The sequence below is a fragment of the Plectropomus leopardus genome, chromosome 21 (assembly GCF_026936395.1).
Source record: "Plectropomus leopardus strain MGB_pleo_1.0 chromosome 21, ASM2693639v1, whole genome shotgun sequence".
NCBI classification, from domain to species: domain Eukaryota; kingdom Metazoa; phylum Chordata; class Actinopteri; order Perciformes; family Serranidae; genus Plectropomus; species Plectropomus leopardus.
Genome location: NC_142196.1, coordinates 13383647 through 13527825, shown reverse-complemented (window position 1 = coordinate 13527825; position 144179 = coordinate 13383647). Strand labels below are relative to the sequence as shown.

The 144179-nt window shown below is 39.5% G+C and overlaps 4 protein-coding genes across 8 annotated transcripts; 2 read left to right on the top strand and 2 right to left on the bottom strand.

The window, feature by feature from the left end:
- Window positions 1-14597: 14597 nt before the first annotated feature.
- socs6a (suppressor of cytokine signaling 6a) lies at window positions 14598-22079 on the bottom strand. The gene is made up of 3 exons (XM_042510481.2): window positions 21655-22079; window positions 21137-21206; window positions 14598-19601 (listed from the first exon to the last, which is right to left on the bottom strand). The coding sequence occupies exon 3, from the start codon at window positions 19473-19475 to the stop codon at window positions 17865-17867; it is 1611 nt and encodes a 536-aa protein (XP_042366415.2). The 5' UTR covers window positions 19476-19601; window positions 21137-21206; window positions 21655-22079; the 3' UTR covers window positions 14598-17864.
- Window positions 22080-30144: 8065 nt separating this feature from the next.
- Window positions 30145-71911, top strand: rttn (rotatin). Of its 2 annotated transcripts, XM_042510440.2 has the most exons (49): window positions 30145-30334; window positions 30676-30863; window positions 32716-32905; window positions 33065-33163; window positions 33302-33392; window positions 33649-33763; window positions 36473-36623; window positions 37559-37727; window positions 38326-38516; window positions 38740-38855; window positions 39780-39947; window positions 40054-40266; window positions 40492-40604; window positions 41140-41266; window positions 41599-41724; window positions 42741-42857; window positions 43421-43560; window positions 44222-44393; window positions 44489-44588; window positions 45253-45338; window positions 45964-46081; window positions 47081-47177; window positions 47276-47341; window positions 47472-47663; window positions 49735-49977; window positions 51814-51970; window positions 52927-53093; window positions 53780-53999; window positions 55882-56010; window positions 56191-56301; window positions 56815-56973; window positions 57370-57447; window positions 58936-59134; window positions 59219-59316; window positions 60159-60246; window positions 60579-60780; window positions 61195-61285; window positions 61647-61797; window positions 62414-62551; window positions 63360-63556; window positions 63764-63869; window positions 65106-65203; window positions 65423-65500; window positions 65969-66095; window positions 69411-69604; window positions 69979-70252; window positions 71182-71285; window positions 71556-71625; window positions 71749-71911. In XM_042510440.2, exons 1-49 carry the CDS (start codon window positions 30304-30306, stop codon window positions 71826-71828), a joined length of 6735 nt encoding a protein of 2244 aa, XP_042366374.2. In that variant the 5' UTR covers window positions 30145-30303; the 3' UTR covers window positions 71829-71911. The 2 variants fall into 2 exon arrangements, 1 of the variants encoding a protein (XP_042366374.2); XR_015775434.1 differs by having other exon boundaries at window positions 71182-71625.
- A 143-nt stretch (window positions 71912-72054) lies between these two features.
- cd226 (CD226 molecule) lies at window positions 72055-80296 on the top strand. 3 transcript variants are annotated; one of them, XR_015775435.1, is made up of 7 exons: window positions 72055-74024; window positions 74744-75067; window positions 75248-75628; window positions 76058-76160; window positions 76243-76288; window positions 77771-77825; window positions 80018-80296. XR_015775435.1 is itself a non-coding variant. In XM_042510904.2 (6 exons), exons 1-6 carry the CDS (start codon window positions 73961-73963, stop codon window positions 78538-78540), a joined length of 1053 nt encoding a protein of 350 aa, XP_042366838.2. In that variant the 5' UTR covers window positions 72055-73960; the 3' UTR covers window positions 78541-80296. The 3 variants fall into 3 exon arrangements, 2 of the variants coding, with proteins under 2 accessions (XP_042366838.2, XP_042366840.1); XM_042510904.2 differs by lacking the exon at window positions 76243-76288 and having other exon boundaries at window positions 78415-80296; XM_042510906.2 differs by lacking the exon at window positions 76243-76288 and having other exon boundaries at window positions 73065-74024.
- A 1499-nt stretch (window positions 80297-81795) lies between these two features.
- On the bottom strand, window positions 81796-140297 carry dok6 (docking protein 6). 2 transcript variants are annotated; one of them, XM_042510626.2, is made up of 9 exons: window positions 139927-140297; window positions 111293-111400; window positions 106134-106248; window positions 101595-101714; window positions 98720-98909; window positions 98172-98310; window positions 96942-97047; window positions 89166-89192; window positions 81796-86924 (listed from the first exon to the last, which is right to left on the bottom strand). In XM_042510626.2, exons 1-9 carry the CDS (start codon window positions 139990-139992, stop codon window positions 86776-86778), a joined length of 1020 nt encoding a protein of 339 aa, XP_042366560.1. In that variant the 5' UTR covers window positions 139993-140297; the 3' UTR covers window positions 81796-86775. The 2 variants fall into 2 exon arrangements, with proteins under 2 accessions (XP_042366560.1, XP_042366561.1); XM_042510627.2 differs by lacking the exon at window positions 89166-89192 and having other exon boundaries at window positions 139927-140294.
- Window positions 140298-144179: the final 3882 nt, after the last annotated feature.

Sequence of the window (144179 nt, the reverse complement as noted above, 5' to 3'; positions counted from 1 at the left end):
GACAAACATGAAAACATTAGTCTATTGGTGACAACGCACAGACACAGATGAAAACATAGGCTAATCTGTGACAGTGTAGCTTGACAAATACCCAGAGTTTGAAGGGCTACTTTTGAAATGTAATAGGTGACAGATTACTAGTTACCCTGTTAAAAATGTCATAAGTAATGTTACTGTAACTGTAACTGTTTTAACTGCTTCATCAAAGCAATGTAACTTATGACATTTGATTCCTTTTCTTACATATTTCAAAGTGGGTAATAAAGCTTTCAAAAATGTCCATAAACTATGCCAAAAGATGGCATTCGTGCACAGCATAGAGATGCAAAGCAACAGAATAAATGTTTTATTCTAGGTCTATATAAACTTTTTCACCAAAAATACACGGTCAGGTGTAATCCCTTTGTAATCTTATAAGTAACTCTAATTTAATTAGGTTAAATATTTTTTCTCAGTAACTGTAATTGATTACAACTGCATTTATTTTGTAATTTAATTACATGTAACTAACTAGGCAACATGTAAGTAGTTACTTCCCACAGCTGCAAATAGCCTTTTAAAACATAACTGGTGACGGCGCACCCTGACACACAAGAAACCTTGGCCACTGGTGACGGCGCACTTTCACACCAATGGTAGCACTAGCCTATTGGTGATGCTGCATCTTGACACATATGAAAACATTATTGGTGACGCCACACCTTGACACCATAGACTGTATATAAAGATAGACAACACATCCCCACTTACCCCCGCAATACTTAAGTGAAGCTAAAATAGCCCGGATACCCATCTTGCGCTGGTGACATCATTGGGAACCAGAGTTTGCGCTCTGGGTGTTCCCACCACAACACCCGATCAATTGCAAGCAGCCCCATTGAACACAATTGCACGGATTGGCTGAGACAGCTGTCAATCTTAGTAAAAAAATCCCCTTTTTGTAGAACTGAAACACTCAGAAACCATGTTTGGGAAAATTTTATTTGATGTTTACTTTGAATTTTTAGTTTGGACTATGTCCCATTTGCTAACATGGAGGGGAAGGCTTTATGATCTAAACTGCAGCCAGACACAAGGGGGCGATCGAGAGTGAAATGCTTCACTTTGGGGGCAACTTTCATGTTGTCCATCTTTGTAGAGTCTGTGACACAGACAAAACTTTTTTGGTGATGTCACATCTTGACACCAGTGTAAATATTAGCCTGTTGAAGACTGCCTACCTTTACAAACATTAAAATATTTTTGGTGACGGCGCACCTTGACACAGGTGGAAAACATTTAAGGTGAGGGCGCACCCACAAACATTTGTCATGTCCTGGCATAGGCCTTCAAACACAAGACGTAAGTTTCCGTACATTCATTATTATTGAAATAAATAAATAATAAAAAAGTTCAACTTACTTCATAGGCTACTTTCCGGGTTTGTTCTATGCGAAGCTGTCCATTAATCCATGGGAAAGGGCCCGACGTTTAATTTTAGCGTGTACCTTCGGGGAAAATGTCCATGAGATATCCACGCACGTCCTCTTGCTCCTGGTTCTCACCATCTTCAGTTTTAGATGGCGCTATAGTGTTAGCGTTAGCAGGTGTCTAAACAACTGATGTTTACTATCTCGTCTTTCCTTTCATAGAAACTGACAAAACTTTTTAAGCTTTGCTTCTTCTGTGTCGGCTGCTTCTTTCAAGTTCTGCTTCCGAAACCCGTTTTTCTGCTGGTACTCCATCGCTCCTGTCTCCTTCTTGCTGCTGTCAAACTTTGCTAATCAGCTAACGCTTCTGCGTGGAGAGGATTTTGCTACTGCGCATGTCCCTAATTACCATAACCCAGAATTCCGTGGGCACACGCTGCACACCTTTTTATGTCAACTTGCCCATTAATACTTATTTGAACTTAATTTAGCGAAGTAACACGAAGTAAATAATCTATACCCTTGTGTCTGTTAAACTGTTTTTTGTGCTGTATTTATTTGTTAAATTATGTAATGTGTGAGACACCATGGAGTAAATGACTTTGTATATACCACATACCTCTTTCCCTTACACTTAAATTATAACATTTAATACAGTAATTTCAATGTTGAAGTTCACTGTTAAAAAGAAATCAATTTAAAGCATAAATTATTGACTGGTCAACTCAGCTGTTTGATGACAAAGCTATATGTATATGTTAAAAATAACTAAATATAAAAATAAATATATACAATTAGCATCTAATAATTGTTTTGTAAGCATATCTTTATGTATAGTCTAGCCTTTGGAACAGGTTAAAAATAAGTTTATATTTCCCCACACTCTTTTGAAAATGCAATTAAAAAAAAATAAATAAAAATTTAGAATCTATGCTTTTAGTTAGTGTTTATGTAATCATCCATTTCTGTTATTATCATTTTGTTCAATTTTTATCTTTCTTGTTTTCTTTTGTTGTTTAACTTGTTCAAAATAAATATATATCAAATCATTAACATAAAGTACGCCCGCATGTGAGAGTTTATCAGTGCATGAGCTGTCAAACACAAAGCAGCTGTACCAGTGCACTAACACTTTTTCAGCCAAGAATATCAAGTTATGAAATGTTCCTTATATTGTTGCTGTAATGTGCCACTGTGAAACATGTTCATATGAAACCCTTTCTCTCTGTTCTCTGATGAGAAGGATGTTATCCTTTCACCAGCCACTGTAACAGCCACCTTTCAGGACTGCACGTTCCCTTGAACTGTACACTTGAATACCAGGTTGTATTAGCCACTTCCATGGAAAAAAAGTCTCTTGTAACTGCTGCAAAAAGAACAATGAAAAGACCCCTATTCTTGTAGGAGTGGCAGGCAATGGCAGCCTTGCAAATCCATACTTGTTGGGGTCCTTTTATATTTTTGAGAGCTCAATTTGAATAATAAGCTGAAAAGTGCTCTTTAGTGGCTGGCATTTATGGTATCCATTCTCTAAAGAGATGACGGAAAGGAAATTTAAATCCCTATGAAGGTGATATCACTTAAATCCACTCCGTTACATGAATGGGACACACTGTATGTAAACATGCTCCTATGTGAGTCACAGGTGCAATCGCACTCAGCGCGGTGTTAATTACACCTGGTTAAAAACATGTAAACATAAGTGGAATGAAAATAGGGCTGAGCTGAGGCATATAAAGATTCAAGGCTAAACCAAGAAAATTAAGCAGCTTGTCCTCCATTTGCTCTATTTGGATTCATCTTGCAAGAGATAGCTATCAGCTCAGTGATGTAGGTAGGATTTATTTATTTATTTTCACCTTTTATTTATTTATATGTAGTTTTAAATACCACCCACGTCTGCTCCACATTCCTCTTGTCTCCTCACTCGTTAAGATCTAGGCACTGCAGCACCGCAGCTGACAGTCTTTTTACCTTTGTGATTCATAGATCCAAAAGCCTTGCATACTGCATATTTACTCCTCTAAATGTGGGTTTATAGACATTTTAGGCCTGACGGGGGCTTTATATATATATAAAATGCATATATCTAAGGGTGAAAATGATTTTTCAACTTGGAATAAATAAAAATACCTGTAAAGACAAAAAAAAAATCAGTGCCAAGTCCAAATGTGGACTTTAAAACTGTCATTAGAAACCAGTTTGTTTTATAATGACTTTAGGCAACTGGGGAAAAAAAAATGTCAACGGATTTTACATTTGAGACATTTAAGATTTTGTGACAGCATTCACACAAAAAGTTTGAAACAGTTGAGAAAGTTCTAATACAAAAGGCCTTAATAGCACTCTGCTGAGCTGTAGTCAAAATAATGAATAATGGTGAAAGCTAATCATACCTGCAAGTTAAACCTGTTACAGGCAGTCTGGGTTGATTCATCTAAAACACAGAAACCAGGGATTATGATTAACATTTTCTGTGTGTGTGTGTGTGTGTGTGTGTGTGTGTGTGTGTGTGTGTGTGTGTGTGTCTATAAAGTGTGTGAATCAGAGTGAGACGCTGCCTGTGCATTCTTGGATCGACTTGTGTCTGGGATGCAGAAACCTCTGTAGAGGCTACAGAGGAGATGAGTCTGCACTGCAGCTTCCAAAAGGCTTCCCTCTGCAACACGTCCTTATTTGGAAGTGCAATAAATACACATAACACAGGAGAGAGGCTGTAAAAAATGTAAATTGGACCTAACTATGAATCTGACCAAAGGCTCACAAATCAGATTCATCTATATTTATGAAAAATCTTTTGGAGATGGAAGAGGAGAGACATGAACAGAAAGAAAAAGAGCACCACATGCTGATAACCACCTTGAAGTCTTCATTTCAGATGTGCGTGTGATGTTATGTCAGCATAGTCTCTTTCTAAAGGAAGTTGATGTATTATTTTCATTCTATTCTCTGAAACGGAGGTAACTTATTTTTAGAACAGAGTTGCAGCAGAATGACTTGCTGAACAAGGACATCTATGGGTAATATAGGATAATGCAGAAATCATAACAGGCTGATTATACCTTTTTGTGCTTGATAAATAATAGATGAAGAGGGATGCAATTTTACCAATATAATGTTATATATATATGAATAGTTTATGAATAGTTTTTTATATCATATGCATATATATATATATATATATATATATATATATATATATATATATATATATATATATATATATATATATATATATATATACATTTTGTAGAAGATAAATAAGGGTTAATGGATACAGGTGTGTATAAAGTAGTATATACTATGATCTGAATTTTAAATATTTAGCTATATGATATACATCTTTATGTCTGTACGCATATGACAAGCCTTGGATTTCCATGGGGGAGTTTTGCTAAAAATGTAATTATGTATTAAAGGGTTGGACCAAATGAGTTTTTATTTTTTCCTGCTCCTTTTTATACATGCAAATTGGGGCAATTGTGATGGCATTTATTATCTTTTTTTTCTTTTGTTACTCATATGTGTTTATCTGCTGTTCTTGTTGTATTTTACATGTTTGAAATGAAGACATCAATCATTCATAATAATCTTAGTTTGTATTCAATAATAAACACAGAATTTCTCATTTGCAAAGCCTTTTAATACAATGTATTTGTCACAGTAATGATCTACAAATGCACGTTTATGATATGTCAAACAACTTGTAACCACCAAAATAAAAGCTCCAGGAAAAAAAGAAGCAATTTTCCACCTCCATATAGGTCACATCCTGCTGTCCCTTCCACTCGTGTCCTTACAGCTCTCCACTTGTATGATAGAAGTGATTCACATCCTCCAATATAATCTTACAAAGAGTGGAGGAAGCAGGGATAGTGAACATTAACCTTACTTAAGCTGCTGTTTTTCTCGAGGGGATTTGGAAGGATTTTATTACTTAATGTTGAATGGCACTCTTCAGTAGGAGGAGCGGACATGCATGGGCTAAAGCTACTTAGTCAGGCTGACACACTAAACGGAAAACTGTTGGGTTTTTTTTTTTATGATGTTGAAGTCATAGAAAAAAGCTAAATGGATATGAATGTGCTTTTCTTTTCCCCTGTTATATATATATATATATATATATATATATATATATATATATATATATAAATATATATATATTTTTTTTTTATTTTATTTTTTTTTTCCATTTCTACTCAGAAATTACAGTACATTTCACAAAGACCACTTCATGTCTCTTAAGTTTCCACTCAAATAGGAAACACTGAGGGAGCCTTTTCAGGAACACTAATTTTCCTCATCAAATTCAATCAGTGCAACGTTTAGTGCTTTTGATTTTGAATCAAGAGACTGCTTTGACCTTTGAGACCCGAGCAAAGGAAGATGAGGGGCTTTTAAGATAACAATGTAAAATGTTGTATAAAAGGTTCAACTATGCAGCAACCTGCTACACTGGGATACATGTTCTGACTCTGTCCTAAATTTTTTAACTTCTGGAAATCTATTTGCAAAATGTCACTTAAATTAACGTATACCAACGCTGAAGAGACTCAAAATGATCACAAAAAACAAAAAAGAAGACATAAAATAGCTATGAAAACAGGCAAAACAACCACACAGAGACACAAAATGGCCAAAAAAGACACACAATCACTTAAAAGAGACACAAATGACTACAGAGAAAACTTCCACAATGATGAACAAAATGACCACAGAGACAAAAAAAATAAATAAATAAACACAAAAAGATGCATAACGACCCATAATACACCCTTGTTTGCATTGAACTTATTTGCAAAATTTAAAACCCACAAACACACACAAAAAAGGTTCAGCTGTTTGCGGTTGGGCGAAGGAAATAATCTTGCTTAATCTGTATCGTAATGAAGGAATTTCATAGTATGGTTTGCTCGTGCTGAGTCATAAATGCCAAAAAATAATTAAAAAAACACACTCGGTTTTCTGTTTTTGCATGAGTATGTACATATACTCAAATGAGCATTTCTGTGAGTTTTCAATCAGCAAATGATGTTTCCTGTCAAGCCTCACTCAAAGCATTTTCTCTTCATTTGCACTCTGACGTTAGACAAACTTACAAGTCTTTCGAGCACCTGACAGTTTGTGAGATGAATAAATAAAGGAACACACTCTTTTATCTGAGCACATCCCCGTAGATCTGTCTAATGACAGCTGTGGATATTTAACCGTCCTTCTCAAACAGAATTATCTCAGTTCTGCTCGAGCCTGCTCCCAGTGTTCATTATTATTGCATGGCCCGTGGCCACTTTTACTCATCAAGACTGCATTACATTATTTACAAACTGGAAACAATTGAGGGAGCACTGTATTACTGGACTGGGAGTCACCCATTAAAAAACCTAATTGTGAATTATGAATGAGCATTTCATTTGCTATGCCATGTTACATTAAGCACCTTTATATGGTGACGGTGTATTTAAGGGTCTTGCCTTTCTCTCAGGCAGCTGTTTGTTTTTTGGAAGAAAAGAAGAGGACAGATTCAGGACAAGAGTTCTCTATTTGACTTGTTCTGGGCAGACGTTGAGCAAAGAAATACTTGCAAAGCCTAATGGGATTGAAGGATTTCAGGCAGGGTCTAGATGGCTGCAGGGAGCCCAGGGAAGCAGGGACGGGCTGACAGACAGAAGGACTCAATGAATGGCTGGCTGGAGACAACGTCAGTAAGATTAGCTGATATAACCAGTGAGGAGATCATGTTATTGCAACTTAAATGACCTGAGTTATGGTTCAGATAATAAATGGGTCTTAATCTATGATTTGATTCTGTAGAACAAAGTAAAATAACATCTAATAGCTTTTTATCCCTCTGCATCATGCTGGTATCTGACATTAAAGTGTTGATTAATAAGCAAACATGAGATGGGAATAAAAAGAAATCAGCTGGTGAAAAGATGCACTCATGCTGTATATCTACAAGTGGTAGGCACTGGCCAATATTTCTCACAATTCCTTCAGTTTGGATCTAATTTTAAAAGACTTCCCTCCAGGCCCACTTTCAAGCCAGCTACCCGTGTGTGCTTGTTCAGATTTACATCAATGTTAGAGATAGAGCCCGCTCCTCTGATCTCCTCCATCAGAGAGGAGAAAACTGTGTACACAGAGGATAAACACTATATTTTAAAGGGCAGGCACAACCAAATCTGAAAAAAATCATATTTTTCCCTCTTACCTCTTGTGATATCTGGGGAATACCCACAGATATATAATGCTATTTTCTGACACCACTATGATGCAATGGAGGAGAGTGGGATTTTTGTTTGTGATTATTAAAGCATTCCCAATGACTCTGGATAATCACTGACCTCATTGTGGACAGTTTTTGTTACATCTATCAATCAATCAATAGTTAAAAAACACGCACACACAGTGAGCTCAATGTTTACTTCAGCTTAACATGCTCTTAATGTCAATGCTAGTATAAGCAGGTATGTTAACCATTTTCACCATCTTGTGCCCTTTCCTATCAAAATTAGCATGCATGTGCAAGCTGTTTAAACAATGGTAAAAGAAGATAAAAACAAGCAATTTACTCCTTCCACATTGTCAGTACACCAGAACCATGCATGGCTCTGCAGTAAATGAGTATGCCTTTCTGTTTTTTCTTTTTCCTTGTATGTCACGTATACCTCGGTGTCACAGACACACCGGAAAACAAGGTTAGCAAATGGTAGCAAGCAGCATGGATGCCAGTGAAAATATTTTGGTAGTTGCTTCTCTTTTTGTATCTTTTAGTTATTCCATCTAGACTTATTTTAGCACTGCCTGAATGGAGACAATAGGTATTTTGTGGATGAGTCATTATACAGCACTAGAAATAACCTTTCCCATTCCAAAAACAAAAGCCAGATGTTAGCTGGTGTTAGTGGGTTATTTCTGCAGAGGGAAAAGGGCTTTACTTTAGTGTTAGCTTGCCAATATTTGCTAATTAGCACTGAACACAATGTATAGCTGAGGTGCGTGGAAATGTCATTAGTTTTGCAGATATTTGGTCATATACCAGAGTATAAGAAAACATACATTTTGGCCTGATGAAGGCAATTAGAGTATTATTTCAAGTCAAACTGACTTTATATCTGAGTGTTAAGTTAACTCAAAGTTTAGCTGTATTTGAGCATGTGTAAATGAGACATAAGAATAGAGGGCATCTATGCATAGAGGTGAGAAAATGCATTAACATGCTGTATATACATGTAAACATTTAAACAGAAAATTAACAGTTTAGGACACTAGACAATAGAGTGAGAATGTTGTAATGACCTAAAATCACACTGATGATTATAGTTTTTCACTAGAAGTTGCTGCTCTCTTAATAATTTATTTTGCTTTTGATGATTCGATGAATATCAGCCACTGATGTAAAAAAGCAAAATTAGCATACATCGCAGTGATTAGACTAAATGCAGCTGTCCCGAAGCTGTGACTAAGGAGGTGAAATCCATGAGCCTCGCTGTCACATAGAGTAAAAATGATGGATACCCATTTTACTTTAGAAAATATCACATCCAGGAAGAGAAATTAAAACTCTGGCTTAATTGTGTGGTAAATGTAATCAAATAAAGAATGGATGACAGCATATGCAAAGAGAATTAGGATGAGGCTCAAGTAACAAAGTGCGTCACCACACTGGCTGTGCGGCAGGCAGGTGCCGTGTAGCAGAGGTGTGGTGGACTGAGAGATTGAGCTCATTATTGCACCAGAGGTTCAAAAGGCCCTGAGCTTCTGTAGCCAACACATTAGGTGCTGCAGGAGAAAGGATGTGGGAAGAATAAAAGCAGGATATGGCTGTAGAGGAGGGCGGGTACCCTGCTGAGTAATGTGCGCTCAGATGTGGGGGAGCTGTTAATTGCCATGCAGCATCTCAGTTGAGGGAGCACTTGTGGGACAGTGGCAGTTCAAAGAGAAGGGAGTGTGACTGCGATTCAATCAAAGTACAAAATTATCGTGGTGTAGCCCTTGACCAAAAACAGATTGGAGACAGGTATTTCATTACTTACACATTGTTCATTTTCTTTTGGCAGTGCACTTTTTGTTTTAAGGTAATACAGATGGACTTTTTCCATTTGCAGCTACCATAATAACTTAAATTGACAGTTTACCTCAAAATCAAAAAAATACACATTTTTCCTCATCTAAATTGTTTTGGTGAGTTGCTGATATCAACTGAAGAGATGTCTGCTTTCTCTGGAATGTAACAGAACTAGATGGCACTTAGCTTGTGGTGCTCATAGCACAAGAAAATATATTTAAAAAACTCAACAGCAATGACTCTTTCCAGAAATCATGAGCCGCTTACTCAAGATAATCCACAAACCTTGTTGTTAGCAGTTTCATGTAGGAACTGTTTTCCCTCTACTGAGATACACCTGCTAACCATATCACCGTGCAGGACACATGCATCTACTCATGGATGAGAGCCTTGTGCACATGACAGCGATCTAAACATTAAGCTCATTAGCTAGCTCAGTGGTCCCAGGTGAGAAGCACCCGACTTATAAATATGCCAGTGGAAGCAGATCTGGTTTTTCAGTAGGAATATTTGATGATTCTTTGACGTTTGAATGGGCTTCAGCAGAACATTCAGATGGCACGACGGCAGCATTAACGTAATATATTATAAACAAACTAACTGTGCTACCAATGGATCGGAAATATACAACAGTTTTCGCCAGCACTAGTGGACTTAAAGGGGTCTCTAACTTCAGGAGGCAGCCCTGAAGTTAGCAGTAGATTCATGCTTCTTTCCACATGGTGATGCAGTTGAAGGATGTTGTTCAGTAGAAAGACAGTAGTTCCTACATGAAACTGGTCTCATCAAGGTCTGTGGATTATTTTAACTGTGTCATCATTTATGGAAAGAGACACTGCTGTTAAATTCAATTTCAATTTGTTTTCATTCAGTACCACAAGCCAAGTGCCATCTAGTTCCATTATATTGGAGATAAGGCAGATATCTTTATGGCTTATATCTCCAACACTCAGCTACTCACACCAAAACAGTCTTGACTGATAAACAGCACTATATGTAAGAGTAGAAATATGCATTTTTGATTTTGTGGTAAACTATCCCTTTAACCCTTTAAAAACTAGAGTGACATCAGTTTCCTTGTGCTGCTTTAAGACATTTTTCACAAGTATTTAAACCTTTGAATCATGAGCAAATTGGTCACAGAGGGGTAAAAAGGTAATGAGTAACTTGTACAAATTGCAAGAAATAAGAGGATTTAGAAAATATTTTTTAAAAAGCTAGGGGAAAAAAGCCAGGTGAAAACTGTATAACTAATTATCATGATTACATACATTTATATACATTTTCTTTTCCATTTTTTGAAATTATCCATTTAATAATAATTTTCTTGTACGTTTTATTAATAATACATTTTGGGATCATTTCCTCCTTTGTTGCTGGTTGCCTTCCTCTCATGTTTTGGAAAGAAATAAAACCAATTTGCTCAGGTTTCGAAGAGTTAAACTTGCATTGTACAGTGTCAGCGTCATGTGTAAAGCTCTTTTGTTGTGTATGCTGTTTGAAGCCCATTGAGACCTGCGAGCAGTTGTAGGCCAGTCCATACTGCTCTATTGGCTGCGTTTTCTCGGATCTACAGGGGAACTCCATTCCTCGTTAAACGACAAACCACCACCTGTTCTCATTTCATCTCTCCCGTCCTCGCTGTGCCTCTTGGACCGCTGGTGAAGGGCAGACACCCAGGTACTCCGTGAGGAATGGAGGCAAGTTTCCCATTCAAAACATTCCCCATCCATTTCCTGATGGCCGCCACCTGTTCAACCCCCTCCTCCTTCCCCTCTTCCCACCGCCACGCCACATCCACACACACCTCGCTCCCGTGTGAGGGATGGGCAGATTGCTCGGGGATGAGAGTGGATTGTCACTGTCACAGGGGGCAACGGAGGGAAGGAGGTGGGCACTCTGTGTTACTCGATGGCCCCCAAGTTCCAGATGTCACTCTTTTTAATGACATAATTACGAGCGTCTTACGACTCCCCTTGGCCTTCAGTCTGTACTGGAAGCTATGCACGCTGCACACACGCACATAAACACACCGGATTCCTGCATGTTATTATCATTCAAAGCCTGTGTGCCTATGCCATTCATAATAATAAAGAAGTCTTTCTTCAGATAGTTTATAGGTAGATCAGGTAGCTAATTTGCATTTCCTCCTGCTGTCAAATAGTATCACAAGGACAGCGTTATAGTTGAAAAGAAAATCATATATTCACCATTTAAAAGTTGAGGCATGAACGAGCCTCACAAAAGGAATGATTTTCTTGACAGACTATCAATCAAATATCAAACTGGCCAGCCTCTTTGTTGACGCCCTGCAGCTGAAGCCATCTGGATCGACCATTTTCTGGTCATTAACCGCGCTCCCTTCTTAAGAATCCTGAAGTACCCAAAAAGTGAGTGACTCAGACTGCTAACTATGTGTTCACAGTTTGAACCACTTTGTTTTGCTAAATTCTATCTTTGCTCGGCGCTGGAAAGATGTTGCTTTTGGAAGAGCACCATGATGAAAGGCGTTTTGATCTGGAAGGCATACAGCCCAACAGTGTGAGACACACAAAGTGGTAGCTAGCAAGCTGAACTTCAACAAACATGCACTCCACGAATACATAGGAAACTGTGAAGAATGATCACAATGAATACCGCGATGAGCTGTTGTTTCAGTGGGGACCTGATAATGATGAAGGCAGTCCCCTCTCTAACAGGGCTAATTGGGGTTCAGAGGCGTCTAATGCAAGATAGATGGAGCAAGTGAGGGTCTCGGTGGTGTATGGCACTGCTGGCACGAGATCACAAGCATTAATAGAGCTGAACCTTTCACTCTGGGCTGAAAGACATCTGTTGCCAGCAGGTAACCTCGGCTTTATCATTACCAGCTAGACCCACCGATGTTTTCCTGGCATGACAATTTAAAGCGATATATATGTTTGCTGGCTAATTCAAGCTGTCAACATCATCCCTGTTTGTAGGTGAAAAATGGGTGCACCACGCAGCGCACCAGATGGCAGGAACGGATCATCAATCTGAGACGGCAGACATGTGATGGATGGATTCTCCAGAGTAAACAGTTTCAAACTAAGAACCACACTGAGAAGAAATTTGCTCACAAATGAGCACTTTTGTGTCGATATTATGCACCGAAAGACATGCAAACGCTGTCTTTGATTATTCGTGTTTTTGACTCGCATTTTACAAGAACAAAGCATGATGCAAAATGGAAATAGGAGGAAGTCCAACCGAAGAAAATAAAGAACAGGATTGGAAACTGCTATCTCTCCACACTTTTAGGACTAACACTTGTCAACAAGTAGGTGAGATGTCATCTTACATGGCCTTGAAGCTGCTATAATGGCTATTTTTATACTAACAATGTGTCAAATGACAATGTGAAAACAGGGGTGCTTGTGGTTATGAACCTATAGAGAATTAAGACCTGTATCTGCTCCCTTTGGCTTTATGGAGCTTCATAGTGGGTTTAATCTTTATCTTGTTAGGTTCACTCTCATTGCTTTGATAAAGTCCTTTTCTGAAAAAGCCATCAGATTTCAGCAAAAAAATGGAAATAAAATAGCCAAATGTTAAAAAAATACTAGGCAATAACATAAAAAAGGAAAGACATGCTGGAAATAAAATAAGATAAGCTTTGATAGCAAGTTAGCTAAAGGCTCTTGTTCAAAATCTTTTCTTAGGTTCAGTTTACAGTGTACCTAGCCAAACTGTGCACGTCGCATTTCAAGCAGAATTGCTAATAAGACTTTAACCGAGGGGACAAAATATGCTGAAATTTCTGTTGATTTTGTCAAGAGTTTTTTTCCTCGTATCATTTTAATGTTTGCTGAAACAGCAACAGATTTGACACTTTGTCACCTGAAAGCTTCCCTTCAAAGACAAGCGAAGCACTCTGAGTAAGTAGGCAACATCCTGGGTACGAGGTGGCAAAGTGAGCCGGCTGCTTATCACAATGTTTGCAAATTCAAACCTGCTGAGATGCCGTGTCACGTCATGACAAGTTGCACTTTCCAAGCAAAAGTAAAATCTTTCCCACTAAATTCCAAGTATAAACAGTTTGAAAAGCTGCAAATTAAAAAAAAAATAACAGTGGAAGGCAAGAGATGAGTCCTTTTATGACGGAGGCATCTCCATATGACATGCGACCACCAGTGTGTGCCATGAATAAATCATCCTGAACCGGGCAGAGAGTAAACACTTGTGTATCTTCACCTCAGATGCCTGGAGAGGCCTGTCAGACACAGTAGTTAACAAAGCCTACCTCCTCATCATCATGCAGACCGTGTTTCTGCAGATCCAAGTCCAAACCTGACACCATTACCCCCCCCACCCCCCCATCTTCTCCTCCCCCGTCTACAAAGCGGAAACTCACTCTGTTTCTCCAGAGTCGACTTAAAGTGAAGTTAAAGCGTGGATGGTAGCGGTGCTGCTAATCTTTCCCCTGAGTCTCCGCTTTGCTCGGTTGTATTTAAAGACCGCCTGGATTGTCTTTGTAAATTAGGCAACTGGAGCTCTGGGATTAGCTGCCAATTTGTACCCACTGTGGAGAGAAACTCATCGAGACCTCCATGATTTTATCTATTAACACAACGGCAAGCATGATCAGGCTCTTGTGGAGCGCATCACTGGCTGCAAACTTTGGCATGATTCAAACTCTGTATGTAAGGTGCTTAACCGACTCTAAATGTGAGCGATGATGGTAATTCTCCTTTCACATGAGAGCATACAAAGATTTTTTTTTTTTTAGAATATAGTTTTTTTATTTATAATTTATAATTGGCAGATACAAAAAACTCTTGAACTGTATCCAAAGTGTGCAATAAATCACTGTTGATTTTTTCCAAAAGAAAAATACAAAAAGACCATCTACTTTGGAAAGTTGACAACCAATGTAAACTGGAGTGAACTGGTTTCTCTACAGAGGGTTTACTAATCGCTACTAATGCTCTTTTAACTGACTACAGTTGTTAACAAATTGCAAATCTGCTTTGCTCTCCCAAGATGATAACCAAAGTCATTATGTGTACATACATCTACATTGGTGACATTCTATTTCCCCGTTGTTAAATACAAGAAAGGCAATCATATCCATAAGCAGCACAAATGTGTATAACACATTAAAATGAAATAAATGAGTTTTTAAATTGTACCAAGATGTTCATGTGAGAGAGGGTGAACAAAAAAGGAAGGGAGGGGCATTTTTTTGAAACATAGTGTTGTAAACAATCACCTTCACTCACGGAGATGCACAAAAAAAATACGTTGGAGCTTGTTAAGTGCTAAACAGCTGTTATGAATTCAAAATGCTTCAGCAGTCTGAACAAGCATCAACCTCTGGAATCAAACATTGAAGGCAATAATGCTTAATAATAAACTAAGTAAGTATTTAGAAAAGTCACAGCAGCGAAACCATATGAAACTGGTTCCTGCTTGTCAAAATCTGATGACAAATTGCAAATTAAAATGGAAAATACCATTAAAAGAACATTGTATTAAAAAGACTAACATTTTACTTTCACATTTCAACTGAAACACATACACACACATCCCAAAAAAAAAAAAAAAAAGTCGAATTTACATCCACGTTCTTGCCATGATCCCATTTCTTGAGCATTAGCAGAGGCTTTGATATGATGCTGGTGCCTTACCCTTTATATCCCACACATATGACAAAAACAAAATTTTAATCTAAACAGTTATATGAACACATAAAGACAAATGTGTGACTTTAATGCTTTTTCTAAAAAAAAAAAACGCCATCTGAAGGACAACTCTAGGCAGGAGAGGATCCAAGCATGTCAATGGAGAATATTCAAGTGCAAAAAATGTGACAATGTAGTTCTTTTTTTTTTTATGATTCTCATGCTTTCTGAAACTGGTCTGCAGGCAGATAAAACGGATACCTCAAACAAGCGTACATTCCTTTTGTACAGCCCAATCCCCCAGATGGCAAATGTCACAAAAAAACTCACACAAGGATTCTAAAAAGAAAAATACATTTCTTGTACACAGAATGTCCAGCCAATGTTTGTGACAGAAAAACATCCCTCTACACAGCCAAACACACAGCCTAGATCCTTCATTCCTATACAACTCAAAGCTTTAAAATGCTAAGTCTTTAAACATGCAACACCATTCAAAGTTCCTATCTAATTTCTGCTGTGCTAGATTCATGGTAACTTCCTCAGACACTGACATTTCCCAGCTAACTAAAACTAGAACTATACTCTAACGACCTACTGAAGTTGTCCGAGAGACCATTTTCCAAATACTTTTAAGGACACTGATGTCAAAAAAGATGCTCATTCATAGTGTGAAAACACAATTCCCTGTCAAAGTATCCATATAAAGCACTTGCGTAGCATACTGTGTGCTCTTCCCTTTACTCTGGCACAAACAGCCAAGTAGAGACAATCTGTGGGGTAATGCAGCTCTGTGGGCAATATGTAAATAAGCAATGGCAAAAACTGGATGCTTCTTTTTTTTTTTTATGTCCTTGAAACCCATATGACACTAGTGATGCCATGCAGCTGTGGTGGAACTTTTGTCGTACGCTGAAACCCTGGCATCACTCCAGGATGGCGAGGAGGACTTAACCCTGGCTTTCCCAAATCCTTTAACCTAAGCTTGCACCATTTCTGGGATTCTTTTGATCTGGGTCCAGCTCATCGCTGGCATTACGAAACTAAGAACCAGCCATCATTACTTACAGATTCAGGTCAATTGACTAGAGGTCTGTTTATCAGTTGTAGGCTAACTGAGGGCAGTTTTCTTTACTTATTAACAGCCTAAGGTAAATGCAATTGCATTAAACAGCTTTTTACTCAGAGTTGCGCTTAAACAACACAGCAAAGCTCTTTCACCTTTTTACCGTGACTTCCTCTCACATTTAGTGTAACTCTACAGTGCCCTTAATTAACTGTCATAAAGCCTTTACATGCAGATACAAGCATAGTGACAATGTTGTTAGGGCTGAGCTGCAGTGCAGTTTTGTAACATTCCTAATGCAGAAAGATTTCAATTTAATGCTAACATATTTGAAAAGGTTTATACATCAACTTGATGCCGTTTCTACAAACAGCATGTTAAAATCCAGCATTGTCAGTACCTTCAGGCTTGCAGATTATATATAATGGCTACATGCAGCCATACAATTTAAAGTTACCTCTCTGAGTGACCAAACTGTTTAGAGCTTCTCACAGACTGGCACATTTTGGACATCTTTTGCAACAAAATGTTACTGCTATGGACCTGGTAAACCGTTGTCATTCATACAATGTTGTGAGTTTTGCTATTGATATGATGCTATTGTTAGTGTTTGAACTTTTGTTTGGGTGATAGGTATCCACATCTATAAAAACAAGGTTGAAAATGAACTTTTATGTTCCCTTGCCACCGTGGCTGGTGGATTTCAAATTCTACCACACACTCAACAGAATCCTATTGTTTTTTGGCTTGTGGGTGAAGCAAATGTAGCAGCCACTTGCACATTTTATCAGCATTAAGCTGGTGCTAATTTCCATCCCTGATTAAAATCTGAAAGTAGGAAGCATGAACCACAAAAATAAAGCCTGCACCAGTGTCAGTGCAGTGAAGCACAGATGTATTTGTAGCTGCAACATGCCATGATAATACCTGAGGAAGAAAACTGCATCCACCAGACAAGTTGTTTAATTGTAAATTAGCAAAAATCTGATTAACATGAAAATCACGAGTCGGCCATCATCAGTTGTTATACAATGACGCCTAGCCTTGCCATTTTTTATCTATTTGCATAGTATAGATGCAGCAAGTTCTACTTCTCAGTCTGGTCATGCTGAAAAAGATTGTAACACTGCACAATCTGACAGGTAATAAAATGCAAAAGATGATCAAAATTGGTCAGTCTGCAGGAAGGTTAACATTTGATTTAAAAGCTTCATCGTAGCAACACTTATCCATTTTTGACATGTACAATTTGGAGGATAAAAATTAAACGTTTTATAAAATTCAAAGTGGAATTTTATTTTTCTACAGACCCAACTTTTAAACCTGCTCTACTTGCACAGCTGGATGTTACATTTAACCATACAATACATCCCAAAACATGTCTAATGTCTGCACTTATTGCATGCAACTAAGACAACTTGGTTGAATACCTCTTCTACAATTTTTGCAATAGATTATGTGCTGGACTACGTTTCCGGAAGTAGAGCCTCCTAAAATGAGCAGAAAAACCCAGAACAGTGGAATGGAGGACTAAACGGTGACAGAGTCACCTGGACACAAATCAAGAGCCACCAGAACCGATCATCTCAAAACTGTGGTTGTCTGTAAACCTTGTTTTAAATCTCTTAACTGAACACAAAAGTGCAAATTGCTACCACTGTCCTATCTCTGTGTCCTCAGTAGTGCTTCTCCTGCAGATAATCTTTCATCTTGTTAGGTAAGGGCAGTTTCTGGATCAGGTCTATCCTTGTGTATTGTCTGATGACAAAGCGACAAAGATACTGCAGGGAGCGCACTTGCATAAACCGAGATACTGGGTTGGTTAGTCTGACGGGGTAGGTTGCAGACCCTGGTAAGCGAGACCTGGAATAGCAAAAAGCTCCATTCTCAGAGTCTTTGATAGAGTGTTCAATTAAGTCAACGATGGACGTGTGTCCCTCCACATCAGGCTGCTCATAGAAGCTGAAGCGTCCATTGGAGTGTTCGATGCGAGTGTGGAGAGTTTTGCCCTGTGACCTGAAACTCAGGCTGAGCAGGTACCTGTCGTCCGAGCTGTCTCTCACCAGGAATGAGCCATCGGCTAAATTGACCAGCTTTTCCTCGGCCTCCCAGCGTGTGATGGGGCCCCAGTACCAGCCCTGCCTCGCCAGCTTCTTCAGCTCCTCTGTCAGACTGGTGACAACCATGGGCCCGCTGCTCTGGACTGAGTCGTACACCCGACTGACCCCGGGAGCAGAATTCGGGTCAAAGTTGAGGTGGTGTCTTACCCTCTCAGCTACCTGGCTGTCCGTTGAGCTGAACCCTGAAAAAGTCCTTGGAATATGTCCGTTACTCATCATGGGCGGCAGGAGTGGAGAGAGTGGAGGTGGGACCTCTACTCGAGAGCTTTGGAGCATCACACCAGCGGAACCGATAAGAAGACTATTAACTGAGGTTTCCATGAAGAGATCCGGAGGCATCCCACTAACCAGTTCATGTTCCTCCTGACCCTGGTCTGCGTGGAGGGACCGACTGTCTGCTTCAGTCACCACCTCCATGGGAGAGGAGCTGTCCAGGCAGAAGGAGTGGGACCCTTCTGGGTACATTCCCTCATCTAAAGGCATTGTGTACTGGATGTAGTCCTGGGGAGTCAACCCCAGCACCACAGGCACGTCATTGTCATCAATATTTAGATGCAGCTCCCCGTTTTGTGGCTGCTGGAGATTCTTTAAGGATTCTGCTTGGTCCTGAAAGAGCCCTTCCATTTGGAAATCATGAAATTCTTTCCGGACGCCGTTTAAGTTTGGACTAGGGCTGGGAGAGTGAACCATGGCCTTAACTTTTACCTCCATCTTGATACACGCCTCGTCAGAGTTTACTGACCGCAGAGGCCATGGCGAGGGGCTATAATGGTGACTCCGCAGGGATGCAGATCTGAGGGGTCTCTGGGCTTTCACCTCATTGAAGCTGATGGGCACAGACGAGGATGAGAAGGTGTCATCATCATCCACAGAGCCGATGGCAGAGGAGCTGCCTTTCACTTTCGCCTTCTGCTTGGCAGACAGTCTCCTCTTTAGCGATCCCATCAGGCTCTCGCTCTTTGAGCGGCCCTTATTCTGGCCTCCTTTGTCCTCCTCACCACCAAGGTCACAGCCAGAGAGCTCTTTGGTGTAGCAGCCCCCAAAAAGTGACTCTTCCTTAGAAAACTCTGTAGTCACCGAGGGCTGCTGGAGCATGACAAAGTCACCCTCCTCTTTGCCCTTTATGCTGAGGGACTTGCGGATGGTCTTAAGGCTTATCTTCTTCATTCTGACAGGCCCTCCAATGTGGGGGCATGGGTTGGCTCTCCTGGTATCCTGATGAAAGTACTATCCACAGTGTCCTCCCATCAGGCTGCACGAAACAAGTCATGCATACAGTGGAGCCATCAAACCCTGCAAAAAGAAAAACACAAAACATTATAGATATTATATCTTAACGATGTTTAGTCCAAAAAATGCTTCCGCATTATTGTACATTATGTTCATAGCATGACATACACACGTACAAGAGCATAAAGCAAGATTTAGAGAGAAACACACATATCACAACACAATGAAAACATTTAACAACGGTACAGAAAAATAAATAAAAAAGGGCAAAATATAATTTCCTGCAGACCAATGTAATGTCATCCAATATCTCATCAACAGCAAAAAACCTATAAACAACTTAAACAAATCAGAGCGGGAAAAATCCTCACAGCTGAGAAGAAGAAATCTGAAAAAAAAGATATCTCTATTACAAAAATTGATTGTTTATCTATAGACTTAATAATCATTTCAGCTCTAAAATCTGTACACAATGAAGCACAATGGATTTAAATAAAACAATCACTGTAAGTGCTGACTTTCAGGTTTGATGTGATGGGTTTATGCATCCATACAGGGCGAACTGGGTACAAATTGAAGCCCATATGTACACTGTCTCCCATTTAAACATATAGTATGCAGGACTGCCAGTGACTGTTTATAAATGTGCTTGCCAGCAAAACTGAAATAAAAGCCAATCCCAGATTCACTCTCATTTGGCGTTTCGCCTCACTTTATTCTTGTTTTTTTTGGCGCTGTGTCTCTTGGATTCTTGCTGCTTGCAGTTTGGCACCTGCTTGCTATCATTTTATAAAACCCCGACCTCACCTGAGCGCTGTGGGGATACACACCTAAAAACTTCCCAAGATTAAAAAATAAGAAGAAAATACTAATACGGGCAGAGGGCAGAGTCTGCAGAAATATACACCACCTCACACTGTGAGTGGGTCAAATGTGATGATTGAGAGTAATTACTTCTGTACCAGTCTATATATATATCTTTGTTTTCGGGAAAATCCTACATATTATATATTTAGTTGAATCAGTGAAATTACAGAAAAAGGAACAAATTAAGTTTAATATCTAGTTGTGAGAAACATTGTGTCATTGCCTGCTGGAAGTCTATAATACACATTAAAGGTGCCTGGTGTTTTCCCTTGTCATACTCTGCTAAACTCATGCTGCTGCCATGGTTTAGTCCTTAAAATGTCTTGGTTGTGTTGGCTCTGTGTTTAGGGTCACTGCCCCACCACATTGTTTAACAATGGACCATACAATATGGGCTTAAGCTTTCCTAATAGTTGTTAATAACTTCAATTAGCCTTAAAACTGACAGCCAGCACTTATATTTCACAGTCAATAATTCATTTTAAATCTAATGTGCAAAGATGCAATGCCAAAACATAGGAAATGTATCACTATCCAAATACTCACTGACCAAATTGCATTATGGTCAGGACTTTATGAAAAGCATAGCAATCTTTGCCTTGTCATCTGTCAAAAGAAGCCATGACAGCTCTGGCAAGCCGAGATTAAAGCATTATCTAGAGACATGTGCCACCGAAAGCACCTAAATAAAGCTGCTTGATAATCAAGGCGGCTGCAATCTGATTACTCACCATTATGTGCAGGAAAATGGTGACTCAGTTGGATGGGTCAAGTTCCACTTCCACCACCTTTCATTTGATGCTGCGAAAAACAAAAACAGCTTGTTTGAAAAGTTCTACACGGCTGATTTACACCCGATTTCATCAGAGAATAATAAGACGATACGTACCCACAAAATCACATAACATAAAACGGCGTGTATAAATAAAGTCAACGTTAGCAAGGTTTGTCCTGACCTGGCAGGGCCTACGGACATAACAGCATGCCTTTAGCTTAGCCTCGCTGGTTAGTTTTTTAATGTAACGGGAATAGTCTGAAACTGTCTGCTATAACTGTGATATAATTGATACACTTTAAAAGTTGAGACTGTAAAAAAAAATGGGTAATTCGATCTAGCTTACCAAGTTAGCAGATATCGCCTTGCTTGTATGCTAACATTAAAGAGCTAACAACCACTTACTTTGTTAGCATGTGCACTTTCTAAATAAATAAACATTTAAAAGCATGTTCGCGTTATATTGTCTCTTACCGGTTCACTTTTGCTGGTCTCACTAGGCAAAATAACCCAGAGGTGTTGGCATTTGTCCTGAACAACACGCTCATGAGAGGTTCGCTCCTTCACGATTGTTGGCTAATGTTAGCTTTGCTAATGCTAGCTTCCTACCTAAGTCAATCAGCTAGCTTTGTTAACGTTTGCTGTCGAAAACATCACCGTTACCTTCCCTTTAGTCGGCTTCTGCGCCAAAACGAAACTATAACGCGTTTATGTGGGCGAATTTGTTTCTTCCCTAAACGTGCGGGCTTACATTTCCGACCAGAAAGCCACAATAAGGTGACATCTCTCTGTCTGGGTTGGCTAACACTTTGTAGCTCACGGCCTCTTCCTTTCTTCCTTTGTTGCCTGTTGAATTGTGGGAGCAGATTCAGATGCAGCGAATGAGACGCACACAGCAGCCACTGCAAGTTTTCACATCACAGAGGCAAAGGCAATGTGCATCATTTTACAAAATAAGCAAAGAAAAAATGAAAACAAAGAAAACATTCAATTATAATTCTTTTCTCAACACGACAAGGTAATATCATGTAACACTGTTGTTTTTATATGCATACTGTGTAACATGCCTTGCAATTTTCTACTGTGCAATATTTTAACACTTACTGTGCAATACTTATAAGTTATATTTTTGCAGTAAATACACTACACGCCATGTGTGTATTTGAGTTATCCTGTGCAACTATCAATCATGAACATACAGTATCTATATAAGTAAAAGGTGTGTATAGTATATATAGATTTTATATTATTTTTTTTCAGATTTTTATTTTATCTAATTTGTATTTTGAAATATTTTATCCTTTGTTTGCACTCAAAACACTTTTGGGGGGTATTTTTCTCTTGCTTCTGACTCTTGAGCTGTTGTATTTTGTGAATTTCTCCAGTGTAGGAATAATAAAGTCTTATCTTATCTTAATTTTTACCCAGTGTGCAAAATATGATACAACAAAATAGACAAATAAAAAGAAATTCTTCTGCGCCTGCAAATAAGTAAACTGATATTGTAATAAAACTTTTTATTAATGTTATTATTTGGAGATGTGTGGTTGTAATTTTTTTCATACCTAATAAATTAAGGTCTTAAAGGGCATTTGTAATCAGATCACTGCAGCACAATATTTTGCTTTAATGAAGTGATTCTCGCACTTCCCTGAATAACCCACCACTGAACACAATTTTTCCATAACTACACTAATGTGGTGGCTGAGTTGCCAAAAGCAGAAGGAAGTGGTTCTTCAGGGCAGCTCCCAGGAATGGAGCAAGGTGTTGCAAAAGCCATGAATGCTCTGTAAAACATATATTCTGACTAAAAAGATACTGAGAAAAGAAATAAATGAGATATAAAGACAAATGTTCAGTGGCACTGTTACAGTATTAATTGTCTTTCTTAGGTGTCAGAGGATGTAAAGATGTCCTGCTGAATACCAATGTAAAATAATGACACAGTGGTGTTGAAACACGAGTCTGTTTGCACAATTAAAGGCTGCAAATTAAAAGCGTGCTTCAGTCCTTCCGTTTTCCTTGGATGTCCTCTGTCCTTGAGTTAAGAGGCACCTGATTTAGCTGCATGCTGCTGGAAGATGTGCGGGGAACCCAGTTTCATGGAAATTAATGTGTTGCACCACGAAAAAGAAAAAAAATAAAGACTGAACAAGAGAAAAAGCAAAACTTGGAACAGGGAGTAGTTACTGCAGAAAGTTGCAGCTTACTTATAATAGCAGAGAAATACAGCAAACCAGCTCCCAGTGCCTCCTGAAATTATTTGCTATGCAGCGCCTAAATTAATTTGCATGACTGAAGATTATTTTTATTAAGGTGCTGCTACACTCCCACAGATAGTGATTTTAAAAAAGCATAATGCAAGTATATTGGACCGTAGCATGGGGAGACTTAGTGTGACATGGGTTGAATGCAAAATAAAATGCCCATTTTTTTTAATTGACTGTATCTCACACATATTTATTCTAGTCTCCCATCCAAAATGTAAGGTCTTGAATGCTTTTTGTGACACTGAATGTAACACAGTGTAACACTGAAACCACAGATTTCAATGCTCTGTTTATTTTGTTTGATAAGTTGTGTATAGCTTAGTTGTGTATAGTCTTTTATCTTGCAGTGGCAATGTATGTACAAAGCAGCTGCATAATTAACCCTTTGAACCCTAAGCATATTGGTTTTTTTGCTCAAAAACATAAGGAAAAAACCAAATAAAAACAATTTATTCAGATTTATTACTACTATTATTATTATGTTTTAAAAATGATTTAAATTCCCATAGAACTATATTTATAATTATCATCTTTATATAATTATATTTACAGAATTATTATAATTTTTAACAAGTTTTTTTTAAAGATAATTTCCTATTTGTTGTTTTTTCTTCACTTGCTGCTGTTTTTTTTTTTGTTGATTTTCTTTTTTGTTCGTTTGTTTTTTGCTAATTTTCAGGTAATTTTCTTGTACTTTTTACTAATTTTTTTGTTCATTTACAGTGTAATTTCTTCTTAAATTCCCCATTGCCTCCCTCCTGTGTTTCTTAAAAATCAAACTAATTTGTCTAGGTTTTAAAGGGTCAAAGCTAATGAGTAAAACACTTTTTTATTATAGATTTCTGTTGTGGCAAAGAATTCAAGGTTTTCTATTACACTGTGTTGTGCTTGTTTTCTTGCTATTACACTGCACAGTTTAAACACAGCATACAACTTTCCCCCAGTACAATATTCAGGATTTCATTTTCCACTATCAGATAACTGTAGAAATATCAACCACTACACTTTTCCCCCTGAAGCCGGCTGTGCTTAGCCTTTACGCAGGAAGGTCTTTCTAATTTGTATTCCAGAAACATCAAGTTGGCTCTCCAAGTATTTTCAAGTATTTGATACCGCAACTAAAACTTGAACTCTGAAATGATACATTGGTTGCCTAATTAGTGTCAGTATTGTTCTAAAGTAGATTGTGTTTACCACTGCCAGGCTAATTTGGTCTATATACTGAACATTACATTGTTTTTCCACACTGTCAAGTGTATGGCAGTCCTTCCCCAACCTGCTTAGGCTAGCTGTGTGCAGACAGGCTCTATGCAAAGACTCTAATTACCAGGCCCTATTAGGGTTGATCAGACTGCCTTCACTTGATGTGTTGGCACAGGAGGGGAGGGCTGGCGTAGGGGGAGGAAGGAGGGCTGGCAGCTTTTAGATATAGCACCAAGGACATTGGGAAGCAAGGATGCAATGTTTCTACGAGCTAAATTAGACCTGACAAACAAACTTTAGTCTGGTTGATATTTGTTGCCAGACAGGAAAAAACAAGTATTTAGCTGTGGGTATAACCCAAGACTGTTTTGTTGGGATGGGATAAACAGATCAAATAGTTGCTAATAGCAGGCTGTTTAGATTATACATGCATTAAATCTGAATAGTTTGATAGGAGTTAAGTGTGTGCATGTAAGGGCCTCGCTCTCTCAAGATCAATATTTCCAAAAGAATATAAATTAACAGGACTGTACAAAGCTACATATATATATATATATATATATATATATATATATATATATATATATATATACATGTATGTATATAAATTCTGCAAATACAGCAAAGGTTAGTAAAGATCTTGTATTGTTTGCCCAACAAGAGAGTTCAAGGCATGCTGTGGAAAGGGAAGTCAGAGTAGACCTATATCCTTGCAACTTTAGCCTGTTGAGGTTTTATTCTGTAACATTTCCATTTGTAATACTGTGTACATACTTCCTGTATGCTCTGTCTACTGAGAAATAAATATGTATGATCATTAGAACATTGATAAAATAACAGTTTAAGGTGGCATAAGACTTTTGCACACTACGTATGCATAAGCACAACTCAAAATACTGAACATTGTACACAGTGAGTCGGCCATACTGTTTAATGAGTTACCTCTGCATGTGGGAAAGCTCCTCACATTTCATCTTGATTTCAAATGAACGCTGTATCAGCCATAAATTATTTGCACAATATGTCTGCACCGGCTTCAGTTCGACTCAGTCCTTTGACTTGATTCCTTTGCCGATGGGAGAGTGTCGGGGGGCCCCTCGGTGCCCACGCTCATATCCTCAACACTTGCAGTGGAGCGGAAGACGGGTACAGCAGGCATGTCAAACAGTGACAGGGCCAGTGGGACCACTTGGGTTTTGTATCGGGGATGACTGTGGAATAACATAGAAAGCTTGAAAAATACAGTCTGATCATTTACGGTAGGGATGATGTCCACACTGTTTCATTGTTGTGGTGTCTCACTGCGATTTCCGTGAATTCATTTATTAAATTTTCTTCTATTTGCTGCAGCAATATTCAAAAATCAATGAGTGCCCCCTGGCTGAATCAGTCCATCATCTCACTTTTCGCCTCAGGTAAAAGAGATCTTCAAATATAGTGCATTAATTACTGTTACACCAGCTGCATCCACATGCAATGTAATGACTCAGCTATAGAGACTTGAGCTCGGTTCATATGGCTGCCTGGTTAGAATAGTGAATTAACTGCATGTGCTTTCTTATGTTCTTCAGGTCTGTTATCACATTATTAATTCTCAAGGTAACTCCTTGTATTATGTCGACATATGGGGTGCTGAATTTTGGACATCTACAATAATGATATGATTAATTATCTGATTTGACCTTGTTTTATGCATGAAATGTTTAGAAGGGCAATCCTTGGGCCCAGCAGGCCTTGTGAAACACTTGATGAAAGACTCTCTGTACATGGCTTTCAGCTTCCTTACATTTCAGTTTATTTCAGCTATTTTTTCAGTCCATGAATGTGCGGATTCAGAAAAGAAGGAGGGCTATGTATTTTTTTTTTATAAAGGAGACTCAACTGTTTGAGGGCTTTTCCCTCCACAGTCAACTAACTAATAGGGCAAATATGTCAGTTATGAGAAACACAGAATACTATTTTTTACAAATATGAGTGATCAGATGTTATTGTTGCTCCTTCCTTCACATTAGTCTGCATCATAACAAATTTGAAGAAGTTAAATGTGTTATAAAGTTGGTAAACACTGTAATATTAAAAGTCAACTTAAGCAATTTATTCAGTATCTTGAATATACATAATTGCTGAGTTTGCCATAAAGTTAGAAATTGCAAATTTTTCTACTGATGTAAATATCGAGAATTAATCTTTTTCCACTCTTATATTAAGGTTTAAATGATATTACCCAAACTTAAATGGTTTATAATTACATCTTCTGTAGTTCTTAATGTCCAGTATATAGGATTTAGGGGTATAGCTTGTCAGAAATTGAATATAATATTCATAACTATGTTTTCATCAATCACATTAAACTAAGAACTCTATAGGTTTTGTGACCTCGCATTTTTTAATAAATCATGGATTTATAAAGAGACCTGAATACAGCAGTGGAGGCGGGTCCCCATTCATTCCTATGAAAGCTGCTCAGTGGGCATGAAGCCAGAAAAGATCTATTTCCGCAGTATAACATTATACCTGCATTTTCAGCATTGCTGAGCCTATAGAGCAAGTACACTTGAAACTTATATAGCCAAGCACAGCTGGGTGGCTAACTTCTGATTTAGTACTCCTCTAACTTGAATGGAGATAGTTATTTGATCATGTAACTCTTCTAGACTTTCAACGTGTTATCGGACCAAATGGACCAAATCTTGATAGTGAAACAAATCTTTTTGGGGAGTTGTATTTAAAAAATGTGTCCACTGATTTGCGTCTTTTTCGCAATGTAAGTCAATGGGAAAAAGTCTTTTTGGGCCACTTGGCATCACGTGACAGACCTGGGTGTTGTAATTCCACTTTTGGCCACAATGTAATTGGCTTCAAAGCTTGATGCTGGTCTTGATAAACATATTGAGTGGGTCCTCTCAACCCTGAGCCCCTCATGTCATTTCTGCACTAGCCCAGAATGGACAAACTAAAAACTGGCTCTTGACAGAGACATTCGCATTTTTGTGTCAGCCACCATAGTTCTCTACATGCTTGGCCTAGACCTTTTGATAGTAAAACAGGTTATACTTGTGAAGAAGGTTACAAAGAAAATATTAATAATGCTAACAGTTGCTTTTTCAAAAAGTATCTGTGGAAGAACTATAAATGTATACTATTTTTTCAGTCATAAACATAGTGTAATCTCTACCAGTTATCTCCAAAATGAAACGCACATAAGCAGTACAGCACTACATGACTTCTGCCCAGGTTGGTCAATGTGGTCAGTTACAGCTGATCATGACTCATGATCAGCTTAAACCATGGTGAGGGTCCAGAGACTGAGATGCTGGGAGAGTAAATCTGGCTTCAAAGTATTTAAATTGGCATGATTTCCACTCAGAGATCAGACCTACATTCATTAACAGCCGGAGGTGCTTTCTGGCATATGAGTAATATAGCCTCATGTAAAAAACAGATTTTGCAAATGATTAAAAATGATATGAATCCTTACATATATATAGATTAGAGTCACAAAAATATTTGCATTGTATATGAATAAAGGAATAATTGCAGTTTTTAGGACATGTCAAAAATACAGGCCCCATGTTTTTATTTCATTATTTAAAGTGAAGATTTGCTTCCTGTCTGCAGCCTATGCTAACAAATGATCCAAGACACACAGCGGTTGTCAAACCAACATGATGGGATGTAGTGTTTGAAGCAGACTCCACCGCTATTGAGACCTCCTAGTCTGACCTAGGGCGATGTATTTTTCCACCAGGCAAAGAAGACCTCAGCTGTTTGGATGTCAGAAGTCTCACTCTGTATTCTCATTGTACAACTGTAGAATGTCAAAAAACATTCATAAAAACTGAGGCCTGTATACTGTATCAGAGCTTGGGCGAACTGGAATACATTTTTTAACTGCTTCAGGTCAATGGACCCTTTGGCAGGTCCATCAATATGACTCATGCTGTGCAGACAAGCTCTGTTCCAACCCACAAAACTTTGTTTTAAATTCTGGTCAAGGTGTAAAGATTTCCAAACATAGCAAATACCAGCCAAAATTACAAGGATGTGTGTTTAATATAATTTTCCATTCATACAAGCATCTTGGATTTCAATATTTGGCTCAGTGTGCAATAAATATATGAAGCTTTTGAATGAGAAAAGATATACAGTATGTGATGTGAAGTGAGTTACTTAATAATATGTTCTTTGTAAAATGTACCTATGTGCCAAAGTAAAGCAGTCATGAATTATGAAAACACAAATTATCAGTTTTCCTTCTACCCCCTCAAACTCCTCTAGGTGACAGTAGAATATACTACAGTGTGCAGCCAAATTAATTACAGGCTTAAATCCCTCTGGAATTCTCGAAAGCTGTGCCATTATATTATTATCATAGCAAATTATCATTCGCTAAGTTTGTTAATTATCACCCTGTCGGCTGATCATATCCACATCACATCTCAAGTGTGAGATCTTGTGCAATTGGATCAACTTACACGCAGAGTATGAAAAGAATTTATGCCTGCACTCGTGTTAAGAGGCGATGCACACAAACTTTGATTTTTGAGAACATCAGTGTTTGAGAAGATTAATTTAATGACAGGATAATGTGGCGGCTGTCAAAACTTCTTTCAATATTTAAGCAATGCAGAAAGCTGTCAGTTATTGTGAAACATGCCGTGAAACACTGATGATCCTGGCAAGAAAAATTGCTTCAGCGTGTTTACAGAACATTTCAAAAGATCTGATGAGAGAAATGTGCAGCAGATTGGCACATGAGCTCAGTCAAGTCACAAACACTATTAGAGGAAACGCCCACCTACAGACAGGGTTTCTTCAGACATAATCTGATCAGTTGTGATCTACTGCACATGATAGAGGGTCCTTGCCAATAAGATATTAAATTACTGCACAACAAAAAATGTTTGAAATAACCAAAGTACAGCTGAAACAATCAGTCAATTAATCAATTAGCTGTCTGGCAAAATAAATAAATAAATAAAAGAATAAAAAACGCAACTATATTTGATAAACATTAAAGCTGTTTTTAAATTATTTTTAATATTTTTTAAGTTGTTGGAGTGTTTTTTTTCTCTGGATTGAGTACTTTTTACTACTTTTAATAGGCTACTTTTAATACCTGCATGTAAATAAAGTTTTCTATCTATCTATCTATCTATCTATCTATCTATCTATCTATCTATCTATCTAGAGCACACTTAAGTAACATATTAAATGCAGGACTTTTACTTGAGTATTTTTACAGATTTTAAAAGACTGGAATACTGCTTTCACCCCTGTAAATAGAGTACAGTCCCTTACACAACTCTTACAGTATAACCCAGCCATATGCCCAGTGCCCCCCAAACACATGCATTTATGATAAAAGAAAAAACAATTTAGTATTTAAAACTGAACTGAAGGTGAAACTTATATGTGCTCTTTTCATAGCGGATACCCAGATTGTAGTTTGTCCTACACAGTTGCAGCTCTTGAACGCACCCTGGTCCTCTACAGGAAGTGGACTGACGCTGGCGCGTTTGTTGAAAACAGTCGTTGTTGACATGACACTGGTAGACAACCACACAGTAAACTAAAACTAACAAGCCTCGGTCGCCTTGATGAAGCCTTTTTAATCTGTTTTGACAGAGGGGGACGCAATACATTGAACATGGAGTTATCTCAACTTATAAAGAAAATAGGTAGGCTAACTAACGAGCTAAGCAAATGTTAACGTTAGCTTCGGAGGCTGACTTAATCTAAAGTGGTGTTAAAACCCACTTAATATTAGCCGCTTGTTTGCTAACGTTAGCTAATATACAGTAGAAACTGTGTCTAGGTGTTTTTCTAACTGTAGGTTACTTTAACTGTATGCAGAGTTGTAATTAATGTTAACGCTAAAATGTTAGCTTGGTAACCCAAGTTATTGAAACTTTGAACCTGCACACAAAGTTAGCTAGCTATTTACTAGCTTAAACACAACGTCGCTAACTGTGCTATAATGTCTCTTCTCGCCTTAATACTGTTTTTCTGCACACCTTAGGCCACTCTTTGGCGGAGATAAGAGTCCGAGCATTAAAGAACATCATGTGTAAGCTGGACCATTCCCTGATTTCCGTCTCTGATATCGTCCAAGAAAAGATGCTGTTTGTGTATCTCCTTGAATGGTTCAATTTCCCCGAGGTGCCGATGCAGGAGGAAGTTCTTGAGTTGCTCCTAACTTTATCAAAGGTAAGTACATTTCTGGTTAGATGATCGATACATTACCAGCTGAGTCCTCTGGTGCACAGTGGCTAGAGAGCAGCAGTCTGCAAACTGCCAAAATACAATGATGCACTTTAAATGTTATTGTGGCTTTGGATTTTGGATTTGATTAAGCTTCATGGCACCTCATGCATACATAGTGTACTTAGTGGTCCAAGATGCATGATTTAGGGGATAAATTGGTTTTAATATGATATAATATCATGTATTATCATCATATAATGTAATAAGTGTCATTTAGAACAGGGGTGTCCAAACCTTTTTCAATGGGGGACGGTTTAGATGATATGAAAATACCCTGGGTATGAATGTGTATGAATGTCCTGCCATCATGAAGGGAATGAAAAGAAATACAAAGTATTACTTGCTTGATTAACCAGTTTTGGGTATCATGCAAGAAACTAGATGTACATATTTTCTCATATTTTTGCTTATAACCAGGATTTGTTCTTATTTTATTAGTACCCTTTGATTTTTGGGATTCACCAATGTTTTCTAATTTAGCTTGTAAGAAAAAAAAGTTTGTGGTCCAGAGCACTCGTACCAAGATAGGAGAAAAACATCTTGCTTTCACATTTCACTAATTGTTGTCCAACATAAGGGAAAAAAATATGTTTTATATTTGAGAAACATTTAAAAAAAATGCATTTATATTTACATTAACATTTAATGACATTTAGATGGGGTTTAAGGGGTATTATAATGACTGGAATATTACATTTCAGGGGTAAATGGATACTACTATATTTGGTCTATTGATTCCAATTACTGTAATTTCAGTGACTGTGTGTCCCTCTGCTGACCAGAGCTGAACTGTGATTAAGTACATTTACTCAAATGTAGTACTTAAGTACAAATCTGAGGTTCATTTTACATTACTTGATTATCGTAATCTCATTCCACTTTCCATTTCTACCTCACCACACTTCATAGGGAAATGCTGTACTTATTACTCCACTACTATTATTAGATAACTACTTCATAAATTAATATTTTTTAACGCAAACCAAAAATTAACAACAGCTGTGCAGCTGAAACAATGAGTCAGTTAATTAGAAAATTAATTGGCAACTATTTCTTTCGTCTTAGTCATTTTTCATGCAAAAAAACATTTTGTGGTTACAGATCTCATATATATTGTATGTATAAGGAATTGCTGCTGCTGCTGTTAATTATTTCAATTATTGCCATTTAAAATCAATCTGAGGGTCTTTGTGTCAGACACCATAGTTAACAGCTCTTTCAGGAAAACACTGATTTTTTTTAACGTGAAACTCCTTTTTTCTGTTTAACTGGTTTAAATCAAAGATTCTGTTTGTTTGTAGACCACTGCGCGTAATTTTGTTCCCAATAAAAAAAATCTCTTGAACATCTTAAGTTATCAGGGAAAAAAAGGTAAGCACACATCAGCAGGTGCTGGGCTAGCAACCTGTCTGTGACATGCCGAAAAAACTAGGAGAAATACTGATTTATAATGTGAAACTGCTTTATTCAGTGTTTTAATCAGTTTTAATCAGGTCTGTTTGTCCTGTGGAGTAAGAGAACTCTGCAGATTAATTTAGCTCCCTGTAAAAACCTCCTGAACAATGAACACTAACCAGTCCTAACTAGGAGAAATTTCGGCTAGTTGCAATCTGCAGTCTTCACTGCTAGATACCACTAACCCCCCTTAAACTCACACACTGGACCTTTAAATATGAGCAGGGGTATAAATGCAGCGACCTTTTGAAAGCAACACTCAGTGTGCTGCACCTAACATTAAACTGAACAACAGATTTTTCACTTCATGCCTTTTTATTTTGTTATTTCGTCTTCCAAGCATCCGAGTGCAGCCCAGATGCTGAGAGACGTTGGGGCGGTGGACTTCCTCACTCAACTGTCTCCTAATGTGGAACCCAGACTGCGAGCTGTCATCGATGGAACCCTGGACCAGCTGTTCCAGCTACCTGAGCTACTCCCCAGTCATATAATGGTCTACGCCCATGGACAGCATGCTACAGCTCCAACAGGTGGTGCAAGTTGAAGCCAAATGATTGTTTGTTTTGATTCTGTCTTCTGCAAATGTTTATAATGTTATGTCAGAGAGTGGTGGGAGAGGATGGTGTGGGTTATCAAGTAGTTGCAGTATGTGAAGGAATATTTTAACAGATCTGGTGTCTCTGCTGTAGCACTGACAGTTGTTCCACCTGAGGAGCATGCTCCTAAAATGGGCTTTTTCCACAAGAGCATGCCAAGCCATACAGATGTACCACCTCAGAAGATAGCAGGTACCAGTATTTTAAATCCTTAGATTTCTTAGTGTTGGGTATTATCTTGATTTTTGCTCATACTTTTGTCTAAAGCGCACACTACCTTTTTTCTATAAATGACTCCTCTGACATGTTTTATCCCTCTGTCTTGTGCAGTACACGAGTCTGTGAGGTGTCTCAAGTTTTCTGTGTTTCCATGGCTTATTTTGACAAACACGGACAGGCACATACTTTCATCCAATGAGAGGTGAGAGACAATAAATGATCAAACAAATAATTTATGCCCAGTTGAAATGCAGTGTTAAATTAACAAAATAATGACTGAAAAATGAGATATTCTCTGCCAATTTTTGGTAATTGACAGTTTATGAGTCCCACAAGGAAACAGGATAGATTTTTTTTTCATTTAGCTGTTTTTTAAACTTCACAGCAATGCACAGTAATGTTACATTACTGAGTATCTAACAGTAAAATAACATATCTCCGCTTAACTTCTATAACAGTTCTCTAAGGAGCATTAACCCCAACTTGGTGCGGACCGCATGTGAACTTCTGTGTGATGTCATAATGCAAGACTTTCCAGCTGAGATCTTCCTGCAAAGGCCCAGCATTATAAAGGTATCATATATGTTCATATATGGATGGAATATATGTATAGTATTGTAAAAGAGCATTTGTTTATGCTTGCCTATGCTGGTATATTTTAGAAATATGAAAGAAAGAAAAGATCAAACCTAAGATTATATCATACAGAAGGCGCAATGTTTGCAGCTCCCATTATTTGCAGTCACAGGTTTGATCCCACGCTATAACAGGTATTGTTAGAATGACTGACATTTCTTTTCATCTTCAGGCACAATGGGTTTCCTCTAAATGTTTTAACGTCAACTTTAAAGGGATACCTTGCTGATATTCATCCAGCTTTGTAACATAACAACATAGGCAATATGTGTAAATGAACTGTGGTAAACATACATCTAGCTTACCAGCTCCAAGATCTCACTGCTCAGCTCCCAGCTTGAATATGGGCTTAATTTTTTGCTGTCTCTGGGGGTGTTGCTTGAACAAGACATTACTCTTTTGCATTTTTGTACACTTGCCACCACAAACAGAAAGAGAGGAGAAAACAGATCGAGAGAGAAAGAGAGACCTGCCCCTCTTTCTCTATTAAACACAGATCGAACTCAAAACAAACTGTAAAACTAGGAAGTACTGATCAAGTATGAACCAATATTCTGTCACTGTATTCACCTAAAATTTCTTTTTAAACATTTTATTGCACTGTTTGGCTGCACCGTGACAATTTGTGAACAGGAAGGGGGCACCATATTGTTTTCTGAATTGTGAAAATGGAGGCTGAAAATACCGAGACAACAGTAGAACTAGGCAGCGCTGATCAAATATGAACCAAGATTGTCTTTCTGCTGTTACTGTGATACTGTGTATTTCTCACCTCAAATATCTCAGAAACATATTTTAGCTTGCTGTGTAACTCTAAATCGAAATTGCTTGTTATAAGCTGGCCACCATATTGTTTCCTGTGTCAAAACGGCCATGCTGGCATTATATAATGTGGGAGTGTTTATCATCAGGTATGGCGCAGTGCATTCTGGTAGTTGCAGGTTTTCTACCTCTTTGACAAAAGCAAATGCCAACACCCTTTTATCATTTTTTTCCTGGTTATATAGTACCAATTTCAAAAGTTTGTGCATCTGTCTACTGCATATACAGCCTAGTCAAATGAAATAATCATCTCTCCAGCTATGAAATACTTCTTCAAGGGTACACTGAGCTCAAGTTAAGTATGTCGTTAAAAACAAATATGTCATTAAGTTGAGTTTTTAGTAGTTTCAGCGCCTTGAAGCAGGACATTAACTGTGGCTTTCAGTGCCATCATTTTAACTCAACAGGATGTATGAACTTAGTCAGTCTCAATGCTTGTGTGCAAGGCAAAATCCTGTATTTGATTAGCACTGTCTCGTTTTAAAAAAGGCTGGCTTGTTTCTGACTCTAAATTTTCTTAATGCTTGATTTAACTTGGGTGTCCAAGGAGACAAAATTAAAGATGCTACTGAAGAATTTCAATGCTTGTTTATTTTCTGCTGGTTCTCATCTTGCTCCTCATAATGTTTGGTATTGTTTATTCACATTAATTAGTTTATGGGTGTTGTTTTGAGTGGCCTCTGCGGCCAACAGAATGGAATTTACCACCATAATGGAATTTATGGGATGGTCACTCAAGCCACTGTCAAAATAATAACCTGTCAAATGGTGTCCTTGAACAAAACACCAATTTATAATTCTGTGTCCCTGATCTTGGAGGAGGTTGTGGAGGCCTCTGGAGGCGCACTTTGCTTGAGCAGGCACTAGATTGCTGTGAGGATATTGTTTGGTCATGATGTACCTCTTGAAGGGTTTGAAAGTCCTTGATGGGATGTTTTGCTTCTTTCCTCTGAAGGTCTCTTTGGATTGCAGAGATTCTGTAAAAGAGGTCTGCAGGTTCTCAGACTGGCCTCATCCTGGCCTTGTTTGCTTTGGAGGAATCTAAACTGTCCTATGAATTCATTTTGGGGCTGACTGATGCAAATCAACAGTGAACTCCATCTTTTTTTTTTACATTCAACAGATATGCTCTCCTTCCGTCTTTGTAAAAAATCCCCACATTTTTATTCATCTATTCGTATCGTGTCAGCAACAAAGTGCATCTGTTGTCTGAGCTCCTCATTTCATTGGCATAGACGAAGTGTTGGAGGAGACATCATTTTGCCCCAATGAGCCACTGTGAGCATTACTATTTTGTTAATAAAGTGGTGCATTATGTAACATTGGTCTCAAGGCAGTATTAGCATACTGTCACCCAGCAGTCTCATCATCAAAAAGAAATTATTATGGGAGAGCGCTTGTCTTCTTGTGGCTTTACTTGGCCCTCCTTTGAGTTACTAGAGCTATTAAGCTAAATTAAAAAGACTTGGATTTAGAGACATGACATCATTAGCAGCAGAGGGCAGGGAATGTGAACTTGGAACAAATTGTTGCTTCAATAATTCAATTCCACTTGCCCTTTTATTTGGTGAACTTTATTACAACTTTTCTATCACTGTCCTATTTTAGGCTCTGTTTTGACATGGTCTTGGTCGGTCGGTGCTTTGTTTGTCTCAGCTCGGGCTCTGTTTCTTTTCTGTTTGTAAAGAGAAGCATAAACCAATATATTTACACGATCACAATATTATCGTAATTGTTATTGGTCATTATGTATGCCTTCAGTGAACCTTTCTATATGTCAGCTTCATTGTTATACTAATTCTTTGATATCCCTTCTGTTTTCAGAACCTCTTGTCCCTCTTGAGGCTGGGTTCAGGCAAATGTGAGGCAAGCTACCTCCACTTGCAGGCTCTTTCCTGTCTGCGGCAGCTTTGTGTGGGGCTAAGGAGGAGACTACGCTTTCATCAAGATCCAAGCTTCTACTCTACAAAGCAAGGTAGCACGCCTTCTGAGTTGCAGATGGTGATTAGTATTTTTCCAATGCTTATTCTGTTAGTGTACATGTGTTCCCTCATTGTGAAGTACACTTTTAAACAAATGAAATTATTATTTGGATGCAACGACGCACTCAGATTGAAATCATAGACATGACGCAACCAATTCCTAAAGCATACCAAATAAGACCAACACTACTTTACACTCTTTCATTTCAAATCATTGTAATTAAAGTAGATCTAACAGCTACTGCTAACTAATCCCAGTGATTAACTTCTTGCAATAGTGAATTTGTAAACACCACTATCATAATGGAAAACCCCAGTAATGAGTCCTTAAACCTGCAAATGAATTAGCATTTTAGCACCTCCTGTTCCCTCCTCTCAAACTTATTGGGTTCTTTGAATGGATTTTTGGTTAGAAGCATTAAATAAGATCTGTAGTTAACACAAGCTGAAGAGACTTTCACATTTTGTTCTACAACAAATTTTGGCAGTAACTACCCCATTTGTAAACTTTAAAGTTTTTATGTATCTTAGAAAAGACCTAAAAAGTGGCCAACTGAGACTACAAGTGTAGTAGTTAGTGTTGTAGTTAGTTTTAACCTAATATTAGGTTTTTACTTTTAGCGATTGCATTTAGGCTTCCAGAGTCCTCAAGTGGTGTTCATTTGTCAAGATTATCTATCTGAAGAAAAATGTGTAAATATCATAAATGTTTGTTTACCACAGAGCTTATTTACTGCAATGATCCAAAATCCAATGGAAAAATCCCACAGGCTTTTTGATGAGGTAACCAGAGCGACATTAGCTTCTGGGTTGGCCTACAGATAAAAGTCATCACTGGGACACTCTATATTCTTTTTGCTTTATCAAGCAGGTTTTATGTGTATCTAATATGCAAAGATGTCCTCTTTTTTTTGTTTTTTTTGTCCAGATCCAGTTTCCCAGAACTCGTCCTTTTCCCACTCCCAGGAGGTGCGAGGCACCCAGCGCTCCCAGGCCTCATCTCCAGGAGCAGAGTGCTCTCCTCGTCCCTCTGTGGTGGGGCGCACAGGCCAGAGAGCCAGGGGAGATGGCCAAGATGGAGATGCAGCTTCCAGCAGGTATGTATATTGTGCATTTTTAACAAAAGTAGTAGTAGATTGTAGAAGACACTGCATCATTTTTGGTACATCAGTTCTTGCTGTTCTTACTGTCTGAGGTATTGTTTCTTTGCATGTCTCTAGTTATGTTGGCAGGGAGCGCTGAGATTCCCTCAGTTTGGCTTTTGTGGTATTATGTTAGACTGGCTGCTTTGCTTGTAGAAATATCTTTTTGATATGATGCAGTATCGTTGTCAATTCTGTTCATCAGACCTTACACTTAACAAGAGTCTTATACTTTTTAGGAATTTGTGCACAGTAGGATTTTTTGTGGCTTTGATAATGACAAAATTGCTGGTGACACCAGCAACCCGCACACCAAGATAAAACGATGTGTAAAAGACTGTGGAGGACTTTAATATTCCGTTTAAATATGAAAAACTCCAGGAGCCCTCTAGTGGCTGATCTACAGTGTTTAAAAATCACTTCTGATTCCCGTGATGGCAGTTTTTATGATCCATCCCTATACAGCTCATACGTCACTTCTTGTGTATGAGTGGTCCGAGTACAGATCATGAATTTACAGTTGTCTTCCTCTCCTTGTCTGTGATTCATCCAGTGGCAGCTCGCAGAGAGGTGGAGCAGCAGTCCAGGCCCCCAGGCAGACGGCCCAGTCACCTGCAGACGTGGCCCACTTGGAGCTTCCCGACTTGGGGGTGGAAGATGTCCTTGAGCTGCAGTTACAGCAGCTCACTTTGGCTCAGTTTATAGTTGCCACCATGGAACATGCCATACCTCTGCTTAAAACAGGTAGGCATCATTATGCTCTTTTATGTAAAGCAGGGGAGATTTTAATAAATTATCTAAATCAGTTGCCACTTTCATTTTTTTTCCGGAGTAAAGATCAAGTATTGCAAATATCCCCTCACCTGTTTCCCTACATTGACTGTATCCTCTCATTATTTGATCCCGTCGAAAAAAAAAAATCTCCCTCGCTCTTGCTCAGTTTCTCTCCTCCTCTCTTCTTTCTCAGAGGGTTCGCATGTGTTCCATCGTGTTCTGGAGCTGCTGTGTGACGCCGTCCTCCTGCTCGGGGACAGTGTTTGTGAGCTGGTCTGGGACGATCGCAGCCTGGTGGGGATGGAGCTGGCAAGTCAAAACACAACTCATGACAGCCTCTTATGTAGATGAATGGATACACTTCACTGAAAGGGGGAACTGGGTTGGCCACCAGACAATTTGCCACAGACACACAGGCATACGGTGCTCGGCTGTCAAGGAGAACTGTAGGCATGTGATTGAGCTGAATGAATTATATACAGTTACAAAGGCTTACCACTGGTTACAAAGAGCTTCTCACACATACATGCACATGTCTTGTGTGTACCCCTGGGTTTATCCAAGAACAGAATTGTTGGGTCTGTAAATGTCTCCATTTACCATGTGTATTAAGTCCACACAATGGATTGCGATAAACTGGTGAGTTTTATTTCTTACCACGCCGAGTCATTTGTTATCCTCCCTGACTGTTTAAAGAGTATGTTCTTATGCAGGAGGACTTATACACTTGTCAAGCCCAGGCCCCTCTGGCCCTCTGCTGTTTAATACATGCCCTGAGCCGTGCAGCCTGAGAACTGTTTTGTCATCTTTATGTGGAGAGCAGCTTTTGTGTGCCAGACCTCTAGGTTTTTCCTATGGGAATGGGCTGAACTGTTCATGCCAGTCGCAGCAATGCACAGGGCATCTACTGCCCCCTGCTGGTTCAATTCTTCTATTGTTCAATTTCTCCTCCCCTAGAACAAAGTGGCTGAGAATAGATTGTTCCAATTTATTCATACTGAGATAGGGTGGATCTGTATCTCGTCCCAAAATAACCCTGAAATCTGATTACATTCAATTCCTAACCCCTGGAACGAGCAATTTTTCTCCTGGCCCCCAGCCAAGCCACACAGCGCGTCGGTGTGTGTCTGTGTCTGCGAACATGCACGTGATGTGAGTGCATGCACGTGTGTTGCTGTGTTTGTGCGGCATGTGCGCTTTTGTCTACATTTCTGTCTGCGTGTGTGTTTTTAGAAGGGAAAGCTGCAAGGCTGCATGGAACTGTTGGGGGACATCCTGAGCTACCATCAGAGCTTTTCAGCAGACGTTCCCCACAACTGTCAGGTTCATCACAGAATGGCCTACACTGGCACTGCTATATTTACCATTAAACTCCTACGGACCATCCTCCCTCCTGAGAAGGTGTGTGTGTGTGTGTGTGTGTGTGTGTTCTTGTGATAAATCACAATACTTTCTTCATATTTTTCTGTCATTATTTAACTTAGCTCCTCTTCGTTACCTCGCATAGGCTAGTGACAATCTCCCAGAAAACACGGCAACAGCTATTTTTCACCTGTGCTTGGACACATCATTGGGAAGTTTATTACCCAGCATGCAAGAGACAGCAGTGGCCTACTTGGAGCAGGTGAACTCAGACAGCCATGACCTCTACAGGAGGGTGACCCGCGCCGCCCTCTGGATGGAATCTACTTGCAACTTCCTCAAGGAAGCACAAGCTGAGGTATGAGCTGCATGTCACATATTTACAGTGAGCACAAGTAGCGTTGCAGGCTACAGAAGTAGGGCAGACATCTTTTACAAATAAACAACCTACAGTTCTTAAATTATAAAACACTTTGACAAAACTGTAGCTAGCTGATGCCCCTTTAGGTTAAAGCAAAACCTGTGTAGCCCGTCACTCATATCTGCATTTTTGTGGTCATTCATTGTTTATTATTCCTTAAAGGGGGAAAAGAACTGGTTGGAGTTACTGGAGCTGGCAGACCAAGCCATAGACGGCCTCCCATTTCACCATCACTTACCCATCATCAAGGAATGTGTTCACATCTGCTCTTACCTGTATGTTAAAAATCTATATCTATAAAAATCTATAAGTCTATCACTTTTTTCCTGCATTTAAATATTTTTCGCTGTGCTCAACTGGGACACTTGGGAGTATGAGAGGAATTAAGTATTTATCTGATATAATTATGCACAATAGGGTCCAATCTTTTAAGGAACTGCAGGAAAAATTCATATTGACAAACCAAGATTTTTTTTTTAGATATTTACAGCTAAGACACGGGATTACTAAACATTTTGATTTACACTATAATTTGACACCAGGACCCTTTGAGGATATTCTGTTTAATGACAGAAGTAAGAAAAAAAATCTAAACAGTACTTGTTGCAAAAGTAGTATGATAAATGGAATATAGATCTTTATCTTTAAGAAGCAAACTCAAAATGGTACAAGTGTTTAAATCTCACCTACAGCATTAAAACAAGTGAACATTTAGAGTTAATATAATACAAACTAATGATGAGAACTTATTATACTAGAGACAAAATTAATATTTTTTTATGCTAAATTCTTTTGGTCATCCATCACTAGGTGGAAGTTCGACCAGCCCAGCCCCCTCCTCCAAACAGAGAGCCAGAAACTTCTCCTCAAGCTGCTGTCCCATCCCTTACTGCCTGTCAGGACGGAAACATACGAAAGCACTTTAAACCTGGTCAAGGTCAGAGCGAGCCATCTAATCCAGACACTCAGTGTTTAAGTCAGACTTTGTAGGTTCATGGCTAAAATTATGGCTACTAAAGCCATAATGTGCGTCTGTTTGGTGGGGGAGCCATATGTAAATAAGTAGTATGAAGATGAATGAATGACAGATCTTTGACAGCATGCTATAAAAAACCCCACTTGACATTTGAAATCAGACTTCCTTTTCATTTTACTAACTGTCGTCTAGAGTACATGGCTACATTTAATGTGAACTGGAAACTCTTATAAGCAAGTGAGAGGATAGCGATAATTTATGATGTGCTTTGGTGTGATTACATACACCCCTAGGACTGCCTTGGCATCCAGAATGTGTCACGACAGGAAGGAGCAGCCTGCGGTGGAGTCAACTTCCTTATCCACCACAGGGTGCTCTATGAAATAAGTGCTTTTGGACTCCAGGATTCTGCAGAGAAGGTAGGCATGTGTGTGCTTCCTGTATTTTTATAGAACCAATTTGACTTATTGTACTCGTCTCATCTATCTATCTATACTGTATAGTAATATTGTAGTGTAATGCACATATTTTTATATTTGTACATACTTCCTGTTTTCTATTTACTTATGATTCTCTTAGCTTATGTAGATAAAGCAACTTTAAGATATCCTGATTTCCCCCTGGGGTATTTCTGATCCTCATTCAGATTTTTACACCTTTGCAGTAAATTCATTTTGGCTACTTCTTTAAAGTGTTGTTTAGGTCAGGATTGAAATAAAAAACTAGAAATGCATGATGTTGGATTTTTTGCCAATATCTGATATGTTGGTATATAACAACTTATTTGATACCAATACCAATACTGAAATTTCCACATTTTTGGAAAATTATGCATCTTTCTTCCCTGAATGCCCTGACTCAATATACCCTTTTATCTGTATGATTATACCCTGGTTTGCATTAATTTTTATAGGTATTTCTATTTAGTGACTTATTTTTCATCATCTGTTGATCTGCCTGTTTAATTTTTGTCATTTAGATTCTTCTTACATACTTGTAAATCTTTCAGATATGTTGTTTTTTTCTCCTGTGCTGTATCAATCATATCTGATTTTTTTCCTACATATTCACAGTCAATTAAAAAAAAAGTCGGTTTATCATATTTTATTATGATATTTTTCATAATCAGAACATTGGCTGATTCCAATATTTCATTTTAAAGTAAACATCGGCCAATAGTGATGAAGTGCCGACATGATTGTGCATCACTTCAAACAATGTGATCAATCACAGGTACTGAAGAGAGGAAATGTACACATATTTCTCTCATCTTTTTTGAAGTTATTGTACATTACTTAAAGGTCATGCTAACCTGTCAGGCTTCAACAGTGTAATGTAATTCAGATGTTTGAAAATCTGTCACTTACAGTACTTGCTAGTAAACATTTTGTCAGCGGTGCCTTTGTGAATTCAGCAGTTTACCTGTGATCTATAGGTGAACGTCGCTGCCAAGGATATCCTGCTATTCCTGCTCAAAGGACGATTGATGATGACAGCGTCCACCTGGGACAGATTCAATGAGGCACTTTACCCGGTCATGCCCATACTACAGGTGTTGTGCTCTCTACAGAGGCTGTGTTGTATTTGTACCGCAAAGCTCGTAAAGCGGCATCATCTTTGGAGCTTATTATATTACTTTCATGGAGCGGAGGGGAAGTGGTGTTACTCTATGTTCTCTACAATCAAAAACAACTATGATCAAAAGTTCAATTTTAGCGCACTTGGACCACAAAGACTGCATATTGAGCTGCCAGTGAGAAAAAAAATGTAGTTATTCTCTCATTTACATATTCTGTGTTATACTGTTTCCTTTTCTGGGGAAAAAAACAAGCTTTTATTAATTGTTCAGTTTCAGGCAACAGAAAGCCTGGAAATTCTTCATGAATATACATGAGATTTTGACTAGGCTGTCAACAGTGATTTAATTCAAGGAGGCCATTCAGAGATGGGCCCCGCCATGTCAACAAGAGACGGAATGAAACCACCCATAATCAAAGCAATGCATATTTTATTTACTGTTGTGCTGCTTAGCTGGAATTCCCCATTGTCTGCTCCATTGTCTGCAGAGGCAGTCTGAGAATTGTGTGTGTGTTTGGGTTTCCGTGTGTGTGGCAGGGTTATGCCTGCACTGAAGATTCACTTGGAAACTGTGTCCTGCTGATAAGTGATGTGTCGGACGTGGCAAGAGACGATGCGTCTCCAATCACAACCAAGCTAAAAGCAGCGCTCCGACTCCTTTTCACCAAACAACCCACGTGAGTTTTGTCTTTGTCAATGTTTGTATTTGTTTCACTCTGTTTGTTTGGGTGTTACATGCCTGCCCAGATGTGTTTGCATATCAGCGATGAGTGTTTGTGTGATCGCATGTTTCTTCTGTGCCTTTGAGTGTGTCAAAGTCTTTGATTAGTTTGACGTTGGGTCTCAGGGTTTTTTGTGAAGCAGACAAACTCCCGAGGGTCTAAATATTCTGCTTTGCAGCACGTAATGTGATGGACATATTACCACTGTCTGTCCCTGTCAGCTGATGTTCTCATCAACTTGTCTGAGTGCTCTGTGAGGCCTGTGTAAAACAGCTATCCAGTCCCAGCCTATGAATATTGATAGAGATAGAAATTAACACCAGGCAGACACTGGGCAGGAGACAAGCTCTGGCAAATTTTGGCAACCGCTAATAAATTTGTCTGCCCTGCCAGCCATTTTTTTTAACAATCAATCACCATTTGGATGCCATCTAAAAAACCCCCTCCAAAAACGCAAGTAACATTTTAAACCCTGTATTAGTATTTTAATGCAGACAGGAGGTGTGTTTTTCCTTGAATAGAGCTGTTTTATGGTGTTTTTAATCTGTACTTAAAACAGTGTGATTTTGAATTATTTAACTCCAAGTTTTGCATAAATTCTGCTCATTATTAACAGTGTGAGAGTAGCAGCAGTGCAACAAATCCTGCCCCACTTAACCAGCCATGATGATGCGAACACAGCCAGACCAGAGCTGGATCAACCAGTGATCTCTTCGCTTCCAAATCTCTTCTGCCTCAGACACCCTTTGGACATCACACTGGACACCAGCAGCAAGTCTGTCTTAAAGGTATACATTCACACACACTGAAAGAACAACACACTTGCATACAATTCTGAACAGGCAGATTTATGTGCTCTCTCAATATATTTAATGGTGGGTAGGCGGAGTCGGTTGAGAAGCTGTTTTGTATCCTGAACTCAGACACTGTTGACATCTCCCTGAGAAGATCAGCTGCAGAGCAGCTGTCTGTCGTGCTACAAGGTGAGCTGTCCTTAAAATACTAACTTTAATGTACAGTATTTCTCATAAACTCATCTATGATATTACTTTTATACATTTCCATGATGGATCTTGTCTCTGACAGGATAATACCTCTAAACCATCCCTTAAGTCTACCTCTGTGCATTTTTCTGTAATAGCTGGGTCGTTTCAGATCGAAGTGTTCATGTAGAGGAATATTTTAACGAGAAAACACTGACTACTCATACTTTGGGCCCATTCTGTACCCTACAAGTACTTGCAACTCTGTAAAGGGGATAGTATTATTGCAAAGTATGCAAGCAGAATGTTGTCACTAACAATTCACATCCCCCTAACAGTTGATATGAGAATGATTTTGAGTTTGATATTCCAAAGTGAAGTATGGTGCCTGAATTTTCAACCACATTAAAAGAGGTTTTAAAGGCCTGAACAGGGTGCTAGATGCAATTTTATGGACTTGATAAAAATAAAAAAAACACAACTATAAAAGTTTGTGTGATACGTGAGAGGTCTTTCCTTGTGAAAACTACAATTTGCAATGAGTGCGGCAGAGTGTGTGCCCTCCCACCGCCATATGTTTTAGGCAAGCGGGAAAAGCAAATAGTTTATGATTATGCAAATGTTTATTGTCAGCACATTGAATTGTTCTCTTACTTCCCTGCAGACACAACAATGCACCCAGTGCTGAAGAATCTTGGAATAACAGACAAAGTCATTTCTTTCATTATGGGGAGTGTGAACGGCAACAAGGTAAAAAAACAAACCTGTTTTGGTAAATTGATGAATGGATGTGTACTGAAGGAATTGCTGTTGAAGCCAAATAAAACAAACCCCCAATCTCATAAATGCAGTTCCATGCACTCTCGTTTGCGCACATGTCCTCGTTGATGTGTGCTCATGTGAGTACATGAGTCGCCAGCGGATGTGGAGGAAGCCCACCGAGGCGTGCATGATAGAAAGATGAAATGGCCTGTATTAATAGTGTCAGACAGGCCCTGGTCAGCAGTGATTTTTGCCCTCTAGTTACTGCAGTCTGCTGATCATTCCCAGGCCTTGAATCAGAAGCTGCTAACAGGGGTAATCGTCCAACATGTCCGGCTACATGGAGGTGAAGGGACAGGGCCACAGACTTGTCTCAGCTAACAAGTGTGTATAAGAGGGATGCCTGCAGGTTGTATTTGTCCCAACCGTCCACCGCCTGCAACCTGCGCAATCACAGAATTTGGACTCAGCTTATTTGAAGAGACAGTAAAGAGACCCCGTGTATTTGTATGTGAGAGACACAAAGCAAGAGGAGACAGAAAGAGAATATGTGTGTTTGTTTGTGTTTTCGCTGCAATTAAACACTGCATGCGTATGTTGCTGTTCTCCCCAGAGCTTCGATTGCCTGCTGGAGCCTTGTGTATGTATCCTGAGGAAGCTGGTGTATGCTGATCCATCTCTGAGGCACAGTCTGGCACATCGCAACCTCCTGCTCCTCACACTGCTCAGGGGTACGTTCACAAGACAACTCATTAAGTAACAGCGCTACACGTCGCGTTGTGTAGCTCAGGGGCACATCCTCAAAAAAAAAAACCCCAAAAAAGATGACAAGTCATCCATTGATGCATAGCTTTTAACCATGTTGTCACACTGCGGTAAGTGGCATATTAGTATGATGCAACTTGTCGTCATGGAGCTTATCTCAGCGTGATTTGGAGCTAAATTATCGCTCATTACGCATTAGGAGACATTTAATTAAAATTATAACATCTTGATTGTGACAACCTGAATATTTGTAGGTTGTTACTGCACAATGTCTGATTTAGACAGAAATAAATGTTATTGGGAGGTTTTATGCATAAAATATGTGCCAGGTGTTTATTGTTTATTGTTTATGTTATGTATGCACAGCTCAGTTTAAATCACTCACTTGTTGCGTAAGATGCCAAATTTCAGTGTTATAAAGCCTAATGTGCTGTGGAAGTCTAATTGAGGGTTTCCAAACTACACTTTTGAAATGAGTCTTTTAAGTGTTGAGGCTTCCCACAATCATGAAATTCCTGGAAAAGTCTCATTTAGCCACTTGTTAGCAGCCATCTTTTTTAAGACATAAAAGTTTCAAAGGTCAAAAGTAGGGTGGGCCTATTTCCTGACATATTTTATGTCGTAGAACAAAACGTGAAAGTCTAAAGCTTGTGTTAACCACAGACCTAATTTAAGGCGTTTAACCAAAACCCTTTCAGAAAACCAGTTGACTTTGAGACAAGGCAAGTTTCATTATTGGACCCTGTAATCGCTTTATGAGCTAAAGTCTAAAAATTAAAACTACTTAAATAAAGTCATTGAAATGGGGTGGAATATTATGAAAAAGTTCGTAAAACACATAGGAACCTTGAGTGTCACTCTAATGGCAATTCAAAGTTTATCATATAGGTCTATTCATGAGGTTGAGTGATAAATTTAGGGTTTTGGTTGTTCTCTAAATTGTCCATGTTGTGTTTTCGTTATAGCATCCTTGATAGTGAAGGAGAACAGAGGCAATGGAAGTGAGATTGCTGTCCTGATGAGTTTACTGCTGTTTGATGAGACTGCCAGCATTGAAATATGGTGAGTTTATTTCTTCTCTTTGAGCTTCCCATGCCTCTAAAAAAAGGTGCATCTATTCAGCATTTTGTTGCACTCCCTGTATTTTTGTGTCATATCAGGTCAGACAAATCCAACCTAGATGTGGCCCTCACACCTTTCTCCCTGCCGCTGACAGTAATACGCAGGTAAACGGAGCTGTAAAACTGTAAAGTTCAACAGTTCAACAACCTAATTTGGGTCATGCTTTCTTTTAAAGGTCAACAGCACTTCATAAGCAATATAAGACTGTTTACTCCTCTCCAAATTTTCTACCAGGTTTAACATCCCATTTCAAGCAGCGATGCATCACGCTGTCAGCCCATATTGCTGTGTCCTGCCCCCTTCCTCTGACCTCCTGACCCTGGCTCCCGCCCGCCAAGCCCTGCAGGTGGCCTGGAATACTGCATGGCATTCTGGGATAGACAGCCTCCTTGAAGAGCTGCAAGGCATCTCCCCCGAAGTTACTGAGTAAGAAGCTTAATGTTTGTCACTCTTATTCATGCAGTCAGGTTGTTAGCATGGTCTCTATCTCTAGAGTCTAATGCTGCGTTCCACTCAATGTTAGAGGTCAGAATATTCCAGTTAAAATTTACGACTCGCGACTTCCAAGTGTTCCAGCTGCACATAACCAAACATAAAGACAGAACATGACAGACAGTGATGAACCGGTGTTTGTGTGGCTAGTACATGGACAATTGCACCATCAGCGGGGCCGCCTCCTTATATTTTTATAATATATTAATACTTAATAGTGATATTATAAATAAATACTAATATTATAATACAAAATACTAATATTTTAACATCAATTAACATGCAGAGCAGGTTTTACCATATGACAGTGGATGTATTTTTTAAATCAAATACATGAACATATACTTTACGTTGCCTTTTAGTTGATTTTTTAACATTTACGATGTGTGTCCCGTGCGCCTCGGTGGCCTCTGTGGCCTCTGTGGATGCTGCCATTCTTGTGTGACGTCAGACTGCTGAAATTGGGGTACATGGTTTTGCCCTGAGTTCACGAGTAGGAACTCTGACTTTGAGTGACGTTCCGTTGTACTTTTTCCAGTAGGTCAGAATATCTCGACTTCCAACTTTGTATGGAATGCAGCATTAATTGTAGTTTGTCTGTGTAAAAAAAAAAAGTTATAGACCAAGTTTGACTCTTGTTTCTGCAGTACTTTACCAGATAGGCCTTAGGGGGTAGAGTGGGGCTGGTCACGTCAGAGGTTTCATCACTATTTTGTTTTTATTATTGATTTAATTGACTCCACAAAGACATATGGAACATTGATTTACACTGAGAATATATATACTTTTCCAGATTTTTGTATTTAACTAAATTAATATCAGTCTTGTAGATTTAGGAGGAGAGTGTCCTCTCTGACAGCCAAGATGGGTTACAGTTTGTCTGTCTGTGCTTGTTGGGGGCTGCAGCTGCATCAGCAGGAAAGCTGCGAGTGATCTGTCCTGGACAAGCTTCCATCAGCAGAGGAGCTGCTAGCATCCTTACTGCTGTTGCCAGATTCCGTTTATGCGTTGCATCAAGAAATGCAACTATTTTGGATTGATTTTCACATTTGGAGCCATTTTTGTTTTAAGGGAACTTGCTTTTATTGCACGTTAATGACAGCAAAACACAGCAAAAACACTGAGCTTAAATGAAACAAGTGCACATACATTTGTCCAAACGGATATTAGGTGTTCATTTTGGAATTTGTAAAAAAAAAAATATATATTTTTTGTCCTGGTGGCCTACAAAGCCTGCACAAAATGGAGACACTATTCTATGGAAGTTGTCTTTCACTGTTGAATGAGATAGGTTAACTATTTTTCGGATAAACTGAACAAAACAATAATTTCATAGCAGGATATTTTACTCAAAGAAAGTTGTGCTACCTATCACTACTGTACAATGTTCCACCTTGTGGAGATTTTAGCAAAGAATTCGTTTGAGAGGCTTAGCATCTTGTGTTTCATCTGTCTTCATTTACCTCTAATATGACCTAATGCAAAAAGATGAGAATGTCTCTCAAACAGTTTTAACCAGCTTGATTAAAGCAAGGATTTCTAAAGCACACTATGAATTTATCAATCCAGTCAGTTTCATAAAGTGTTATAATTGGGAGAAGAGAACTTGTTTGATATGTATTAGTCGGTGAAAATTGAGAGGTATCTTCCTTTTTGTGTAAAGTCCAACTTTGTGATTAAACACAATAGAGATAAGAACATGTGCAGTTTTTCATAATTTTTTTACATCACTTTTTGTCAGTTTTCTTGCATATGTTGGTTTTGAGCTGATATGATGCATGTCTCTACAAAATTCAGTTACAAGTAATTCTCAGAAAACATCCTTTTGGATGTTCTCATAAATGTCTCATCCCTCCAGATTGGTGATCAAATATGTTTGTTAATGCAGTCATCAGTATGCCTCTGAGGGTGCTAGTTATTCAACCCCTTTTTTTGCACATCAGTAGTCATGTAGTCTGATCTGGAATATATCTTCTTTTAACCATTTACATTTTGTTCCCCGCAGATTTCATCCTGACTTAAAGCTGTCAGACGCACAGGTTCTGTCTCTGCAGGCGGTGCACCTTCCCACTGCGCTGCAGGACTGCATCAAGGCCATCGTCACGGCAGCAGGACACAGCTCAGTGACCTCTGCCCTCTCAAGGCTCAGCCTGTATTTACTGATTGACCGACTGGCCCTCCCTCACAGCCCCACCCACAGCTGCAGAGACACCCTGCAGTCCCTCAGTTGGCAGGCAGCAGTCACCAGGTATACTGCAAACACATTCAGTTAAAGATTCATGTAATTAGCTTTACATGCCAATACCCAGTAAGTATGTCTTGTTAGGGTTTATGAAATGATGGGAGATTTTATTTAATGACAACAACAGTATGTCACTATTATTACTGCTGCTGCTGCTGAGCAAAACAGTGCTTCTTGCTGCGAACTTAATGTTTTTCCATGGCTCAGTGAGCTCAGTATGGCTTTGTGTTTTTGTATTATTTTGAAGAATTAACATGAATTATTAACCTTAAATACCTTTTCTAAATACCCTTTCTTTCTTTCTTCTTTTCTGAGGTAGGTAAGGTAGGTTAGGTAAGGCATTAACATAGCAGTAAGCCACTTTGTGATGTAAAGAGTTGAGTAATTGTGTCCTTAAAATGAACTCACACTCTATCTTTGTTTTGTTGGAGCGTCTATGCCTGTTTTTGTGGTAGACGGTCCGGTCGTGCACACATGTTCGTACATGTCAGTCGCTGTGAATCACCACTGCCCTTCACTGCACTCATATGGCGGTTACCGCTGATATCGGGATGATGCTGTTGCTGCAGCATAGCGCCCACTTTCCGGTGTCCCCCTGGTTAACATTGTTTGCTCAGTCATGACTGTGTTAACCTTGTTAGCGCTGTTTATTGAATAAGCATCAGTAGCTGCTAACCTCTGGCTCAGAGGACTAAGTGCAGAGTATGCTACGCTAGACTCTGAGCCATTGATATGCAGTGAATGTCACATACAGCTCCTTTAAAGGTTCCCAGAGGAAATATAAAGAACGTGATGATATGTGTGAGAAATAGATTGAGCAAATTTAATTTTAGATCCTTGATAAGTGTGTACATATTGTTTTTTTGCCTCATCTTGGTATTATCCTTAAGTTTTTTTTTTCGCTAGACATTTTATTAATAATTATATTTCTGTTTTTCAAAACACTTTAATAAAATTCTCACAGGACAAATGTAATTATTTTAAAATTACACTATGCAGGATTTTCAGTTACTCTGTGTGAACATCGTCAGCAAAAGTGGAAATAAAAGCCAACCCCAGATCCAGAATTTGGCAGTTCACCTTTTTCATAGCTGTGTCTCTTAGGGGCGTGCTGCTTATGGTCTGACACCTGCTTGTTACTTGTATTTTAGTTTTTTATAAAGCCCTGACCTCACTTGAGCACTGTAGGGGTATACACCCATATACACCCATAAATGTCCCAAATACAAAAAATAAGAAAATCAGGCAGAGACTCCGCAGAAAAAAATGCCACAAACTTCTGGCGGGTTATAAGTGATAATTGTGAGGGGTTACTTCTGTATGAATCTATTCTTTTTTTTTGTTTGGTTTTTTTTTTCGAAAAATGCACATAGTATACATTTAAATTACAATAATGGTTTTGAACCTCTTTTTTTAAAATTTCCTCTAACTTCTGTATTCCTAAAGCTATGCAAAAAGGAAAAATTATTAAAATGTCTGACATCAGTAATAATAAAGAAAACGAGAGAAAGCCTCCAATAAAGCACATTGAAGAAGGTCAATTATTTGACCTGATCCCATCAGTTAATCACCACCCCTCTGCCAAAGTCTAGGTTCCCATCTTTTGTAATAGCATAATGGGTGTGTAATACTTTTAATTTGTATATATTACGTTAATATTCCCACTGCACAGTGATTCACAACAGAATTAGAATAAGACAAAGAAGAAAGAGATGAATGGATAGAACTTTACTCATAAATAATCTAGACATATAATAAATATGAAGTTATTACAGAGTATTTTCCTTTCTGCCACGCTTGCTTCCTTTTGTCGTCACGGTCTCTGTTTCTTCCTCCCTACAGGTTTCTCCAGGTGCGTCCAGCTTGTGTTGAGGATGAGAGGTTGCTGGTGGGCATTGTTGCATTTCTGAATGCCTACTTCAAACAGATGCACACTGAGTCTGAATCTGACCCCGAAGACAAGGACCTGCGCTGGATACTGAAACTGCTTCTCAATCAGGTACAAATATTTTACACTTTATGCTCGTGCATGAAAGAAAAACCTCCCTACAGTAGTCCTGCATTTCTTTTTTTTAGGTTTTGGCTTAAAGGGTCCATTAAATCCAAATTGATATATAAGCTATTGTGGTAAAGATAAAAATCTTGTGTTCTACTGTACTGTAGTTTGCCTTTGGTGTGTGTTTGTGCTTGTAAAATATGAGTGTGAGCATCTCTGTTAGCTAGTAATCTGGTTAGACTCTCTCCTCTCCAACACAGAGGGTTATATACCTGTAATCAAAGCTTGAATAAATCACACGCCGTCAGACAAGCCAAACATATTACTCTTTACGACAGAAAAATAGTATCACAGCGTAGCACCTCAGACCTGCGGCAGAGATTTTTTCTTGAGCTCTTAAAACAAAGTTGGATTCATATTTTTTGCCCGAGGAGAAGAATCACCACCACACTGTTTTAGCAGTGAGAGCTACTTTTAGGATTTAATCAGTCTCACCTTGGCTTTCTCATTAATGTGTGTGTAAACAATAAGCCCTCCCCTGGCAACTAAAGCAGACTCAGATTGAATGCCTAGTAGGGGTGAGCAGCTCTGCTCTGCTCAGACTTTTCTGTAATTACTGAGCTGTTTCAGGAACATCTGTCGCTCTCTACACTTATAATAACTGTGTGCTGCATGTGCAACAAGAAATTCTGCATGTTTAGTGCTGCTAGAAATGGGTTTTGCAGGGAGAGATGGTTGCTCGTAAGAAGGAGGTGCTTGTTCAGATATTTATGCCTATTCTTCATCTTCCCTTCATGGGTCAGTTTGTTTGTATTTAGAAAGTTCAGCACATAAAATTCGTTTTGCAATTAAAGGGACTAAAGAAATATGAGAAGGCATAAAAAAAAGCAAAACAACCAACCTAACCAAAAACAAACCAATAAAAAATGTTGCTGTCAATACATCCATCAATCATCCAGGAGACCGCATCCCTTCTTAATCTGCTGCTTGGTGTGGAGACACAAACTTCAGCTCAGAGCCCAGGGGAGCTGGAGGAATTGAAGAACCATGTCAGCCAGCGACTGCAGAGAGAACTCACCAGCTTCTTTAACATCTTACTCCTCCGGCTTGCACACACCACTGACAGGTAGAGTGATTTTACCCATAAAATGTGTGACACAGCAGGAAGTCACAAGACGGGCAATACACACAGTTCTTTATTTCTTTCTGTCTTTTATACAATCTAAATATTAGTTGTAAATGTCATTTTACATTTATTATTTCATTTTTTTTCACATTATAATACTAGAATGTGCAGGGATTTGTTTTTATCTGCTCAATAAAGTAGTAAATTCTGTATGAACAGGAACAGCTCAGGGCCACAGAGGCACAGTTGATCTTCAAAGAGTATTTCTGCTCATTATATACCACAATATATTCTCGAAAAAGTGAAAACATAAATAGAGCTATAATTGTGACTATGTTAGTGTAAGGGAAAGGTGAATTCACTCAGATGTAATGTTATTCACCCTTTCTGTGGGGTCAGAAAATTGATTAATATCATCAGGAGGAAAGAAGATAGTGGAGTGTTCTTTCACTGCAGGGGTAGGGCTTATTGAAGTTCATTTGCGATGGAAATCCAACTAGCTTAGTCATTTAGAACATGAAAATGAATGCCAAACACATAAAAACCCAGAGGCTTACGAAAAAGAATTGGAATGCTAATTGTCAGCGTTATCTTGTCTTTCTTCCTTTCCCCTCTTGACTAGCCTCCTGTCTGTGTGGTTGCTTGTGTCTTGCTCTTTCTCACTCTGTCCTTCCCTGTGTGTGCAGGCTCTGTCTGGCATTAGCAGGGCCCTTCAAGAGCCAGCTGGCAGTCCGTTTGCTTCAGAGCCTGCGGGTGTCTGATGCCCCACGTTTCTATGGCCTTCCCAGCCTGGAGAGGACACTGCAGGGCATGGTCAGCCTGACTGCACAGCCTGGCTGGAGCTCCCACTGCTCCGACCTGGAGCCCATCTCGCTCTGCTCCAAGTATCTCAGTGGGCTATTAGAGGTGTGTGTGTGTGTGTGTGAGAGACGTGTGAAGTCCTGTGTCTTCATAGTATGTGTGCATATGTTCATGTGTTGCACGGGCATATGCAAACCTCCCACCCTCTCATCAGAGGTGAGACTGCCTACAGAAACCAATAAAAGGAAAAAGCACATTACTTTCTGAGGAATTAATTAAAATTAAGCAAAATGCGGTTACGGGACATGAATTGCAATAGGTAAAAAATCTCATTGATTAGATATGCCACACTGTGAAGATGCTGATGAGATTAATCAACCTTGCCTATTCCATCTGTTCAGTTGTTCAACAGCCCATAAAACAATAGCGTAACACGATGTAGACCAGCTTGCGCAGCAGTCCTCAGCACAGAGGTGTCCAAACTTTTATTTTTGATTGGGAATGAAGACCCCGATGGAATAGACTATTCTGTTTACACAGTACATCCTTGTTCATTTGGTTTGTTTTAATGGGCAGCTTTCATGGGCATAAATTAAGATTGCATGAAGATTGAAGGTTAATTTCCTTTTCAGTCAAGATCTCTGGTGGCTACTTTGATCTCAGTGATAACAATCAGATACCTGAGCATTTCACCCCTGTCCTCTCAACCCTCTGACCCACCTCTCACCTGATTCTCCTGGCACTCTGGGCCCCCTAAAGCTCAGCAGGCCTTGGGCTTCTCTTTCTTCATCTGCTCTTCAGTGCAGTCCCACATCCTGATGGCACATCAAAGCAAAATAATTAGTCTCAGCTGTATTTAGCTTTCCTTTGTATGCATGCAGCGGGGTGCATGACAAGCATACAGTAATCGCTTACTCAGAGACAAGTGCTTATTTAGTGCAGTCATCTTTGCCAGAAACAGGCAATCGCCACAGACTGTATTAAAATGATGGTTGTAGCTGCAGTGACGTCACCCATTGATTTGAAGCCTTTAATTTGGCAATGCAGCTGTCACCATCTCAGGTTTTTGGTTTTTTTTTTGAGCCAGACGTGAGTATTTGGACAAGAGGGTAGAACTGTGGAGCAAGGAGTGGATCTGACTCAGACGCTGTCGCTCGCAGACAGTTTGTTACTCAGAGTGGCCTTCCCTTAAATATGCGTACCTTAAAGTGTTAATAATATGTAAATGGGTGATTTATAGAAAAATTCAACACACATACAGTGGGGATATCAGATAAATTAGGCTGTATACATGTATAATTCAGCTGTAAATTTGGGCATTTTAGCATTTAAATTTGTGGGGATTGATTAACTTCTGGAGCCAGCCTCAAGTGACCATTCAAGGAACTGCATCCTTTGGCTCTGCCTTGACTTTATTTATCAGCCTATGAAGTTTCCCTTTGGTGATAACGTATGAAGCTCTATCCTGCAACAAGACAATGTTGTTTGTAAATGAAAATAATTAACGAACGAATGCATTTTGTTTTGCAAATACAAAACATGCTCATCAAACAAATACACAACATATTTCTATTTCCATCTTTTGAGAAATAAAAATTCTTTTTATCCAGAAAAACAGTAGCCTTTAAATAAACCTAATACTGCCATATATATATATATATATATATATATATATATATACATATTTGTACTTGTAATGCATGTCGTGTTAGTGTCTGAAGCATGATAGGTACATTTTGTATTTGTGAAACATAATACATTAGTTTGTTAATTACATTTTTCATTTGCAAAATACATTGTGTTTGTTAGTAAATCGTAGGGCAAGTTTTGGCTTCATAATAATCCCACTTATTGTACCATATCCAAATAATGTGCAGTTCTGTCAGCTATGTCTTTGCAGAATAAGAGTGGATGTAAAACAATAAAACATGCACAATTGTGCTGCAGTTCTCTTTAATTCAGTATTCCCAATATGTCCTTTATACAGGTGATCTCCTCATTTTATGTTGAGTGGGGAGGCAACTCCATGTCTTTTATGGGGAAAGGTGTGACCAAGAATGCTGTCATCTGCTTGCTTCATCTGTCCCATGAGATGATGGTCGAAAACGAGGACAAGGCAAGTGTCAACAGTGTTATGGTGCTGTGAGGGCGCTGATTAAAAAGAAATAAAAAAAAATAGATGTAAGCAGTGAAAGTCTGTGCCCCTGACAGCCAGAAACTAGACTACTTAGTATTAAAACATTTTGTAATGTGACTGAAACAGTGTTTTTCTCTCTCTCTATTTTGTCTGCATCAGGACTTTATATCCCAGTGGTCTTTGGGGAATGAGGCAGCTGCAGAGGAGGCGAGTGCCTCTCAGCTTGGTTTAGCCTGGCTCATCCCGCTGTGGGTCGATCGTGATCAAGAGGTAAGGAAGTCATAATTGCATTTAACGTGTTTGTAAACTATATACAGTAACAGACACTCATATTTAGCTGTTCACTATTCATTCTTCAGCTCAAACTTCATAAACTCTTACTGTCATAGAATGAAGTTTCTAGATGCTTGACTTGTGGGACAAATGAAACCCATAAGAGTTGCACAAGAACTCACAGACAAAAAGAAACACATGACAGCTAGTCATACCAAATTCTCTGTCTGTCTCCGAAAATAAGTTCTCACACAAGTCGGTCTAAGAGGCTCCCTTGACAAGGTAGATTCTGTCTTTGCCATCATCAATTTAAATGCTAGTCTAGTGTTATGAATAGGCAGCACGGCCAAATTCACACTTAATATTGCTATACGTAGGTGTCCTATAACTTTAACACCATCCACATCTTTGTGGAGAGTCAGTCCATGGATGTACATACAATATCATATTTTTCTTTTCCTCTTTCTTTGCTCAAATCCATTCAAATTTGTGTCTCCCCTCTCATGTCAGGTGAGGTTTGCCAGTTTGGGTTTAGGCGCGGCTCTGTCCTCGGTGCCCAGCGGGTGTCAGGCTCTCTGTGCCAGCTGTCAAAACATCAGCGGAGGTCTGTGGGGCACGCTGCTCAACATCCTTCTGGATCAGCAGGAAAGCAGCATGGTCCGCAGAGAGGTATGATGCTGGAACTGCAACTCTGCTTTACTCTATGTGCAACCCCAAAACACTTTTTCCTTATTGATACATAAAAGAAATAAATAACTTTCTCTGAGGAGTCCTCAGCCAAAATATAAAACAGCAGAATATTTAAATATTTAGACATGATCGACAAAAGCTAACTCTATCTATTATAAATTATTTAAACTCACCGACTGTTGTTGCTGTGTCCACATGCCTATCAGAATTAGTCAGGAAGAAGCTAATTTCACTTTTATTTGGGCTATGGTCAGAAAATGTGGCTGGACTTTTATGTATTACCAGCCAAATACAGGCAGATGGCACTGTTGCTGATGCAGTCTTACTTGACCCAGTGTGTGCACATATCTCTTTTTTTTTGTTTTGTGTGTCCAGGCTGCATTTATCCTGCATAACTTGCTGGTGATGCCCATGCCTGCCAACGCAGAGGAGGCCAAGGACTCCCACTGGCAGGTCAGCAGCTCTGCCAACCAGTTAAAAAGCTTTTATAGACCGTGAACAGTTTTTTTCTCTCCCTCTCTCTCTCTCTCTCTTTTTCGATCCCCTCTCTGTTCTTCCCTCCCATTCCTAACTCCCCCTCTTGTTGAGCCCTGCAGGGTTCAGGCTGAAGCTGTTACTAGAATTGAAGCTCTTCTGGGGTGCAGGCCTCCAGCACTCATGTCCCAAATAATTAAGTTTAAATCTCTATCAAAACACTAACAACATCTTAATTTGGCACGTCATTACTCGTAAAGTGAGCTGCATATCAGAGGTGAAAGAACATCAACATTTGTTCTTATCTTTCAATTCCAAGGCTTGTCTACAAAGTCTGATGAAGTTGCATTTGCCAGCAAGAGTTTTTTAAGATACATATACAAAGTGCAGATCAGGCTCAAATTAAAACAAACTAAAATTGAAGGAATCTTTTTCTGTCTGTATTTCTGTTTATCTGATGGACTTCACACTAAGTGGGGGTATTTCTGAGGACACAAGGAAGTGCAGTATCCATGGGACATCTTAATTAGTGGTGCGTTTCTACCGCCAGAAGTACACATTGTGCAGTCTCAGAAATCCATTGGGTGAAGCAAGCGGATATCCAGGCCAAGGCTTCTTCTTCTGTATGCAAGCGATTTAGATTCATTTCTATAAACTGTTATCTGCAAATGAATACTGATAAATGAATAAAAAAGCTAAATTATCATTAGACAATAGCTGATGGGTTCCAAGATTGCATTTTGGCCAGTTTGTTCCACCTCTTTTGCTCTCCACGCAGACTGTTTACCTGCCACTCAGACATGATTGGTCAATACTACTCTGACTACAAACGAAAACCTGAAAGTTTACGATACCAAAATCTTGTGCTTAGATACTGTATCTGCTTGTGTTCACACACTGTGTATTAGAAGAGATCCCTGTTAACTGTTACACCACTGAACAGTCTGCTGGGCACAGCTCACTCTCTGCCGCTCACTGCAATGCATTCAACAACAGATGAAGAATGACAGTTTATTTATGCTACATTCTATCAAATTCAAACATTTCAAGCATAAGCAACCTAAATTTAGGAATAAACACTTGTGTTCTGAGAGAGAGCCGAGTGACGACTTGTATACGCTAGCATTGCTAGGGGACACCACTATGACATGGCTGGGTTTTGCTCAGGACCCAAGGAGGTGCCATGTCAAGTCTGAGGTTGTTTGGATGAGCGGTTCTGCACTAGCACAAAAAAATTAAACTGTAGGACATGTGATTTTCATGCAGGGGGCAAATAATGTTTATAATCACAGTCACAACTGAAGTTGGCATAGTAGATTTCAGTTTTACATTGGATGTTAAAAATATAGTCCTTTTTTTCCACTTCTGTTCCTTTTGCCGTGTTCTCATCAGTAAAATGTCATATAACAACTTGATGTGACCTAATTTCTTTGAATGTTCCCCTGTATTAAATCTATCCTCTTTCAGCATCCATGTGTCCATGACGAGGTGTCCGGTGTGTCTTTGGTGGGTCTTCCGGCGCTCCAGGCTCTGCTTTACCACTGTCAGTACTTTCAACACGTGGCTATCTCTGCCTCCAAATGTTACCAAGGCAGGTACACTTTCCATCTGCAACCTCCTGCTGGTGCTTACAGCGGGCCCAGTCCTCAGGAAAGCAATTCACTGGGTAGGTTTTATTTTCATTTTCGTCATTTATCAACGGTTTTTCCAGTACAGGTCGATGTGTCACTGTCTGCGTATGCTTATCTAGATTCTGTGAACTCTCTGTGGTTTTGGAGATGCGATCCACCAGCACCCACTGTCGACTCCAGCAGACCTTCAAGCTCCCTCTCTACATCCAGCACTGTGGTCAGCAATGCTCTTGTATCTTCAGACGTGCACACACACTGAAAGCCTTTTTTTATGTAGTTTTTAAATTTGTCATACAAAGAAACAAAAAAGGTAACCACCGAAACCTGAGTCCAATGTGTTGCTTTTATTCTCTTCATTGTGAAAATTCAGTGAAAAAAACAGACCCAGTGTGAAAAGGCCTTTACACATTGGAAATAAATAGCATTAAAGGAATACTTCAACCCCCAAATTACCTTTTGTATAATACTCATCCTCTGTTATGATGGATTTGTGAAGAAAACTTTCATGATGACTTGAAGTTATGGGGTTATCTATTTAAAAAACTCTCACAACTCATGCAGTATAATCCAAGTCTCATTTATCCAGTTGTATGCTTAGTACTTCCCAAACAGACAGCCCTTTCTGACAGGGACATGAACAAAAAGTGAAAAAGTGAATGTCATTTTACCTCACTGGACATGAGAGCTGTTGGTCTCGCACTACCTTAACCAGGAGTTTGTTTGTGTTATTGCACAACTGTGCTGAATCTTAACAAATAATTTGCAACACCAAATTCACAAAATACCACAAACAAACTAACTGATCATTGCAGCAGTAGACCAGTAGCTCCTATGTTCAGCCACGTAAAATTACTGTTTTGTCAGTGCAATCTGGCTTTAAGGAGAGAACCAATACATTTAGATGTCAGTTCAGTTGCCTGTGAGAAAGGACTATCTCTTTTTCTTCACAAACTCAAGGTAACATGGCGTGAGTCTATGTAGTATACAAATGATCATTTGAAGGGTGGTTTATTCCTGTAAACCAAGTGGATCATCACAACTTTATGTCATCTATTACAGGTTCGTGGCTCAGGGCCTCACACACCCAAGGGAACCTCTCCCTTGAACATGACAGAAGATACCCCTGCCAGCAGACTGATGGCTCAAGGTACTAAAGAGAGGGAGTGTGTCTGTGTGCACACGTGCATTCACAGTAACACATCATGGTTCTTCACACTGTTTAATCCTTTAGATTATTTTCATTTAAAAGCAGCGAACCTCATTGTGGTCAGAGATGATGGTAAACAAAAACCCCACATTTGCGTATTTATATTTCTTTCTTACATATACAATTTAAAAAGCAGAATGTCGCTCTCTGTATTTTCCCTCAGTTGGATGTTTTTGATTGTACAGTCACAGTATCTACAGTCACAGACAGAAGCAGTGTGTGGACCAATGGGGGAGCCGTCTCTATTAGCTGTCTATTGATGTGTCTCACAGGCCAGAGTGACACAGACACCAGCGACTCAGCGACCTCCCAAGACTCCCGACAGGGCGAGCCCCTGGCCGCAGAACCAGTTGTCATGGTAACTCCTGACCTCATGACGGCCCACTGTGGCCTGCTGACTAACCTGCTGGCCATCCTGCCAGACTTCACCCTCACTGCCATCCGACACAACCAGCTCCTCCAAGCGCTGGCCAGGTAAGAGGCCACATGCTCAGACCACATGAACACACACCCCTCCAATGTGTTAATCATGAATATAACTCAGAATGGTTTTGCTGTAATCTCAGTATGAAAGTTGTACTTATTCTGTTTGGTACTGAAATATTTAGTTTTTAGCTGATTAATCGAATAGGTGATTGTTGGAAAAGTTATTATTTGTAGTTTTGATTAGTTCTGGTTGCAGAGAGGTTTCTCAGTGTAAATAAAAGTTGTAAAATCAACACTGAGCTCTGGTAACATATTTTTGTCATTTCTTATAATGATTAAAGATGATATGAATAAATATGTGTATATTTTATTCAGTGGAGACTTCATGTTAGGTGTAGCCTTAATACCCTCCAGCTAGTTTTATACAAACACATTTTCCATCATCTTTCTCTTCCTCCTCAGTCTGGTGGATATTGGGCCCATTGAGAAATGTCTGACTGAGCTGAAGACACCCAGCATCCTACCAGGAGAGAGAGAAGATATCAAGATCCAGGTGAGGAACAGTGTGATAGACAGTTCTGAGGAGTTTCTCAACTTTTTTGTTATTATGACTTACCACAAAAAAACGTGGGTTGGTACAGTACAGTGCTTCAGTGCAGCACTAGGTTGTCTAAGGGCACCTGCAGATTTTGGTGTGGGTGGAATACTCAACAAGCTTAAATTCAAAGCGTACTATTGTTCTAGTAGCTTGGAAAATTAGCTTTCAGAATTGAATAACTTATTCTTAGTCTACATCAATTTTCATATTTTTTCTGTAACCGTAGCTGCTCAGTAAATTTGTGCAATGTGTTTGCTTGCATGTGTGGTTAATCAGTAAAAATATCCTTCCTGTGTATGTGCTTGTGCGTTTCTAGTTTGTCACACTACTGCAATTCCTGTCCAGCTTTTGCAAACTGCTGCAGTCATGTGTCACGGTGTACCGGGAGCTGATTGGCCAGATGGACTTCCTGAAACAGCTGTTGACTACTCTAGTGGCAGTGCTCATGCTGGACACCAAAGGATTAGGTCAGAACCTTATGTTACGGGAACGGTGTGTAAAATTTAGGGGCTTAGTGGCATCAAGTGGTGAGGATTGCAGATTACAACCAGCTGAAACTTTTCCTGGTTATATTTCCGTCAGTGTTGATTGATCAGGAGGTTATTACCAAGAGCTAAATTATCCACAGAGGTCTCTTCCTCTCCAAAACAAATGGAGCAGGTGATTAAAATCATCAGAAACACTGAATAAAGCAGTTTTATGTTACAAATCAAGGTTTCTCCGACACTGTACCAGTGCCGCTACACCAGAACCTGATTATACACTAAAGAAGACATACTCACTTATTACATTCCATTTCTTTCAATATATCCCCCTAAATCCTACACACTGGGCCTTTAAATTAAAATGAAGTCATCATTTTTAGTCCAAAAATAGTGGCCCAAAAACGTATCAAAATGTTTTCCATATTCTGTTGTCTATGTCTCTATTGTTGATTTGAAAAAAAAACAACAACTGCCCTCTTAATGTGAGTCCTGTACTTTTATCCAACTCTCCCTGCAGTATGTTCCACAGTGTGATCTCTGTGTGTCTTTGTGGCTGTCCTGTGTCATAAAATTTGTGACTCACTCTTTCCCTCTTCAGATGCAGGTACCCGAGATGCGGTTTGCGTGTGCTGGGCAGACGTGTTTATGCTCCTGGCTACTCTGGTGAGGAGGGACAGCTCAGCAGCGTACCCATCTGTCTCTGCTGCGCTGGGGAGACGCTGGCGGACATTTGCAGGTACACAGACTCTCTTCTCTGTTTGTGTGTGTGTGGGTGTGTTACAGTGAAGCGAGTGAACGAGACAAAATTAATTATTCTTGTTTAGGCTGCAGAATTAGTTTATAATCATCTATTGTGGATCATTTCTCACAAATTATAATAAAAGATTATTGTCCATTTCGGAAATATTTCGGTGTTTGATTAAATTTGAACAGCCCACTGTGGTTTAAGAATCAAGATCTTGATACATGATGAAATCAGGCTGTAAAACAATTTTTCTCCTCAAATCACAAAGACTGATAATCATCATTAAGGTAATTATGCTGATTGCAGTAACTCACTAAATAACCAAGATTATCATTTTATGTATAATTGTGCAGCTTTATTTCTGCTACAAAAAAAAAAAAGAAATTCTATCATATTAACACATTGGTTGCACCATTACTGTGTGTATTAACTTCCCTGAGCAGATGCTGGGATGGGATAATTGCATCCTGTCCTTATAGTACCTCCACTCCTCCCACTCATCTTCCTCTGTGATTAATGGCGCAGCAGGGAAATGTGATGAGTCCAGTAAAAGATGAATGCTGAGCCTTTGTGCTTGTATTTATGCCTTTGTGTACTTGTTCATGGTATCTGGGTGTCTGCATACACATTCAAATGATTAGTGTGTTCTCCATCAGTGCATACTGCCGCAGTCATGGACAAATATCTGTCAGGGGATTTAAACAATGGGTTTGCCATTTTGTCTCTTGCTGTGATTCAGTATGTTTTGCTGTGTCATTCATTAAAAGAGCAGCTCTCTCTTTTTTATTTTCCCCTGTAGGAACATTATCGGTGTGTGTGAATGCGAAGTTTGCAGACCCTCATCTCCACACAGTGGCTCTGCAGTTTCTTTGTACAGTTTTCACAGAGGAGACAAAGGTTGCGGAGGTCACAACTTCAAATCCTAAACATGTTACTGCTTTAACTGACATAGTGAATGGTCCCTCAGCCAGCCAGCTGTGTGAACTGTTACTGCAGGTATGTGGAGGTGATGGGGAATCATTATCTGTCTAGACCTCGGCACACAGTGGGAATTCGCATCAGATAAACTTGATTACTTTTTATTTCCAATAATGTATGTGCTCATGGCAAAGCTTGAAGAATTTAAAAACTTTGATGCAATCTTTTGAGAGTCTGTAATTATTTTGAATGATCACTGTGTCTCTCCTTTTCTGTGTCTGCCAGAGTTTTGATAAGAGGACCGTTCAGGACCCTTTGAAGAAGCTGACAGCCAGAGCTCTGATGACACTGCTCGCCTGTAGTCCCATGGCTCAAAATCACGCAGCCAAAGGTAATTCCCCAAACGTCAGGCTAGAGCTGGGTTACCATCTGTTAGTTAGTTAGTTAGGTGGTTGCCCACAAGACATATGTATGTGGTTTCGTCATGCTGTATCTATTTTATAAAACAACTACCGTTACGGTGATTACAGTGAACTGCTTTTATGACTGCACCCGACCACTGCCTAAAGAAGTTGGTTTCTGTATACCACTGTGGTTTATGTCTTATTATTGGCTGTCGAAATCATGTACACCACTGTACATTGTATGCTGCTTTTAGATTGCCATCTTCATTTGTCCACATACATTCACGCCGGTTGGCTTTTATGTATAAATCTCTCCTTGGGCTGTGTAAATACATGTGTTAAAATCACTATGGCCTACACTCTCTCAATATTCTACAGATGTTGATCTCTAAGGTCAGAAAAGGACTAGCCACAAAAGCTTGTAAAGGCCAAGTGTGTAGAATTTAGGGTCATCTCAGAGTTTTCCACACATTCATTTATTTGTAGCGGGCTGCCACAACTAAATCATGCACCGCCACAAATAGATTTTTGGAGCTGGACTGGTTATTAGGGATGCTATTGGAATATACAGTTATATATAGCACACTTGAGCAGAAACAGCACTGCATAACGATAGGCGCTCTGAAAGTGAAACTCAACCGTCCATTGTGCTAGGTTTAAAAGTTTACTTTCACTTACAAACTGCTCCTCCCTTGCATCCATGTGATCTGATCTGATCAATTATCCACCCGCAAGTGACAAACTGCTGCTGAGGAAAAAACAGAACTCATGAAGAGCTCCGCCTGCTGTGCTGCGTTCATGGACCCGCAAAAACATATTAATTTACAAAGAGATTATACAAAGGGACACGTAGGCATTCAAAAGATGCCAAAAAATTAAAAACAGAACGAGCTGATTACTGTGGGAGGAATGTAGGTCGATTTTAAAGGATTGAGAAAATAGTAGTCTTGGTCAATTTTGCTTCTAAATTTTTCCTAAAATTGTGTTGGAAAGTTTTACCAGATTACACTTCTTAAATGCGTATTTATGGGATATTTTGTTCAATCATGTTGTATTTGTCTATTTGTATTGTTGAAGACTTTTTACCTGGTTAAGTAAAGAATACATATATAGCTATCTTTCAACCTAGTTCTCCATTTAAGACATTGAAAGCTATTTTTTGTCAGTTATGGTTGATCTGTTGTTATAATGCAGAACTCTGACTATCTGTTTTTTTCCCCCAGCTGGTCTAATTGACAGCTGTGCGGAACAAATGAAGCAAACTTACTCCCAGCTCCACCTGGAGTCTGTCCGACCTGGCAAAGCTTCCCACCGTAAAAAGGTGAGCAGTGAATGGAAATTTCCAGTCTCAGCACTTCTTTGCCGTCTGTGTTTTCTTCCACTGGTTATAATAACAGTCTGAATTCAACATGAATGAGTTTTTGGGTAAATATTATGAATATCCATGATAAGTCTCAGCAGTTATTCCCCTTGCTGTTGTGAAGCAGTGTTTTGAACATTAAAACATATTGGTCTTTGTTTTGTTTTTCTATATTATCAGGAAGAAGGCTATTTAAAGGAAGTCAAGCTGACTGTGGATATCCTGCGGAGTGCTCTTTACCGCAACGATGAATGCAAAGTGAGCCTCTGTGTCTGCTTTTTAATTCCCCGCTGCTAATTGGTTTTTAATGGAACCTCAGAGTACCGATGCTGCGCCTGTAAATGAGATTCACCTAAATGTGCATGGGCCTACTAACATCTCAGCAAGTTTAGCTTCTTAAACCCTGTAATGGCATTACTTATGGAGCATATTAGCTGGTTTTTCATTTTATAAGTGGCCTCTCAGTCACTGGTGGTTACCTAGGACTAAATAGCCAGGGAGGCTCTATTGCAGTGTTTACCCAGCCATTATTCTCCTCCCTGCGTGTTTTCCTGCACACTTACGGAGATATTGAGGTATTTTATGTTGATTACTGCCATCTGTGTTTGAGCTGTTTTATAAATCAGAGTTTCTCAAATTTTTGCATCTGTAATACATGCCTGTATGTGGGCTTTTACATATGCAAGTGCATGTGTGTGTGTAATCTGTTTGTATTTTTGTGTGTAGGTGGTGGCCACAGATGCTCGCCTAACACTGGCAGTCTATGCTCTTTGGCCCTGGCTCCTATTGGACGACCCCACCATGGAGGCGGTGCTGGAGCTTCTGTGTGTCTATACAGCCAACTGCACCCCAGGTCTGTTTGTGTGTGTCTGTTTTGTCTGTCTGCATGTCTTATGTGTTTGTGTAGGCACTGTGCCTGGCCCGTGCCTGCCCATCGCCTCTGTCTGTGGTTAGCAATCTGACTGAGTCACACACACTTCACACTAAGAGTTCCATTGTCCTCACCAGTGACCGCTGAACAACATTGTGTCTCACTGTATAAGACCAGCGCCTGCCCGCCTGCCAGTCACAATGGGCACAGTGTCAGGATGCAGGGATCAGGCTGCATGGCTTTTGCGCTGAATGTATGGCAGCGGGTTTCAGACCAGTTGGAGACGATGTGGGGGAGCACAGAGCGTCTCTGTGCTGCCTGAGATATTCTATCATGCAAATGTAAGAGCTGTATATGTGGAAATCAGAACAGCAAAAGACGTGTAGAAAAAGGCTTTTTGAGGAGAGGAAAGGCAAGATGCATGGGGAGGAAACAGTGGGGAAATTTTACTTTGATAAACGGCTCGTGGTCGCTTTGATCTGTTTGTGTGTGATGTAGTTGTGCAATGGAAATCAGTTTCATCAGTGAAGGAAAGGAAGTTTCAACGCTTATGAACGTTTCTGAGTGTATGTGTGCGTGTGTGTGTGTGTATCTTTGTTTGATTGGCACCGGTTCCTCAGTGGGTGCCTGTGCTCTGATCTAAACTCACTCGCTTTAGACCCCTCATAAGCTCAAGCTGTGAAGCACCAGAAATCAGTGAAGTCGGGCACAGTATTTCCCTAAAGGTTAACTGAACAGCAGGTTGTGTTCAGGCTGCATGCAGCCAGGCTTAGTATTACACCATCCACCCTCAGGCTACCATTTCTTCTCCTGAGACTGCCACATTTCGACTGACTGTTTCATCTCCAGTCTACCTCCTTCATCCAAGGCTTTGTTTGCACTGCTAGTTCAAGTCAGATTGTTGTTTTCATCTGTGCCACACATATTTTCACAGATATTTTTGTAGCAGCCCCAAAACTCCCACAGACAGGCAGAAACTAAAAAAAAAGTAAAATGAAACAACACTTCTATGAAATGATCATAAAAAAATTGAGATTTGTAGCAGCAGTGGGAACGCCTTTGACTCACATCAGTGGAGTAGATCCATTATAAAGCACACCTCCCTCGTCAATTCTGTGATAGACCAGCTTTCTTGACAGGTATTGAGATAACCTCGGGCTAACATCAGCATACGCCTGTTGCTGTATGTTACCGTTCTAGGATTAGCATAACCAACAAGCTGTCATGTTCTCCATTAAGAAACATCAATCACCATATGACATGTCAATGCTCTCCATCTTAAGCTTGTTAATATCTGTATGTTATCTACAGCAGCAGCAATTAGTGGTGCCAGTTATACTGATATGAGTGTGGTGCCAAAAGAGATATTTTTATTTGCTTCCCTTATTTGTGTATTTTACATTTGTGTTTATTTCTGACTGGCTTAAATTGTAAATAAATTGTAGCCACAGCCTCGGGCTAAATCATTTCCCTCCCTCTCAGAGTCAGACGAGCGTAGTTTTCATCATCAATCAGAGTGTGTTCATGGTGAATGAAGATTAAAAGGCAGTTAGAAGATAAAAACACTGTCTTAGCAGCTAAATCTGATTCTTCATGCGAGACTTCATCGCTTAAAAACTCTTTTCGGTGCGAACACCAGGGTTTCCTGCACATTTATTTATTTGTGCTGGCCCACCATAAAATCAACATCTAGCACCATTTTTGGAGTTGGACTATTTATTAGGTGCACTATTTGAACATATTTACCGTTGGGTTATTCATTGCAACACATTCACAGAGCATACTCTGGGCACAGACGCAGCAGGGAACATGCAGGCAAGGTAATACATCCATTTATGCGCTGGGTCTAACCATGTGCTTTCTCTCACATCTGCATCAGCTGCTCCTCCTCCATCCTTCAATCTGATCAGCTCTGATCAGATCAACTCAGATTAAGATGCACTTTTGTTGCATCTTATCATATTAAAAATACAAAAAGAGTAAAATTCTTGCCCTGTGGACCAGCACAATGATGTCCCAACCAATACAATGTTATTGTGGACACAATAGAAAGTTCACAGTATAAAGTGCTTTACCAAAGTGTGTTAAACTGCATTGTAGTTACACTAAAAGCAATATTAGAGTAAATAATGTTCCATAAAATGCTCAATTATCAGCATCGTGACTCAAACTCCACAAAGTGCTGCTGAGGAAAGAAAAACTCATGAAGAGTTGTGCCTGTGCTGCGTTCACACCCGCAAAAAAACTCCAAATTTAGAGAGGGGACACAGAATGATACAGGGGGACAAACAAAAAATTCTGTGGGAAACACTAGACATTGTTTTAAGATGTCCGAGTGTTTGTTAGCTACAACTGGTCTCTTAGCATCTGTGTTGTTCCCACTAAGGTGAAGTTAATTCTCTTTGTGCAAGAGTTCCTCTCCTCTTCATCATTTTTGTATCATGTGGTTGGACAGCTTTTACAGCAAACAAGCTGTGCATGCAGCCATGCAGAGATGTTTTGGTATGCTGAGCAGACAGCCGTGCAGCCTGACAGTTCAGTCTTTATTTTAGCTTGCTGGCTTTAAGATAAACAGTAAGAAGCAACCATTTCCAAAAAGAAGAAGGAGAGAGCATTTTGCTGAGTGTTAGATTTTGTTTGTATCGGACTTTTCTTGATGATGACAGTGACAACGAAAACAACTTAATGTACATTCAACTAAAGTACAATACAGTTACCAGAGAATGTTTGCTGTTTTGATTGACACTTTCTAACTAAACAACTAACTAAACTATTGTGTTTGCACATTTGTCAGAAGGGAGGAATTGGCCCGATATAAACATTAATATTAAATTATTAGGTTGGAAGTCATGTTTGCTACAACACAATCAACTGCACTGGATATGACCTGGGAGAAAGAGGACTGAATAGTTGTTATTTCAGCACAGCCATGTCAATCAGCAGTGCTTTTGATTGGCTGCCTCGGGACAGAGAGCGTGTATGTGGCCTTCATGCATTGATTGCTGCCGTAACCATTAAAGAGACAGGGTTAAGGTTGGAAAATAGTGGAGAATTCCATTAAAATGACCTCCAGTCCAGGTCTGCTGTGCTTTTCTAATTTCTGTGGATAATGTGCACTTGTCTACACACATTTTAAAGTGCATGGCATGTTCTGTATGTGTGTGACAAACGAAGACGGTGACTTGCACACATCTACGGCATTATCTACGGCTTTGCTATCTTAAATTTTGATCTTTTGAATGAAAACCTGGATAATCACAGAAGTACCTGTGGTTGTTTGTTCTTTTTTCCTTTCAGCGTGCAGTTGTGTTTGTGGCGGTGGCCCCGGGGTTGCACCAGGATCTAAAGGCACCCCGAGTAACTCTTTAATGCACTGTGTCATGAAGCTGGCCTCAGGGGTCGCCCCAGATAACAGCCCCGTCCAGAAGCTAGCCTTCTGTCTCTTGGCGAACCTCGCCATGTCCCGCGACTGTAGAGGCCTCCTGCAAAAGGTACAAGCAGCTACCCAGCATGCACACTGTGGACAGATTTACATAGACTCAGTGGACAAGATAGTGTTTGATCTCTTATTATTAGTATATATATTGTATTGAATAACCAGCATCAGTTTTTCCCTAATTTTGGGATAAACTTCTCGAGTTTCAGGTTCAGTTTAGCAGTTTGCTTGAATTCACTGTTACCGGTTAAAAAAACAAGCATTGCACTTCTTGCTATAAATAAACATGCTCTTCTTTCACACTCAGCCTGTCTAAAATCTCGCCCTCACACTTACACTACACTGGCTGGGGAATATTTTCTAAACTAGGGAGCAGCACTTGATGTTCACATGGTGCTACAACTCAGTATGCTTTTCTCTAATTCTCAGAATAATTTCCTGCAAGCCTTCCTGTCAGTGCCAGTACCCAAGGCGGGTGGTGTGAAAGCCACCTCTGTAGGTTGTGGTGGTGGGAGCCTGCTGGGCCTGTGGCTGAGGCTGCTGGTCAGTCTCTCGTCCGCGGAAGATGGCCAACATAGTATCCTTAGGGTGACTGGAGCCCTGGAGCTGCTGGCGGACCTGGCACCGCAGCGGCGTCACGCACTTCTCACCCTTCACAATCTCTGCTTCTGCCCTGCCAACAAGCCACACGTCATCGCCAGTGGTATGGAAGGGAAGCAGGGATTAAATGTGTTGATTTCACACAGGGATATCAAAGTGTTGAAACAGCGGAATTAAAAAAAAAAAAAAAAAGGTTTTGGATATATCAGCGTTTTATGTGTGGCAAAACTCTGTGAAGTTGAATCTCGCCACTTTCATTTTGTTTCTGTGAGAGCAACAGACCACAGTGGGAGTTAAGATGCACCAAGTGTGAGGCTGTATTTTCAGTTGAAAGTCCAAACAAATTATTGGCATTAGAACCCACTCAATTTCTGGCTGGCAGTCTTTTCATATATAAAATGTTATCTTTTTGTTATCTGATTGCTCAAGCTGCACTGTGATCACTCAGAATGAAGGCAGAAAAAGAAAATCACAGCATTTGACTTTAAATAAAGAGTTCAGCATTTTTGGAAGAATGTAGATCAAGAAAGGAGAGGAGTTGCAGAGACTATGAGTCAGATGCGTGTCCCTCTCACGCACTGCAACCTGCAGGTGGAAGTTGTAGGACCAGATGGGTGGAACTTGTTGTGTAGCATGATTTTTGTTTCCTGTGGAAAGATCACATTTCCTGTGTATGTTGTGCAGACAGTATGATCTCAATCAATCAATCATCTCACAGGAGATGAGTTATATGACCACATTACCATTGTCAAATTTCCACATGAATGGGTACAAATGAAACTATGTAGCTGCGATGGATGAGGAAATGACCCATATAATAACAGTGCAGTGAAGCTAGTGTTTCAGTTTACACCTAAAAATATCATTAAGTTGTGTTTACCAGGTCAACAGTTTTCGATATGCTGGTCTATCTAGCTTTTGATAGCTAGAATACTTTTAAAAAGTGCTGTTTTTGTCATTTTGAATTGGAAAAAAAACAACTTTCTCCCCAGCAGATTCATGTTTATTATTATCTGTATATCTTTCTTTCAGACAAGGCCATGAAAGTGTTGCTCTGCTGTCTAAACAGTAAAGTGATGGAAACTCGCTCTATGGGAGCTTCTGCACTTTGGGCATTGCTCCATAACAATCAGAGGGTACACACACGCACAAACACACACATGCATCCAAACACTAAAACTTTATTTTACTGGCTAGTACTGGAGTTTATTGGTGATATATGTCAAATAAAATCTTGGGGTGTCTTCACTCTGTCTGCTCCTAAAATCTGCTTGAAAGAGTCCTCTCACATTTAGATAGAATGACCAGCTTTTTTATATCTCCTGATTATATTCCAGAGAAAAGATCTCTCCTGGTTTCAGCCTCATCAACTCATCCTAATCTGTCTTTCTAATTTCCCCTCAAAGGCTAAGACCACTTTGAAGTGTCCCTCTGTTCGATTGAGAATTGAGGAGGCACGTACCATCTCTAAGAAGGGTATGCATATATTCTCTTTGATGAAGACGTATCAGTACCTGCCGTGATGCTGAATATGAACACTAGATTTTGCATGTCCTGTTGTTTACAATTGTGCCTTTTTTTCCCCCCCATCAACCACAGATGCAGAAAACAAGCAGGATCCCACAAGTGCCTACCTGTTGAAGTGCCTTGAAAACCTTTCCCAGCTGCTAAATAACTGATTATATTTATGTCGTTTTTATCATGTTTTATACTTAGTAGATATTAATAGTTTTGATATTAAAGTGCCAAGTGGCAAATTTTAGATTCTGTCTTGTACTGTCTGGTTTCACTGGAACAAAGTGCTCACATTGGCATCATACTTTGTTGTAAACAGTGTCATTTTTTCAGGAAGTACCTCAGCTGAGGCTTTAAATACAGCTATTGTGGTCTTAGCGGTGTACTGTTGTTCACATCATACCACCTTGGGTTAGTTGGTGATAAACCAAGAGAAGTGTGACGCATAGCTTTTCACAGACTCTGAAAACCTTGTATTTACAGGAAAAAACTATGTTCAAAGTCTACAGCAATGCCAGCAGCTCTGTAAAGGATGTACTGACTCAAAGTGCTGCTTTAATTTAATGGCTAACATCAGCATGCTAACATACTTGATAAAAAATGCCTGCATGTTGATGTTTACCAGGTGTTTACTGCATTCAGTTCCCATTTTAATGAGTTAGTCTGCTAACATTAGCTCCTGTATTAGCACTAAACACAAAGTACAGTCATGTGTTTTTCATTACGTTTTGCAGGCCATCATGCATAAACAGAAATTTTGTCCTGATGATGGTGCTAGATCGACCTTTCCCAAACCTCTAGCACCACTAGTCCTGAATGTTTTAGATCTCTTCCTGCTCAGCTGATTCAAATGATCAACTCATTATGAACTCCCAAAGCTGCTTGATGACAAGCTAATGGTTTGAATTCAGCTTTGTTGCAGCAGGGAGACATCTAAAACATGCAGGACAAGTGGTCCTCCAGGAGAGGTTTGGGAAATGCTGTGCTAGATGTAAGTAAAGTGAATCAAAGAGATTCAAAGTGAATCTATTTGTAAATCATCACCTGGGAACCATTAAAGTCTACAGTTACCATGGCAGTCTGTACTTGAGATATTAAAATAAAGAACACAAATGTGAACCTCATGGCTGCGCTTTAGGAAAGGTCAGGGTATCACCAGAGTCATTAGGATTTCTCTTCAAGGGGCATTAAATATCTGTAGCAAATTCCTTTAATCCGTCGAATTGCTGTTGAGATATTTTACTATTTTAATGACGACGTGACATTACAGAAAAAGTTGGAGGATATCCAAAGTCAGAAGAAATCATCTTCTGGGATCCCTGAATGTCTAAAGAAATTCATGTTTATTCTGACATTGCCAATCTCAAAACCCTCACAAACCAAATGTTATTCAGTTCAAGATTTGCACCCTTTACTTATCAATTATTTTATGAAATGCCAAAAAGTATAGGAAGGAATACTTCAACCACAAAGTAACCATTTGTATATCAATAACTCAACCACTGTTTTGTTGAATTTGTAAAAAAAAAAAAAAAACCTCTCATTGCATCCTTCTAGTGAAGAAACTTCTCGATGAATTAAAAAAAAAAGTTTTAAAAGCAAAACTATTTATTGCGCATATTACATTTTTTGTTTTTAAAACACAAATGCACACATGTACACATTAAACAAACATATCACAGCATTGTTCCTGTAATATGTTTGTTTTATTTGTACTGTTTGTGCATTTGTTCTGAACATGTGACTGGATAACTGAGACTTGTATAATACTGCATGAGCTTTTTGTGAGTTTGCAAATGAATGTTTTTAACTAGTCTTGCTGTAGTTGTACATGGTCCCCCTTTACTTCAATTCATCGAAAATGTTTGCTGTGGATTGGATTCTCTGTTAACTGTGGAGGCATGCGAGAAAAACAAAATTTTTCTCACAAATTCAACACAACACAGGATGAGTGATTGATTTACAAATTGTTATTTTGAAGGTGAAGTGTCCCTTTAAAAAGTAATGATTTGATTTTTTAAAAAGAATTCAGCTGTCTGAGGTCAACATCTTTACAATTTAAAAATTTTTAGGATGGATTCCACCGTGCCACATTATGCCATAAGCTTGCCTCCCATTCTCAGCCCGAGGGATAAAGTGCCCCTCTGTGCGGAATGAGCTAACAGTGGGCTACCATGAAGTGTGCCCCAGAAGCTCAAGTGCTTCTCTGTAGCCAGAGAGCTAGCAGGAAGTGCAGCTCGGGTGCCTCTCCACTCGTCTCATCAATGCAGCTTTCATTCTCCCTCGGTGGGGCAAGATGGGAGCTGTACAAAAGGACCACTGGTACTTCGTGGTACTCATCTTTCTTCCTTTTCTCAAAGGTATGGAGTTCTATTTATTTTTAAATGTTACAGATTGTTTTTCGTGAATGGCAAAATGTTAAATGACAACACTTTTATTGACTGTTGAAAGTGTCACTCACTGTTCCGTCAGGGTACTCTGAAAATTGAGTGTAATTAACTTGATGCTTTTGATGGAGTTTCATCAGTTTTTAATCTAATCTGAAATTAAAACTAAACATTGCTTTTCTCCACAATTTCTTTTGATTTTAACTCTTTGGGGAGATGGTCGAAAAGCTTGTTATTGTAAGTTTTGCAAGACATTATTATTCTAAACCTGCCAGAACTCTCCCAAGGACATCATTGGACTTGAAATCATTTGTCATTCAGCTCGGATAAGAGGCTTTGAAAACTTGGAAGCTCGATCACTAACTATTGTCAGTTGTGTTTATGTGTACTGGCTCAAATTAGCCTAATTACCATTAACCCGGGGATGGCCTCCAAGCTGTGAATGGCTGTGTTCATCTTAAGTAGAGGAGATTTCAGGGAAAAAACATGGCCTTTTTTTTTTTACTGTGTTGCATAGACGTAAACACAATTTCTTATTTGATGCTGTACTGATACATTGAAAGTATATATTAAACAACTGCTTTTTCTTGAATGTTATTGATATTTACCGACTTTTACATTTATCAGTTTGCATCTTTATAGAAATAATGATTTCTAGATTCTGAATGAATAAAGAAATGCACTCTATCCAGTTGCTGTCCAGCAGATAGAGGCGGCTACAGTCCGTCTGGAGGAGGGGATGGTTCTCGACTGTTTGTGCCCCTGGGACGGCAACCTCAGCATGGTGTCCTGGACCAAAGTACCAGACAAGAATCCAGTAGCTGTTTTCCATCCAGAGTTTGGAGTGGCCTTTTCTCACCATTACCGGGAGAGGATAGAGTTCCTGAGGACCACACCTATGGATGGAAGTATTTCTATGAGGAACGTCACTCACCAGGATATCGGAGTTTACCACTGCTCTGTTCAGACCTTCCCACAAGGCCCTTGGACAAGGACCATTCAGGTGGAAGATTTAGGTAAACGACACGGCAGAAAATACTGAGGTGGAAATTTTGAGTTGTATTAAATCAGGGCACCCCCACTATTGACTAAAGAAAAAAAAATGATGTTGAAAATGAAACTTCACAGATTCTTTCATTTTCCATTGTGCATTTCGTTGACAAAGCTATTTCCTGACTCATTTCCTGTGTTTACAGATGAGCCCCCAGAAGAAGACAACAGCACAGAGCCCCCCACCCCAGAGGTGATCAAGACGGACACAGAGTTGTCGGCAGAGCAGGACAACAACCAGACCATCAGCTGTAACCACGAACACAATGGCACCGTCTACCAGGTCATTTTGGAGAAGATGCCACATGGCCAGCCCTGGGGCATTATCGGAGTGTGTAAAAAGGTGGAGGGGGGTCTGGTGAGTGAGGACTACAGCGACAGAGGCCGGGTGAGCTGTGCAGACAGCCTGGATGTCACTCTGCATCTGACAGGTGTGGTGCCGGAAGACGGTGGTTTCTACCGCTGTACCTTCAGCACAGATGCAGGGGTACGGACGACCACTGTGCTACTTACTGTGCCCCCTCCAGGTACAAAGACAGACATCATGAAGTTGTTAACATACACATATTCATATGGCCTTCATGGCTGGATGATGAATTATTTCTTGTATTTAAAATGATTTGTGGATGCAAATTCAACATGTCACATCATTTAGGCCTGTAGCGATTGATGAAACCTAATGAATACGATAAAGAAATGTTTCCAGTGTTAATCTCAAGGAAAGTACTAGCAGACTCACACCTGCAGAAACCACAACATCCTGTGCCGCATCTCTGAGTACTGTGAGATGTGTGTGTCTGCACGCTACGTATATGCTTTATTGTAATGTATCTGTGAGTCACGAGTGTGAGTCTGAAATGTTTCTCATTCACCACAAATAAATCATTGTTTAGTTACTTTCCTTGAGAAAACCAACGCTTTCAAGCTGCTCATTTTTTATTATCTATCCTTTTCAGGTGGAATCAGCTTATCTGTGTACATGATGTACATTTACATTGGTGCTGGAGCTGCTGCACTTATTTTACTCATTGTCATCATCATAGTAGCAGTGAAGCACAGGTAAGATCCAACACTGTTTTCTTGTATCTTTTGCAAACAAAACTCCAAAACTAATTGACACAAAGTGCTTGGATCTTTGCAGTTTGAAACAAAGGGCTGAGAGACATAATCAAATAGAATATATTTGAGTGAGTACCTTAGTACCTACAGTCTACAACACTAACAGCCATGCTAGCTTTCTGCTTTGAGCTGAATGCTAACGCCAGCATGCTAACATGCTGATGTTAAGTAAGCAGTCATTGTTTACCATGTTTACCGTCATAGCAACAACACAATGTACAGCTGAGGCTGATTGGAATGTGATAAGTTTTGCAGTTATTTGTTCATGAACTAAAGTATTTGGCAAAATTGAATTCTGACTAAAGGATGGTGCTCGATTAAAAAGGTGGAGAAATGACCAAAGTCGTCAGGATATCTGAACCAAATTGGATGGCAGTGTATCCAATAGTTGTCGCGATATTTCACTAAAAAAATCAACAATGTCAACTTCATGTTGGTGCGTCAGCACTGGTCCTCTTAAAATGAAGCCACAGTCAGTGGTTGCATATGTCTACTGATTTTGACTACCTTTACTGAAGAGCAGTTTTTGTTTTTCTTGTTGTATTTAAATTATTCCAGTACACTTAAAGAGATAAAAAATCATGGTGGTTTCAAGAGAAAAATGCCAACAAAGGGCAGTATGAACAAAATAAGAACAAAATCAGCATATTTTTTTCTATGTATTTCTTTCCATGTTTTCTGTTCTGTTAAACACATTTTGATTTGTCAGATTTTTCTTGTAATCTCCTGTGGGGGTTTGGAACCACTGCACAAGCTAAAAAGAGAATAACTAAAGTGATTCATCTTCTGGGGACCATGAATGTTTGTACACTTCTGTGCAATAGCTGGTGAAATATTTCAGTCTGGACCAAAGTGGTGCACTGACAAATAATAGACGTAGCTACCATGACATCACATTTTTGGTTTTTGAACTCTTGTTCTGAAGTCCCGAATTTGGCATTTCAGCTGTTACCATCTTGATTTTTTTGGAGCCAGAGGTGACCATATTTGGACAAGAGGTTGGAGCTGTGGAGAAGCGAGTGGTTAATCTGACTCATAGACTGTAGCAACGCCTCGCCTGTCCACAAATCAGTCCACCCCCAATTATGCATAACTTTAAGCTTTAATAAAATGTAAATAAGTGAGCTATAGAAAAATCCCCCTGTACTGGTGTCATGAATGTGGAAATTAGCTATAGAAACAAAAACATTTTTTTGTATCAGGCTGTCAATATAAGTATTTCTGCTTTAAAGCTGGGCATTTTAACAGGGGGATGGACTGTGTCATAGAGCTAACCTCAAGCAGCCATCTAAGGGACTGCAGTTCTGGCACTTTGCATTGGCTTTATTTTTTTCCAGCCCCGCAGGTCGCCGCTTTGCACTGACCAACAGATCAATACAGCCATCCTTAGAGCAACAAGCTGCTAGCATGGCTAAAAATGTGACTGTTCTTTTATTATTGGTGCTTTCAGAAGACTCATTAGAAATTATCAGAAAAGTGTGATGTTGCATCCAAAATTTTGTTCTTTTGTTGCACCTCCAGTTTTTACTTTTGTCTCATAATTGCCACAGGAAGAAGAACAGGAGAAAGGAGTACAGAGTCAAACTGCACCCGTCTCAGAGACAGGTGAGCCTCACATTAGTTATCATTTCTACTCTTGTCTTTGCACTTGACACTTTTAAGGCCCTCCCTTACCTGCTCTTTAGACATGCACTTTATTATAAATCCATTGAAGTTTACTATTAATCATGTTTGGTACAGCACGGCCCTGTAATCATGTAACCTAATACCCTGCATTTATGCTTGTAACTTAACTAATGCTGCCTAACAATAACTGACCGTGTGATTGCTTTTTTGATAATGATCAGAGCAGCATGTCAAGATGTAGCCAATATATCAAATTGTTTGAAAAGATCAAAGATAAAGAATATTTAATCTTATGAATTAACACTTCTTTTATGTCAAGTCATATTATTGTACTCTTCGTGTAACTTAATTGAATAAATGTGTCACATCTTTTTTTTTAAAAATGTAATTAAAGCTGTGTAATGTGATAAGGTAATTTAATTGTCATCATCAAAAGCATATTTCAGCCCATTTAGAGGTGTCTTTCTTTTTGCGATTCTTTCTTTTTGCCAAGCTCAGTCATTACCATCTGCCACATTGTCCTTGTCTAATACCTCATATACTAATCAAATCTACCTCATATTCACAGCCAAACTTCTATGAGAACGTCTCTGTGTGTCCCAGGATGGCAATGAAGTCCAGGCAAATAAAAAATTGCCCGGTCTATGCCAACCTACAGACTGTGCGATCACACAAAACCAAACGTTATAAATGAACATATATAAATATGACGTAGTGCATAATGTGTAGTTTTTCACAAACACAGATGATGCATGTACAGTGGCATCAGAAAGTATTCAGACTCTTTCACTTTATGCATTATTTTTGTTGATGTCATTTTAGATGTATACATTTCCATTTTTGCCCATTAATCTGCACCAGTAATGACCAAGTTAAAACATGTTTTTAAGAAATTTTTGCAAATTATTAAAGATTAGTGGTGTTTTTTGTTTGTTTTTTTTTTTTTTTGTCCTGACATGCAGTGTCAATTTTGGGACCAGCTTAAAAACACAGCAGTGTGCCTTTCTAAACTGCACGCATATTCAATCAATTCAATTTGCCACTGATGGACTCCAATCCAGCTCTAGACATATTTCAAGGATGATTAGGATGCACCTGACTGCAACTTGGAGAGCACAGCACATGGTCTAATTGTAAATCTGAGATTACCATTTTTTTATTTTTATTTAATTTACAAAAAATTCTAAAAACATGTTTTCACTTTGACATTATGGGTTATTGAGTGTAGATGGGCAAAAATGGTATTTTTTTTTCTATTTATAATTAAGTCTACAATACAATAAAGTGTCCAGTGACGGATTCTGAATATTTTCTGAAGCCAGCGCTAATATGAGCCAAAATAAAACATATATTGACACGTTCTGATTATAATTATTTGATTTTTTTAATAAGATGCAGGGATCACACTGGCAGTGATTAATATTCATCCTGTGGTTTGAAATGAGTTAACAAGCTGCTGCTCATGTAAGTCTCAGAGAGCTGACGAGTTTGTTTGTGTCCAACCCTGCTCCCATTAATTAAATGTAGTATGTACTTCATAATTACTGTTGAGGAAATATTTGTTTTGGGCAAAACAATATTTGACAGTAAGCGTCATGCAGAAAGAGCAGACAAAGGCCTGTATAATCATTCTTTTCACTTCCATAACCCCTGAGTAAAACGATTGACAAAAGCCTGTGTAATTGCTCTCCTTTTACTTTCATCCCTCCTGGTTTCCATTCAAAAGCTTGACAATGGTGTCTAATCATCTAACGGAAAAGAAAAGCAGTCACTCAGCACTGTACCATCACTTGAGACTGTTGCTTTCCCCAAAGGGCTTTCTGTCTGGGATGGCTGCATTCTAGTTACAGCGTGCTCTTATTATGAAAGCTAAACTCTAATTAGATAATCCTGTGCTTCTGTTTATATCTCCTTATACTTTGTCTTTCCACTGTTTGTTGATGAATGTGTTGGTTCTTTTTTTTTTTTTTTAACTCTGCGTTTTATGTAATTAAAAAAAAAAAAGAAGTCATTTTTATGATAAGCTGTCACAAGTTTTCCAAGTTGTATTATATTATTTTTATGATTTCTAAGATTGCCTGTGTGCCTCTGCAAATCAATATTTAAGTTTTATGGTCCTACTCTCAAGCTGTGTGTTGTTTATGTTTAATGTGATTCATTTATCTCCATAGAAATGGAGGCAGTGGCTGAGGCACTAATGGATATGCAGGCTAGAAAACAAGACAAATGTGGACAAGCTAGAAATGTGGAACATAAATGGACAATATAGTTTGGAATCACACGTTTTTTTTTTGCCTTCATTTTCTCATCTTGCTGTTCCCCGGCAAAACAGTAGAAGCTGCAACATTTGACTGTGATACTTGTGATGCTGTGTGTGTGACCAGCAATACTGAAACTGATGTGTGACTGTAAATGACTTAATGTGGTATAAATAAAACAATGCCATAGCCTTTTTGCTGTGATTTCCTGTGAAGTGGGAATGTGAAAAGAACAATACCACAGAGAGACTTCATTGAGAAGAAACCAAATTATTTCCTGTAAACCTGAAAACCCTCTATCTTCATGTCTGTGCTTGTATTATTTAGGGAGTAGTTCAACATTTGGGGAAATATGCTTATTTGCTTTTTTGCCAAGAGTTGGATGAGAAGATTGTTGGTGCGTTCATTTGGGGTCGTGTTTACCGTGTTCGCAGCAGAAATCCATTTGAACACCTCATAAGTGGAAAGTGGAAATGTTCTAGAATCTCCGAGTTCACAAGTTGTGACGTGTTTGCTGATGTTTTCAGAAATGGAGCAGGCCATGGACTCTAATTTTTTAGTGGTTGGTATACTAATATATTGCCGTTCTAGTTGTGTAGAGCTGTACTTCGTAATTTTATCATATGTCTGAACAGAAATGCTGATATTCCCAACGGCCTCATCTTTTTCCTCCGACACTATGCCTTTGTATTACCTGCATTACGTGACTCACTCACTGACTGGCTTATTGATAACCTCAGATGCTTCTAGGCACCTACAGTAGCATCAATGTTGCAGCTGTGATCTCATGACTTAATCATTTGAACACCAAGCATGTTTTTTACATGACTTCTTATGATGTAGCTGCGAGCTCAGAGGTTCCTGTGTTTTGAACACAGCATAATACTACCGACATGTCCTGTAAATAAGAAGGTAGTGCTTGCAGTCTGTTCGCTTCGCACAAAGACTGGGAAACTGGTAGCTAGGTCTCTGTCCATGCAACCTTCATGTTACAATGAACTTTGATGAACTGAAAACACACTGTAAAAGAAACATTCTATGATGAAAACACAGGCGGCACCCAATAACACAGGTTCAGGGCTCAGCCTATATGTCACCGTGGAAGCGACTTGTTAAACACAATGAAGTCACACACTAAAACATAACTCTTTTTACTACTGTTTCATGCCAGACATAATGAAGATCATGGTTCATTAAAGAAGACTTGAAACTAGCTATTGAGCCCATAAATTAATTCATAAAATGTTTACTAAGTTAATGAATTAAGTGAGAAATAGGGTCATTTTGTCATTAATGTCTATACTGTCTGTAACTAATGTAGTCGCCCCCTGTTGGCCATTAGAAAGAATGCAGGTTTAAGGCACTAATGCGTTGGTTTCACTTTTCAGGCCGAGGCTTTGTCCACTTATTTTATGCAGTCTGTGATTTTGGAGAGTTATTTTAGAGGTGCTTATGGGCAGACTTTGTTATCGGTGAAAAGATCCAGGCAAGCTGTTTACCCTGTTTTTTTACACTTTTAAGCCGCTGGCCTGGCCCATTACTTTGTACTTACATAAGAGTGGTATCAATCCTCTTATGTAACTCAGTGAGAAAGTGAATAAGCGGGTTTCCCCAAATGTTGAACAAATCCTTCAACTGACTGTTACTTACCTTTTCATTCACCACTCCAGTTGGCATAAAAAAGGCTGATACGTGATAGAACATTCAATTTATTACCTTTTTATCATCAAAAACATTACATATGTACATTTAGTGAAAACTGTAGTCCTACACTCAATGTATTCAAAGTGCTATTAACATATAATCTGACAGTAACAGAACACAAAACGTGGTGGACACAAACACAATCATATACTGTAGTAACAATAACAGAAATCATGATGACACGTCATACCTACAAAGAAGTGAATGGCTACAATAAACAACAAAATCTGCAAATGATAAACACAGTCAACTAGAACTTTCTCCAGTAGTCTCAGTTAGTACTGCTCTAATGCTCCAGATGTAGTGGAACTATTATACATACACTGATAAACCACACTTGAACTAAGACTCCAGACAACTAGGGCAGAAACATGACCGGATATGTCATAAAGTGTCTGTCTACGTACTGTTACTATGGGCTCTGTGATGCAGACACATCTGGAAATGGGCACTTTGTTTGAGGCTCAAATTGATATGAAGGCTGAGTTCTTTTAAATACAATATACAAAATAAAGTGACTTACTTAACTTAGTAAGTTAATTTCAGCACAAAATGTATGTATCTTCTGCAGGGATCTTTTAACAATAAAAAACACATTCAAATTAGGTTTGACATTAAAGGTCTGCTTTGCTGCCTCAAACTGATTGTCACTGGAATCGTTTTCAGAGCTGTTGCTGCGACTTCTGTATTCGTACTTTTTCTTTAACAAAACATGACACAACAAAAAGCCACTCTTACCACAGATATTTAGAGAAATGAAATAAGTCTACTGACAGCCACCAACAGGCAACAAGTGTCATTCTCAACTTTCTAAAAGAGCTCTAGAGTTAGGGTTCGTGTTTCAGATGTGACATGGCATCTCACAGCTGGATTGAAAGTATTTAAGAGGAACTTAAGACTTTTGAAAATGTTTTGAAGGTTCAGAGCTAATGTTTGTCCACAATGGTAAACTCAAAGCCCAAAGACGATGCTTTGGTTAGGTCTCACACTCTGCGGTCTGTGTCGGAAGGCACTTCTTACTCGAGGAGGACAATGCAGTGAGCATTATCGTCACAGCGGTCATGTACTCAGTGACAAATGTCACTAACGTGCTATGGAAAGGATTTACTGAAAGTAGTTGATAGGTTTTCTTCTAATTTTGGCTATTTTAGTGACAAACACTACCAATATCCTATGGTGTTGCTAATGGATGTAAAACAAAATGATACAAGTATCTTTGGACACTCATGGACATATACTTTTGTTTTCTTGACAAGAATTAGATGAGAAGATTGATACCATTAATGTTAACAGGCTGGGACACATTCTGCGTCTTTAGCCGCTTGGAAATCGTGAGGCCGAGCGCTGAGTGCAACTCTAACTGTAAGGTGACCATAACAAGCATCGTATCATAGCCTACTGATCTTGCTGACCTTCTTCCAGGTGTTTTATTATGTGGGTTTTAGGTTTAAAATGTTGTCTGTGGGACTGATGTAAATTTCTGGTTAGCCCTGCACTAAAATAAGTAATTTTGTCTGTCATTATACACTGATATTTACAATAGAAAGAGAAGATATCTGACGGGTGAGATTGACTGCTCTGAGTTACTTGACCTGCATTGCGCATTTCTATTCTAGAAGTTGATCTTTGTTTATCTCAGGAAACAGTCATTGCACCATCAAAATTTGGTGTTTACAAATGCTTGCATTCTGCAACAATGTCTTTCTCACTTTTGAGAAAGCCTTCTGTGCATCTACACCGAAAACAATGTATTTAAGGGCGCAAAAAATGCTGCATGTGTACAGACCCTAGGCTGCCATCAACAAGCGTTTAGCTTTGTTTGCACTAAGAATAAGGAGAAACAGCTAACCTAAATATCCGTTTACCAGCACCTCTAAAGCACACCAACATGTTATATCCCATTTATTTAAATCGTACAAAACCCAAGTGTATAAAACGTGGTTTTACAGGTTCAGGTAGACAAAGTTTGTTAGCTTTGGAAAGAGTCAGGTTAGCTGTTTTCAATATGCTAAGCTAAGCTAACCAGCTGCTGGCTGTGGCTTCAGATTTAACGTACAAACACAAGAATGGCATCAATTTTGTCTCTGAAGGTCTAGTGTGTAAGATTTCTTCAGTATTCATTGGTCAGTAGGTTTTTAACCACGAGCCGAAATATCTGCAGGGGTCTTCCCCTCTCCAAAATAAACAGGCCAGGTGATTAAAACAGTAAAAATCACCGAATAAAGCAGCTTCATGTTATAAATCAGTGTTTTTCTAATACTGTTTGGCTTGTTGCTGACAGGCTGCTCGCCCAGCACCTGCTAATGTGCACTTCTTTTCTCTGATAACCTAAGATCCAAACATTGAGGAAGGTTTCACCCGGAGCCAAATTATCCAGAGATGTCTCTACCTCTCTAAATCAAGCAGTCAAGTAGTTTCACATTATAAAGTCTTTTGATTCTGCTCATTACAAATGGACTTCAAGCTACATTGGCCAACGTAGAAATGCAAATTGCCCTAGAGCCAGTGTTTAGCTTGTTCTTTCTGGGATACCATAGAAACATTGCAGTGAATATGGCGATCTCCATAAACAAGGGCAGATATAGCTGGCTCTGGGGGAGAAGTAGGTGTGCCATTTTTGTGCCTTTTTTCCTGTGTGTTTCTTGTGTGCCTCTCCATGTTCCACCCTCCCCTCCTTCTCACGTGTAGAGGGTGATTGAGTACATCTGATAGAGCACACCTGTGCTCAATCTGCTGATCGGGAGCATGCAGTATAAAGACTGAAGAAGCCAGGCGTTAGAGTGAGTGAGCCCTGGGCCAGTGTGGCAACGACTGCCAGACTGAAGAAATTAGTTGTAGTGATCCTGGACTCTGTGATTGTTACTTTTGTTTTGGGCATGTGGGGGAACCTATTTGTGTGTTTATGGATTAATTTGTTTATTAATAAGCTTTAGTTTCGCTTTCTTTGCTTTTAAAGAAAGTAGTGTTTTGTAAGCCTTTTGAATATTTCTTATAGACATTTACTGCTTTGTTTTTGAAAATAAGTCAGTTTTTGGTAACACCTAATCTGCTTTTTTTGTGTGTGTGTGCCTTTTCCCCGGGTTAAGTATTTATTGTTACTTCCCTCATTCTCTGAGCCTAACAGCAGAATGTAACAGGTTCTATGGTAACAAAAACACAACAATCCTTATTTTCAGGTAATTAAACACCTACTTATAATATTATATACAATTTATGTCAATACATTGCCCTAAATCCAACACCCTGGACCTTTAACCTTGATAAGAAAGCAAATTTCTCAAAATGTCAATATTCCTTTTAAGACTATGCTAGTATTTTGTGTATTTTACTCAGCATGGATTTTTTTAATTGAGACATTAATACCAATATTTTTTTCTAAATTTTAACCTTGAACATAACATACCCACAGGGCAAAAATTACCATGATGTTTTACCAAAATTGTCCTTTTCTCACAGGAGATATTTTGACTTTGTGTTACTAATAACATTAACGATGGCTCTATTGTATTTAAGTGTTCCAGTGACAGCAAGTCAGCATGCAGGATACCAGGAGCCTTAAATCAAAGCAGTTACATGGAATTTGGCCATCGTTAACTTCATTATTTACACCTGTGTTGTTCCTGAAAAGTCAAATTGTCCTCTGTAAAAAAGGCCTATCCACATCTGAGTCCCATAGTGCAACTTTGCAACTTGCCCCATCACGTGACCAACATCTCGCTTCTCTCCTTTTTGCTAACAAACCAACATGAGGCTGGAGAAGAGCCTGGAAGCTATTAAAATCAAATATCTCTGCTAGTGTAATGTAGGGTTGGCAGTTAAGAAAGTAGAGGCTGTGAGAGGGGCTGCATTATATCTCTATCTCTATTTCTGACATGATGGCCCACTCCTGTATTGCTGAATTACATTTCTAAATGACTTTTCCCTTTGCTTTGAAACCCTTTGAAACCTGGAGCAACATTGTTTTCCTTGTGCTGCTTTCAGATGCCATTTACAAGTATTTCAACCTTTGAACTCTGCAAATTGATGCAGTTTCTTTAAAAAACATGGGAAAAAGGCACTGAGCAACTTAGTAATAAATGTTTCACAAATTGCAAGAAATTAGTAGATTTATAAAATTATTTTTTAAAAAGCTGTCTAGGGAAAAAAACTAGGGATAACTATATGTATAATTATCATAATTGCATATTTAAAATTCTGTTAGAAAATTATTGTAATTTCTAAGCACTTTTCCCAGATCTTTAACTTTTTATTTTTCACACTAACCTTCAGGTATTTTTCTTGTACTTTTTACTAATTTCTTGCTAATTTTTCGGCTGTTTCTTTTTTGTTGCTCATTGCCTTGTTCCCATTTTTATTTTATTTTATTTTATTTTTTTTTAAGAATTCAAGAAAATATGCTCAGGTTTCATTGGGTTAAGGGCTTTAGCTGATTCATCACTGCCATCAAAGTAAAGTTGCTCCTGTGTAAGGCATTGATCAATTTCACATTCTAGAGAGGGAGCAAAGTACTGTAAGTATGGAAGGATTGTTCCAAAATTGGTGTCTTTTCTCATGAAATGGTAGCTGAGGCTGCAAATTGTTGGAATGAGCCTTGTGTGATTTTGAAGCCTTTTTTAAACATTGTTTTACATTGTGGTGTGTTTGTACCTCTTGTAGTGCAGTGACTTAAAAAAAAAAAAAAAAAAAAAAAGATTGGGGTCCTGTTGCCTTCAACAGCATAATGACAACATAAAACACTTTCAAACTACGCTTACAGGATTTTTGGCGCAATCTTTGAAGCTACTGCGGCTGTCACACAACACACACAAAAAAGGTCCTTTTCAGGATCCTTTCAGTGCACCACTCGCTCTACAGTTGACACTATTGTTTGAACAGGAAATTATATATTACACATGTCGCTATACATATTTCTACATCCTCTCTACAGTGGTGGGTAAAGTGTCCAGTTTTGGTGGAGCAATTCTCTGTCATTGAAGGGGTCTCAGGCTGCAACTGGATTCACAGCCACTAGAGGGCGATGGTGCCTCTTCCTGGTGCTGGCTCTCCTCCTGCTCATCAGACAGAAAGCTGGGGAACGTCTGTGCTCGAGGGATAAAAGTCATTGTCAGGCCGTTTCCTGTGAGAGGGGAGAAAAAGAGTCAGTAGAGTGCTTTTTTTAGAGGGTGTAAATCAATTTATTTGTGTCACTTAGCTGGACTTTACATGAAAAAATGTCCTGTTTTATTGGACAATATATTTATGGTGCAACTGTTGCTTAGCTACTGTGTCCATGTTGATATCTTTTTGAAAATTACAAGATTAATCCTGGCGTTCTGCATTTATAGAAAATGATCTTTTCTGATGTAGGTGGTCCTCAGATAACACAAAAATGTAACACTTAAATTCAAGGGCTGATGTTCAGAGAATGGGCCCCTGGGCACAGATATACAAAGGCCCCACCACCTCTCCTCCATTGATAGAAGAAATACACAAATACTTTGTGGTGGTTTTGGCTCTTTTTTGTCGTTTTGCATGTCTTTGTAATTGTTATGCATCTTTTTGTGGTTTTGTGTATCTGTGGTAATTTTGTCTCCTTGCGGGAATGTGACCTTGTTGTAGTTTTGCCTATGTGTAGTCATTTTGTGTCTGTTTGCAGTTCCTTTTCATCCCTTTGAGGTCTTTTTGTCTCCTTCAGGAAATTTTGTGCATTTTTTTGGACTTTTTGTGTCGACTTGTGGTAGTTTTTCATCTCTTCATAGTCATTTGCGTCTCTGAGGAAATGTTATGTCTTATTTAGTTATTTGGTGTCTCTTAGCAGGTCCTTTGCATCTCTTGGTGGTCTTTTGTGTCTTCTTTTGGTAGTTTTGTGTCTCTTTGTAATTGTTTATGTCTCTTTGAAGAAAGTTTGTGCATTTTTTGGTCTCTTTGTGTCTCCTTGTGGTTGTTTTGCATCTCTTTGTAGTTGTTTGTGTCTTTTTTGGCCATTTCATTTCTCTTTGCTGTTGTTTTGCCCCTTTTGTAGTAATTTTGTGTCTTTATGCTGTTGTTTTGCCTCTTTTTGTTATTATTTTGTATATCCTTGTGGGAGTTCTGTGTCTCATTTCTCCTTTTTGTTGTTATTTTTCCTCTCTTTGTGTTTCCTTTGCATCTCTTTGTGATCTTTTTGTGTCTCCCTCTGGCCTTTTTGATTATCTTCCTTGTCAGTACATTGTACTTTAAGTGACATATTGTAGTAAAGGCCATTGGGGTCCCATGACACTTTGGGCCCCTGGGCCTGTGCCCTGTAGGCTTATTTAGCAATCCATCCATACCTAAGTTGTAAAATAGTTTCAGATGTGATGGAAAATTACCTCAAATAAGCAACTTCATTTCAGAGTGATCTATGCTGTCTCATCTTTTTGGACTGTGTCTCCTCTTTCCCCGCTCTCTCCCTCTCCACCTTAATTTTAATTAATTGGACCAATTTGTTCTGCAGTTCATATTGGTTAACTGCACTGAGATAGAGTAATGGATACTTGTGGGTGGAGGGCCGTTCTGAGCAACTGTGAGACCATTAATAATATATTAGGATGCTGTTTGGAGTTGTGCACGGTGAGGTAGGTTGAGGATAAAGTGGCTGGCAGGCTGCTGATCATGCACCGAACAAGGAGGAAGTGGCCAGTGATTAATATTTCAGGAGGTGCAAAAGCTAACACAACACTGTTATCAACTCTAACCTAAAGCATATATGGTGTTGACTGATACAGCTGGCAGCAAGAAGCTGCTGCACGTCAATACATTTCAATTCAGTTTACCTCCAGAGGTTAATTGAAATTTGATTAACAAATTAAAATTTGACTTTGTTGTTTATAAGCCGCTTTCTTCCTGAGCTGCATCGATAAAATTGACAAAGAGATCATTTTCTCTTCTGCTGGAAGTGTTTGTTAACAAATATGATTTTAGGCTGTGCACATTCATATTATAGCGAACATATGCTTGCACGCATGCACACACACACACACACACAGAGCTTTTTGTGTGTGTGTAACCAGCATCACACATAGTCATGCTGCCTCCAAAAGGAATCCGGCTCAGACCGTGAGACGCACTGCCAACTCACCACGACGTGGAATATAAAACATGACCCAGTCAGCCTGGCAATCAATGTCAAGTGGCTGTGTGAATGCGTGTCAGAGCCACAGAGAGTCACGCAGAAATGTGTGTGACGAGTAACAAGTAAAAGGAAGACAACAAGAAGGACAGACACAGAAAAAGCATTTTCCTGTGTGAGTTAAGGGAACAGCTTGCAGGAGGAGGCACAGAGGGGCTGGTGTGGGTGTGAGCGTGAGACCACAAGAGTACCAGCTATAACAGGTGAGTCATACACACACATACACACCTCTGTCCGCTGCTCTTCCACTACTCCCTGAAATAAAGAAAAAAAAGATAAGGCTCCAGCTTAAGGTTTTAAATGCAGCGCAGTCCATGTTCTGGAAAAAAACACTGCAGGTAAAAAAAAAGGGAGACACTTTCTCTCCTCTCTGCGTTGTGCTTAATAGATTGCTGAAACGAGTGGTGCGCAACCAGGCATATCCTTTTCAAATCTTTGCCAAGACAATCCCTCTCCTCAACCAAGGCCAATTTGGGCTGGAAAAATAAAGGCAGGGAGCCCAGTGCAGACAGAGAGGGTAACGCAGATCTCATCATCTCTTCGGCCACAAACAGCAGCGTTTGCGTGAAGCAAGACCCCCGACCGGAGCTGCGCTTTTTGGACACAAATGTGGACACACTCACAGGAAAAAAAATTGTAATAAAAACACAGTGAGGAGATGGTGTCAGCAACCCTCCTCCTCTCCTATCCCTATGAGAAGCAGACAGTGATTTGTCAGTGCCTTTTCATTACCAGGGAAGGTCATGTCATCCTATCTGGCCTGGGGTGGCAGCTGCTGGGCCGGAGCAGACAGGACAGGCAGGGAGAGGGCACACACACACACACAAACACTGAGAGAAACAATGGTGGACCTGGACACACAAGCAGCTATTCATGCACGCATGTACACACATACACCTGTCTGCACCTTCCTTCCTCACAGTGCGATAACCCAGATGGCATCCTCGTAACAGCTGTAACCAGAGAAAGAGGCTGCGTGTCCCACCAACTCTGGATTATGCAATGCTGCTGACATCCAGCTTTGTGTCTTTTGTGGCAAACCAGCCACAGGAGCACCAGTGTGCTATAAAATATCAATCCAATGCAGCCTTAAAGGAACAGTGTGTGAGATTTAGAGGAGGTTTAGTGGCATCTAAAAGTGAGGACTGCAGACTGCAACCAGCTGAAACTTCTCCAGGTTAGAATTTCTTTCGGTCCCAGTGATTTAAACCGGTGAAAACACTGATGCTGTCTTTCTTTTTTGCCTTTATTCTATAGGACAGCTTAAGCATGAAAGGGGATGACATGCAGCAAAGAGCCTAGGCTAGAATTGAACCCACTTTATCCACTGACCCAGCCAACCTACTGTAAAAATGGGCTACTGTAGAAACATCAGGGGTCCCACTGTCATGGAAAATCTGGAAAAGTCATGGAATTTGTAAAACCAATGAAAGTTTTGGAAAAGTCATGGAATTTTGTTGTGTATAATTAAACAAATTGTTCCAGTAATTTTCCATTAATAACCTCCCATGTAGTGCTACCTATGTATTATCTATAGCTGTTGACGCAGTATGGCTTAATATGCATTGATGTTTGACGTTATGTTTAACATCACATACATTTCTTTGTTTTCTCCCCACTTTCCGTCTCTCCCTCCCTATGTACCAGCTAACTGATATTATGTTTGAACAAAGTTTGAAGCTGGCATGTTGCAATAGCGCATTTTAAGATATAAGGTCATAAATCCCAAAGTTTCCATACGTCTGCCCCTCTAATCACTTTAAACTGTGCCACATTTTTGAGATGGAACAATTGATTTGAGACGCCTCGGTTGTCCGTCGGAGCCACGGGTGTTAACTGGAGAACAAGTGCGCACTTTGATTTTGTTTAAACTGCTTTGAAAGTAGACCATGGTATTAAGGTACGGAGCATTGTTTGTTCTGGGGAAAAAATAAAAATAAAATCAATGGGCCAAATGAACTGCCAGCTGTCAAGCTGTACTGTTCTGGGTCCATGGACCGCCTATAATAATATAATTAACATTTAAATTAAGGCACAATAAACAGTTCTGTTTGTTTTGTACAGTGGGAATAGTCATGGAAATTTCACTATGGGTGCTGGAAAAATCATGGAAAACTTTTGGCCATGCAACATGGTGTTTTCCATGGATGAGGATCCACTTCCTACATAGATACAAACAGCTCCTTATAAGGTAACAAAAACCCAATGATTTTTTATTTTCAGGTGATTACACACCGTCCATATTTTATTGTTTTCCATTTCTGCCAATAAACCCCCTAAACCCTACACACTGGACCTTTAATATTGGGTGAGTTAATTTTATTTCCAAATCATGCAAGAAGATAAATGAGATTAAAAACTTTCCATCCTCTAAGAAAGAGACCAAAACAGTTGAACTCAGTTTTACCTGGCTGCAATGAATTTTTCATGCGATTCACTTTTCTTGCATCTACATCTACTACATTCCTTGTCGCCTGTTGCAGATAAGATAGTGTTATCATCCTGTTCTCCTATCATCTTGTCCCTGTGCCTTTGATACTTGCTCCCTCTCTGTAAAATCCCCTCGTATCACTCCCAGCCGATCAAACTAAGAACAGCGCTCCATTCCATTAGAATTGCTAATGCTACGGCACTAAACTGTGCAGCACAATGAATTGCAGGGAGAGAGTGAGAGTGTGTGCAAAATGGCAAAAGATTACATAAAAATGGGTCCAAGAAGAAATACAAGCATTCTTGTCCCTTTTCCATTCCACTATTAGAGTTGGTAATTGAACCATTTCCGACAGGCGTGGCGCCTTGCTTTTTCAACTCGCAAGAACTTTAAAGTGCACTTATTTCTATGCATCAGCAAACTCGGAGAACACAGCAGTATCAGTGAAATGCAAAAGAGTGAATAACATTAGGAGAGTAGAGGTGGAGCACAGTAGAAAGTAGAAACATTGTCTTAGTGTGTAGCTTCTGAAGATTAAAACATCCGTCTTTGGTTTTACTTAAAAAGAACACAGTGGGGGAGTTTTGTTTTAAGATGATCAAGGCTGAGTATTATTTTTTTTCTACACCACATCCCTCAGTTTCTTTTAAACAAAACACATTTGACAATTATTACTATCAATTATAGCAAACAAGGCTTCTGGGATGTATTTTTGAGACATTTCCAGACAAATAAAAAGCAGATGTGAAATATATTGCAATAAAGAAGTTACAGTACTGTACTTCACCGCCAGGTCCCCCGTTAACTGAGGCAAAGACATAAACAAATAGGTGGATAAACCCTCAACGGGACAGGAAATTCTGTTCCTTAATTATTCCCCCGCACCCGCAGGGTATTTGAAAGCAACCCGAGCATGACTCAGCAAATTGACTGTGCTGATTGGATATTCATCACGCACACAGTGATACAGCCAAGGAGCAAAGGCAGCCAGCCATCATGGTCTAAATTCTTGATTTCTTACTTCTATTTGCAGCCAAATCAGTTTTGCAAATATCATCGTTATTGCAGAAAAATAGATTGATGGATTCATTTCTGAATTCCTGTTTGAGCAAACATCTACTTCTATAAGCTGGGAACATTATGTAATTTCACATGCGGTGCGTTTCCTTAAAGAGATTCATGACTATATGGTGTAAACTATAAATGTGTTCATGTGTGTAAAGATGAAGGGTGTATCTTGTTTTTTGTATTTAGTATGGATATTTGCTGGTTTGAAAAGGTTCCCTTTCTCCTTTTTCCCTGGGCCCGGCTCCCCAACATTAACAATTATTTTGCGTCTGCTAAATTATTAATTTCAGTCCAATATCGCAGCTTATTTGAAGCATTATCAGTCAGGTATATAAATGACACAAGCTTGTTTAGTTTGTGTAATGTGTTGGATTATGATCTCTGGGAATGTGTTCATCCTCATGTGTGCATGTGTGTGAGTGTGTGATGTTTTTCTTTGTTATTGTTCTGCCTGGGATGTTGGAGTAGATCAGCTGCTCAGCAGCTCAATCAAGCAGAGTGAAAACAGGTTTGCCTAATTACGTCCTCTTAGCAGGGAGGAGCTGGGCCAGCGTAAGATGGAGGAAGATAAACAGTGTTGGTAAGTAGTGATCTACCTGGAATTTAACTAATATTTTAACTGCATTTTGCAGTAACTTGCTGGTAATTCAGCCACATTCATTTGCATAGTAATTCAAGTGGTTAAATTACTTTTTTTGCCATTTTTCTGTGTATTGTACTGAAACTAAAGACAATTTTGAGCCTCAGAAAGAAAGGAATAAATTTATATTTTCATTTTACCATTATTTCTCCACTGAAAGTAGGCACTCTTTAACCAGTCCCATGGCTTGCCCAGGGAAAGCATTCATCAGGAAACCACCCACCACTTTCACCTTTGTGTGTTTCATGTGCAAAACGGCGAGTGTTGGCCAGCGTTCAAACAGCCACGGCATCATCATAGACAAGCCTCCTGAAGGTCAACCTGAGGGAGAATCCCCTCGGTCATATTTAAAGGCACATTGTGTAGGAATGTTTTTTTTTCTTCTTTTTTTCAGAAATGGAATACAATATAATAAGTACTTTTTTAGTTGTCTTTAATGTATAATCACAGAAAATAAGAATTAGTGAGCTTTATTCACAAATATCTTCCTAAGAAAAAGTCTCGTCCGATTCAAGACATGTTACTTAAACTGCAGAATTGTTCACACCTGTGTTCTTATAATGGCTCCCATTGTCCTCGTGTGTAGAAAGCGCATGTGAGTTGATTCTTATTAGCAAAAGTAAATGTATTGTAAAGTTTAAGAAAACACAATAGCAATTTTCTCTGCACGTGTGCACAAAATGTGCTCTTTATAAATAATTTTCTTACCTAAGAAGAAATAGCAAATAAAAATTGATGAAGTAAGTCGGTTTTAAGTAGATTTTTTTTTTTTCTGGTGAATGAGGCCCATTGTTTTTATCCTCACCTCAGAATGAGATCATCATGTTTTGACATTTTGTCTTGTTTCCACAGTAGCCCAGAACGGACAAACCAAACACTGGCTCTAGCCACTTGCGTTTTCTCATCAGATAGCAGTAGCAGCCCCTTTGCAATGAGAAGTGCTGGAAAAACATGCATTTTTTTAATGCAAAATTCCTTAATTCACTGTTTTCACCAGTTTAAATCATCTGGTTCATTTGTTAAATGCAGAAAAATGTAGAAATTTCAGTTCCCTAATCTTAAGTTATCAGAAAAAAGGTGAGTACAATGTAAATATAATGCATTCATATTTGTTTACATCCCTTTTAGAGATGCAGTGTGTATGTTGTGGTGTTAGAACATATACGGTTGTGCTAAGAGTGCAAAGAGCAGCGTAGAGAGCTGAGGATGTAAAAGAGCTCCAGGGAGGTGGAGACCTTCTGCCAATGAAGAATCAATGCAATTACTCTATATTGCTCTCCTCATCTAAGACTGGCTCGCAGCCATGTTAAAAGCAGCACCAGCGCCCGATGTGTGTGAGCTCCTCCTGAACATCCGTGTCACAACAGGACTTAAACTCCTGTCGAGCCCCACAATCACCTTGTCGTCCCCCTTGTCTGACGAGACCTTTCGCTGCGTCCTCAAACACACTGATGCATTCAATTTATTCATGGGAAAGGAAGGGGGAGATAATGGTAGCGCTGAATGCGTCTGAGTGTGAGAGGATGGAGGGTTGTTCTGAATGGGGACAGACATGCGGAGAAAGTGTGGGAGGACCAGCGGAGATGCCAGGGTGATGGATGAGAGAGAAGCTCCTCTGCTCACCAGAGTTTGGAGAGGAAGAGTTTTAAAAGGAGACTTTACAGAGGCTGGGCCTATAAATAATGACCCTGAGGTGCAAGCTCCTCTGCTTAGTGTAAGTAAGTAAAAAACATGTTGATGTTTGGAATGGAAGGCATGTTTTGCTTTTAAGCTTATCAGGCTATAATTAAATGATAATAATAACAAAATGAATCCAGCCTTAGGTTTTCAAAAGAAAATTATGACGTCAGAGCAACTTTCATCTTTGCCTGCCTTTCTGTTTTGCTCTATCAGTAAAAGCCAAAAGGCCCATAATCCTCAGATAAGTCTACTAATCAACTAATACCATGGACAGGGCGTAATCTCATCAGCTCACTAATCACCTCTCTGCCTCTGGTCTACATCTAGACGTTAACACACATACACACAAACACATGCAAACACACACACACCCTTTATGTTTACATTAAGTGCACACAGAGGGGAATTTATGCTATAGAGCACCTGCTGCAATATTAATGTATTTGGGGTGACATTTGTCGCTCTCTCTCTCTCCCACTCACCCATCCACCCACCCACACACACACACAAACATATGGATATGAACTCATTTGCTTTCAAGAGCAAATACAAATTATTTTTGTTCCTCGTAATTTAATTTAGATTGAGTCTGTGTCTGTTTTTGTTGTTTATCAAAAAAATACCGCTCTGGTTCAGTTCGAAACAATTTTTCAGCAAGTTCTTTTGTGATTAAACTGAAGACTGAAACTAAGAAAATGCACTGGAAATGCAGATGAATCGAGAGGACAGTAGACGGCGGGCAGACAAGACGTTTGATGCAAACAAGTAAACAACCTGATAGATTGGCAGGACGGTAAAACAAAACATGCATTGTGATATGATGATTTTCTCTTTTTACAGAAAAATGGGATCAAAATATTGATTAAAACCATTTTGTGTTTATTATTATATGTATTTTTATAGTAATATCCAGTAATTGTCCAAAGCCCTGTGTTTTTTCGCCTTGTATGTTGGTGCTATGTCAGATCTTGGGCAGTCACATTCTGGTCAGTTGGTTGGTTAGTTGGTCGACATGCTCTTCTCTGACCATTTTGTTTTGTTGTTGCTGTTAGGCACTTGCATTTGTCCTCTGTGATGGTTAGTCTTTGTGGTATTTGTCCCGCCATTTCTCCACTGTGATTGGATGGCTGGCGACAGTCAGTCAGTGACAAATGCAGCATTAAATTGTCCTTCAACTGTCACTTTTAATTGGAAAAGGTATCAAAGACAACAATGAGTATCAACTTTATGACTAGGAATTTTATTGAGTTTTCTAAAAGACACCACAATTAAGGGCTGGATCACGAAGCTCCTGAGAGGGATACGATCACACTGGAGCCCTTGTTGGGGCGGCCGGATGGCTAACGTTAACTTCTGGGCTAAAAACAGTAAGTCTCTCTGTCATCACAGAGATATTTAATGTTAGTCACCCCAGAGTTACCTTCTATAGCATCCTGCATTTTTCTGATCAGTCCTGTTCACACTTAGTGGTTAGACAGACTCGTGCAAGCAGCTTAGGTGGAAAATCATTTCAGTGCACAGTTTATTTTTGGATAGTATTACATGGAGATCACATTTATTTTTTACTTGAGGCATTCAACTTGCCCGACCACAGAGTTTATTTGTCCTGCGCAGCTGTTGATGTTGAGCCCAGTGACAGGAAAAAAAGGCTCTGGTGTGTGGACACACAACGTTTCCAGGCAGAATCAAGTGGTTGAAGAGAAGGTAGAACTTCAGTCGACTCATTTTTTTTGGTTGACTACTGCTGTAGAAAAATCTGGTTGCAAATTCCATCATGGAAGACAGCAAAAAGTTAAAATATTTTAGAATGCGGTCTTCCGGGGTTTCTCTGCTGACCTAATTTTACCGTCCTGCTCTTGTCCACTAAAATCCTATTCAGATTGCTCTCTCTTGTTTCCCTGATTGCATATGAATGCAGCATAAGTCTAGAGCTCAAAGCTAAACACATTCAGTTTGGAATTCAGATATTTCCTTGTTTATTCTTGTATGAATAACAGCCCAGATTTGGAGGTTTACTTGTAGATGTACGCCAGTTACAATATTCTTGTCATCCTGCTTCTCCACCTACCAGTCTTTCCTCCACTTTATCCAAAGCGCTACACACACACACACAAAACCACTGACACAAGCAGGTAGAGAAATAGCAACACTGTGCGTATGATAATTAGTAACTTCATGCCTGTACCTTGGTAACTGTAGAGATCTCCCACGCTGTTCTGACGCGTGATGTGCTGCCAGTAGGCGCTGCGTGGCAGGGAGATGGACTTGGTTAGCGTCTCTCTGGGGTGGATCTGAAACAAGACACAGAAAGCTTACAGTGTCTCTCACTTCCTGTCACTCTCAGTCAGTCACTCACAACAGGGGGAAATTGCACTGGCTGTGTCAGTAAACAGAGAGCGTTCGTAGTTTGCTGGTTGAATGGCGTGTTTCCACTCTGGGTGGCTGTTTGACGGGCGAGATGAGGATTCATTTGGGATTATGATTATTGTTGTGCCACTGGATGATGTGTTTTTGAGTTTTATTTGTGGTGTAAAACTAAGAGTCTTCATCTTAGAGCAAGGGTACCTCTGGAAATATAAAAAATACGTCAATATTTTTGAAGAAAAAATGGAGTAAGCCGAGTAAATCTGCATTTTCTCACCCACTCTGCAACTGCAAGTGGTCAGTTTTGTGTAGCTATCCGTGTGATTTATAGAGCTGAGGGTAAATGCTGCATTTGGAAACGTTCCCAAATGGTGGGGTCCAAGAGCACTGCCATATGGTCAAGGCTCATCAAACACTAGGCAGGCCTACATAAATAAAGAATACAGATGATAGCGGGGAGGGAGGAGGGGGAGGAAGGACGGAAGGAAGGAGGGAGGAAGGAAGGGATGGACGGGTGTTGTGATGGAAGGAGGGAGCGGAGGCCAAGACCATGGGGAGTCAAGAGGACTCCTGGTCCAAGGTGGCTCTATGGGGAGAAACTGGGCAGCCTTACCTTGAGAGAAATGTGGATTTGTGTGTGTGTGTGTGTTTGAACATCATGTGTGAAAATCATGATTTATTGCCTTTGTGTTCGTTGGCTTCTAAAAATAATTCTTTGAACAGCCTCAATGACATGCCGGTTTGATCAACGTAAATCAAACAGACAGTGAAGACACTGCAATACTAAAAAAAGGCATTTTCAAACTAAAACACAGTTTTTTGAACATATGCGCACTTTGCACAAACAAGTCTTGCTCAGTATTTCTTCTAGCATTAGGATTAGTAATATGTGATGCATGCTGTACATTCATTCAAAATTATTCTGCAATGGCGTGCTGACACTTACACTCATTATTAGCTGTTTGTAACGTTGGCCGCACTAGAATAAAACTGATGGCCTCATTGCGAGCTGCTGCGGGTGAATCAGATAAACAAAAATGTTAAAATGTACCTGGGAGCTCTTCTCCATCTCCTCCATCATCCTCTCATGCTGCTGGGCAATGGCCAGCGTGGCCGAGTGGACCCGCTGGTAGATCATCTCCCCCTCCCGCGTCTGGAACGTGAACAAACCCTCTCCTGTGTCACACATCCTGCGCCAGGAACACACACACAGAGACAGAGAGAAGTGCACACGCTTTGATCGTGCTCACTCTTGGATTGCTGATTTACAAAAATGCATGGTTGAATGTGCACTTACAGAGAGCCGCATTGATATAATAGCCCACTGAAGTCAAACACACACACACACACACACACACACATGCATGAGAAGATATAGTACACAAACAAAGACACACATTCACAGAGGCACCTGTCACATCAATGCCTGAAGGGCTCTGCGGCAAACGCTGATATCCTGGGATGTTTCGATATCCAAAGTTGCTTTGTTGAAGTTTTTATGACATTTCCAAAAGTTGTTTTTTTTCCGCCCTCCCACCGCTAACATTTCAATCACACACACAAGACAACACAAGAACTTATCTTCATGTACACACACACCTTCCGGACTCAAAAGTGAACCAAGTGGAGTCTCGTCCGTATCTGCGCAGGGAGCTGAGAGGCCACATGACAAGTTTGAGGCGTGCATTGTGAATGTCCCACAGGTAGATGTTTTCATGGGTGATCTGCATGGTGCACTCCCCGTAGATGTCCAGATTCGGCGTGGGCATTAGGTACACGTTGAAACGTTCTGGAAAGATTCACAAAATGCTGATTAAAAAAGGAAACAGAATGGTGAAAAAAAACCTGGAGAACTCTGAAACAGCTATTTATATCTAGTGTTGAAGGGTTCCTTCACTTAAATGATGCAAACATCTAGTTGTATCTACAGCAGCCATGCAGATACTCTTGTACACATTTCGAGACAAATGCCTCTATCTCAGTACAATGGAGGTGAAAGAATTTCATTGTGGTGCTTGCAGCATTAAAAGCTGACATTTAAAATATTCAAAAGCAACGTTTCCCTGTTACGCTCGATAATCATCAGGACACGCTGTGAATTGTTTTCATGGGATGCTTTTTTTCTGTATGTAGGGAAATGTTAGTGAAATCAGGGTAGAGCCTGGGCAAAGAAAATCCTAGACAGAAAAAAAAATGTATGTACAGATGGATGACAAATTAAAGAAAAAACCTAAACGCTTGACCCCTGCTGTGAAGGGATCTGTTGTAGGGGGCATTTTGCTGGCATGGTTTGGGTCCTCTTGTCCTCTTAAGGGCTTATTTTTGCTCACCATTGCATACAGAGACAGAGACGGATGGAGCCTTCTGTCTGTGCTCTGTGTTCATTTTGTCTGTATTTGTGCATATTTTCTGAGACTTACGGATAGGAATGAAATGTAGCAGCATCTCCAGAGATCATGGAGGCAGTGTAGTGTAGTTCAAGTGAGACAAAACCATTGGGGAAGACAAGGAAATTTAAAAAATCACAACAAATATGTGATGTATAATGATATGTACATAGTACACAGTGGAAATAGTTCTCTGTCCACATGTCGGGATGTACAAACGAAGACACACACATCTATCCACACACACACACACACACACACACACACACACACACACACACACACACACACACACTCAGTAGCTAAGAAAATAATTCAGACTTTTACTTAATTTATTGTGCTGTGGGTTTAATTAAAAATGGATAAAACTGCCATTTTGACCATCAATCTAAACTCAATGACCCTCATTTTTAGGTTTATTGAAAATCTGTAACATATGTTCACTACTATTTTGTTTATTTTTTCATATATATAGTTTTTTTATGTTTGAAATAAAGTATAGTCAATTTACTTCAGTTTTTGTTTTTTGTTTTGCAAATTAATTCAAAGTCAAGAGCTGAAATCTCATTCGAGTATTCAGACTCCTTGTTGTGGCACTCCAGGTTGTGGTCAGGTGCATCCTGTTTGCTTTAATTATTCTTGAGATGTGTCTGGAGCTTGATTTGAGTCCACCTGTGTCAAATTGAATTGATTGGACAAAGGCACATGTCTGTGTATATAAGGTCCCACAATTCACACTGCATGTGCAGGATGGAAACAAGTTATGAAGTCTTAGCAGCTCTCTGTAGATTGTGGCAAGGTAAAGATCAGAGCAAGACCATGAAAACATGTTTAAAGCTTTAAGTGTTCCCAGGTGCACAGTGTCAAGTAGAGTACAAAAACCCTTAAAAAAAGAGTATTTTTAAACAGCACTTCACCTGCAGTGGGTCTAACTAACCATCAGATGAGCTGGACTGGGATCAACGAGCCAAATCTGCTCATTCACATTAAACTAACTCTCTGAGGCAGACAGAGAGAAGAAGAGAGACAGAGAGGGAGCGAGTTCTCCATAATCTAAATTAGTTCTCACTAATTACGCTTAATGATTCAAAATAAGCCATGTGTCTGCAGTGGATAGAAAATGGCATTGTCATAGTGTGGCGTATTTTTAGGGACAGTGAAAATGAACTCTGATCTAATTATCGGCCCCTGCTGTTTGGGGAGGGCTACTAATTGAAACACGGTTGCAGGCCGAAGCCTCTTGTTTCATGCACTCATACAGGCAGCAGAGAGTGCTGGCTCTCTCCTGCTGCTGCAACTTTTGCATGAGCACCAAACTTCTGCCACAACAGAGAGGAGAGGGATTGTGTTGTTACAGTTCAGTCAGCTCAGTCAAAACTCGTATATTGATATCTTTAAAAAAAAAAAGTGGCCAAGTTATGTTGAAGAATACAATTTCACTTCACGGCTGCAGCGATATGAAATGGGCTGAAATGACGGCAGATTCTTTTCAATTACTCGCCCTTTTACAACTTTAAACTGCTCTTCTTTGCCTGTTGCCTTTTCAATTTCCTCTGCGAGTTTACAAATTACACAGAGAATGAGCTCCAGTGTGATAGCAGCGCCCTGTTGTCTCCTCTCTTTTTCCATTTCCATTTCCTGTGAGTGGAATATGTGGGGAAGCACATTTATTTCACATGGCTTTAGGAGCCATAATCTCATCCATCTCTGTGACAAGCTTCATTATGAGGGAAGCCAGTGATGCACAGCACTTCTCATTAGGGCTGGAACAGAGCCCCGACCACAGCCTGTGACCTGTGCTCCAACTCACACACACACAGGTTCCTTTCAGTACACACACATCCGAACGTACTTCTGAAGTTGAACCAACACGTGCTAATGTAGCTAAAGACTGTTACAGGGGACTTCAGATCAGATATTGGCCTAATTGGACAGTGGCTGTTCTGCTCCCCTAACCCTCTGAGGACTCAGTTGCATTAACACATGCAGGGCTGGACTGCAACTGCTAACTGCTTGGTGGCGAGCTGAGTGTGAGAGATTGACCCTGAATGGCTGTCTGTGTTAGCAGGGACTAATTGGGCACTCACCGTTCTGCTCCCGCTGCACCCCCGCCGCTAACAGGTCTGGCTCTCCCAGGCTGATGTCGTTGAGACGGCTGCCCAGGCACTCCACGCACAGCAGCTTACACCATTCCTCTGCATCCAGCTCTGCACACAGCGGCACAGTGTTAAGGCACTATCAAACACACACACACACACACACAAACGTACACACACCATCTCCATATCCAGCACTGCAGACATAATAAAACAAATCTTACTATCACAACTGTGCCGCCTTTGGTGTGTTTACACATGCACATAAATCAGTGAAGAAATTCAGAATAAAATGCTGATGTCCTGAACATGCATTCAGGACATGAGTTGAGCCAACAGTAACTGGTGGTGGTGGGGGAATCAATGTGATCGATTCGGTGCAGATTAAAAGAGGAGGTGGGTTCAGCAACAGCCAAAGACAGATGAAAGCTAGGTTTCTCCCCTCCCTTCTTTGCCAATACTAAGTTCCGAGGCTGCACATTATAAGTAGCTCTGCTGGAACAAAGTGGCCACAGTCACAACTGAAACTAGTGATCACCTATTCAGACAATCAATAAGCTATTTTCCAAATTAAAGCTGCTTGTTAAGTGGACAGGAAATGAAATGAAAAACATACATATTTCAAAAGGAAGAAACAGTTAAAGTAATATTGACATTTATTTGCTTTCTTGTACAAAGTTAGACAAAAATAAAAAAATGACCCCAAATTTCATGTCTTAGCATGAATATGAAGCTAACACTAACAGCTAGTAAGCTTACCTTAGCACAAAGATAGAAACAGGTTGAAACAGACCCCTCAATATTTAGAATATCTTTGTCCCCCCCAATGAAAACATAAAAGTAGCAGGACTTTGACATTTTTTCAGCAAGACAACCTCTACAACTTAACACTACATACTATAGAAAAAAGCAAAGATTAGGCTATAATGAACTACACCACAATCCCATGACGTCTTCACCACAACGAGGCTGTAAAGCCGTGTTCAGCGTGATGACATTCTGTATTCTCATTTAGCCACTTGTTAGCAACCATCTTTTTAAAGACACATAAATGCTTCTAAGTTTACAAGAGGGGTATTTACTGACATATTATATTTCATAAAACAAAACATAAATCTTTTTCAAGCTTGCATTAACCACAGACCTTATTTCAGACAGACAAAAACCCATTCAAAAAACAATTGACTTCAAGACAAGACTCATTCCTGCAGCACTATTTTTCTTTGAGCGTTCACGATATTTTGGAATAAATCAGAGGAACGGTGATTATTGACTCTTTAAAGCGGCAGTCTTGGTTTTTAGGTAGCGTTAACTCTGTGTAGGGAGTTATTTCTACAACATTTGACAGCTGCCACCTAAAGGGAGGGGGCATTCATTGTAAAACTGAATTTTTTAAGTGGAAGCTAAGTGGAGACAGATGATTCTGTGAATCAAATCTGGAAGTCTGCGCAGCAGTCCGTTGTTTGTGAATACAAATTCACCTTCCTGTTATGTCGGGGAAAAAAATGGTGTTTACAGTGGAGAAGATTTCCAATTGTCTTATGTGAGCATTTGGTGAGAGTTACTGAGGTATGAAATGAGGCAAATGCCGGAGTTGGTTATCTTTCTGAAGCTTCTTAACTCCGGGCCCTGTGGAATTCTGGGATATGTTAACTATGACCAGTGATGTGTACAAAGACATATTTGGAAACACAGGAACAGCACAGTGTTTTTTTTTTTTTGTGTGTCTATAAACCAAAAGTGAATGCATGCTTGTGTAACGTGCGTGGAGATATGTTGACTTCATTCACTTGAAACTTGCTTGTGTGATAGCTGACAGCCTGTTTGTCAGATCAACTGTAGTGTCCAATGGGACGGATCTACACAACTTTGCAGGGTGAAGGAAAGGTCTGCCGCTGCCTGAAGCACTTCATTCACACACAGCACAAAGCAAAAAATACAGATGCACACACACACACACACACACACACACACTAAGAGGCAGCAGCTCTGCACTTTAGCTCCTTGCTCATGCCTCCACAGATTCAGCTTTTCTCATTCAGACTTACCATGGCCTTTGAGTGCCTCTAAACTCCCACACTTTTAAGGCCACTGAGTGGAAAATCGGCTAAACAAACACTTCATCAGCACCGAGGCAGCCTCGCTCGTCTATGTGCCATGCATGAAGAAATATGGTAGGAGGATGTCTCTGTGTGCAGAGGTGTAGGTGTGTGATGGAATAGGATGGAGTGGCGTTTTTTTTTTTTGTTGGATAAGAGGGCAAGAGAAAAAGGTTGGAGTGAAAGAATATGTGAGAATCAAATCAGGAGACTGTCAAGATGGAACACACTTGTATGCAGTTGACATGTTATTCAATCTGCAGGTCACACTCTCTCTTTATCTCTTCATGGTGCGTATTTGACGGATACACCCAAAGCACACGTCTGTCAAAAAATGAAAGATCTGATAGCGTCTTTTGTTCAGCGTTTCATTAACAGCCTGCTAAACAACATGCCACTGCTTGAATGGAAGCATCAAGAGGTTATTTAAAAAAAAGAAAATAAACACAAGATGATCACGATGCCTATTTTTTAAATTTCTTTTTAAAAAACAGTCAGCACTTAGAAACTATTTGGCTTCTTTGGACAGCCGCTCTCAAATAAGTTTGCTTTCCAACTGCCAGGTTCAGTTTTCAGATCCAAACTCCCATTGACATTGCACAGTAGTGAGAAGGCTGTATGCCAATTTAGCATCTGATGTAGGTAAGCGCTCATGTAACCTGACCCAGCTGGACCTGGCAAATAATTCAGCTCTGAAATACATTTGAACTCTTTCACCGTAATCCCAAATGTCCTAAAAAGCAGAAAAAAACATTTTACTGTTAAAAAAGATGACAGTTAGACAACAAAAAATAACTTTAAGGTCCAGTGTGTAAGATTTAGGGGGAATTAATGGCATCTGAAGTTTGCAGATTGCAACAAGCTGAAACTTCTCCTGGTTAGAACTGTTTATTGTTCAGGAGGTCTTTACTGCGGGCTGAGTTGTGCCCTCCTAAACAAATGAAACCAGTGGAAACACAGAATAAAGCGGTTTCACATTACAAATGAGTGATTCTCTGATGCTATTTGGCATGTCGTAGATGGGCTGTTTTTTACCTGATAACTTCAAATACAGATGTTCAGGAGGTTTTTAAAAAGAGCCGAATTATCTGCAGAGGTCTCTTTATCTCCAAAACAAATGGAGCAGATATAAAATGGTAAAAACACTGAATAAAGAAAGCACTTGCACATTAAAAAACTGGTGTTTTTCCGATGCTCTCGATGCGGAGTGGCTGCTAACTAAGGTGGCTGATGCAAAAACGTGAATGGCCCTATCTTGAGCCAATCAGTACATTTATATGTGCAGAAGTATGTCTGACTTGGCCACAGTAAGTGGCAATGTGCCCCCTTTCAGCTAGTTGCTATTGGACCTTCTTCTGGTTGACCTGATACGTCACAAACCAAACAAGTTAGCAAGCAGCAAATGGGTTTCATGTCATGTTTTTTGGAAAAAATACTTATTAGTTTATATTCCATTTCTTCCAATATATCCCCTTAAATTCTACACATAGGACCCTAAAATAAAAAAATGTAAAAATCATAAAAATCGTAAGCATTGTGTATTTCTTCTACCGTTATTATCACGTGAATGTCCATATACAAGGTGGAGAGTGAAGGGTGTAAATGTAAGGGGGTTCCCGGAAGTGAAGGACTATGGGAGGTCATGGCCGCAGAGTGATAGAGACATCCATATGGTGGTGTGAGGAGGGGGAAGCTGTGCGCATGGAAATGAGCTGAGAGAGAGAGAGGAAGAAAGAGTGAGTGATCATGGGAAACAGAGTAAAGGCAAGAAAGAGTTCACCACTGTAAGTTCAATATTTCCCCTGAGGCTGACTGCTACACACATGTGCACACGCATCCACGAGGCGAGAGTTAAGATGGAGACGTTCATCCTCGCCTGCTTAGCTATAGCATATTAAGGTGCATCCACCTTAAATCGCCCCTGGCTTCCTCGACGCCCAGCTCCCTTTATTTGCACCTTAAGAACAGACTGTTGAATCCCAACCAACCGTGTGCAGATCATGTGCCTCTTTGGCTTCCTGTCCACGTATTAGAGGCAATCTCTATTGTTACAGTCCATAATTGGGTTGCAACACACTGCAAACGATGCCCAATATCGTTTTTCATACCTGCAGTATGAAAATCAATATTTCGGAACAGGTCCTCCCACTTCTTAATATAGCGGCAAATGAGCATCACTTGGCTAAACTCCAATTCTCCACTGCCTCTTTCACCTCTTTCTGCCTCTCACTGAAGTTGATTCCTCCTCCGCTTCTTGACAAACTTTTTCGCCAACTTCTCATGCAGCATCTCCCTACACACATTCACATTCTTTGCATGCAAAAAATAAATAAATACAAATACCCTGGTAGTCAATGCTTTCCTTCCTCTCCTGCTCTGTAGCTAAAAAGACTCATTTGAATTCTGAATTTGGGTGGAAAAAGGCATTTACCTGATTCACAGGCAAATGTCTTGGACGTGTCGTCACAGAAGATGATCGCCACAGCGTGCTTTTTTGTCTCCCGCGGCATCCGGGTAATGTTCTTGATGTTATGGAGCTCAGTGATCTAAAGAGGAAGGAGAGAATAGCAGCAGCACATTACCTTGAATGAACACAGCCAGGAGCAGCAGCGGCAGCAAAGGCTTAATTGCCATCTTGCACCGACTTCGCTGAAAGTGCAATAGTAGTTAGAGGCTTAGCATATAAAGGATGGCAAAGTAAAACAGAAATCTTAAGGGACGTATAAATAATAGCAGTTTTTCCGCTGATTACAAAAAGCTCTTTTTTAAACAGTAAGAAATCATCCGCAGTGTCAGCTCTCGCAGCACGGCAGCTGCTGCAGTAGTGCATAATGTATTGCTAAAAGCACTTAAATGTGACCTGATGCTCATATTGTATACACTGTGCATATTGGTGCCTCTCCTTGAAACTGATTTTCCAGTCAATGGGGGTGGAGGGTGGGGGGCGATCAAAAGCATCTAAATCACTTTACCAGGAGATTGATCGTGAATGAACAAAACGAGAAGATTACATTTAATTGAATATCGCCCGCATTTACAGGCCATTTTGTTCAACAGTCTTCTCTGTGTTCACTCTGCCTGGGAGATAAGGCCCATTACATTATTGTAGTCCATTGTGCGCTAACTGTGGGCCTTTTGCCAGACTGTTGGGAATGAATTAGCTGGGCTTGCTGCCCGTATAGTAAAGCATGACTGTTTAAGGTTCAAAGACCCGACCTAATAACGCACACAACATATGTGGAGTACAGATTTCTTGGCTCGATAACATTACATATAATGCATTCCCTCTCTATTGTCAGATATCCTCTGCACAGCGTTCACAGAGAGATTTTTAAATCGAGGAAATAAAAAAAAGAGAAAAGGGAGAGGAGGCTATGGATATTGAAAGATAGCAGATATTTTTCATTTTTGTAATTTCTTATCCCCTTCAAAGATAGTATCTAAATATTTTATATGAGATGAGGTGATTTTTTTTTCCCCCTGCAAGGATACAGTATGTATTTGTCCTCGAGCAAGCCATTCATACATATAACTGACACAAAGCAAGCATCAACTGTGGGAATTTTTGAGCCGTGAATTCCACCAGCCTCTCATCTCTTTCTCTGTTTGTGTAACTGTGCATGTTTTAGTCTCTTTGTGTGTGTGTGTGTGTGTGTGTGTGTGTGTGTGTGTGAGAGAGAGAGAAAGAGAGTCTGAGGGAGAGATTTGGGTGCGTTCCCAGCCCGAGGCGCTAGAGTCCGAGCAAAGTGAATCATTTGTGATGAGACCTATTCCTCATCTTCTTTCGTCTTCTTCTGTCCCCTCTTTCTCCTCGTTTATTCAAAGGTGGAAGTTAAATCTCACATCAGGAAGACCGTGAGTCTACTGCCATGCCAGCAGCTCCGTGAGGCTGGACTTGTGCACAGCAGTGCTTAAAATTATATGCTAATCACAGCTTGCTAACATGCTCAGTGACAGATAATTTGCTGATGTTTCACAGGTTCTCTGTATGATGTTGGTTCTCTTGGGGGCCTGACACACCAAATCAGTCAATGGCGGGCTGTTGGTGATTGTATGCCACCCTAGTTTTTGCGGTGTGTCCCACACCATTGGCACTAATTGGTCCTTATTGGCTTTTTTTATGACCAATATGGCATGTTGAATTGACGAAATAAGAGAGGTAACTGAGTGGCATTTTGGGTCAGTGCACAAGAAGAGAAACAAAAGGCAACGCAACAGCTGCCTTTCGTCTCCACTAGTTCTTGAATGTTGGTGTGTTGGGGCCTTTAGTTTAATGTATGAACATGCTAAAATTTGATAATTAGCACAAAAGATGTTATGGAAAGTTATTTCATCTCACGCAGGCTCAGAAGTCACATGCTCAAGTGCAACATTTTGGCCAAGACACAGGACACACGAGGTGATGCAACACTCGGCCTTAACCTCCTCTAGTTCTTTATTGTCAGTTTGATGTGTCTGGGCCTTAAGTTTAATGTGTTAGCATGCTAATATTTAATAATTAGCAGTATAGACGATGTTGTTACAATTGAGGTGTATGGAAATGCAGTTTAGCAAGTATTCACCTGCACACCAAAATACTAAACAATTTTGACCTGATTATAGACTACATGTAGGTTAAGGTAACAATAAAGTGATTACAACACATTCTGGGGGTTACATGAATGTTTCTACCAAATTTCATCCCAATCCCTCTTGAGACATGTCAACAAAAAGGCATGTATGTAAACCAGCTGGTGGCACTAAATGAGAAGTCAGGGGTCAGGTCAGAGTCATTAGGATTCGTCCTCTAGGAACCATGAATGCCTGTACAAAATTTAAGGGCAAGCCTTCCAATAGTTGTCAAGAAATCTCAGTCAAAACTTAAGTGATGGTCCATCAGTCCGCCTGCACTAAAACCATCCACTTCCATATGCACATACTGTGTTTAGGCATTTAAATACAGCTCCATCTCTCCACTTTAGCCGCCTCTGTCAGGCTCGAGACACACACACAAAAAACAACTTTACACAGGGCTAAAAATATTGCTAAAAATATTCAGGGATTGTTTTACTGTGTGGACCAGCGCTTCTCAGACAGAGAAAAAGGCACAGGGAAAGAGCTAGAGAGAGGAGGGGAAGTAAGGGGGGAATATGGAAAGAGAAATAAAAAAAAGTGGGATAGAAAGCCAATCCCCTTTGTGTTGATTCTGTAAATCAGCCACCAGTGCAGCCTATTTCCTCCCAAAGCACTGCAGCATTGAATGAAGCCCTCAGACGGGACCTTTCTTGATCTTTGTGGCGATGCATTACCAGGTGCACTGGTGCATGTGTGCGCTCATCGCTCACCCCAGCGCTGGGTGTATGAGATGCCTCTGGGGGGCTGGGGGTCACAGCCACACAGGAAGCCTCGTGTGACAGCATGATGCAGTAGGCAGGGAGAAGTTTCATTCACAATACATGGCTGATACTGTGGCAGTGAGGGATGCTAACAAAGTAGATCTAAACATCTACGGAGCCAGTTCTTACATGCTTTCTGGGATATTGAAGAAATTTCCACGGTTTTGAGAAATACCCGACCTAATTCATAATGACATGATCGTAGACAGCCTGTTACAGACTCCTAGATCAACTCTCAAACTACAGCCACGTAGCAAACCTGGTGTCAAAGTCCCCTATTATCTGCTCTTATCTCCTCTCATTACTATAAAACACTATTCACGGTGCTTCTCCTTTAACATCGTCTCCTCTCACCATGATAATGAGCCATAATTAGAGTATTTCAAAGGGCTTAAGAGGCGGGGAGAGATATATATACTGGATTATTACTTTCAAAAGGGAGGGAAATGCCCAGAGGAGAAGATAAAGTTGCAAAATGTGTCTTAATGGATCCTTAACTCCATCATCTGTGGCCAATAGATGGAACTTTTTATATGAAGATAAAAACAAGGTTCTGAGTAAGAGAGTGTATTACAGCTTACTCAGCATTTACTCCATAGGTTTAATATTATTTCTTTTTTATGCAAACACCCACCTTGAGTAACTAAATCTCATTCAATAAGTGTCTCCCTTTCTTTAAGATCAATTCATGTCACAGTATTACTGGAACCCGTTTTCTGATGTTTTAAGAGAATACATCTAATGCTTAAATACAATGCCAGCCACCTCATTTTTGGTGGGCGACCATCGGCGTCAGATTTTATCAGCTAAAGCTAATTAATTCCACCAGTTGGCCAAATTGCAAAATGAAACTCTTGGCTGTTGTCTGCTGAATGTGCTCTGCATGCCAATGTCAGTAGCATTTAGACTCGGCCAGAGACTGCTCTCTGGGAAGTGACACACCAGGTTTAATCTCCTTTTGGTATTCAAGAAGACAATCTTTAGGATTTGTGATCCTCTGGGGACCGTGAATATATGTAGTTATATATTAGTGACATTATCAGAAATCAGACATGAAAGGTTGTCTGATGGTGGCATTAGACAAAAGGTCAGGGTGTTGCCAAATCATTAGAAATAACACTCTGGAGATTATGAATACTGATTCCTCATTTCATGGCAACCTGGTCACTACAGGTTGATTGACCAAAGGGCTGCCTAACATCAATACCATTAGACTTCGTTGTGAGAAACAAAAGTGTAAATCTAAACCTTTCGCTTAGTGAAACATGCCATGTATACTACACATAAAATAATTATCCATGGCGATGCTTAAAGATACCACAACCGCCACTTTATTTTATACTTGTATTTTTATTTGCTTTTATTGTGACTCACTGTGTAAACCTTGAACTTAGAAAAATGCTTTATGCTTCTATTTTTATGATCTATTTATGAGCATGAGGGACATCTTTGAAAGACTTTTATTTATATATTTTTTAAAAATGTAAGATGCTACTTCGGAAAACTGACTGGTATGTCTCACTATTTTCTGAAATTTCATAGATAAATAAATATGTATTAATAGAAAAAGTAAGTGGGAGATTTACCAGCAATGAAAATACCATAGAGTGTATAAAAATAATAAATGTAGCTACAGTGACATCACCCATTGTTTTGAGGACCCCTGTTTTGAAGGCTTGAGTTTGGTATTTTGGCCATCACCATCTTGGTTTTTTGTAGCGAGAGGAATGAGAGGGTGGAGCTGTGGAGGAGCGAGGGGGGGATCTGACTCATAGACAGACAGCGTGTCACTTAAAGTGACCAGGACCTTAATTATGTGTAACTTTAAGCCTAAAAAAAAATGTATGTATGTATACAGATGAATTTGCTAAAAAAAATCCCCAAAACATCATCCCCTCTATGTTATCATGACTGTTGAACATAGAGACCAACACTTATTTCAGCTGTAAAGTTGGGTCCTTTAACATGGGTGTCCATGGGTAATGACTTGTTTCAAGAGCCAGCCTCAAGTGGCCATTAGAGGTGCTGCAGTTTTTGGCACTTCTACATTGGCTTCATTTTTTATCCCTGGAGGTTGCTTCTTGGAAAATACTATTGCAGCCATAGATTATCACAATAGTTGCATATTATCTTTCTGTTTGTCAGCTAAGCTCCTATATGAATAAATCAGAATGATCGGAATTTAATCTATAATGCGTTTCAAGCGTGTGTTTACCTTGTGGAAGCTCCTGAAGTAGGCTGCCTTCTCGTCTGGGTACTTCTCTAACCGGCGGGGTCCTTTACTGGAAGCCTTCTTGAACACAAGCCAACACCTCCGGAAGATCTGACAACAAAGAACGACAGCAGCCCCGTTACTGAAACACGGCTCTCCTGGAGCAAAGACATAAGTTTTGGCAACTGGAGATCCAAACAATAGTAAAAAACAACCTGACTGTGCAGAGAGGTTGACACCCTATAACCACAATATAATAAATAAACCAGGAGAACTTGACATTGTATTAAAAGGAAAGAAAAGTCAACTCCTGCTCCACCAAAGTTGAGAACAGAGAAATCAATGCAAGCTACCACCCTAGAACTCAAGCTTACTATCAACTACTAAAATCCACCTCAGCAAAATGCCCGAACATCAAAGCAAATGAACACTTTAAAGTAGCTGTGAATGTTTATCCATTGATCAAAATATAGATTGACCTCAGGGTTCATTCACATTATTTACCACTGGAAAGCACTGGCATAAAAGTACATCAATCTGATTCTTACCCTGATTATATTATAAAGCAAGCTGAATTCTAGAGCACTGGATCCCAACTGGTGGGTTATGGTTCAGAAGTGGGTCACGGGTCCATTATCAATAGACTGCAAAGTTTGTTTAAAAAAAACAAAAAACCCAAAACTTTATTATGAAGTACAGTTAATTTCTGGTGCAGAGCTTTTATTTTGAAGTCCAGTTTCTGTTTATTCTTGCAATATGTTTTAGTTTTTTGTGTTTGAAGCAAATTTGTTGTTTACATTTTGTGACGTTAAATTGAATATGTGATAATCTAATGTGTGGACCTTGAAATAATGAGTATGAAAAAATCTGGACCCTGTGGCTGGACCAGTCAGGAACCACTGTCAACATGAGAGAAACACCAAACAGAAGATCTTGGAAAAAAATGAAACCATTATAGCTCATAAATAAGCTGACAATTCTTTTTTTTTAAATGTAGGTCAATCAAACATTATGATCTTATGTTTTATGCATTTAAATAACACACTGGTCTGTCTATGACAGATGTGCAGTGTCAGAGTTTTAGGACCTTCATTTTGGTCAGTGGTAACTTCAGTTACTCGTTCTTTGATAGTATGCATGGGCTTAACAAGCTGAAGTATTGTGAGCCAACAAGCCATTCAGATTGCACCTTAGGAATGTGTTAACGTGTTATTCTCGGTCATTTAACAAGTGATGTAATGAGAGACTGGGAAAATTATTTCTTTGGTTGTGTGTTTATGTTGAAGTTTATAATCTTTTCAAAAAATCATTTTTCAAGGGCTGTGCAGGATATTTTGACAGGCCAGTGAAAGAAGTAGGATACCATAGAGGGATACTAACGGGGACACTTCTGTTATTTAATTGTGTGAAACTGAGTATTTGATTTCTGAGAAGTGTCTGTCAATGGCACAATCAACACATCGGTCCTGAATCTAAAAACTTAAAGCTACGCCCACCAAAAATGCTTTACAGCATATGCTAAGGAATATGGAAAATAAAAAGATCTTAAGGAAAAAAGATATTCAATTAACACAAAAAAATATTTTAGCCAGGAGAAAATGTAGTTTAGTTAAACACAACAATTTATTATTATTTAAAATCTCAAATCATGTACAGCCTATTTTATTCATTTAATTATTGAGTGATTATTTGATTTATTAATTTCCAATATGTGAATTTTGTGAATTTACCAGTTTATTTATTAGCAATGGGACAGAAATGTGCTGAAACAGCAGGCGTGAAACTGCTTTTCAGAATAAGCACAGACACAAAAACTTTTCCAGAACTGAAATTAGAGAACCATTTCAAATTTGCCAAATAACTCATACTCCCAAGATGCTTTGAACCAACTACACACTGCTGTGCAAGCTTAACAACTTTATAACTGAGTTTCAACCTGGTGTAATGCGCCTCTATTTATTAAAAGCTGTGGAGCACACAGTCAGTTTCTTCTTGCCACACAATGTGAACACACACTCAAACTGTCTCTGTGTCTCTTGCTCTCTCTGGTGCAGCAGATTACTGTACATTGTATTGATTACTGGACCACAGTCTGGCCCATCTACCAGCTGAAGATGACACAAATACACAGTGTTATATATCAGACTACTTCAAGGTCAAATCATGAACAGAGACACAAATAAATGCATAGAAACTCAAACATATATGCACACACACAAAAACACTAATATATTCAAGATTGTATCTCTGTCATTTTTCTTTATTTCTTACCAGACTAAAGTTCTTATCACAGACTGCATATGCATGATCACGCTTGTTTGAACATGTACATTTGTCATTGCAACCCCATATATTGTTGCAGTCCTGTGCAAGCCGAGAAATCATCATGTGCTAAGAAGCATTGCCCTTTTTTCTGCTTTGATTGAATACATTTTGCAGCTAATAGAATGAGTTTTTAAATGGCTTAGAAGAATTTCCTCAACGCCTCAGTTTATGTGAAACATTTAAAATCACCACATTTGGAGATGCACGGTTTTATTTAGACGGCGACATCCCCGAGGATCAATAAAAAGAGCTGTTAATATCGTTCCATGGTATCACCCTGCAGCAATACTTTGGAAAAGCCAGGCTTTCAAGGCATAACCTTCCTCTTTACACAGCCAGTGTCAAGGTGTAAAAAGCCAGTACAGACAGAACAGTGCAGTTGAGAGGCAGAATAAGTGTGATGGCCAATAGCTTATGAGTCCTATGTGGTTGCCTATCTTTAATAGTGGGACCCTTCTATTTCCTGGTGCAGACAGCCGCTATCACTCTGCCTGATGTATGATTGCCCTGGGCAGCATGGTTGTGTTGGGGAACCATGGATGTACGATTAATTTGTTTACTCAGCTGGTGTACTTCATAAAAGGCCCGCTGAGTTGAACTTGGCACTTTGCAGTAATTGACTAGAGTGGATCCCTAGGTCCTTATCGGCCTGCCTTGATGGGCCTCCATTCTAGTTAAGTGTTGCCCAGGCCCATTATAAACAGCAAACAACACAAAATGGTGCTCTACACACTCTCTAATGCACAGTAGATCATTCTCTACACCCACCATCCATAAAACGCTTTAAAGAAGTAAGGAAACAAAGGGGTGATAAAAACTTACTCAAAATTGGACATACTGTATTTATGTCCATATTAACGCTTAGAAAAATAAAAGAAAACTCCAGCTTTGACAGAAAAACAAGCAAAGATGTGAATCCCTTTTGACGATGGCCATTAACGCATTTGTGACTTTTAAACAGTAAAATTAAGGCTAGCCTCAATTCCCCTTTGGGAGCTTGAGTCAAAGCAATGCTGCCTGCTTGCCGCACACAAAGTAATTCACCCTAGGAGTGCTCAGATTAAGTAATTATAGCAGCACAAAAGCAAGCTCAGTGAGATAGCTCGTGCATAATAAGAACTAGGGGGTATGAATGGAGAGGGCTTAATTTTGCCTGTTCCACAGTTGTCAATGCTTTGTCAAGGCAGTCCTATTCTCAGGCTGCTGGTGGGTCTTATTCAGAGACACTCTAACACTGATTGTAATTACACAGACGTGAATGAGACTCTCTGCTGGTTTGGTGCAACTCATTTAATGCCAGAACAGTGTAGAGTACACTGTTTGGCATCGAAATCCAACTCACCAGTTCCAGGAAAAAAACACAAGTGGTGATGAAGAGGACAGCTCTGGTGAAAATAAAATCATCCAAGTTTTTGCTTTGAGTTGTTCTATGATTACTGTTTTGTGAAAGCAGTTCAACCTCCACCCATTCTGTGATATACCTCTGGTCAATTAAACAGAGCAGGCATGGCAAAGCTTTATACATAGAGTGTGTGTGTGTGTGTGTGTGTGTGTGGGTGTCACCAAGCATAAATTAGTCTACAAACAAATTGAATTTGGCGTGTTTACAGAGGCAAAATGGCAGGCTTGTGACCAAAAACCAGCACTGCTTTTGACTTTGATTACTGGCCAGTCAATCTGGTTGCCAAAGCCTCTGTAATTTTGATTGCCCTGCAACTCATAGACAATGCCATGTGCTTGATTGCATTTTTCACGTCCTTTGCACCTTGAATCTTTGATTTACTTCCAACCAAAGTTATAATGTTCGTTATTCATTTGTTGCTTAATTTGTAATTATTTTGATGGGTAGACCTGATTAAAGAGCATAACAATGGTAACATCTGCTAGAAATAAAAGCTTTAATTTCTCTCTTTGTGTCGAACTTTGGCTGTTTCATTTTTTCGTTTATATTGAAAGCTGTGTTTCCCACAAGTCTAGATATTTTGTTTGCTGTCAAATGGTCTTTATTTCTTGGGAAGGTTCCTAGCTGTTTTAAATGGCCTACTTTGGAAAAATAACATTTGAGAAAGTAAAACTTCTGTATATGGTCTATTGAACCTTAAAACAACAGCAACAACAAAAAAATCCTTTGGAAGTTCGAGGGACAAATGTCCTTTAAGTCATCCAGTTTTTACATAGCCTACTGTAAATGCAGTCAGAGTCTATCAGCGCTGTGGTTGTCTTTTCCTAAGTCCTTGTGAATTCTCCTTTGTCCTTGAACCCACAACATTTTCTATCCAGGTCAAGAAAAAGTGTTTAAGATAAGACACACACACAGGATGTAATTTGACTAGTTCCTAGTCTAAGAATTTACCTCTAAACCTTGGCAATGAGAAGTTCAATTTTATCCCATGAATCTTGTTTACCTAGAAATGTTTTATGATGTCAAGGCACTGAAGTGCATCTAAAAAAACGCACTGGTTGGTCCTGTGTCTTCAGAAGATACAGCCATATAAAGAAGTGTATCATCAGTGTATGGGGAGAGATGGCATGTCTCCTACCAGGGGGATGTCTATAGATTAAAAACTACTGGTCCTGAAAATATTATGGAGGAATTATATGAGGAATAGTTTGAGTTTTATGAGAAGTAATCGTCTAATGAAAAATGACCTTTTTCCTAGGGAGATAAGCAGAAGCCAGTCAACAGCAAAGTCTTTGGTAATAAAAAAAAACTGTTTCAAAAGCATCACTCAGATCAAGTTGTGCCAAAACCAATTTTTTTGGCTCAAGCTACTTGATCATTTGCCAACAGAGATCTGAGAACATAACATATTCTGAAATAACCAATTTAACTCTACATATAACAGCAAGCATAAGGTCAATTAAGCTGACTCTCAGCAGGGATCCTGTTAAAGACTAAATATGAAATATATGAAAACTTTCCCATAGGCCTGATTGGCAGGTCTCATTCTCAAGGTCTGATTAATGAGTGAGAGGCTCATTAAAAATTAGTCAGAGAAAGTTGTCTCATCTGCGCACACACACACACACACACACACACACACACACACACACACACACACACACACACACACACACACACACACACACACACACTGCACTCAGCAAGTACCTTTTTCGAAACAAACACAGTTCCCACCATCTCAGCACTTCGCCACAGTAATGATTAGAATAAAGTCTTGATGTGCAAGTGTCTTGAAGACAAAATTATTCATATGATGGAATGGTTAATATGGTGCTTTCAGTGATGTCAAAATTCAGTTGGTCACAAGGATCACAAAAAAATGAGAGGGCTCACATCAAAGAGAAGATTTTAAAAAGTCATTTTTATTGTGTATTCATTTAAATTCTGGGAGGTGGGATGAACCCACGGGGCCACTGGAATCCAAACGAGATTGGGTCATTAAAATTTAACACTTCATTAACACAATCTTAGAATGATTTATTAAAGAAAATTATTTTTTCAACACAAGTTGCCCACGATGGTGTGTGGTATGTGCTGTGTGTGCATGTGTGTCTCTGTCCTCTTCATTAATAAGTAAACAGACCAAAAACAGAAATGAATACAAGGACAACAAATAAAAATCCTTTGCCTTCTCTTCATGGTTTAAAATGGCCTAAATGTTGGTGTGTCTGTATGTCTGCATGCAGATTACTGCAGCAATAATGACAATTTAACAATGAACTAAATGTAAATAAATTTAACCCAAAGTATTCAACTGCTTTGTAGTGATTAGAGTCAAAGCTTTGGGATTAACTTGTGATTTGTTCAAGCGATTGGACATAATTCAGAAGAAAACATACTTTCCTAAATCATGACATCCCATGTGTGTGCCAGCAAATTGTATTAGCACTGTCAAACACGACAACCAAGTGTGACAAGAGGATCAACATTTTTCAACAGCAGATTATGGGAAACATTGCCAGCCACGATATACATTGCGTGTAGGTTTCTGTGTATTATCAAATTCTATTGTACCATTGATTGGACATTCTAAGCATATATTAATATTAGTTTAAAAATATAATATATGAGTGAGTCACCAGAAGGAAGCCACTTCTGATAAAAGGCTCATGAAGACATGCCAAGAATTTATAAATAAGGCAGATGAAACAAAGACCGGACTCTCCGCTCCAGTGCAAAACTGTATCTAGAAAAGGTGAGGCTAAGCTCATAATCTACGTAAGCTTCCATAAAGAACAGTGGTGGTGACATCCGTTTCAGAAACTGTAACACTTATAAGGATACAGGAGAGAATGAATAGCACACCATTGATGAGAACTTTCTTTAAAGAGCTCAAGATCTCTGCAAGATTTCTATGCTGCTAGAAATTAATCCTTTATTTCTCTCCATGGTTTCTAGTACTGCTGTTTAACTGCTTTCATTTATTTGCTTATTTTCACTGCTGAGAGAAGCCTTGCAATAGATCATTCATTTATTTGATTTTGATTATGACAACTCTCAGCATCAAGTGAAATCAACCCTTAAATGAATGTGTAGTGACCAAACTGAAGCTATGATGTGCATTTCAGTGGAAAAAATATGTACAATGGAATTTCTTTTAAGTTGGGTTTGCACTACAGCACTACCAAATCCATTCAACAGACCTTAAGCAAATGTGGAAATCTGAATGGGAAAAATAGCAAACATCCAAGTGCAGTGTGACCCAGGCGTAACCTTAATGGCACGTTAAGCGTTCTGCATGCAAACATCCTTAATACAGTCCCTCTAGTATGAATTTGATAGAAGGATGATGGTTTGTATTTTTTCAATGGTTTTTATAATCACATCATCAGGATTTCTAAATACACTGATATACTGCTAATACCATGATACCGCTCATGCCTAGTTCCCAGGCTAATTTTGTGTAGGCTGTTGCTAAAAAATTTAAGAAACCCATTTTGTATTCAACTTGCAGCACTTAAAAAAATGAGAAAAGTCGACAGGGTTGAACACATTCTGCGAACACTGAAAAATATGAAGCAGAAGATACTCTTTCTTCAGTTCTCGAAATGCATCTCTGTATGATTCTACAGTATCAAACCACAATGAGTACATCGCCACACATAGTGAGGCAAAGTGTAAACTAGGCAGCAGCAAAAGCAACGAGCTGGAGAGAACATTTCAAGGGCAATCCCTTCACTTTTAGGCAGGTCTGTCTGTGGCAAGGAAAACACTTCAGGAGGCACTTGGCAAGGTGCAGCGAGTTCATCAACACCAGCTCTACTACGACAACCACGCTGAGACTGTTGTTTGGGGGGACCGGAAGAAGGATTAGAGCCAAAATATGATCACAAACAGACAGATGGAAGCAGACTGTTGGATGGGCACTTACAAAAAGTTCAAAAGGAAACTGAGAGCAAATCTTTCTACAAATAAAATAACCTTGCTTAATGGTGTAGTGACATTTAACGTAACAATAAATGCCATGAAGTTTAACTTGGGCTCCTGACAGGTGGTATTGTCAGATGAAAGAGTGTGTAAAACCCCAGACTGAGAGGTCTGGTTGAGAATTTAGGAAGCCAGAACCCTCGTGGACATCAGTAATGAGCCATTTTTGAAGCCTTAGTCATTTTCCATAAGTGGCCTCAAACACAGAGTCCATTTAGTTCACAGAGCATTATCAAACTTCTGCCATTATTAAAGAACTGTCTGGCCTCTCAATAAAATATGGGCCCTATTTCCCCCACAGGCAAAATCACTTGTCATTTGGATGAACTGAGGAACAGTCTGAAGACCCGAAAATGATTTCCAATGACAGCCTGCTTCAGGTAAATGACTAATCACATGGCAGAATAAAAATAGCCGCCTGTTAGATTCTCGGCAGTGAACACAATCATAATACTTCAGAGGTGCACATGCATTCATTATTCCTAAGATATTTGATAGGAAAAAAGGGACGAATGTGGGAAGGGATTGTAACCTCTCCATGATTCACGTGTCCTGCAAACTATGATTTAAAGATGATTGCTACTGCACTTACAGGCAATACAAGACATGAGAGCACTTCAATCAAGGTAGTCCTGCAACACTCAGACATGGTGATAACAGACTGGATTTAGCAGGCACTTAGCATGTTGAATACTGAGCTATTTTTTAACAGGATTCTGAACAAAGGATTTAACCTTGTAACCACAAAGAAAACATAAAGAAAACCCCATCAAATATAGCGTGATTCTTTCTGTTTGTTTTTTCTGTTAAAGTCCTAGCAAGCAGTGTGGATGAAGTCGTCCTCATTCTGCATTAGGTTTAGTGTTCCCCTGGTGATAATGACGCCTGATGGACTATGACAGACCGGGCCCGACAATATCAGCTCCTGGTGCTGGCAATCAATTTCAGACGGCGGCGAGGTCTGTGCCGTGGTGTCCATCTTTATAATTTGATTTGTTATTCCGTCGGACAGTTGTTACAGCAATCATTGCAGCGATCACTCCGCCAGCCGCGACCCCAGCCTCCCCTCTCCCCACATCCTCCCTGGACCATTCCGCCATTTCAACAATCCGCCGCCAAATGCGGCGACTAAAAATGCTCGTCTTAATTGCACCACTGCTCCCTCTGTCGCTCTCTTCCCTAGTCGCCTGCTGTCACCTTTGACTTGATACATAACACCCTCCCTCCTCCCTGTACAGAAATATATTTCCCGCCGCATCTAAAATGTTTGGACATCCCATAATTTTATAATTCGCCCCTGACTACAGCTGTTGGCAGGGTGGCGAGCCAGCCGCGCCCCAGTTAATCATAGATTACTTTATCTGGGCCATTCCAAATCCTCATGTGTAATGCAGTGCTACCTCAGCAGCAAGTAATCACTGCCCCCCCACTCCATCCCAAACACACACACACATGCATGCACACACACACACACGCACATGCATGCACACATACACACCCCCTCCTCACTTTCTCCCTGAGCCTGATTCGTCTCTGTCTCTCCTCCTGCCCTCTTGTCATCACCCTCTCTCTTCTAAATTTCTCCTCTCCCATTCCTCATTTCTTTCTTGTGTCTATGCATGATTGGACATTCTCATCAAACATTCATGAGCCAAACTGGTCCCAAAATGTAATATTACAGTATTAGTACCCCTTATTTTCCCTTGTTAAGGTTGTGACTGGGTGGTATTACACACAGAGTACTCACAGCTGAAAATTGGATCCCCAGTCACAATATGGCATGAAATATGAAGGACAACAGGTTCCAGCTGATTCCTTGCCCAAAAGGAAAACTGTACATCCACCCAATGTGGCAAAGACTGCAAGGGCTGGCGGTATTAAAATGGCCGTGTAACTGATAGTAATAAAAAGGGGCCAGCAGGAGATTTCAAGAAAGCAAAGAAGAATGGGAAATAAAAGAGAGCATGAAAGAAAGAAACAGAAATAAGAGGCCACAAGAGAGAAAGTTTGGAAGAGGTGAGAGCAGCTGCTGCAAAAGTAGAGTGTCGGAAAGGGCCAGAGCCAAAGACGCAACTGACTGATTTTATGATGAATTATGTTTGAATTAATGGTCGAATCATGATGACTGTTCATAAAAAAACCCTTTTCCCCTTTCCCCAAATTTAAGGTATTTTAGGGGGGAGCGAAAAAATCAATTTGGCATAGTATTGCGATATTTTGCATGGTAATATTGTATCGATACACAGACGCATACATTTTGCTATGATAAAAATCACTGAAAGTGATATAAACAGACAGGAAACTTTATCTAACAGATAAGAACAGATGTTTACAAAGTTTGCCTTTGGGGTAAAGGCTTGTAATATTTCATATCTCATACCTTTCTGAAATTTCACAGCGGTATACGCTATATGATGGGATATGTGTGCATTGCAAACTTATGTTCAGCCTTTCAGACTAATAAATACACAATGGAAACTCAAAATGTTAGGAAAAGTAATAGTCTCACACCTATTTTCTTTATTAAAATGAGAAATACAACTTTTTTTTTAACATCCGGTTTAGTTAAAATAAATTGTTAATTCACCATATTAGATGTAAAAAACATTCCATTATTCCCGTTGGGCTCTCTCTTGCTGGCCACCAGCTGGTTACAGTCCTGTAACTTATCCCTATTCCACTCGGTGTCTTTCAGCTCAGCTGCCTGTTCCACCAGTAGCGACCAGAGACAGAGCTCTGGTGGTGCATGCTGTGCACTACATACAATGAGGTCAATAGAGAGAGGAGCACCTATATTTGATGGTACTGAAAAACATACCTTCGGGGTTTCTAAATACCCTGGTATACTGTTAAACTGTGATACCACCCAAGCCCATTTGAGCACATAATTTGCAGTTGAAAAATAATAAATAAATTGCAGTATATTCCAGTATGTAAGGAAAATACTTAGCATATTACAAAACATTTAAAATCGCAACAGCATTGTATCTTGACTTAAGTTTTGTGTTAATACCTTATCATGGAGCCTCTGGTGAATCCCATCCCTATAACATATATAACTTGGAGTCTGTTATGCTTCCATTTGTCATGCAAATAATATTGTGGAAAGCAGAGGAAGCACGTCTACTATTGTTTCTCACTACTGTGGAGGGAGACAAGGGAGATGTTTGACCCACGCTGAGCAACGCAGCCTTGAGCAGAAAAACAGTAGTTAAAATGTCACACACTGTGCAGAATCAAGCCATCACAGCTACTGTAGCGGGGCTCTCTTTAAGAAAAAAAAGCACAGCACAAAAATAGCAGCCAAATTATTCTGAAGGAGATGTAGGTCAATATTGAAGTTTCTCTCTCAGGTGTGAGGGAGCGAAGAGGAGGGGAAGTTTTTTTTATGGTGTAAACAGGGCGGTGTATTGCTCGTGTCAGCTCAGACTTCACCAGCATCCACCCTGGGGTGTTGGGCATGGACAGTCAAAGTGAGAAAAGCTAGGACAAAAGGATTACACTGCAATCATAATCCTATAATATACCAATACAGTTTTATAATGTTGCTTACTTCAGTTATTCCATCCTATATTTTAGCCACTATTGATTCCAGTGACACTAAGGTTGGCAAGCAGTGCTGGCTATGCTATACGAGGCGGAGCATGTGTAAAACACTTTTACGGTGGGACAATTTTGCTTTAAGTCATCATTATGACAATTGCCTGCTCTTTAAACCATCCCTCATCCAAACCTCTTTATGTATTACAGCTTTAGTCAGCAATCCTCTGCACATACACACACACACACACACAGCAATTTCCATTTAATCCATGTACAAGGCTGAAGCGTTCACAGACAATAACACGCAGACAAAGACGGATTTGACTATGGCAGAATACCCTCGCCGACAAGCACACTGAGCCCACCGTAGACAGAGAGCAACAATACGGAGCCGTGTTATTTTCTTTATGAGGCTGAAATGAGTTGTCCAGCGCTGTGTATCCTCGAGCCAGGCTGAATGTTAAACTGAGCTAAATCCATAAATGAAGAGGAACGGTCTGCATGCATAAAACTCCATTTAGGTCTAGTTGTAATGTAGGCAAGGCCTTATTTTTCACTTTAGTATGTTGGTGCTCGCGTTGCCGCCGGCTTCCAGATGAGCAAAATTAGCATCTAGGCCAACAGGTGAGGGGCTGTTACATGGAAACCAAATGCAGAGCCTCAGAAGTGACCGACTTGCCTCCGTGGGAAGAGAATATAAAGTAAGGAGGATGAAAGGCGCTCTTTCCCACCACCATGATGCAACTCCACCAATTGACTAGCTTAATTACCATTAGCTGACCACTTGATTATCATATCAATAAAGACTGTGAAATCGAATGAGGCACCGACCACTGTGAGGTGTTCCAGGAAACACTTGCATGTTTAGCAGGATATTATAAAACCCAGAGTGTTTTTCAGGACACTTTGTGTGAGCATTTGTTATTTGAATTTCATCAGAAGCCCTAAAAGCAGTAATCCTCGTGCATTGGTGCAGTCATTCCCCCCTGAGGATTAATTCTAAAGAGGTACTCGCTCGCTGATGTTCGGGCTGCTTCTCTGATACGGTTAGCTGGGAAAGCAGAGGGCTCTGTGTCTACAGCAACTATTTCCTCACAACCAGAAAGCAGAGATTTGTGCTCCCTGGAACTAACTTGACTCAGCCACATTTGGTCTGCGAATCAAAAGAGGACGCTTGGGAATACACAAATGCAAAGGAGGAAGAAACGTGGAAGTGCACTTCTATGTCAAAAGAATGGGGTCCGATGGAGTTGGTCATATTGTTTTTGTCTCATTTCCTCCCAAAGAACACACTCCCTTGGAATAAGTGGGCTGTGATTCTGCGTCACTGTGCGCCTCAGCATGAAATCATTGAGGAATGCAATTATCACTTCGCCCAACAGACATTTTTCTGAACAACTGGGAACATTAAGCGGGGCGGTAGAGGGAGGGAGGTGTGTGAGTGAGTGGGGTAACGCCAGTTATATTGACCTCAGTGTGTGCTCTTAACTTCAAACTTCCTTTTGCTAAAAAGTTCTTATCTGCCGGCACACTTACAATTCATGACGGGTCAAAAGTTTGCCATATTAACTCCTCTTTTCTCCATTATATAATTCACTTCAATAACCTCATGTTTTCAATTGTTTTATGACTCTTAAGAGCCATTATTTTCTCCATTATGACCTTTCAATGATCTGTTCAAAGTGCCACTGCCAAGGCTGCTATTGTGTGCTCCATTTTCCTTGGCAGACCTTATCCAAAATTCATTCCCTGAACAATAATTCTTGGGGAAATATTAAAAGCTGTTTAATAGAAAGAGGATCAGATTGCCTTGGCCTACACTCGAGGTCATTTCGGCTCATTAGAGTAGAATTTAAAAAAAAAAAAACAGCCAGCTTTGCATGCAATGTCAGTATGTAGTGTTTCATGCCGAAGTGGGCAGGTACCAAACTGTCACCCCACTGCTCAGCGAGAGGTAAACTGTCACCTCCTTACTATTAAAAGAACTCCCCTGAGAAAGAGAGAGGGTGGGGGGGAAGAGTTGAGTTCATAAACTCATCTCCAAACAAACAGAAACAAACAGAGCTCCCACATAGACAGGTGACATGAACCGCCTGCCTTTTTTCACTTACACAAGGTCAAGGTTTTTTTTTAACAACACATTAATAATACAGAGCCTGACAATTAGTGCCACATAAAAATGCCTTGTTTACTCGACAGCCGGGGCTAATTTACATTATTCAACAAGGCTATTTGCTTGCATTTAAATCAGATCAGGTGAAATATTTCACTATTTTCAGCATGGCAGTAGTAATGTGTACCTATGTATTCAGTAAATTAAGAACACAGACACAGAGACAAGCCGCTTAACACGCATAGACACGCAGCTGAGGCTATCTTTGGCTGCAGACTGTACTGAATGTGCTTGGCAAGCAGGCTGATGAAAGGTAACAGCAGGAGAAGAACTCATTATAGATCGTGATTCAAATATAAAGAGGTAGGTGGGACTTTTTTCTTTCTAAGAATAACTTCTTCTGGTCCCCTTTTGAGACAGTATTTACAAATCTGATTGTCAGGTGTGACAACTCATTTTAAAAGACCGAACTTGATACAACTTCTCTGGATCATAAAATGACCCACTTGAATTTAGAATCAGTTTGAGAGGGACGTCTTTCTTTTATCATAAAACTATAGAAACTGATACATGGGGTGGGCCATATGGCCAAAGTTTTCTTTCACAACACGTAATTTTAAATCACGGTAGCCTTACGTATCACAATACAATAATTGTTCTTTACATTTAATTAAGAAATAGTCTTAAAATAACCATACCATACTTCATCAGTTTTTTCTTCTTTTATTTTGAACTTACATTCAAAGACAATATACAATAAAAAAAAACCCCAATGGCCTCACATTAGAAAAAATCCAAAAGTGAAATTCTTCCGAAATGAAAGCTTTAAGGTTCTAGAGTAGGGTTGGGTACAGAAGTTGTTGATTTTAAGGTTACTGGCAGAATTATGTCAGCAGTACCAAGTAATATTCAAGTTAAATCAATAGGTGCCAAATTTCAATACCTAAGAGTTCATCTGTGTGAGAATGCAAGGTCCAGACAGGAGGCATAAGCACCACAAAGTGCACCAAAGATGAGATGCCGCCCATGAAACTTGGCTGTCATTTTCCTCAGTTTGTGGTGCTTTGCAGCGGACGCAACGGAGCTCCATGGAGCTGCTTGGTTCAGAAAGCAGGCCAAAGCACCATGAAGTGGCTCAAAGCTGGGAAACTGGAGATTCCTTAGCTTCCCATTTTGCTAAAACTATTATTGCAGCGCCAGTAGTTTTGGGGTCTAGTGCATTTTCTTTTAAATTTTCTTTTAGAAATAGCCAAGAATCAATAATGTTTGTTGAGAGGAGAGGAGCAGAATCCCCCGTTGATTTCAGTTTGTTTGAAAAATGAATTTCTTTTATTCCAGAAAGAGTAAAGTACTTCAAAAGGTACTATTGGACACCAGTACCGAATCCCAGGTGCCAGCACTGATACTGGTACTGGTTCAAATGTGTGGTACCCAACCCTATTCCTGAGAACAATAAGGTGTTTCAGGTTTCTGTATGTAAGGCTTCACTCTCTTCCTTTATATCTGCCCAAATGTCATTACGTTACTAAGAAGCTGGATATGCAAGATTGTGCCAAAATCTAGCCCTGACTTGCTACAAACACTACCAAGAATACCTCATGTGTTAGAAACAATATTTCCAAACCTCTCCTGGTGAACACATCTACTGTCACACGTCACAAATTGTATAATAAAACTCTATTTATAACCACATCTGAGAGAACTTCTAATGGATTTTTCTCAGTTTTTTACTCCTGAATTTAACGGTACAGAAAGAAAATGGCTCTGACAGGTGGATTTTCACCTTTCTGACACAAAAAAACCCATACATGTACACATGTGCAAATACAAATAAACACAAAGCCTGTATGCACACACACTCAGATACACAAAGTGAAAGTAAGCTTAGCTGCAGAGTAGAGTCCCGAGGGCTGGTCTGTTGATTAATGAGGGGAGGAAGGCGAAGAGAGGAGGATGAAGCAGAAGTGTTAATGGAGCTATGATAGATTCCTCTAGGCCTGGTGTTTTATAGGTGAGTCTCCAGTGTATCTGCACAATGTAGCAATACAGTACCACAGAGAACCATAAAGCCGCAGCCCTGTGTGGGAGGTGAAATATATGGATCAGATGGACTTGAATTTGGAGCAAAATACATTCACCTTTCAACATCACACAGCCAACACTATTAAGGGAATTAATTTAACCACGAGTGAATGTTATTAAAATATTGTCGCTATTTTTCAGCCACAAGACAAGTCAACTTCAAAATACAAACTTAACCAAAACTCGAAAAAGGAGCCAAGATTCTCTTGTAAGACACTACTGAAAGACATGCTGGGCTAACCAACATTGTGACAATGCTGACAGGACGATTTGGAATCATCCAAATTAGCCATGACTTCCACATTGCCGAAATGTAATATTTAACAGCTTGAATAAATATTCTGAGTCAACAATCTGTCTTCAGCTCATTGTCGGGAAATCAGGTGGAGGAAAATGTCTCAGTGATATCATCACAGATAGTAATAGGAAACAGAAATAGTTTCAGCCTTCTCGTAAGTAACAAGGCACTGATCTTAAAATAAGTGTAAAATCAATACATTTTGCCAATACACACAAAAAAATATTGTTGCAATTTGTAGCATTATATATGCTTGTTTAAAACTGTATGTGTATTTTCATATTTTAAGATGATATAGCAAACTTGTTAGCGTACACTTGCCAATTTACACATTGCGCAGAGTAAAGGAAACATGAGCATTTATTTGAAGTAATGTTCTGGCCACACCTGGTGAATCTAGGTCCTATATTAACTCTCCTTTTAGCTCTGATTTTGGTCCCCACCAGATCCCTAAAAAAATACCTGGATCTTTAGTGACTGAATGCTCCACTATGCTCCAGTATGTCATAAGATTGCTTTATTGTTCACACTGCACAACTTGCTGTCTTAAAATCAGATGTTTTGGAGCAGTTGTGGTTTTCACACTACTTGACTGACTAGTGAAAAGGTTCACACACTACAAGATCCCTGATGAGCCTGTGTCATGTGATACGTGTGTCAAACAAACACTCGGGTTTAGGGCAGTACTACTCGAAACTATCAAAGTCAAAAAGTAGCAAAGCAAAATTCCATGTAAGGTTTTAGGGTAATAAATTAAAAAAACATTGCATTCAATAGTCCACCTTCTCTTGCCATCTCTCTGTCACTTTATGCCATCCATCCATCCATTCATCCATCCATCGAACCATCCATTTTCTTCCGCCTATTCGTAGCTGGGTCGCAGGGGCAACAGGCTGAGCATGAGAATATTCCAGACGTCCCTCTCCCTGGCAACACTTTCAAGTTCCTCTTGGGGGACCCCAAGGTGTTCCCAGGCCAGATGAGATATATCATCCCTCCAGCGTGTCTAACCTAGGGGCTCATACCAGTTGGACGAACACCTCTAACAGGAAGCGCCCAGGAGGCATCCTGATCAGATGCCCAAACCACCTCAACTTCCCCCTTTCGACACAAAGGAGCAACGGTTCTACTCCAAGCTCCCTCGGGATGTCTGAGCACCTCATCCTATCTCTAAGACTGACCCCAGCCACCCTGCAGAGGAAACTCATTTCGGCCACATGTATCTACAATTTCATCCAAAGCTCATGATCATAGGTGAGGGTCGGGGTGTAGATGGACCGGTAAATCAAGCATTTTGCCTTCTGGCTCAGTTCTTTCTTCACTTAAACGGTCCTTTATCTCTCACCTTCTCAAACACACACACCTTGGAAAGCACCACAGCTCGGCTTGTTTCAACCCGTGTCTTGCACTCTCATTGGCTGTACTTCACCAACAAAGTCCCTGAGAGGTATTTAGCATGCCAGATATCTGGGGAACATCTCAATGCATTGTGAACCTCTTGGCTCACATCTTTGAACAGTTCACAGCGCTCCAGTGCTAATACCAAGCCAATGACGATTTGCCTCTAATCTAGGGCTTCTGTCGGGGAGCTCCCGAAAATGTCAGCAAGCAAAATATCAGGGCTAGAGTTCTGTAGTGTGACCTAGGCATAACTTTGTATGTTTTTGGTGTGAGGCAGGTAGTTTATAGTCTGTTTTTTAGAGATTTTAGCTGAAATCAGCTGCCATCGGTTATCTTACTGTGAAAATATCATACAATTGCAACCCTCCTACACAATCAGGTGAAAATATTCTGCGGCATCATCACTAGCGACCCTTTCACATACAAATCCTTGTTATTCATTTTCACTGTATAAATATTGATAAAGCTGCTTACAATTATATTCTCTATTATGTTTTCTACACTTAATATACAAATAGAACGACTGAAAGACAGAAAATGGAGCGAAGTGGAACAAAGATTTAAATGTGGTTAAGTAATATGCTTGTGCTCTTGTTACTTTTATTTATTCTTTTGAATCAAGTGTCTAGCCCGTTGTTAGGCGGTAGGGTCTGTGGGGATTGGAAAGATTAAATAGCCATGAAGAGAGTCCTCTTCTACTGAGCTGTGACTTCTCCCCCAATGGGATTAGAGAACTTTGCACTTTACAAAGCAGCTCATCAGAAAACATTGGGAACACAAAGCTGTTATGGACAGCGGCAGCTTGGTGTGACATGTGTTTGTGTACGGATTTCAAGCAGAGGCTAGACAGAGGAGACAGCGAGAGAAAGAGAAAATGTTGCTTGAATTGAAAGAAGAGTCCTGTCTGGTGTGTTTGAGAGCATGACACTGAGTGAGGACAAGAAAAGAGAGTGTTGATACAATAGGTCATTATTGACAAGCAGTCTTTTTATGCTGCATTACTTAATCAATTGGGTTTTAGACATTACGAACTCCTAATAACAACATCTGTCCCTGTTCACGACAAAAAGCTTTTTTGATAATTAGGAACAACGGGAATCAATGATGTGAAATGTTCAAGTGGGGTCCGGGCAGAGATTTATTTATGAAAGCGACTTTATAATAGAGGCACATTTTTCACCGTGAATAACGACTGTTGGGCTGTTGTTCCCATATCCTGCTAGAGATGCAATTCATCAGGGCCAATAAGAGCTGGTAATTTGTCTTCAGGTCTTTGTCTGATGGAGGAAGCTGATGAAAACCAAAGGAAATGACCACACGATGTATAGCCCTGCATATCTGTGAATTAATGCACCGAGCCGAAAGACATCTATCACAAGAAGAGTTGGAAGTAGGCTACATTGCACCCACAAGGCAGAAAAAAATCATAAACAAAAGCATTATTAAAAGTACTCGTATCTGCTACAGCTTCAGTTTGGCAATCAGAAAGATGGAGAGCAGAACACGTCTAATTGTGGCCACTGGATGCAAGAATCTAATGATTTGCTAATTGATATAATCTGATGTCTTTGCACAAGCCCAGTCACATTTATCCATGTTGTTTGGAAGTCTCAATTGCTACAAGTCTAACCGACTGTGTCTTTGCTACGCTCCACTGACAAGTACAGTTCCTGGGGTAAAAATCTTCTGACATCCACCATTCTGGACGGCCTGTCATTGTTAATAGTGAGTGCATGGAAGTGGCAAGATCCTATCTTAAATGGCTGTGCCATCTCGGACAATAGACACATTGTTCTCCACTTCTTTGCGTCCGCTTTGGTGGGTGCTTATGCGCCAACAAGGGGGAACATACCCACACACTATTACAATGCTCGCCATCCATGTAAATACCACTGGTCACTGAACACAAATGCCCACTTGTGAGACAAAAACAGCTGAGTGAGACAAAAGGTGGGGACAACAGTTAATAACTGTTTTATCTGTTGGGAGGAGAGCACCGTTGGGTCCAAATAAGTACTTTAAGAGCAATAACTCTTGTTTTTGTCCGCATATTTAATGGCTAGAAAATGCTTCATTTGCACCATTAATGTCTTTATCAGAGTAAACTGCAAGCTTTGCATCCGACTCAGGTCTTAAAGGTCTCCAAGACCCAACATTTTAAATATTTATTATCTCTTTATATATTACAATTTTCTAAATAGCTCTTTTGTCTGGCCATGGCCTGTATGTAAAGGTGGAAAATGTGTATAAAATTAAGTCAAAATATCCCTAATACTGCGGTCACAATCTCGTGGCGATAATATTTGGAGCCAGGGTCTACGCATTAGCGGCCTGTGCAGCATCGAGTTCCAGCCTACACACCCATGTGAGCAATAGCGAGCAGTACCATTAATTGCAAGCACACCAATTGGCACACACAGCTGTCAATCATGTTGTCAAGATCCCTTTTTATAGCATCAAACAACTAATTAAACCCAACTTATCAAAAAACAAACAGTTCACATTCACTAATTTGATAGGAATGACCTAAAATGATTGAAACCATGTTTGAGAAAAACTGATTTGATGTGTACTTCATTTTTTAGTTTGGCCCATGTCCCATCCGCTAACATGGACAGGGCAGGGTTTATGATCTTTACTGCAGCCAGCCACCAGGGGGCAATTACAATGTTTAGGTTTCGCTTCTGGAGAGTAGTCATGTCATTCCTCTTTATATAAAGTCTACACACATTTGACAGACTTACAGATAAGCTAGTAAGATGTCGCAAATATCACACATCTGGAATAGTATCAAAATTTAATAAGATGACCCCCCCCCCCAAAAAAAAAAATCAAGTGAAAACAGGCATAATTCTACAACAAGCATGGCAAATCACTTGAAAAGTGTAATGAACAGCTCAGCTGTTCTGCTGAGTATTTTTAGGTGACTATGGCTAATGTTATTGCAACTGGAATGTTAGCTCTTTAAAACCTGAATAAACATCAATTTTCTAGTGCTTCAGACACCTTTCACATGCATTTAAACTGATTTCTTTTAATAAACATGGGAAAATGCAACAGGCAAAAGGCATGAAATTTCCCACAATATTATATATATATATATATATATATATATATATATATATATATATATATATATATATATATATATATATATATATATATATATATATATATATATATATATGGTAATTTACTTTTTTTTAACTAAAAACATAATTTTAACTTTTTGCCAAATTCTTGCTTATTTTTGGTCATTTCTTATTAAGTTGCTTAAAGAGGTTCTTTTCATGATTTTGAAAAAATCAAGAAAACTGTATATTTTTTAATTTTTATAATTCAGAAATTATATATATCACCTTCTGAAGATAATTTACTATTAAGGTATATTTTTTTTTACTTTTTTCCAATTTTCTTGCACCCTATATTCCAAGTATTCAGTCCCTTTGCTGGGGCACTCAAAGTTGTGGTCAGGTGCATCCTGTTTGCTTTAATTACCCTTGAGATGTGTCTAGAGCTTGATTTGAGTCCACCTGTGTCAAATTGAATTGATTGGACAAAGGCACACTCCTGTGTATAAAAGGTCACTAGATTCACACTGCATGTGCAGGACTAAAACCAAGCCATCAAGTCTTAGCAGCGCTCTGTAAATTGTAGCACGGCATAGATCAAGGCAGGAGCATGAAAACATTTTCGAAGTTTTGAGTGTTCTCAGGAGCACAGTGCCAAGTAGAGTACAACAACCCTTTAAAAAAGAGTATTTTAATTATCACTTCACCTGACTTCACAATCTATGTGTTGGACCAACACTGCAAAGCCCAGACAGATTTACTTTGTGTACTTTGTGGAAATGCAGAATGTAATATTTGGGAGGCTGGAACCTGTTTCTCATGCTTGTTTTAAAAAAGAAAGAAAGGACTAGTATTTACATGCTTCATTTCTTCCCCAAAAGATGGAAAGATGCCTGACTTTAATATTTATCTCATCAGTAAACATAACATATTTAATGCAAACCACTGGCCAGTATATCTGGTAGGAATATTGACACCATGTTAATAATTTGATGTGCTCAAACAGTCACAACATATTACAAGCATTTCCTACAGTCAGTTTCTGCTGTACTGAGCCATGAGCCACTTTAACAAAAGTGCTCTAAATTGTCACATATCAAACTTCCCTCAAACCTTCTTTCAAGACTAAAGGTGGCAAGGTTCCAATATGTACTGAGCTGCTAAAGTAGTTGTTTGTTTTTTAAGTCTCTAAATAACAGCAGCTTATTTGTCCCAAAATGAAGAGTATACATACCCAATATTGTGAAATGGTTATCTTTAAAAAAAAAAAAAAGTAATTTTAAGACCCCAAATCACTTCTCCAAATCTATAAACAGCAGAGTAACCCATCTTTTTGCAAATGATACCTTATGTTTGGATGATGAATAACTTAAACTCTCCATCTGCAGCCCAGATTATTGGTTTACTGATTATTTGTTTACATCCACACTTTTGGCTGATTGTATTTTCACTCCTCCTCATTCTGGACCAGACATAATGCATTTTTAATGTGTTTTCTGCTTTGACATTTCTGGTTTTGACCAAGGCACACTCATAACTGCACTTTGATGGCAGCAGAGTGCAACTTTATCCTTTGCAATTTTGTTGTTGGTATTAAAAATTACATGTGCAGTCTATTATGTCCATTATATGCATATTTTTAAGATCTAAGTTAGTTTGTTGGTTTTAATCTTATTTGGGCTTGAGCTGAAAGGAAATAAGGCAAGAGTTTCACAAAAAGTGAAGTCAAGCACACTCTCCAAGTTCATTTTAAGATGCCTAACAGCACCTCAGGATCTCAAAAAAGTATTCCAGCTCACTGTTGATGTTTTAAAAAAAAAAAAAAATCAACACAGTCCACAGTCAGGTTTCAAAATATCAACAGTGGGCTGGATGGGGAATTTGGGGATTTGGGCTTCTATTGGGCACCAAAACAAAATCAGAGACAGTGCAATGTGAGATGGAAAATAAGACTGTCATTACATTTTTTAAAGCTAACAATATTTTTTACAACAGTTGATCAAATGACTGTGTTTTGTGTGACAGAGGTCAAATGTTTTTATGTACCCGTGAGAATTGTCCCCCAACTCTGCAGTTACCTGTCTGCTTTCCAATTTTAGCTCTAAGTTTGGTCTCCACCCTCCACTGAGAGAAATATCAGGCTCTTAAGCTGATATATCCTCCACTTTCATCACAAGCTAAATGCTAACTTTGTCTGTCTGATATTTGGTGCTGGATAGGGAGCACACAGCAGGTTTTCAGAGCTTTTTTTGTCAGACAAAAAAAGCTGCCTGCTGTGTCTCTCTGAGTGAGAGGTGACAATGAACCAAAATAGTAAAACTGCAGGCAAAAAAACCTAAAAGCTGCTATAACTGCACAGATTCTCTGTAAATTAAGGTGCAACTCCTTTACATATGAGTAATTTGCTAATATGTACATAAAAGGAAAATCACAATCTTCAGCCCAGATCCTTACCGCACATTTGTTTGCAAGTAAAATAAGTTGATGCTGAAATGATTGCAGGTACTGTATGTTTTGGTGAAAATACTGTGGTGTTACTGTGGTGGGAAATGAAATTTCAACAAGGATAATCTATGTGTGAAGTCTATGTGAAGTGCTCTACACACTCTTAAAATATTAGATATTTTACCTCTGGGCTGACATCTGATCTACAGCTCCTTTGAAGTGTCAAAACATGTTTGTGAATGGAGCAAGTGAATGGCAGACAAACCCACCCGAAGCAAACTGAAATTGACAGGGTTTTTTTTAGTTTTTTTGTAAAGGCTTAAAGAAAAGTTGAACAGACGAGGGGAAAATATTCAACAGCTGACCTTTTCTATTTACCACAGTGATGCTTAACCTGGGAAACATGTACCTGGTCTGAGACTGAATTACTCAAAGGTCATGTTATTCAGCTCGTCAAGAGGAGTCCGTCCCACTGATAGCATCGCTGAGAGGGAGAGAGAAGGAGCTGCATGGTGACGGCAGTATCACTACTGCCAGATATTATGTTTGTCTCAGCGCAGAGACACTCGTTTTTGGCGCTTGTCAGCATTTAGTTTGTCTTTATGTCGTGAAAAAAAAATACTGTATGGTACAAAGCCACAGGATTAAAATTAATTGAGAATCCACACACTGTTCTCTGGCAGCAGATTGTTTACTTGTTTGTCGGGTGCATGTGTGTGCCAATTCTTCAGTGTTGAACCGAGCCAATTTTGTGTGGATGTGTGCGTGCGTGCCTTTCCACTGTGTCAGGGGGAATAGCCTGTTGGGGTTATGGAGGGTGCAGTGTGGGGTGATGAATAGGATGCTTTTGTGCTCAGTCTCTCAGCCTGTCTGCAAACCAGTGAAGGAGAGAATAGTGAGAGAGAAAAGGGGGATGAGGTGAGGGAGATAGCCAGATAAAGGGGAAGAAAAGAGGAAGGGAGATAAAATGGGGGGGAGGAGATGAGAGAGACACTGTGAAGTGTGGGGAGTACAGGTGAGACGTGAGGTGAGAGAATGGGTGGAGAGGTGAGGAAGAGGAGGGGAATGTGAGGAAAGCGAAGAGAGACTACTTGTGCATTCAAGAACACTGCACCGTTGTCTCTTCAGCCAACAAAGAGACAAAGAAGTTGGCTAATGTAGGAAATCGTTGCCATTCATGTCGGTGGAAAAAGAAAAACAAATTTCCCATGGAAAAAAAGAGAGAAAACAGAAGAGAAAGTGCCCCTGTTGGTAATTTTGATCACTTGGCAGAACACAGATCTGACCTCGTGGCCTCAACCTTCACACATGATGGGGTTTGGAAATGAGCCAATCATATTGACAGATGCTGATGAGTTCAGCTGTTGGTGCTGGTGTGGCCACTTTAATATCGCATAAAGAGAACCATTCAACTGTACTACTTTCTAACAAAAAATAATGTATAATACATTTTAAATGGCACAGCATTACAATAGAGACCTAGGTGGGAGCATTAGAAGGTCAACTGTGATGCAAAGTCTTGATATGTGATATTTGAAAGACCTTTAAAGCAAAAAAAAAAAAAAAATTAAAAAACCAGCACATGAGGGGAGAAAACACCAAGGACCTTTCTGGCCAAAAATTCTGAGAATGAACATCCAGTTGGACTGTCAGGTCTGGGTATCGAACCGTAGTACTTTTTTGGTAGGGTAAAAACTAAATTAATCCATGAATTTATTTAGTGATCCATATCTTTAAGATATATCTTTATTTAAAAATTTCTATAGCACATCTGCATTACCGTCTAACAGCTTCAGAAAGATAATGACAAACAGCCACGAAAAAGATGACAAGGATATTTACTCCCCAATCAGGAATAAATCAGTAATCCTTTCGAATTTGAGAAAAAAGACCAGTTAACAGACAACGCACATGCCCAATGCAAAAAATTATGTTACGAGATTAAATACTCAGGTAACATGACCAACTTGGTTGCTCATCTCACACTGCTCACTTGTTGCTGACACTAAAGAAATAAATAAAATAAACTAAAATAAAATAAACTCTCCAGTGACTTAGACCAGATATAAGTAAGAAAAGGAATAAATAATACATTATCTATTAAGCTAAGAGTAGAGAAAAATTCTGCTAGCCACTAGGCTAATTTAGGCAATGTGAAAGTGCTTAAACTACTAATGGGTGACTAGCAGAAAAACATTGTTTGGACTATGAACCTTGACAGTTTTCATTTTTACTTTTGTTGAATGTTTTGTTGTCTGTTGTTAAGCAGTTTCTCGTGAGAGTTGGTGTCAATTTAAAGTAAACTTTGCTGCACTTTACTTACAGTTATTTATTATATTTCATGTGTTATTTTTATCTTTTATGGACCAAAGAGGGTGTGGCCACTTCTTCAGTAACTAATTATGTCAAATGGGCATATGATATCTTCTCACATCTCCCTGGATTTGATCAAAATGTTATTGTGACAGATTTTGTGATATCAGCAAATGTTGTAATGTTGTGCCAAGAATCAATAGAATATTATACTGTGATAAAACAAGTGATATACACTTGTCAAAAACACTGAAAGCTGTCATCTAAACTTAGTCGTCTTCGATTGTAAACTGAACATCTCTGACTTTAGAACGTTGACAGACGAGACAAGTGATTTGAAGATGTCACCTTGGGCTTTTGGAAATCGTGACAGTGAGAAACAGTGGGTTTTCACTATATTTAGACATTCTATAAAGAAAACAAAGAACTAATTAATCATGAAAAGCAGAAACATTATCAGCAGATTAATTAGTGATGAAAATAATCTTCAGCTGCAGCTCAACTGGCATCAAATATTTGGTAAGATTTGTAATCATGTTTACTCATCCTTTAAGGGGATAGTTTCGTATTTGAATCTGAACAGTTCTGCCATTTTTAGATGGTTTTGATTAAGGTAACATGTTCATACATTTCAAACATTCAAGAACCTTGGTTTCAGAGCTGAACAGATTAATCAGTAAGTCAGTCGCTAGATAGATTTGATTAATTGGCAACAATTTGGCAAACAAAAATAGCTAAAATGAAATGGTTCCGTCTAGCGAAATGGCAAGATTTGCCTTAAATAAGAACAAATTGTATTATTTGGGGGTTACTTTTTTATCATTTTGAGGGTTTGGATTGTTTACTTGGGAAAAATAAACAATCTGAAGATGTTATCTGATTTTAAGGAACTCTTTTTTCTATAGAGTGAACATTTAATTAATGACTTTAAACAAGTAATAGATTAATAGATACTGCAAATAATCATTAGTTGAGGTCCTATTTGTTGTTTTTGTCTAAGTAGAAATAGAAATTTACAGACATAAAAAATGCACATGTTAAAGAAAGCTGTTGAATAAGTTATTGTTTTGGTATCATTTGGTGTGATTCCGCAAAGTATTAAAACATTTCAAAGTATGGCAACATAACGGACCATTGTATGGAGCTCCGTAGTATGTTGCACATTTGGCTGTTTTAGTGATGAGGAATCCTAAGAAGCAAAGATGTCTTTGCATTTGTTTGTTCATGATTCTAAATCTAAATCTGGGTCTGTATGCATCCAGCATCTTCTGATCTGACTTTCTGTGCAGCATATCAAGTGTCTCTTCACGGCCATAAACATTATTGAGCTGTTGAGTCGAAAAATGAGACAAAGATAGAATAAAATAAAATATGATGTCTGAGATCAGGCTGCAAAATAGCGACAAAATAACACTCACTGCTCCAAATATCATCCCCTCCGCCCTGCACAAGTGTCACATGTTTGGATTTTCATCTCCCTCAAAACACAACACAAAACACTTGAAATTAAGCCATTTAGAACTGATGAGGTTTTTTTTTTTACCCACAGAAAAAAAAGAGAAATAATCACAGAGATGTGCTCCACCACTGCCTGTTGATTCAGGCACGCATCTTATTCCTGCTCCATTTCATTGTTTTTTTTTTCCAAACTGATCCAGAATGAGAATTGGCCTGGAATAACTAACCCTTGTGTGGACAGATAAATACTTTCTGTCTACCCACACCGGGGTCCTTTGAGGCCATCGCAGCATGGCTTTTCTATGATGAAACAGCAGCAAGCGGTGGAGCACTGAGGGAGTGGGCGATCAGGACACAAACTGTTTTTCTCCACAAACAGCAGGATGAGATGTGGAGCTGGCAGAGATATGGCATCCATACCTCGAGCACACAGCCAACGCAGCGTGCGTCCTCACTCGCTTTGCAAAGTCACATACACACACACACACACTCATTTTCTGAATCTAGCTAATGGCATATGCAAGAAGTAAATAAACTGAGCCAACTGTATGTGAGCAAGCTAATTTGCATGTTAACAACAACAAATGTCCTATGCTTCCATTTGTTATATTAAGCTTGTGTTGTGCAAGTCCTCAAGGGGCAGCAAGGGTTTCTCCTACTCGACAACAATTGCTCTCGAAGAGCAATCAAAGATAACCTCAGTGGCGGCAAACAATAGTAGAATAGTGTTGATGAAGCCAGGTGATGATGTGAGGAGGCAGACATCATTAGCCTCCATCATCACACTTCATCAGAGGAGAGGGAGTGCGCCCGCTCTGTTGGCGTAATGAGCTGGAAGCATGAACAAAAGCAGATGGCTTTATGAGTCAGACAATAAGGCGCTCATCATTGAATATATATCATTCATTTCAATTTAGGCGGTCGAGCCATTTTTCTCCTCGCTGTACCTCAATGGAAATCCATTATCGAGTCATATTGAAGGGCTGCCATCACACCGAATCAGCTGGATTTCAATGAGACTTTTCATCGCTGGGATTAATTCATCAGGACAGACAGAGAGTTAAAGCACAGTGATGGGCAGATCACAATGTGTATAGTGATCAATGGCATTCCCAGTATTCCTATTATGTCGTAAATTCTAGAATCTATAAAACAAGGTGTTAATTAGTATCATGCAAAGTGATAGAAAGACTGTGGTGCTCAATTTTAAGTGACCTTATTGAACTTAATGGTGGGTTTAACCCTTTGAAACCTGGACCGATATCAGATTTTTTTGTGCTGCATTCAGAAACCATACACAAGTATTTTAACCTCTGAACCCTGAGCAAATTCATTTGATGTCATTCAGAAGAAAAGGGTAATGGGGAATGAGCAACTTGGCAAGAAATGTCCCCCAAATTGCAGGAAATTAGTAGATTAAAAAAATGCCCAGAGAACTATATATGTGTAATAAGCACAATTATATATGTTTCAAATTATTTTACAGAGTCATTTTAATTTTTAATAAGTAATTAAGTTTTTTTTGGGGTGGGGGAATAACTTTCTCATTCTTTTTTTTTTTTGGAGGGGGCAGGTAATTATTTTACGCCAGTTTTCAGGTTATTTTCTTGTACTCTCTGGATCATTTTTTGTTCATAGCCTTTTTTCCCACTTTTTTGAAATAAAACAAGCCAATTTAACCAGGTCTTAAAGGGTTAATGTATGTCATCAGACTTATACTAAATATATCAGTTAGCTTTTTATTACATAGAATTTCCCTATTTCTCTCCTACAGTTCTGGCTAAAAAATCCGTTTAAAATGTTTGCAAATACAAGCCTAACTTTCTCAGTGAAAATAAACTTGCAGGCTAGAAACTGAGAACAAAAAGGGGAAATACGATCCACAGAAACATCCATATGACACCAGCTGTCAATCACCCAGACTTTGCCAACATCTCAGTATGTGCAGAAGTATGTTTTTGCACAATTGCACTGAGAGAAACTTGGCCGCTGCTGCTCGTGCTGCTCTAATCTGTTTTTCCTCTTGAAGAGCTCACAGCAGGACGGCTGCCTATGGAGCAATTAAAGCCTCTTTCTTAATCCAGCCGCCCCTGATGCTTAAAACCCGCAAACAACTGGAACTCCTCTTCCTCCTCCACCATCATCTCCTCCTCCTTTTCCTCTACAGCGCCAGACAGCAAGTGCAACAGTACTCACCCCCAGTTTCTTACTCCGTATCCTCACGTATCCTTGTTTGACTATGTCGTTGAAGTTGGAAGCCATGGTGAGGGGAAGCGGGTCGCTTCCTGCCCGGGATGAAAAAAATGAAACAAAGTAACCTCTTTTTGCTGGGTGGCGAAGTGTTTTTACTTAAGGGTCGGTCGGTGAGACATCCAGCAGCGGGAGAGGAGAGCGGGCGGTGGGCAACCTGCTCCTGTGTCAGCGCTCAGGCTGCCCGGCTTCAGCGGCGCGATCCATCCGCCAGAGGAGGGAGATACCATTCGTCAGCTGATTCACCGGAGCCAGAGAGGAGAGCAGAGGAGGAGAGCGCACGAGAGGCGCGCTTCCTGGACCACACCAACCCCGAGACAGGGAGGGGGGTGGGGGATAACTGCTGCGAGGATAGAGAGGGTGGATCTCTAAGCCAAGACTTTTCAAAATATATTTTTCGCCATTGTTATCACTTAGACTGTCAGTGCTGTAGCTGATAACCACTAATTTCCAATTTTTCCGGTGGCAAAGTTGCAGAGTGGATTAGTCGACCTTTGTCGTTTTGGTCGACTATTACTGGAACCTGATTAGTCATTTCTGTAAGGAATGAGCTCAGTCATGTTAGACGCGTTTCCATTACAGATTTGCACAGAATTTAAGTGAAATTTTCAAAATGTGGAGAAAACACAATTGTGACCCTGCTGAGAAAACCAGCTAAATAACAGCTTATGCTGGTAGTTGATTTTAGTTGGTTTCAGCTGGTTGAAGATGGTCTTAGATGGTCCTGAGCCAGTTCTTGCTGGTCTTTGGTGGAATGACATGCTGATGTGACCAGTCTGTCAAGCTGTGCACATTTAACTTTAAGCAAAAAAAAAGACTTACCTGATCAATGTCCTTTGCTTTTCATACTTCCCCCTCATGACACTGTTTTTTGTCCATACTCAAGGACATTGATTTGGTTTCAGTTTTACATTAATGTCCATGGATAAACCATCAAGAGAGACCATCATAAGCTGGTATGACCAGCTAAACCATCAAAAAATATACAAAAATATTCCTTAAACTGGTCAAACAAGCTGGTCAACCAGCTTAACCATCTTCAACTGGTCAAGTGACGTTATGCGACTTCTCCTCTCATGATGACATTCCAAGAAGCATGGCGACGGATGTTGAAAACATTAGCAGTTTTATTTTTATTGCAGCCACCCACTAACTGACATTATTTCCAATCAAAGACGATGTAATGTGAGCGATAATGGAAAGGCCACATATGAGGGATTTATGGGAGATGATGGTCCACAATTTCACAGAGGATTTATGGATTCAGAACTTCCAGATGATCCGCTCAACTTTTGAAGAGTTACACAATGCAATTACACCTCTTGTAGCCCCTGCTGTGTCATGCCCGAGGGTACAGGGTACACTTTTTAAATGTGTACTTTTTATCTTGGGCTTAGGGGAAGGTATCAAATACTTTCAAGTCAAAATGCTCATTGGTGCATTGGGGTTAAAGTCCAAGTCAAGGTTCAAGTCCTTTTTGATTTTGTCAAGGCAAGTCAGAAGTCATATTTATGACTCAAGTCTGACTCGAGTCTCAGTCATGTGACTCAAGTCCACACCATTGAATAATGGCATATTAAAAATATATGGTTTGATGTTATGTAACCCTAGAACAAAGAAATAACATATTCTTCCTCCTTTTTTTTCCTTTTTGGTTTTTGGACATTAGCCAGCATTAACCAGTGTGTTATAATTAGTTGCTTATTGTGCCTTAATTTTAAACCATTTCTTGACATGTTTTGAACCTAACATTAATAGAAAAACTATAATAATAATTTAAAAACTTTATTAATTAGATTTCTCTATAATGAAAATAATCTGTTGCAGCATTAAGGGAGAAGTATGCCCATTTTCAGAGTTCATACATCTCCTTCCTATCCTATTTCCAAGAGTCCCTCTTTGTCCAGTGAGTTCACCGCTAATACTGAGCATGTGCAAGCAGTGTTGCTATGGTTACACATACCAGTCCATTTGTTTGTTAAAGTTTGGTCAGTTTGCCATGCTTTCAAAAACAAACACAGATTGAACATGTCGGATCTGACCAAACATCTCCAAACAAGTCCAAACAAGGACAGACAGCCACGGTGCACCAAACAAACATCTGTGTTTGTTGGAGAATGTTTGATTGGTGTGCCATGGACTTAAGACAGTCTAAAAATATTAGTAGACATGAACAACTCTCTCCCAAATCCAAAAACTACACACAAATATGTAATGTAATCAAACATAAAGTCTGGAGCTGCTCCATAGAAAGAATATAAATTTATTCAAAGGCACAAACGGGTACATAAAAATTCACCAGAATGCATGAAATCAAGTGTTTGTTGCCCCAAATGTTCTCCCCTGTTTCATATGTGCCCCCCCCCCCCAAAAAAAATGTTGAAACAAAACCTATGACCTTGCAACAATGTGTTGACAATAGCTTCATTTTGCATGTTAGTGTAGGCTTAAACAAACACGTAGGCCTACCTGGAGTCAACCTGTAAAAGCAGCATATTTTATTGCTTTTCTGTAATCTGCACAGTACAGGCTGAGACTGTGCGAAGTTTGGGCACTTATGGTCATTCATCATTTTGATCACTAAAATATCTGTATGTATAAGCGAGTGCTCAAGGTCAAGATCAAGGTGCTTCCTCTTGCACATTTGTAACACTCAACATATTTAATAAGTCTACTTGTTTAGTGAATTTCAAATGTAACTTTTGAAATCTGCAAAAACAAACAACAAAACATTCGGATTCTGGCCTCCCCTCTCCCCCAGCAATATGTTCAAAGAAAATATGCAAATGCACAACAGAGCCTAGTGTTCAGACTAATTTGCAACACCTCTTTTTTTTTTTTTTTTTACCATTTCTTTTGATTATCATTACCTGTCTGAGTATGAATATCATTTCCATATTTTTCACCCCACAGCCCACTAATAAGGAAATACAAAGGAAAGATTGCCAGTGTGTGAGCACCATGTTTTGTCATTATTAGGTGGCCTTGAATTGATGTTGTTTCATTTGTTGAATAATAAAACCAGATAGTCCGGTGCACCTATTAAAGGATCAAATAAATTGCAAGCAAACCCGACTGTACGAAGTAAACAGCCAGCGCCTGCAGCTTGTATATTCTGGGTACAATGCTGCAGATTGGCAATCAAAAAGCTCTGAAAATAAAAGCACAGAAACAAATTTTGATCCCTGCCAAAGCTATAATCCTGATCGGGATGTAGTGAGAGGCGTAGTTTGGGTTGTGCAATCGCAGAGAGTGAAATCCGTGGTATTACGGAGCAGATGGCTCAGGTATATTGATATGAGGGGCTGCCATTACTTATGTTGATTAAAATGTGGAGAAGAGATGGCTTATGTAACAGAGTTATATAAACAACTATATGATTAAGTGAAGATCATTTCCAGAATGCCTCTTCACAGATTCCTTTATCTTACACTCTTTAATCTAAGAAAGCACTGTAGATTAATGTGGCAGCATCAGAAAACAGGGAAATTGTTTTCCAGCTCTGCACAATTATCCTGTTGCTCATACTAATGTATTTGTATGTGGCTCTTGAAGAAAATGTCATAGCATAGTGTCGAAAAAACTAATGGAAAAAGTCATAGTGTAGTATGCTGAACAAAGTAATAGCATAATATGTGCAAAAACTTTTTAAAAAATGTCATAGTATAGTATTTTGAAAAAACTGCAAAAAAAAAGTCAAAGTGCAGTATGTTGAAAAAAAAACCAACCTGTTAATAATGTCATAGATGCCAAAAAAAGTAATAGTATAAAATGTCGGAAAAAAACTGTTAAACAGGACATGGTGAAATATGTCAAAAACTGTTAAAGAAGTCATAGTATAATATGTCAAAAAAACTGTAAAAAGACATAGTATAGTATGTCAAAACAACTTTAAAAAGTCAGTATAGTATGTCAAAAAAAACTTTAAAAAGTCATGGTATTGTATGTCAAAAAATCTGATGAAACAAGTAATCGTATAGTATGTTGAAAAAAGTCACAGTATAATGTGTCAAAAAATAAATGTTAAAAAGGAGAGAAAGAGGGGTGGGGGCTTTGTTCAGCACATATAGATGGCTGCCATGTTGACAAGTGCTATTCTGTCAAGTGTTGTCTTTTGAATACAGAGGTAAAACTCGAAGTCTGTATTTTCCGTCCTGTTCATCACATTCACGAGGGCACGCAAAACAGCAAGCTCCCAC

Bases quoted from the DNA above. Each gene is read 5' to 3' on its own strand.
- socs6a (XM_042510481.2), bottom strand. From the start codon at position 19,475: ATGAAGAAGATAAGCCTTAAGACCATCCGCAAGTCCCTCAGCATAAAG.
- rttn (XM_042510440.2), top strand. From the start codon at position 30,304: ATGGAGTTATCTCAACTTATAAAGAAAATAG. The intron at 47,178-47,275 runs GTGAGTTTATTT...GTGTCATATCAG, and splicing joins ACTGCCAGCATTGAAATATG to GTCAGACAAATCCAACCTAG. The intron at 53,094-53,779 runs GTAGAGTGATTT...CTGTGTGTGCAG, and splicing joins CTTGCACACACCACTGACAG to GCTCTGTCTGGCATTAGCAG.
- cd226 (XM_042510904.2), top strand. From the start codon at position 73,961: ATGGGAGCTGTACAAAAGGACCACTGGTACTTCGTGGTACTCATCTTT. The intron at 75,629-76,057 runs GTACAAAGACAG...TATCCTTTTCAG, and splicing joins ACTTACTGTGCCCCCTCCAG to GTGGAATCAGCTTATCTGTG. The intron at 77,826-78,414 runs GTGAGCCTCACA...TCATATTCACAG, and splicing joins TGCACCCGTCTCAGAGACAG to CCAAACTTCTATGAGAACGT.
- dok6 (XM_042510626.2), bottom strand. From the start codon at position 139,992: ATGGCTTCCAACTTCAACGACATAGTCAAACAAGGATACGTGAGGATA. The intron at 111,401-139,926 runs GTGAGTACTGTT...CTTTGTTGTCAG, and splicing joins TACGGAGTAAGAAACTGGGG to ATCTTCCGGAGGTGTTGGCT. The intron at 106,249-111,292 runs GTAAACACACGC...CTTCCTCTTTAG, and splicing joins ACTTCAGGAGCTTCCACAAG to ATCACTGAGCTCCATAACAT.